Source organism: Semicossyphus pulcher, unplaced genomic scaffold, assembly GCF_022749685.1.
Source record: "Semicossyphus pulcher isolate SPU_LCO1_2020_fin unplaced genomic scaffold, fSemPul1.0.p SCAF_12, whole genome shotgun sequence".
Lineage (NCBI taxonomy): Eukaryota > Metazoa > Chordata > Actinopteri > Labriformes > Labridae > Semicossyphus > Semicossyphus pulcher.
The window spans coordinates 22,490,613-22,634,791 of record NW_027211626.1 but is presented as its reverse complement, the minus strand read 5'-3'; the positions used below and the strand labels follow the sequence as shown (position 1 = coordinate 22,634,791).

At 42.1% G+C, this 144,179-nt stretch overlaps 4 protein-coding genes across 5 annotated transcripts; 1 reads left to right on the top strand and 3 right to left on the bottom strand.

The window, feature by feature from the left end:
* Positions 1–15,449: 15,449 nt before the first annotated feature.
* sncga (synuclein, gamma a) lies at positions 15,450–27,724 on the bottom strand. Of its 2 annotated transcripts, XM_069658558.1 has the most exons (6): positions 27,469–27,724; positions 21,135–21,176; positions 20,571–20,698; positions 19,839–19,865; positions 17,301–17,357; positions 15,450–16,068 (listed from the first exon to the last, which is right to left on the bottom strand). In XM_069658558.1, exons 1-5 carry the CDS (start codon positions 27,587–27,589, stop codon positions 17,301–17,303), a joined length of 375 nt encoding a protein of 124 aa, XP_069514659.1. In that variant the 5' UTR covers positions 27,590–27,724; the 3' UTR covers positions 15,450–16,068. The 2 variants fall into 2 exon arrangements, with proteins under 2 accessions (XP_069514659.1, XP_069514660.1); XM_069658559.1 differs by lacking the exon at positions 19,839–19,865.
* Positions 27,725–40,317: 12,593 nt separating this feature from the next.
* On the top strand, positions 40,318–76,557 carry mmrn2a (multimerin 2a). Its single transcript, XM_069659343.1, has 11 exons — positions 40,318–40,568; positions 52,580–52,702; positions 54,359–54,465; positions 55,331–55,411; positions 60,892–61,131; positions 69,391–69,833; positions 70,108–70,305; positions 70,460–70,924; positions 71,231–71,594; positions 72,441–72,962; positions 73,245–76,557. Exons 1-11 carry the CDS (start codon positions 40,318–40,320, stop codon positions 73,646–73,648), a joined length of 3,198 nt encoding a protein of 1,065 aa, XP_069515444.1. The 3' UTR covers positions 73,649–76,557.
* A 1,972-nt stretch (positions 76,558–78,529) lies between these two features.
* Positions 78,530–112,628, bottom strand: LOC138588493 (ubiquitin carboxyl-terminal hydrolase 54-like). Its single transcript, XM_069658643.1, has 19 exons — positions 112,494–112,628; positions 112,292–112,405; positions 110,441–110,523; positions 108,736–108,838; positions 108,427–108,573; positions 108,022–108,171; positions 101,973–102,141; positions 101,459–101,650; positions 99,215–99,349; positions 96,588–97,302; positions 94,799–94,920; positions 94,509–94,673; positions 92,852–92,971; positions 89,897–90,089; positions 88,549–89,447; positions 88,244–88,341; positions 86,301–86,414; positions 82,461–82,710; positions 78,530–82,195 (listed from the first exon to the last, which is right to left on the bottom strand). Exons 1-19 carry the CDS (start codon positions 112,515–112,517, stop codon positions 81,588–81,590), a joined length of 4,401 nt encoding a protein of 1,466 aa, XP_069514744.1. The 5' UTR covers positions 112,518–112,628; the 3' UTR covers positions 78,530–81,587.
* A 68-nt stretch (positions 112,629–112,696) lies between these two features.
* LOC138588842 (ubiquitin carboxyl-terminal hydrolase 54-like) lies at positions 112,697–138,609 on the bottom strand. Its single transcript, XM_069659086.1, has 3 exons — positions 138,556–138,609; positions 123,304–124,042; positions 112,697–112,816 (listed from the first exon to the last, which is right to left on the bottom strand). The coding sequence occupies exons 2-3, from the start codon at positions 123,481–123,483 to the stop codon at positions 112,697–112,699; spliced, it is 300 nt and encodes a 99-aa protein (XP_069515187.1). The 5' UTR covers positions 123,484–124,042; positions 138,556–138,609.
* Positions 138,610–144,179: the final 5,570 nt, after the last annotated feature.

The following is a 144,179-nucleotide window of genomic DNA, read 5'->3' as shown; positions in this document are numbered from 1 at the left end:
ATGCTAACATTGCTAGCATGCTTTTAGAATTTAGAAATAATTGTAGTCTTACACCATGCGGTATTTTATTATTGTATACCCACTGTTTACTTGTACATTTTCTAAGAGTGTATATTTTATATAGTTTGTTATCTAATTTTGTACTTTTTTATATATATATATATATATATATCGATAGATATATATATTTTGATCTTTATTTTTTACCCTCTGTGTGCTGATTCTTTCCTATTGTATTGTACTGTATAAGCTGCTGGAGACTGAATTTCCCAGAGGGAGTCATCCCAAAGGGATCAATAAAGTTGAGTCTAAGTCTAAGTCTAAGTCTATAAGGACTTTTAAGATTTCACACAAAGATTCATACCAGCAAAGGTTTGTATGAGGCTTAGAAAGCAGCAGGAAGCCCGGCCCCAACTCGTCCAGTCTACATGCTGTGTGTGAGATACTGAACCCCAAACTGCTTTTGCATGGAACTACACATAGTGTGAATGTGTGAAGGTGTAAAAGCACATATTCAGTGGGCCCTGCAATTTAAACCTGGACTATAAAAACTCTTATTAGTGCCATCATGTCCGGTATGTAGGTCTCAACAACCCCATGCTCCAATAATTGCAGTGAACACAGACAGTATTTTCTTGGTGACTTTTGCCCATAGTTACAGTTTAGCTTAATTACATCAGCTAACTAAAGCTGGAAGATCTGTTTCTTTCTCTTTGGCGGCACCTATGGCGATAAATAGTAATTGCAGGAGCACACTTCCCAGATATCGAGACCATGTTGCATGTGTGACATCCACGGTTGGCTTTGCTTGTAACGGTTGTAACTCTTTGGATTTTCACTTATTTTTGAAGTTGTATCTGTAGTCATCGATCTTTTCTTTGTTTGTTTAGCCATAGTAGATTACTGTTTACTCACAACACTTGCAGGGACCTGAAAAGCAGCCGCTTAGCTCCGCCTACCCTCTCTGGGTGATGGAAAACGCGTCACTAACTGATCACCATTGTGTTACCTCATTTGGCGATAGATAGTGACTTAACAGACATTTATTTAAATGAAAATCTTTGAGATTATTACTTTAACATCAGCAAACTAATGTTAGCTTGTAGATAGCACATCCTTTTAATTCCAATGTTAGCTGCACAGCTAGCTAGCTAGTTGTGCTTATGGCTTGGTATTTCCTAAAAAAATGCCAGACCACACACTTACTCATCATCATAATAACCTTAATAATAATGATGATGATAATAATAATAATAATAATGATAATAATAACAATGGTATAACCTTTGGATCCTGCTTGTGTCTTCGTCAGGTTAATGTTTGAAAAAATGGAACCCACACCCAATAGACTGACTAGAATGGCAGGTATGGTTAACCATTCAAACCGTGGCAGTCATTACCAATACATGGCTTTAATTCTCATATTAAATGATATATATTATTGTGTATGCGTTTAAGGGTTGTAAGACTTCGATTCAGTGTTTCATACATTTACTGTACTGGGTTAAAAAAGGTTGACCCCTCTGATTGTTACTTTGTGTTTCCCACTTTGCCAGGGAACAAGATAAAAAGTAACCAGAACACTTTTTTTTTTTCAAGAACGGGATGTAAGGTGACTGTAAATTTTAAAATAATAAAAATATTTCTTATCCAAGCAGCTGATTACATCTTAACCCTCAGCTTCACCTTTTATAATAACTGTTATCTTGTCCTATAAACCCTCTAAATAACTGAACACAAAAACATCTATTCTACCTGATTAAACTTAATTTGTGCCCAAAACAAGACATTTGAGAGAGACAGAGTTTCCATCTGACAACAGAGGTTTGTTAACCATGCAAATAAAACCATGAAAATGCAAATCAGCGACTTCTTTTTTATCCCCCATTCTCTACTCACCCACTTTGTCCCCGATCATGCCTGCGATTTTGTCCATCTCTGTCTGTCTGTCTGTCTGTCTGTCTGTCTGTCTGTGTGTTTGCTGTTCTGTCTCTCTGGATTGTGTGAAAACAGAGTTTGCAGTGTGTTTTCTGGCAGGGAGAGGTGAGGCTGAAGCAGGTCTCTCCCCGTTGGCCTTGGAGGAGTCGGGTGTGTCCTCAGACAGGACCGACCTGTTCCACCTGCTCTGGTTTCACCTCATCAAGAGTCAGAATAAAGCTTGATTCAGACATCAGATTATCTTACTCACAAACTGATTTTAATATTTTTATAACGTCTGTTTTATAATAATGTGAGACGAAGCTGAAGCCCTGAGTTCTGACCGCAGGTGTTTGGTTGCTGCAGTGACGGGAGCTGGTGCAGCAGGGCAGGTTAGGCGAGTCACAGTCAGACAATGAGAATAATGGGCCAGGTGCATGAGTCACCATGACACTATGAAACACAAAACATGTGACACTTATGTCCAGAAGTGGCCGGCATCAGGTGTTAAATGTTTTACTTTCTACGAGCGTACAATCTGATGCCGTCTAACAGCTCTGCCATGAATTCCCCTTTTTATACAGCTTATAAATATTCCGCTTTTTATGCACCATCAGAAAAGAGATGATTCTTCTTAAAGCTTATTATTGAGGCAGTCGTAGGTGGTGCTGTTGATCTGGACTGCATCTTTTTGATTGGATTGAGTGTCATCTAGTGGTGAGATTGCCGATTGCAGCTAACAGACAACTGCTCCACTAATCTCCCCACTAAAGTCCCCTGATCTCGAGCCAGTGTTTGGTTCGTCTGATTTGGACGGCTGTAGAAAAATGGTGGTGCAACATGGCCGTGTCTGTGGATTAGGACATGGTTCCTCTTTGGACATACTAAATGTTAAGTATCATATTCCAAAGTGACGCAGACACAACACATTTTGTTTTCAGGTTATTATACGCCCATGAAAACATACTTATGGATATTATTTTCCATTACTGCAAACAATTCAGCCACCAGCCAAATGGAGCTTTAATTCTCTATGTGTTCTATCATGTATGTAAAGCTACATACATTTTTAGTTACAATGCAAGGTGCTAATATAAAAGCATTGATAGTAATGTTTACTATCTCACTTTACAAACACTCTTTGAGATCAGCGCTGAACTACACATCAACTAGAGCCTCTGGTTGGTGGAAAGTTAGGAACACAGTCTCTGATTGGTCAATAGACTTAAAGACCCCCTCCAGTGAAAATCAATTGTTTAACCTTGTAAACATCTCCATGTGGTGCTCTTCATGTTCTACAAGACATATCATCGTCTGCTTTTAAACTGCAGTGTACGAAGGACAGGCTGAACAACATGTTTTCAGATTGGCAGGTTTGAGACGTCACAAACCTAAGGAGCCAATCATGTAAACGGGGTGACGCTATGCATATCATTATGTGCAACCTATGGCAACCACTTCGGCGATGCGCGAGCCAGCTGTAACCGTCATCTTAATCGAAATACTAACATTAATGGTACTACTACTAATTACTACATTTCAAGCTAGCTGAGTTTAATCAATAAACGATGGCAGAGACGTGTTTTGTTTTCACGACGGAGGGGTTGGTTGTACATTTGCATAGTGGGCGGGGCCTATGCAGATTAGTGATTTTTAATGAAGGAGAAGGAGGAGATGCCTTGGGGGGATTTTTACAAGGTATTTAAACTAATTTTGCAGTAAAAACATAACAGACACCATTTATCATTTCAAGCAGAGAATTTTATGTCTTAAAACCTGACTGGAGCTGCTCTTTAAGACATCCTGAAGTTGCGAAGTGGACAGCAAACAGTTTTATGGATAAATAATCACAAGAAAACATCAAGTCTCAAACATGCAGCATTCAAGAGATACGACAAATCAAACCCGCCAATGTTTTTAACAGTGCAGACCTCAGGGGATCAATAATTTTAATGTTAAAGAAGTGAGATTGGTGACGTACATGACGGGAAGTGTCGGGGAAATAAGGTAAAAGTCAAATTTGCTGAAAAGGTGCGGTTAATGGTTGAATTTGCATAAATTTGTGCATCACAACTTCCTGGAGGGACTGAAACAAGCTTTTCTCCCTGCAGCCCGGCAGAGACTCATACAGCTCCATGTTCCCTTCATGCACTGTGGATTAACAGCAGGTATATTTTCATAAAGCATGTAGTTATGTAAATATTGTCAATCAGAATTAGTTAAGAAAAGCACACTAAAACATTGAATCTGTTGGTTAATTATTAATCTAATTATTAATTAATTTGTGAAGTGAATTGTGTTCATTGTTAAATTTAAACAGATGAAACATATTGTGAGGTTTTAAGGTCTCAGTGATGAACACAGCAGAGCATGAAGAGAGATATCTGTCTCAGAGAGTGGTGGAGACTCTGGATCTCAGTGACCTCTGCGGTCGCTGAACAAACTGCTATTTTAAGTCTTGTAAAGAAAGACACAAAGCTGCCTTTATAGAAATCTTAATTTAGGATGTCCAGACTTTATATGGGAAAAAACACAGAGCTGAGTCTGGCGTTATAAGGACTAGAGAGAGGGTTAAAAAAAAAAGAGCTCATAATGGATTTAAAATCAATGATCAAATGGAGCTTTAAGTTTATTCACTGTCTCGTACACAGATGATTGTAATACTACTGACACCGGGCCGTAACAGGGGATTATGTAGCTCCTTAGTTTGGACTCTGATGTCAACTCTTCACTAACAATTTGCACACTTTCCGTGAGTCTGCATATCTGCAGACGTTCCAGTGGGACTAACCCGGAGTTCAGTGTGAACTTGGAGATGTAAAGGAAGTGATTGTACAGCCCCCCACTAAATGTAAACAAATGCTTGTATGATAAAATAGTATTCAATAAAGTTTGAGAGAAAAAAAAAAGTAAACATGGACGGTGACGGGATAAATGAAGTTTATCTGTGAGTGAAACATGAACATGTAGTTAATCACTGTTGTTGTTATAATTGCACATTTTAGAGATGTTTGTGTTTTTCAGTCAAATATTCACATAAGATTTACAGGCTTTTCTGACTATTAATAGTTAGTGCTAAGATATGTAAACATTGTGATGTAAGAAACACAATTACAAAATGGAGGTCGGATATTTTCTTATAATTTATGGCACATCTTGTTTCCAGGCAACATGTGATGTCATTATAATGTGTCTCATTCCTCATTTTTAAACCACCGTAGCCCTCAGACTCACACTCTAACACACTGCACACCTGATGTGAGTGAAGTCAGTGAGGGTTCAGTGCTAAGGCTTTAGGGTGGAGATTGGGACTGGGACAAAGTGTGGGTTACCTCCTCAGGTGCAGGCATGTCCTCAAAACGACAGGAAGTAAGTTATTTAAGTTTGGCAGCTGATTCAATGACTATATAAAGATGGACAACACATCTCCATCTGCTCTCATTGTATGAAATTGATGCCAAAATAGCCCCCGCAGTGGGCGCTGCCATCTTGCGACGTCATTTGGAGCCAGAATTGCGGAGTAGGGATCGACGGATGGAGCCGCCGTAGCCACTTCCGCTAACCACAACACACACTTAACTTACCGAAAAAAACCAGCAAGGATCCCCAAGGATTTGACTCAGACATTGACTGAAAATAAAATTCAACAAACTTGACATTTGAGTTTTATTAGCATTTAATAAGCATTAGCAATCTCCAGCAAAATACAAGAGAATTCATTCTTAAAAGCTTTATTAATCTTATATGATTTCTTTGTCAAAATTGTAGCTGTTGATGGAAGCTGAAGGTCTTTTCAGGAGGTGGTCCACAGGGTTTTCTACTTAAAGAAACTCATTGCCCCCTGGATTGCTAAAAAAAGAGACAGGAGAAAAGAGAATATTCAAAATATAACAAAGAAAACCTAAATGGACCCGATCTGCTCATAACCATAGCTGCAAACTCTTCGACTTTCAGCAAAAATCACTAAAAAAGCACCTGTGTGACATGTTTGAAGAGTTTTGGTGTTTTGATGTTAGCCGTAAGGTCAAAGTATAGCTTCACAGAGCTGCTAGCACGGCTGTATTTAGTGAGGGAAAACTTGTAATCACATCATTTTAACCAAGAGATGGTGCCTGAAGTAGGAATTACTCTGTGCATCTTCGCAAAATACTTGCTGTCAAAGCTTGGTGACATAGTGACTCTCAAATGGCAGACGGTAAGTAGCTCTCTTAGCTCTGTTTGATCTCTCTGTCCTCTTTACGTCTTCTGATTTTAGAGGGAAAATAAAAACAGGCTTGCTGTCGGTCAAATTGCAAACTCAGTACCTTATTGGCTTGGCTTGGTTGTCAACAGGACAATAAGTTCACAGTTTAATTACCAATCATACTTGTACTCAGGCCACAGGAATCAGAACTGTCTGCAAACTGTATCTCTTTGACAATTTAGGTTAAATAGAAGGGAATGCTGCTGTTCCCTCTTGGACTCTCCGTCTCCTCAGAAGTCAGAAATGTCTGACTGCTCAAATGTACAGGTCAAAGTTCACAAATTGAAATCCTAAACGAAACGTGGCAATTTGATAGGGTTGGGTTCGTAGGGTTTCATAGGGTTGCATTCTAATAGCAGCAGAGCTTTGCAGCTCAAAAAGCTGTTTTAAACAGGACTGCCTTTGGTTTAAAGGGTTTCATGGCGGACTCACCATCTGCTGCTCCTCCTCCTCCTGATTCTTCTTCTTTCTTGGAACCAAGCAGACTCATGACGTTATCGAGTACTCCATCGTCTTCTTTCTTTCCACCAGCCAAATCAGTGATTTGGTCCATTATTCCAGATTCACCGCTGTGTCCATCATCTTCCGTCTTCTTGTCACCTCCCATACATTTTTCCACCATGCCCTCGACCACACAGCCTGCAGAAGTTAGGATTAATATAGGTGTGATGCTAGTGTCAGCATAAAATCTGTTGCAGCACCTCGGTGATCACCCAACATCATTAAAAACTATCACTCAACATCACTGTCAGTGCCATATTAATAACATTGGAATTTCAATAAAAAATGCATCAATGTTGCCTCTCAAATTTAGTTTCTGTCCTAATCAAATGCTTTAAAGTAAAAAAAAAACATTATTGCTCACATCATTTTATAGGCCACTGTCCTGTAAATCATGTATTCGCTTATTCCCTCAATTTTATTTACAAAAATATTCACACCCAACACACAAAATATGTAAATATGAATGTTTAAGACTTCTTTTCTGCAAAAGTCAGCCTGACATAATTGGTGTTTAAAACTTTTTAAACTAACTAACTAAAATTTAACACAAACTCGTGCAGGTTGAATGAAACATCTGAGTACCTCCCGCGCATCTGAAGCCTGCTGAGTGCTTTCTGGTTTAAACCTGCTGCCGTCCAGTCAAAGTGAACAAAAGCACGAATGACTGCCTCTACATCTCTAAACCTCAACATCATCTATTCTTTGAGATATTTGCTAGATGAAACTCACCTGCTTTTTCTCCGCAGATTTTTGCCAATCCCCCAGTCATTAGGTTATTCATGGCTGCTGTTGTGTTGTGTGTGTTTGGAGGTTGTTTGGTCTTATAGAGGCAGTAATGTCCCACCTGATGACGCCGCTCCTGGTTTCGCCCTGTTGTGGAAACAGGTGTGGCTGCAGGGTCAACCTGTCGCACGGGTCTGAGATGTCACTGCAGGAGAACACAGAGTGTGAGGAAGTTTCACTTATATTCAAACGCACGTCAGTAAGTGTGCAGGTTAGTTAGCACAGCTGCTACTGAAGCCCAAAGCACAGAGTGCAGGCTCTCCTGCTGCAACTAATACGAACACTGGAAGCATAACTAAACTATGCAAAATCATGTCATTAGTACAATGTCAGATGTGCGTGTGTGTTTGTGTGTGCGTTACTTATTCACCACCCTTCGAAAGAATTTATAGAGTCACTCCTTTACTTTTATTTATGTTCACATAAAGGCCCTTTGACAAAGACTTTTAAGATGACTTATTCATGTTCCATTTAATAAACATCGCTCAGGGTTTCCTGTATAAAGTTGGTACAGCAGGAAAAAACACTTTTGTTGAATTTTGAATTTGAATTTTGTTTTGCTTTTTATGCCTTTATTTAGAGAGAGGACAGTGGATAGTGCCGGAAATGGGGGAAGAGAGAGAGTGGGGATTACACGCTGCAAAGGGCTGAGGGTGGGAGTTGAGCGCGGCCGCCAATTCAACCGCTGAGCTAAACCGGCGCCCTTATTAAGTACATTTTCATCAGTTATTCCTTAAACGTTGTCTGATAACTCATTTTAACGTGTGTTTTATTAATGCAGGTTAGAGTGGCTCACTTTGAGCCTGTTGTTCGAGTTGTTACGAAGCTGCATGAAAGAGTTATTCACATGTTAGGAAGACTTTATCGTGCCATCCCTGCAGTCAGACTGGCTGGCCCGCTCCACAACAACAGATATTGTTGTTGATGGTGGACGGAGGGAGATCAGGTGTCGGTTGTTGAGGACACGTGCTTCCCCTGGGCTGGTGTTCGTTCACCTGTGTATTATGGACTTGACGGGCCCCACCCAGCAGTTATTAAACACGTCTCGCCTGCCAACACAGGTTGCCCTTGTGTGACACGTGAAAAATGTGTTAATGTTTTGAAATGGAAATACCTAAAGTGATGGAACATTGCCATGGTTACCGCCTCCTCTATGAAACACCCTCTTAACCCTTAGTGCTCCTTACATGAAGCAAAATAAATACTTCATCTCCCTAGAATCTGTGTAACCTTTGCTTATTGGTTATATAAGTCAATAATTGGAATTGGAGGACTTGATGGAAAAGGTGCATTTTACAGTAGTTTGGTTGACTGAACATTCAGCAGTTTTTATAGTTTAATGTAATGCATCCTGGGCAATGTAGGCACAGCTCTAGGAGCAGGAGAAGCTGGCAGCCATTTCTACATGAACAATCAAATAGGAGGTCAACAACGTGGTAATGAAGTGGACAGGGGCCGGATAGTTTGAGATTCACCCTGAGATTCTGAAGAGCCTGGTCCGATTACAGAGCAAGGAAATATGATTGGAGACAAAGGAAAGAGCTGCAACAGGGTCCCTCAGCTGGACTCAAACCTGTGACACTGAGGGATTATTTCCTGTCGAGTTCAATTATCTCAGGGTCTTAGAAACAGGTAGGAGGGAGCATTACATTGTCAGGTAGATAGGGAATGTGAACATTCTACTTGACTTTATTGTTTAAGTGTGCTGAATTTCCCTGTAGATCTATGTTCCAGCCATCAAATTTAATCTCACTGTGTCAGATGAAAGATTTTAGACAACACGTTGGCCCCTTATCTAACAATAACAATAACAATTACAATAACTTTATTGATCCCCAAAGGGAAATTCACTTGTCTGGCATCTCATCCACCATTTATAAAAATACATCAGGTAGCCGATTGATGTTGCGTGTTGCCATAGCGAGGAGTTTGACTGACAACCAGTCATCCAATCATGACAATCACATACGGGGAGCTTTTTGAGCTGTCCAATCATGATTCCCAGTTTGCGCTGCGTACATACTTGATAGTTAGACAGAAACTTGACAACATTGAATGTTATCATTGTATATTTAACAGCTAACATTCAAACTTACGAACACACGTCATCCGAGTCATCAGGCCTCAAGTCCAAGTCAAGTCTCAAGTCATTTATTTTTTTTCAAGTCGAGTCGCAAGTCATCAAAAACAGTGACTCGAGTCAACTCAAGTCCATGTCACCAAGTCTCAAGTCCACGTCTCCGGAATCTAGAATCCAGAAAAGTGAGTTGCAGTTGCTCAGACTATAAGAATATAGAAATAAGGAAATGTAAATAGAGTAAAAATATGTGAATTATATAGACAGGGAATTATATATACTGTTAATTATGTACAGTATACATGAATGTAACACAGTTGAAAATAGGTGTCTGGGTGACAGACAGTCATAGGGATGAGTTGAAGAGTTTGATGGCCACAGGCAAGACTTGAGTCCATCACTGGCCGTGCTCCCGTGCTCATTCAGCACATCATGGAGTGGGTTGGAGACATTGTCCAAGATGACACGTAACTTGGTCAGCATCCTCCTCTCAAACACCTCCGTCAGAGAGTCCAGCTCCACCCCCACAACGTTCACTGGCCTTGTTGGTGTCAGCTACCCTCAGCCTGCTGCCCCAGCACACAACAGCAAACAGGATAGCACCAGCCACCACAGACTCGACGTGTAGAACATCCTCAGCATCGTCCCGCAGATGTTCAAGGACCTCAGCATCCTCAGGAAGTAGAGGCAGCTCAGGCCCGTCTTGTAGATGGCTTCGGTGTTCTTGGCCAAGTCCAGTTTATTGAGTTTATTGTCTAAGTACTTATAGTCTACCACACTAACCCCCTGGATGGAAACAGGAGTCACCTGTGCCTTTGCCCTCCTCAGATCTACAGTCAGTTCATTTGGTCCTTTGAAGTAATGAAAGTTCTATTATACATTGTGTCATTAGATTATTATTGATAGGTTATGATTTAACTGTTGGAGTTAAACTGTTTTGTACAGGACTACAACTAATGATTATTTTCATCCTGGATTAATGTGCTGATTATTTTCCATTCATTAATTGAGTGTTTGGAAGATTTGTAAAAATAGTGAGAAATGCTCAAGGGTGTAACCATGGTATAGACATTGGGGGCAATTTTTTGAGCAGTTCCACATTTCTATCTCATTAACATTCAAAAAGACGCACATATAGAACATCGTTTGGACGACTACATTGACCATTTGAATTCACATTTAAATGAATCATCTGTGATTTCTCCGAGATAGTTGCTGCCCACTTGGTTTTGTTTTGGTCAGCTGCTTACTGTTTACTATCTTTGAACACACCGTTCAATATTCTGATTAGAACAACAACTAATGCTGTACTTGAACAAATGACAGATGACAAGTGCTATGGACTTTTAAGTGAGTCAGCTAATTCGTATTTTTTTTAGCTTAATTGCCAATCATAACCAGCCCAAGGGCCAATAGAACGTGCCAAAAATAACTCATAATAACTCAAATATGCTCCTGCTCCTCCTTAAACCATATGCACTGTTTTTGAATCCATCAGCATCACTATCATTGCCAAATCATCCCTTATCATGTTGCTTCACTATATTAAATTTTGTCTGCTATAATTTATTTAATTTTGCATGCAATATAGGTCTACCCACCAGCAGACAATACAATTCAACCCGCAGCAACAATTCAAAAGTAGCCTTATTCAGAGGAAAATCTGCAAACCTGGCAACCCTGCACAGACGGGAGCGCTTCTTTGGCGAACATACCGGTGTGTGCTGGCTTAATTTGGCCGCAACAAAGTACACACTTGGGAAAGGTGTCACACACTTATGCTTTCCTTAACAAATGGAAATAAATTGAAAATAAATAGGAAGTTAAGGGAGACAGATCAGTTGACAGGGAAGAATGGGTGGTTTCCCTCATGGAAATGCTGTCTCAATGAACCAGAGCCCTAAATGAAAACAAACCCCACATTTGTGAAACTAAAACCCAAAAAATATTAAGATGCTCATTAATAATCTGTAAATTATAGGAGAGCAGCCATAAATGGTGTCTAATGTGTACCTACAGTAATATAATCTGACTCATCACCAGGTAAATTGACAACAGACAGCAGTCATTTGGTTTACTACATGGAAACGCCCATGTGTTCTCATGAAGAGCTCAGTAATAAACACAAAGATGCAACGAAAATAGTTAAGCTGCGTTCATTAAAACAGGTTTGTCTTTTGTTATAGATGGGAGGCTTTGGCACAACCGTCAGCCAAAATATCTGAGGGTATGTGTCAGGTGAAATGTGCTGTTCTATTCATATCTAAGATGTAAAAACCACAAATCTAACTAAACCTGTTCAGCAGATTATTGTAGTTACGTGGCTCGAAACTTTGAATAAACAAAACATTTTTTAAAGAATAGACCGAGAGCCTGACAGAGAGTTCAGCCTGTTAAAGTATGGGAAGTTTAGTTAGCGTGTACTAGAGCACACAAAACATCACACATTCTCCTCAGTGGAATAAACAGTTAATTACACTAAACTTTCTTTACTTATAACCAATATAGATGTTGTGGTTATAAATAAGTGATATATTCAAATTCGTTACTGCAGTAAAAGTCCTGTTACCACACTGTAGAAATACTTTTAAGGTAAAAGTACTGCATTGTAAATTCAGAAAAATTCTGTTTGCAAAATTACATAACACTTAAAGGGATAGTTCGGTTTGTTTGAAGTGGGGTTGTATGAGATACTTATCAATAGTAAGTGTACTACATACATTGGATGCCTGTCGGCGCGGCCCCGGTGTTTAGAAACCGGCCGGAGTGCCGCCACGTAAGCTAGGCTCTATGCTGCTGCAGGTCAATCTCACACGTAATTTGTCCACATATAAGGAAGTCTCACCTAAAAATCGGTAGTGTACTACTTTGTACGCTATATTTGAATATTTCACTGTGTTTCACTTCTGAGTAAGAAAGCCTCTTTATTTGGCACTACTTTGTGTGGACCGAAACACATACATGTTACTACGCCTGCAGCGTACAGTGTCAGATCAGCTGTTTGTGTCAGCGGTTTGTTGAAGAGACAACAATTATTATGTAAGCAACAATGTGCCGTTCACGGTGGAGACTAGAGGACATTGTTTTCCTTCATGTGTGAAGTGTTTTATACTGTTGAGTTACAATGGTGTTAGATAGCGCTCTGCTAATGTAAACACCAACACTCCAGGCGCAACACTGAGACAGTTATATGTCTGCAGCGATCATTTTTCTGAAGAGGATTAATGCAAAACCAACACTGCATTGTAAATGCAGTTTTAATGTTATGATCTGCTTTTAAGGTTCAGGTAAGAGTTTGGCACAAGATACAGCATTTTGTCCTGACAAGAGAAGGTGCTCAGAAGCAGAGAAGAAGAAAAAAGTGTCACGTTGATTTTTGATGCTTATTATCAAATGTGTCATCATTATTATTCAGAAATCAGTCCACAGCTGAAAACTGAGACAGGCAAGAAACTCTTTATTTTAAGTTACAATCCACCCAAAACATTTGCAATACAAAGAACAAAGTCATTAATATGTATTAATAACTCCACATGGCACCTTATGAGATATGAAGCATCTCATATTATGTTGTTTTTTTGTTTTTTTAACCGTAAACAAACCATCATATGTCATATTTTCATCATGTTTTCAACATCACCATCTGGCACACTTTTGAGTTTTCTTCTTTCTCATGCTGTGTAGTGATTTTTATGAGTTTGCCTCGCTGATATTTATGTAGACTATTTTTTACTTGTGTGAAATGAAACCATGGTTTCAGAAGGTTCGTCCCAAAGCTTGCTGCCGCTCTATCTAATCCCTACACCTTAACAACGGAGGCCTCATTCAGCCGTCAGTGTGAGTTCAAACTAGTTCACTGGGTTTGAGGAAGGCCCTTTATGTGGTTGCGTCCTCTTCTTCTGAAATGGTTTAATGGCAACAGCTGGAGAATTAGCCGCACCTGCTGCTTATCACTAACAACTCCTAATATTCTCAACAGGAACGACAGGAAGGGAAGGAAAAATTAGCATTGATGTTATTGTTGAATACTGACACCAGACACTAATGTCAGAGTGTGTATCTTTCTTTTTTTGGCATCATGCTGTTTTCAAATTGAGCTTCACAGACTTGAACTGTGTGTGTGTGTGTGATAGAAAGAAAGAGTATCAGAGTGGTGGTGTGTGTTGAAGTGGAGCAGGTGTAAATAAATCAGACTGACCCAGTTCAAGCAGCCGAGATCCTGACACTCCCCCCATCATTAATTAATCTGCATCAGTCTGCTATAAAGAATAAAGGTTTGTCTGTGACTGAAGACATCCATGTTGTTCTTAAGTGTCTAAATCAACAGTATTATTATTATTAGTAGTTATAAGTGAAGTCCATCTGTCCACCCGTGGTCGCACTGGATTATTGCAGCAACATATTTCAAACACATTACATTGGATTAAGTGGACACATCTACAGAGAGTGCAGCATGTGTTGCTGTATGACTTAGATCAGAATCCGCCACAGAAGTGGGAGTAGTTCACTGTATGCGCTGTCAGCAGGTCTGGAGCCGTATTACTGTGGCTGAGGGACATTATTATTCTTAACATTAGTTTTAAAAGGTCAAAATAGAATGAATAAAGTTAAAAGATATATTGAAATACTTTTTATGTTGTGACAAAGTCGTCTTTGCTCAAGTCTCTAGTCATTTTTTCTTGGGCAAGTCAAGTCAGGTCAGGTCACAGGTTATTTCAAGTCAAGTCAAGTCAGGTCACAAATTATGACAAGTCAAGTCAAGTCGAGTCCTTAATTAAGGCAAATCAAGTCAAAAGTCAAGTCACTTTTTTTCCACCCAAGACACAGCACTCTTACCTGTAGTATCCACTCTTTATAAAGAGAAAAGACAAGGTGTTAGCAGCCCGTCTAATTTATTCTATTATTAGTATGACAACGAATTGTATCTGTATTATCTTGGCACAGACGCAGCCATGATGATGGTCTGGTCTGAGACAGTATTGAGTATTAACGAGTACAACTGATGAGGCTTCTCTTTGGGGAAAAAACATCAGGTAACTGGGGGCTTTGATGTTAGGTTTTGCTATAGCGAGGAGTTTGACTGACAGCCAGTCATCCAGTCATGACAATCACAAACCGGGAGCTTTTTGAGTCGTCCAATCATGATTCCTTTTGACATTTTGTTGTGACCACCCAGGACTTACAAGGTGTCCCTCTATCTGTAACCTCTCAGTGAATTGTTTTTCTCAAGGCAGCGTTCAAATGTATGTTAGATTTGGTTAATATAATTTATTTTAATTTTCTTTTGTTCTTGGCTGTTAAAGAAAATGCCTCACACAGCACTTAAACACGCCCCATATTAGATAAACGGTTGTGATTGGCCCGACCAAAGTCAAGTCAGAGGAAATCTGTCAGAGCAGGAGGGGCTTTTGTTTTGTTGTTTTTTTTCTTACCATTTTGAAGCTTTGAATTTGGTGTGTCGGCTTTCTCCATCTTGGCTTTTTCATGGACTCTTAGACAATCAGACTTGTTTTGCAAACAGTGAGGTCAACCCGTGCTGATGATTAGAAAGAATGAAGGTTTAAGACATCTCTGCTTCATTTGTCTGACACGTTGTCATCCCAGGTCATCATAACCAATGCTATGTCACACACCATTAGTTAGGACAAACATCTTGGGGCGAGTTAAAACAGTAACAGTGACATTTGGAATTATACTGGACAAGAACACAAGCCTCCTCTGAGGGACTCTCTGCACACGGGTTTACATTCTAGTACGTTGAAAGCGCTGTGTGTCTCATGTAGACGCGTCTGTATGAGCTGTAGAAGGCAATGAAGAAGTGTTGGTATTTGACGATTTGGGAATGGGAACAGGCTAACATTTCAGTTCAGCTACATCCACATACAGTCAAAGGGAAATAGTGAAGAAGAACTACAGACATGCGGGTGGATTTCAAACTCATTTATTTCAGTTCTGTAGTGTTTTTAAAGGATGAAATCAGCTCTGAAGCTCAGTTATTTCAGCAACACAGACTACAAGTTTGTGTGTGAGTGGGTGTGTGTGAATTACAGGGTTAATTAACGATTAGTGTGTGTGTGTTTTGTAGTATTCTAAGCGTGTCAGTACAGTGACTTGCATTTAAAAGGCTTCAAGTGTCTGTCTGTCTGTCAGCCTGGTGATGGACAGGAGGGGCGGAGCTCGTAGGTCACGTTCGGCATCATATGTGAACACTCGACCTGTGTGATGTCATCCTGCATCGACCAATCAGCTGATGGCTGCATACAACCTGATTAAAATCTTCTCTGAGTGTTAAAAAAGGACATCAGTGACTTGTATGAGTGTAGTATGATGTAGAGGCAGTGTAGCCACGGCAACAGGAGAGGGAGGATTTCTATTGGTTTATGAGGTTTGGTTAAACACATTAGATAAAGAATCTTTAAGGATTAGGTAACATCAGATGTCAGAGGTCAAAGGGTTGAGCGATAGCTATAAATGTAAAGGTTCCTCTTCTCTTGAATCTCATTGGACAGGTAGCAACAGGAAGTGGCTGCAGGTCGACGAGAGCCTGAGATGGAAATAAACAAAAGTGAAAGGAAGATATTTCATTAGTTAACAAAAGAATATTTGACATTGTTATAATTACATTGAAAAAATTGCCAAAATCTGTACTTTGATATTTAGAAACATTAACCACCATTTTACATCCTATAGGGGAAAAAAACATAAGACAAGGGAGTTATAGCTAACTAACAACAGATCGAAACATTTCATTCATTTATATTATTAAAAAAATTACATTTCAGTTCTGCTTCTCTGTTCCTAAACGAGATAATACCTGTATCAGGAACGGCCTTTCTGCCAAGCCTGTGTGCATGACTGTAGCTGTGTCTCAACTCAAGGGCTGCATCCTTCGAAGGACGCGGTCTATAGAGGATGCGCTGTGAAGACTGTGTAGCTATGGCCGAACTGAAATGAGACGGTCTGGTCTATGGCAGATTTTTTTTTTTTACATCGCTAGCTATTTGATTGAGTTGAAACCAAAAATATATATATTTTAAACTGTATTCCTCAGCCACTTGAGAATCCACCATCTCGTTTTAATTGGCGCGCAATGAATCTTGGGATATGTTGGGCCACGATGGATGCACCCGATGGATCCTTCGTGGCCCGGGAAAAGGAGGAAGCATTTGTGGGCCACATCTCAAGGAGCCTTCGAAATGGGACAGTCTTCAACGCGCCCCTGTGACGCAATCTGCCATGCATGGTACATAACATTGGCGTAGTTTAACAAATAGACCACTTTAAATGATACAAAATGTGTCTTCAATTTCACAAAGAACAGGGCAACAAGACAAAGTGCAATGCATGTGTGAAGTTTTTTGGCTACAAGTCAGGTTGCAAATCAAATCAATAGTGTAGATCTGAACGACAGTACAGTGTTTGACGTGTGGCGACCTCAGAGGTCAAGTGTGTCATCAGCTAGCACCAGTATCACCACAAGTAGAGCACATAAGGTTTTTGTTGTGCACTGAAAGCACTTTAGTTTTAATATTTTCCCCCTATTGTTGCTCAGATGGACATTTGTTTTTCTCAAATGTGACCTGCTTGATTCGTGTCAAAAGGTTTTCTTTAAAATAGACAACAAGCAATTCTAAACACTCTTTATTTCACCTTTTGGAATTGAAAAAGGAGATAAATAAGAACTTGAAAGTGACAAGCAGAACCAAATAAAATCCAAAGGATACCAACCCTAGATATTAGGACAAACTGTTGTTTGATTTTCTGTGGTTCACTCACCTACTGTGCAGCCTGTTCAGTCTGTTCTCCTCCTGCTTCTGTTTTGGGGAGGTTAGTCTGCAGGAGGGACAAGGTGGAAGTCACATGACGGCCATCAAACTCAAACGTCATACAAATGAGTTCATATACAAAGCTACATTTCTCCCACAGCAAGTAGAGGTGTTAGCATTTACACAGGTGCAAGTAATAACATGAATAATGGCTGCTGTCTATTTAGCTGCTCGAGTCACAGAGTCCTGTCGACATGCAGGCTCACTGAAGAACCTGAAGGCCTGAACACGTTTAAGTGCTGCTGAGCCAATTATGAATTTAATACTGACTTGACTGATAGGACCAAGTTGGACCTTTTTACAATCAATCACAGCAGTTCAAGCTGCTCAGTGGCGGACATGTTTTATTTGGTATGTTTGGTGCTTTTGAGTGATGTCTGCTGTGAGTACTCAGTCATCATGTTTCTGCTCCATCCTAACTCTGTTATGTCAAAAACAGTCTGCGTGATGAAACATTAAAATTGTCAAAAGAAAAGAACCCAAATGTTAGTGAAGTTTTACTACATGTGTTCATATAAAGAAATATTACACAAAAGAAATTGTAAAAATTAAACGCCAGATTTGATTGAGTCAGAAGGTCCATTTCATCATTTCGACGTGCTGGAATAAATTGGATTTACATAGTTCACACCATTTGCTTTGGGAGAAGTGTGACTTCACATTTATAGAGTCGTATAACAGCAAGACAGTGACTTGTCCAAGTGCTGAAGGATAAAACCAAAGGACAGCAGACGTATGCAGAAATATTTCAGTTGAGAAAAGTGAGATGAAGCCTATGAGGAGTAAAGCTGAAAGAAACAGCCGTGTTAGTCATTGTTTATGTGTTGACCGTGCTACGTTGGAGGTGATATTTCATGACTCAGCACTGAATCCTGCAACAGGAAACATTTCTACACCTGTGAACATTCCTCCAGATCTTAGACTTAAAAATACAACTAGCCAAGAGTGGCAGTAATCATCATCATTTTAGTAAAACTAAACCAAATTATTCTGGAAAATATATCCTAAAGAATAAATTTCCAATTTCCAATTGTTAAGAAAATAGAGGTTTTAAAATACTGGGCTGCTGGTTTAGCTCAGCTGGTACAGCGTGTCCTGTGTCCAGAGAATAAGAACTCTCTTCCCCAAATTTACTGTATTTTCAGCACTCCTATCAAATAAAGGCAAATGCCTAAAATATAACTACATATTGTCAATGTGACAAAGGTGTAAACTTTTCTTTCTCAAAGACTGCAGTTGTTAGAAGAGTAGAAGAAGGTGTCATCAGCATAAAGATGAACATACAGTAGATTTAGCAGTACAAACTGTATTTATTTTTCTTGCAGCAACATACCATGCACCTTCATGCTTTGTTAGTCTTACAAATCTTTGACTGGAAGCCACCACACACTAACTCTATGAGCTCTCTAGATATGTTGTCTGCGTATTCAGATAATTGCAATACAAATAAAATTTGGTTTAAGTACAGCCATCCTAGAGGTCGCTGACCTCTATCTCCTGCATCTTTTCTGGAGATTCGGGGTTCTTTGAAACAAAGTGCCTGTTAACAATTGGTTTTAAAATGTGTTTAGGTTGTATGTGCACATGTGGAAGGACGAGTTACATAACCATTCATACCTGTGTTTATAATGCATTGCAAAGTAATCTTGTTGTTGTCCAAAGATCCCCTAACAGAGCTTTTGATATTAGCATTACAGTAATTAAGTAATTTGCAACTTACAACAGACTGCAAGACAAGACAAAAAAAGGAAACATTTTAGAATAGCAGTGGCTTGTAGGGCACTTCCTGCGTTAATGATGTACAATGTCTGGACGCATTAGTGTTAACACTACAAAAGATATGTGCTTGAAATTTGTCCCAGATCATCTCACAAAGTGAGATCTTGAGTGTTCTGGTCACAGTTCACCTTGGTGGTGGTGACTCACAAATGTAATAAGCGATGTCAACTCGTGATCTGATTGCCCTGGACACATTTTATAACCAAGTGTAAAAAACATCATGGAAGAGTTCTGAGGAGCTCTATCAGAAACGGTGGATCCAACCTCCATTAAAAAAAAAGCTTCTTGTGTTCAGACCTGACAGAGCATGGTCTCACTCTCAATAATGACTGTGTGCCAATCACAACCAGTTAAATGAATGACTCAATTCAATGTGAGCAGGCCAGCCGCCTACCACTCAAGTTAATGAAATACACACACACACACACACAGACACACACACACACACACAGACACACAGTCTCAATTAGCATTTATGAATACAGTTAGTTTTGCAAATGTTCTGGTTTTGGAGTCGCCCTGAAATGAGGGTAAATCCGGTTCCACGTCACTTCTTCTGACTGTCGCTGGAAAAGCAGCAGAAATGTCAGATTCAAAGAGCTGTGAGTTCTGGAAAGGTTGTTAAAGCCAGAACATCACATCTGGCTACAAGCATCATGCCATGCATTCATTCACTCATTCACTAAACACCCCCAGGCCAATCAGGCACCTCCTCAGCCACTTGTCCCGCCTCCTCCTGTTCCCAGCCAATCATCAGAGTTTTTGGAATGAAGAAAGACAAAAAAATGAAAGTTATCAACACAACTGGGATAAATAGATGAATTACTGCTGGGTTTCACATTTCATGAAAGAGGCAGAGAAATATTTATCCAGTGTTTCCTCTAATATACCCCACAGTCACATAGGCATACTTTTATTCACATCAAAGTTCTGTCCTTATGTGCACATATTTCATGAAACTAGGAAACACTGTGTATCTGTGTCTTTAAGAAAAATAAAACAAAACAACATTTTCAGGTTTGTTTATGTGCATTTTATAAAGTGACAGTTACGTTTGTTTAGTATATATATTTTTGCATTCTCCCTTCCCAGAGTGAAAAATGATTTTAAATTACTTAAATAAGAGAGATTTTTTTTAAATGTTGATATTTTTGTAAGTGATTGCTCCTAAACAGTCTCTGAATTACCAGGAAAAAAACATTTAAACCCTCTGATTAAATACCTTAAAAAAGAAATTTAGTTTGACTTGGAATGATCAATCTCTTAATAAGTCTCTGACATTGACAACTGAAATGTTAGAGTGAAACTTATACTAAAATTGATACAAAGAATAAAATGAAACTACAATAAAAACTATTTTACTTTATAATGACAATAACACATTAAACACGTCAGCAGTCGCTGCTGTGTAATTTGGGGTCATGCGACAGTAAATACTCACAGTGCTGACAAATCCGCTCGCCAATGCTGCGTTCTCCACCCCGTCTACTGTTGCCTGGGCAACCTCGTTAGCCCCGGTGACAGCGGTGTCTGCAACAATGTTGGCCTGTTCGTTCGACTTCTGGGCAACTGGAGGAGAAGGAAACAGGAAGTAGACCACAAGTCTGAAACATTCCTCCTATTTCTTCTGAACTAAGCTTTGTGCTAAAAGGTTTTACACAATGGCTAATTGTAAGATTTCTTAGCCTGGCCATGACTTAGTATGGAACCTCAGATTTCATTTCAGATTTCCAAGCAGCGTTTGAGTGGACACTACAAGCAATCACAGTCGCGAAATATGTGATGTTGCAGCAGGCCTGTTAGGCTACATAGCTAGTCCAGCAACCAATTCCTATAACTAAAGCTTACCAACACCAAACATTAATAAGCAGTGTGAACTACCGTCCAGTTTGTTTAATACTGACGGAGTAGCGACTCAGAACATTCCATGACAGCGGCAGCCATCTTGGCTCCACATCTGAGCTAACCAGTGTGTCAGTCGTGCAGCTTACAGCAGTTTGTTTACCTGTGTTAACACCGGTTACCACTCCCTCCATCGTCTTGTTTCCTGAAAAAGAGAAATAAAAAACCTTTTAAACATTTATTCACCACTTTTGTCAAACTTGACCAGCCTTAAATGCTCATATTACTTGCTGGTAGTGTTGTGAGTGATCCTCCACTGAATGCCTCCATACACATTCTTTACTTATGTACCAACCAAAAGAAATAAATCCTGATGTGATCAATCAATGTCCATGTTTACCTTGTTTACCCACTCTTTTAGAGCACTAGCATGTTATTTGAATCTGTCTTGTATTTGATATGGAACTTCATTTCTAAATACCCTGTTTTTAAAAATATTTGATAATTAAGACTCTCCTTTCCGGAAATATCATTGTTTTAAATGATGTTTATTTTCTTTATTTTTCCCTTTTGAATTGAGTGTAATCTCCATTTACACTGAACTTACTCCATAATTCCAAAGCCATTCTGCTTAAAACAGTGTTTCACACTTGTTAACTCATACAGTCAGTTCAGCTTTGCTGTGTTTTTATCCCTGCAAAGCTGCTTCTTACAAACTCAAAACTTCAAAGTAAAAGCCTTTTCAACAGCTTAATGGACATTCCCTTTGCTCCATGTTGGCTTTAATGTGTAACGATTGCAAAAAGTGCAGCAGCATGGTGAGTATGACGCAACTCCATTGTGATAATGGAATTATAGCTATGAATGTAGAGATCAAGAATACATCTACAGCCGTTTTCAAAGTGTGAGGCGCGCCTCCCCTGGGGGGCGCCAGAGGACTTCAGGGGAGGCGAGGCGTGAGAAAAAATAAACCAGAAAAAATAACTTTAAACATCTAGTCAGCAAAGTTCTGTGATGTGTTGGGCAAAATATATCGACTTTTAGTAACTACAGAGAGAGAGAGAGAGAGAGAGACGGATAATGGAGCGAGCAGAATGAAAGTGTGAGACCATGTTAACTCCGGTGTCACATTGAGACCAAGCAGTCTGTCACTGGGGAGTCCACACAGGTAACGTATTTGAAGCGTATTATTGACACGCGTGTGCCGGGACAGAGTCAATCCAATGTTATTCAATGCTGCACTCTCCAGCAGTGTGCTGCGTGGGATGCGGGCACAATACGCAAATAATTTTCTGCTCCGTTAGTTTTAAGTGTCAAGTCTATTTTTCCCTGCTGCTGCGCGTCAGTGAAGCGCAGCTATTGACTGCTAAGTAAACACATGCCCACAACCAAGGAATCCATGTTAAACGGTGTGATCTCTTCATTTTGGCCAACTTCGATTTCAGTTTCCTGTTAAAGTTATTGATAGGCAACAAGCAGGCAAGATTAATTTCAAAATAGCATTTCAACATCTGGGTAAACCAATCCTATTAATTCATTCTCATATAACTTCTACATCCTCCATAAATACAGAATTTATGCACAATTAAGATATAAGTCTACAAGTCAGTTGCAAAGTTGTCTTCTTCTACTGTTTCCGGGAGACTGCACACATTCTGGCGACACTGCCCCCCCAGGAATTGCCACTACCATTGGCTAACTTCCCAGTTACCGTGTATGACATCACCTGTTTTCAGCTGAGTTAATGAATTGTGGAGGAGTAGTTTCAGGGGAGGCTCACTTTGCCATACTTTGAAAACCCCTGATCCAGTATATACATCACACATGAAGTCATGACTTTATAGCACAGGTAGTTTCACCCTCCTCAGGGGTTTTATTCAGCTTCAGGCCTGCTGTTTTTCCAGACTTGACCATGATAACACTGGTGTCTGTTTTTTGGCACAAAAACGGCCCAAATGGGAAATCAAAACTCCAGGTTCACTGTGATTATTAACTGTAGCTACTAACTGCTGTTTGCCGACTGAGTGTGAGTCTGACCTGGTTTCCTCTGCATCGAGTTCAGCTGAATTATTCACTCATGTCACCCACTTTACACCAAGCACCAAGCAATTTAGGTGGTAAGATCAGATTATACAAATACTGTAAAAGTCCAGGAAAAGGACGACCTATTTGTCGGCCGCTGTGACACAATAAACCTTCAAATACATCCTTCAAAGGACGCGGCCCCTGGGACACAGCTAGTGTTTCCAGCCTAAAACTGGTTGTTCCAGGAAGTCTGGCCTTAGCACCATAGCACTTTGTACATATTTGTATTATTTTTCCTAATATTCCAGTCTGGACTATTTGGTGCCAAATGTGGCAACAATACCCTCCATGGCTGTGTTTTTTTGGCTCAGTATGTAGGGGAAAGGATCTGAGGACTTGTTGTTCGGTCCAGATTCCGATTGAGAGTGATAGTTCTCCCAGTGGGCGTCATGCTGCTCAGACATGTGACGGATGAGACTGAGAGAGTCTTTGTTTGAGTGAATTTGGTCTGTTATTCACTGTCTGTTGCTCACACAACAAACAACCTACAAAACAGAGACAGAGTGTGTGGAAACACAGCAGCTGTTTCCCGACAGGCAGCAGACGAGAGTGAAGGACTGATGCTTATGATTGACCTGAAGCTGATGTATCTGCCACACATTACATCAGTTACAGGATGCAGCGTAAAACCAGATATAATGTATATTTGATAAGCCAGCATCTTTAATCTCCTCTAATGGACGTTCCTTCCTGCTAAGTAGGAATGTGAATCAGTGCAATTATAATCAATAAACAATTCCTATGTTTTAATCTTTGGCAAATGTTCAAAGTCTAAGGGAAGAGCTGCTTGGCTTAGACAAACTTTGAAGAAGAAGAGCGGATTTAAAAAACAATATTTGGGTTGACCTCCAGCAGCCTCGTGCAGCAGCGATACGTAGGTTCTCTCTGTAGTTAGCGTCGAAGTCCAAAATACATCACAAATGGAACTAGTTAGTTTGATGGTAAGGCTGTGATTCCATGTTTGGGTGCACTACAAAGACGTAATGCTCATCTTACCTAATCTGTATGGTAATTACAACTACAAACGCGCTGAACCGGCCTTAGCAGCAAATTCAGAAACACATGGAAAGGTCCAAAACAAACACAACAACTAAAACACCCAATGGTGATAAAAACATGTCGCAAAAAGACAAAAGAAATGAATTAATAGCAAACAATGTTAGGTCAAAAACACACAAACCCACTAAACACATGCAAAAGAAAAAAGCTGCAAATCCAGTCCAGTCAACAGAAGTGCTCCAGGCCTGTAGGGGGCGCTCAGTCGTTTTTGACTGTACATAACAATAGCCGCTGCTGGAGCAAAGTATTTCAGAGGGCCAGGCCTTCATGACTACTGCGCAAAAATACAGCTTTATAACATGTACAAAACAACACACAGAACTATAGTCAAGAAATAGTTTGTGATGAACAGATAGCTTTGTTAAAGTAACCACTGCTAAGAGTAGCTTCTGTAAGCTAGGAATCTCAGTTAGCCATGCAGCTAGTGGTACAAAAAACTAGCACAGGACCTTCAGAACTCCGGGAGTCTGAAGTTGTCAGATCCTGGACAGGACAGGGACTCTCAATCATCCCCATATCCGGAGACCTGAGCGGGGGTTTGGTGTTGGCAGCCCCGGGATGCCAGGAGCCAAACCTGGCAAGCAAACAAGCATGCTACACTCTTCCCTGTCTTCAAAGTGACCTCAGTTGGTCTCAGGAATTGTATTGGTTCTGGTCCGGCCATGTATCTGCCTGCAGGCTTGACAACTCTGAACTCCCGCTCCTGTGCTAGTTTGCGGTGTGAAAACCAACACACCCCCCTGTGCTCAGAGCCTGACAACGGTCAGCTAATAGTATCAAAAACAGTGACATCTAGTGGTGAAAGTGATAAACTGTTATGCGTAAGATGTTATTTAGAAAGATATCTAACCTCATTTATTAGACGACTTTGTTGAATTCCTAATTCTGATTGGTCAGTTACGGCACTCCATGTCTATAACCGACCACTGTTGTTGTGATAATAGATGGTTGTTAAAGAAAGACACTTTAACAACCCCTACTTACACATCAACACCAACCCTTCTTACACCTGATTGGATCAGTGGTATTGACCCGCCCCTCATCATCCACCAGCAGCCGACAATACAGGTGGGATTAAAATATAACAACAAGCAGCCCAGGGGAAGGTGACATCACTTCCTGTGGACCAGTGGTTGTTTTGTCATGTCGACAGAGAATAAACTCACACACATGCACAGATAGAGGACATAGTAATAGGGCTGTGTGTATCTCTCCCTAGTGTCAAAGCAGAAACGTATTCCACGTTTCTCTGATCAGCAAACAGACCACAGTCAAAAAAAGCTGCAGGTTGATCAATAAACTGGGCGGTAAAAATAGAAAGTCATGAGTAGGGCTGCATAATAAATGTTTTCAGCATCTTCATTGTGCTGTGTGCATACGCAGTACTCACATTGAGGAACATGTGATGTCAGGTTTAGAAAGTCAAACACATTATGTTACAACTTTCTGCTGCTGAATACAAAGGAAAAAACATGCAAGGATTTAATTTTCCATGACAATGTTCAGGAAAAGTCTGTCTGATTTTACATTCATATTATTATTCCATCTGATATCAGTGCCACAGAATGTTTCCTTTTACTGGCTACACCTGCAGCGACTATATGGCGTAGGGTTGTGCAGTACAAGATGACCAGGCTTGTGTCATAATAATGTGGTGTTTCCACCCTGTTCCCTCTGAACCATTGGCTGTGTATATGGAGTGGATGTGGCGTTAAAAAGTGAAGCCAGTGGAAAAGTGCCTTAAACATGCTTTCTCTCTAACTGCCACAAGGGGGCGACTCCACTGATTGGAAAAATAAAAAAAATGAGTCAGATTTATTACGTAACATTTTTCTAATCAGTTTTTTGGTCATGATTAGTTGTTTCAAGTCTTTTCCAATGCAGCATGATGTTGATTTAGTAAAGTCCTGATGCTGTCGTATTAGCACTGCTTCGTGTTTCATATCCTGTAAATAATAATTAACTATGTGTTGTGTTTGAGGTCATGTAGATGCTGTTATAAAGCTTGCTGTGTTGCAAATTTCGTTAACAATTTGTCATATTTCAGGTCCATTAAATGTTAAATTAAGTCTGCGTTGTGCATCACCTGTTTTGTTGTATAAGCACCGCATCATGTTTCACATTCTGTAGATGTTATATACGCAAGTTGTGTTTCTTGTCCTGTAGATGCTGATATTAAAGCCGCTCCGTGTTTCAGGTCGTGTGAATGCTGATTCATGTTTCAGATCTTGTCGATGTCGTATTGGCACTGCATCGCGTGTCAGATCCTGTAGTTGTCGTTGGCTCCATGTTTCCAGTCCTGCTAATTTTATTAATGCGCTAAGTCACGTGTCCCGTAAATGTCAGTGTCGGGTGTCACGTCCTGTGCTGGGATGCAAAATTTAAAAAAACAAAATTAATTTCCCTTTTTCTACATGTCTCTCTTTTTTTCTGATTTCAATATTTTAAGATCCGGCTTCTTGTTCTCCACCTGCCACTCCCTTCATCCCTCTATCCCTCCTCTCATCCATGACAGCTTGTTGAAATCCACTCGTCACCCACCCTCTCCTCGGCCAAACACGCCATGTATCAAAAACTTAAAAATATTTTATATTCCTTAATCCCTCTTTCTGCGCTCTTTCCCTCCATCCTCTTGTCCCTCCTTTCTTTCTTAAGTAGATGTCAGTGTCTTAAAATTTAATGCACAATGTCATGATGAATTGCACTTTGAATATTTCAGGAGTCAGCTTCTTGTCCTGCGCGTGCCACTCCCTCCAGCTCGCTATCCCTCCCTTCAACATCCCGTGCAGGATCCAGCCTCTTGTCCTCCACCCACCCCTCCTTTCTTTTCTCTTATACACTTACATTTCTGATCATTTCATGTCGTTAATACCTCAGAAACCTTTTCCATTAAAACCTCCATCTCTCCATCTCTCTTTCTCCCCTTTTCTGCTGCAAACTGCTTCTTGTCCACCACCCACCACTCCCTCAATCCCTCTATCCCTCCCTTTACCCATCCTAGGCTGCTGTTTCATATGACTAGCCCCTGGTTTCATCCCTTCATCCATCTCTCCATCCATTTCCATTAAAAAATATCTCACAGAATTGATTTAATATAAAATAAAATGTACTTTTTCATGTCTTTTTTTATTTCAAAGTCACTCACTGTCCCGTCCATCAAACATTCATTCCCTCACAGTGTCATTTTTCCTCCACTTGTCAATTTCTATCCTCATTTCTGTCCCAGCTTTCACTTTTTTATCCCTTCATGTGACTTTTTTGAAAGGATTCTTAAAATTAAAAGTACAGTTTGCTATTAAATCTCACTTTTCATCCATCCCTCCATCCATCCATCCATCCATCCGCCCTCTCACCGACATAGATGACCCCCTCCTTGGTCTTGGTGGCGGCCTCCCCGACTCCGGCCTTCGTCTTCTCTGCGGCGGCCACCACTCCATCCTTGGCCATGGAGAATCCCTTCTTCAGAGCGTCCATGATGCTTTACTTATCTTTGTGTTTTTTTTTCTCGGCTCTTCTTTCTCCCTTTATTCTTCCTCTTCTTCTGCTCCGTCTGCCTCGGTCGTCTCGCCTCTTCTCTTCTGTCGGGGATCTGTTCTTCCTGCTAATGGATGAGAGAGCAAAGGGGTGGAGGGAGAGCACGTGAGGGAGAGAGAGAGAGAGAGAGAGAGAAGAAAATGTTGGTGCGAGAGGGAGGGAGAGTGACTGTAAAAGAGAGAGAGAGAGAGATATAGCAGCGACATGGGACTCTTGTTGTGCAGCGGAGAGAGAGAGTAAAGTGGTGGAAGGAGGATAAGACCTACTGGTGTTAAAAGAAAAGAAGAGAGGGGAAGCGGATGAGAGGGAAAGAGAAGGAAGACAAAGAAAGTGATTTGTGGTTTAGACGGAGAGAAAAGCAGTTGGAAAGAAGACAAAGTGAGATGAGTTCATTCAGTTCACCGAGTACTTACAGTGTGCAAGTTTACACCAATGCGACAAGTTTCATCCGTCTTTTACCACAAACAGTCAAATGAGACTAAAGCTGTGGCTGCCTTGCATACATATTTATTTTAAACCTAAAGTTTTAATATAATATACATTTTCCTAACTATATATTGGCTTTCCAAGTGTATATCTTTGTTAATACAACACGTCTGTTGGGCTGCTTTCTTGGATAATGTGCTGCACTTAATTCTACACACAAGAGCAACTAGCAGGTTGAAGACCCCAATGAATCAATGTGTAGGAAAATGATTTAGCAATTATATTATCAACAAAATATATATGAATTAATACACTACAGTGGCTTCTGGAGTCAGTTATAAGTTTTCTTATATTTCCGCATCAAAACAGACGACCGGATGTGATGTAACATTAGGGAGTCCTGCCGGTTAATGATGGTCTTAACATGAATGAATATGGACCTAAATGCCAGTCTTGTCATTGAAGATGAAGAAATTGTTCATCCGTATTCATCCGATTAGACGTCACAGAGACCAGGAACAGGCAGGGATGAGGAGAAATAACGTCCACAGGACAGACATTGAGCTGTAGTGCGACTAGAACCAGTGGAGAACTGGGCAGGTGTCGTGATGAGAGAGCGGCGTTAGCTAGCGATATCCTGAAGTTTATCACATACCAAAGGCTACAACAAATCATGAGTAGTAGCAAGTGGGAGCGTTAATACTTACCCATTACAGTTACTAATGGGCGAGTGTCAGCTTGTATCAGTTGAATTTCGTACTGCCTTCTATAACGGTAAGCTAATACTGTGCTGGCTAACTCACAAACTCACTTAATAGCTGTGTCCTAATCCAGGGGCTGCAGCCTTCGAAGGAGGCGGTCTACGGAGGATGCGCCATTCATAGCCTGCGTAGACCTTAAAAGCCAAACTGAAATGAGGCGGTCTGGCCTTGGAGGACTTCCTGTTTGCATCACCAGCTGTTCCCGTCGTTACCCTTGCATCACCTAACGCCGCTCTTGTCGCCTAGCAACAGGAAGCTAGCGGGCTAACAATTTTAAAGATAATTTGAAGTTTCAACGTTCCTTTCATTTTTTAACATTTGTATCACAACATTGTAAAGTTTATCACATACCATGAGTAGTAGCAAGTATGAGCATGAATACTTAGCCATTACAGTTACTGATGGCCGAGTGTCAGCTTGTATCAGTTGTATTTCATGTTGCCTTCTGTAACGGTAAACCTGTACTACGTTTTATAGTGCCACAGCGGTGTGTGCGTGAGAGAGAGACAGAAAGGGAGAGAGGGCGATTACAATTTCCTGATACTTTGGTAGGTGCTTGTGTGTCCCGTCCCCAAGTCCCTTCTGTTCACCTGCACAAAACTCACCCAGGCACAAAAGCTAGCTCCGTTCCTCCTTCTGACAGGAAAACGGTGGGCTCAATGTCCCGTCAAGCTAGGATTTGTGCAACCGGCACAAACGCAAATACTAACCATCACAAGAACTGGTGAAATGCAAAGTTAGACTACTGAAACAATATATACAAAATACCATACGACAGCTCAGACTACTTTGAGCTTTGCGCTAAGGCAGAGTGGGACACCGTGAGTCCCTCTTGTTACGTAATATGATGCCATGTTGAAAAAAAAAAGACGTTTCTCTGAAAACGCCTTTCCCTCTAAATTTGTGCATTATGTTTTGAGATTGAGTATGTCAAGATTGAGTATTAATATAGTAAAAAATGTGACCTGCAAGTTGCTCTTTAAGTGTGTATGTATTACATCATAGAAATCTAATACATTCTGTAGTATACCAAGTACAGATGAAATCGGTGGCGTAAAGTAGCAGTGCAATACCAACAAACAAACCCGATCAAATGATGTCGTACAATACAATCCATAATTCATACAGAGTGCTTCTGCACACACACACACACATACATTCACACACACACACACACACACACACACACACACACACACACACACACACACACACAATCTCTGTTAGCTAGAAGAAACACACACACACTGGAAAGGTGTGTTTGATGAGTGAAGCTGTGAGCTAAAAATACACCATAATGAAGTTAGCTTTGCATTAGTATGGGTGCTCTCTCTCTCATCCTCCTGTCATCCTCTCCTCCCTCTATTTAAGACAGAGCAAAAGAAGAGAAAACAAGGGGACTTCCTTTAATCTGTGTGGAGTGTAGCAGTACCACGGCTGCAAAGGCTCCATTAAACTGATAGCGATGTATTTGCTGCATCTTATAAAATCAATTAAATGCATCTAGTAGCCAACAGGATACAGAACAGATGCACTTAAATCCTCCCCTATACACTGTAAAGCACTGGTTCTTATAGTTTAAAATCAATAAAAGCATAGATGTGTATTTTCAAGATAAGGTGTAAACACTATAGTCCTGATATGTTCACGCTCTGAAGCTAGATTGTGCTAGCTCTGGTGGCTAATTTGCTGAAATAAAAGCTGGCCAGGCAGATGTTTGGCTATCTGGCCAAGTGGTCAGTAGCCTCACATAAAAATACTAGTATATTTACCCTGAAGCTGCAGAAGGAGATCAAACTAAATCTGGAATTTATGACGTCTTCTGCACATTTTCCATAACAAAAAACATCATAAACTAAGCTAAGCTAATAATTATTTTAAAGTCAACACAGTAAGGCTGTCCAGGCTTACGATTTGATCATTAATAATGAAAATGGTACAGTTAATATCAATATGCTAACACTAGCTTTCACTTTGTTAGCTAGGTGGTCAGTGTCAGTGTATGCTAGCTAAGCTACTACTGTCCTAGCTAACTCACAAATTTACTTAATAGCTGTGTCCCAATCCAGGGGCTGCAGCCTTTGAAGGAGACGGTCTACGGAGGATGCGCTATTCATAGCCTGTGTAGACCGTAAAAGCCAAACTGAAATGGGACCGTGCTCTTGTCGCTTAGCAACAGGTAGCTATCATAACAAGCTAGCATAACTAACGTCACATAACTTAACTTAATTAAATTAAAACTTAAGATAATTTGAAGTTTGAAGGTCCCTTTCACTTTTTAACATTTGTATCGCTAGTGATTCAAACTTTTACATTTACAAGTGTATTCCTCGGCCGTGTAAGAGGCTGCCATCTTGTCTGAATTGCAACAATGAATCTATCCCGCAATGAATCTCGGGACAGGTTGGGCCGCGAAGGATGCACTCAGTGGATGCATTTGTCGGCCGCATCTGCAGGAGCATTTGAATTTGGACAGCCTTCGACGCGCCGCTGTGACACAATCAGCCTTCAAATTTTGCCTTCGAAGGCTGCAGCCCCTGGATTGGGACACAGCTATTGAGTCTCTTGGAAGTCAAATTTAAGGTAATTAGTTCATATTTTTTAATTTTATGCTTACTCCACCCTAAGCTAGCTGCATTAGTGTGTTGACAGTCTGCCGAGCAGATACTGTGGCTAGCTAGCTAGCACGCTGATTTGATGTAAATCCGAAATCAGTCAGTCGGATCGGTGTTGACCAAAAACATAGCCAGGCAGGTTGGGTGGGTGGAGGACAATACAGGGAAAATGAGACGGGTGAGGTTAAGAGGAGATAAGTTATCCCTCCTCCCTCTCTGTCCTGATAGGAACCTGATTGTGACTCAGCACAATACAAACACACACACGCACACACACACACACACACACACACACAGTACTCTCACAGACAAACCCTTGGGTGCCTCACCCATTCTCTCATTGGCTAACAGCTGGAGCCGGAATATTTTTAGACCCATTTTATTTCATTTTTTTCCTGGAGGGAGGGGTGGCCGATGAGCGGCAACATTATGGGCTGCTGTGGGTTACCGTGGCGATGAGAGCAGTCCGCCCAACATCACTGATGAAAGCTGGCATCAGCCTGCACACACACACACACACACACACGCCATGAGTAATGTAATACTTTATTGATTTCCGTAAAGAATTCTCTGATGGCAGCACACACTCTCTCTCTCTCTCTCTCTCGCACACACACACACGCACCCTTACTGATGATTTATGTCATTGATCTGTGTGATGAAATTCAATCATTAACACACTTTTCTCCTACTCTCTTACTGTCAGCCATCACTAATCTGATTAATCTTTAAACGATCCTAGGAACCAAAAAAAGGACTCTCCAGTCTCAAACATTAATGTATGATTTCTTATTGAATAACATCCTGTGCTGATGTGTTTGATACTTTCAAACTGAAAAATTCTTTCCAGTTAAATAAAATCTGAAATGATCATGTAATCTTATATTTCTCTATAATTTAGCTAAATATGACACTTTACTGCCTGTAGACTTGTCGGTGTTTGTGATTGGTCATATGGTGCAAACTATGGTGCATATGCTGACGACCATCGTCAGGTGAGAAATCACTTTTCTTAGTTTCAGTGAAGCTAGACCACTTAAAGAAACGCTGAATATGTTGAACTCACTTTATTGAACAGGCCTCAGGTTGCTACATAATTAACACAGACATTTACATACATGTGCGACACTCACAATATGATGCTATCATTAACTACAGGGGATACGCAAGTATTAAATAACATGGTGCAGCATTTAGCAGCTAAAGAGTCAGATATTCCCCTCAGCAGTGTGTAGAAGCTCAGTGTGTGTGTGTGTGTGTGTGTGTGTGTGTGTGTGTGTGCGCATGCTGCCACGATACTCCCATGGTGTGTGTCTCTGCCAGCAGACAATGGAGTCTTTAACACAGATGAAACAAGTGATAATACAGTGGAGAACGCTTTCTCCCCGACAGCTGATTAGATATGTTTTGGGACAAACACACTGAGTTAAGTTTTTCACATAAGTTTTACCTTTAAAAGTATTTGTTGGTAGTTATACTTTTCGTGACGAGCCGTCACATCTCCTTTAGTCTGGGGGTCTTGCTCCTGTGTAGGCGGGTTGGGGGTCCTTTAACAGATCTGCGTGTAAGACACATTCCCATTATCTCAATCTGTCCCTGGCTGTAAGATATTTAGAGTTACAAACAGCAGCTTGTTATTTATGTGATTTAATATGAGAATAAAGTTGTTTATTTGTCTGATTTTAAGCTCACACTGAATTGTCACCTGTCCTAACTACATGGTGGATATCGGAGCTGTGTTTGTGAGACAGTAAATCCCATATAAACAATATGGGTACAGTCAAATATGTGAGATTTAAAGGCAGAGAAGTAAAGCTGCCAGATGTGCGATGAAAAGCTGTGACAGGCGGTGGACTCGTTTACGAGAAGAGTTTTTGAGTGTTTGTGGCGCGTCCTGTTCTCAGAGGATCTCAGGACGGTACAACTCGCTCCAAATCACCTCGGTGTGGAATCCAGCACCTGCCTGCTAATTGATAGTTGCAGTGTTTTAATGAGGGGTGTGTAGGTGTGTGAGTGTTTCCCACATGCCAATCTGTAATCATTTTGGTGTCATGACAGCAGCGACATGAATGTTTCTGCAAACTCAACAACAATCCAGCGAACTTGCACCTACACTTACACCTCATGTCGACCTCCACCAGACGCATTCATTGCTTTTCAGCTGAGTCATCCTCTGATCCTGGACCCCGGCCGCAAGTAATCCAGCCTGTCTCAACCTGACCACGTCCTGTGGCTGTATCTCAGTGGGCGGAGCCAAACAACCAGCTAGTTTATCCTCGAGTAAAAATGAACAATACCCTAATGACAACACATAAGCATCCATCCAAAGCGTTACAGTATGGGTCCTCCTTGCCTAGCTCCTTATACCCCCTCCCCCCGCCACACACACACACACAATTAAAAATATATAAATATATAACATGATTCTTGCCATCCCCCATCTTACCACCAGATGTCCTCAGAGCTTTCCAACAGACTCGTCTGACTCCCCCTGCATCAGCCCAGTCAAGTCAAGCCCCTTTACCCAATGAACTGATAGATTGTAATACTATGTTTGAATGTCCATACGTCCACACTATTTTGTGCACCATAAATAAATTGGATGATGTTTCACATATACAGTACTGTGCAAAAGTAAAGAAAAATCTAAATCAAATCAATATTTGGTGTTACTACCCTTTGCTTTCAAACCAGCATCAATTCTTACAGGTACACTTGCACAAAGTCAGGGATTTTCTAGGATTATAGTCAGGTGTATGATCAACCAATTATACCAAACAGGTGCTAATGATCATCACTTTCACATGTAGGTTTAAACACAGTCATTAACTGAAACAGAAACAGCTGTGTAGGAGGCTTAAAACTGGATGAGGAAAAGCCTAACTCTGCTACCAAGGTGAGGTTGTGGAAGACAGTTTCACGTCACAGGTCATACACCATGGCAACACTGAGCACAGCAACAAGACACAAAGTAGTTATGCTGCATCAGCAAGGTCTCTCCCAGACAAAGATTTCAAAGCAGACTGGGGTTTCAAGATGTGCTGTTCAAGCTCTTTTGAAGGAGCACAAAGAAACGGGCGACGTTGAGGATTGTAGACGCAGTGGTCAGCCAAGGAAACTTAGTGCGAGGATGAAAAACACATCAAGCTTATTTCCCTTTGAAATCGGAAGATGTCCAGCAGTGCCATCAGCTCAGAACTGGCAGAAACCAGTGGGACCGAGGTACACCCATCTACTGTCCAGAGAAGTCTGGCCAGAAGTGGTCTTCATGGAAGAGTTGCAGGCAAAAAGCCATACCTTCGACATGGAAACAAGCCACCTTGTGCAGGTCTGTGAGGTCATTCAGGTTAATACCTGCAATTCTGCTGCACACTTTTACGATACCCTGCAGTCTGTTTTTGTTTTTTGTTTCTGTTTTTTGAGGGAAAGTGAACTGTACCAGCAGATAAAAGAAAAGGTAAGAACAGATTCAATAAAACAAGAATAAAACATCTTCATAAAAGTGCTGTCAACATTAAAACTTCAAAGTTTCCTATGAAAATACGTACGCTGATGTGCTTTCTTACACACAGCATCAACATGGAAATCAAAGGACAGCTTGTCATAAACGCTGGTGCCAAGGTATTTATAATTATGCACCCACTCAGCTGCCTGGGCCGCACTAATAACAAGAGAGGTGATTGAAGGATTCTTTCTGAAATCAATCAGCATCTCTTTTGTTTTGGACACATTAATGTCCAAAATAGATGACCTGCACCAGTCAGTGAATTCCCCCACTACAGGACCATGATCAGAGTCAACACTGCTGAGGAAGGACACAATAACAGAATCATCTGCAAATCTCCGAAGGGCTGGAGAGCGGTACAATAATGAATGTTTGCAGGCAACAGTAAAGCATTGTGGAGGTTCCTTGAAAGTTTGGGGCTGCATTTCTGCAAATGGAGTTGGAGATTTGGTCAGGATTAATGGTGTCCTCAATACTGAGAAATACAGGCAGATACTTATCCATCATGCAATACCATCAGGGAGGCGTATGATTGGCCCCAAATGTATTCTACAGCAGGACAATGACCCCAAACATACAGCCAATGTCATTAAGAACTATCTTCAGCGTAAAGAAGAACAAGAAGTCCTGGAAGTGATGGTATGGCCCCCACAGAGCCCTGATCTCAACATCATGGAGTCTGTCTGGGATTACATGAAGAGACAGAAGGATTTGAGGAAGCCTACATCCACAGAAGATCTGTGGTTAGTTCTCAAAGATGTTTAGAAAAACCTAACAGTCAAGTTCCTTCAACAACTGTGCGCAAGTGTACCTAGAAGAATTGATTCTGCTTTGAAGGCAAAGGGTGGTCACACCAAATATTGATTTGATTTAGATTTCTCTTCTGATCATTCACTGCATTTTGTTAATTGATGAAAATAAAGTATTAACACTTCCATTTTTGACAGCATTCTTACTTTACAGCATTTTTCACATCTGCCTCAAACTTTTGCACAGTACTGTATGTCAAATGCAGAAGGCCAAAACAATACCAGGAATTCCTTCTACATCCATCTGCTTTTTTGTCTTTACTGACCCACAATCCTCTGCAGCAGAAGATACACCACAGCCACTGAGCCCTGAGCACATATATGCAACAGACAAATGTATGACCAATAACATCAAAGTTAAAGGTGCAATGTCGTGATGAAGAATGACCATTGTATGCATACTGCATGCAAAATGTTGCTGTACAGCTGCAGAAACAACTGTTGTAAAGGAGAAAGGAGTGGGTCTGGAACCAAACACACAAATTAAAGTAAAGAAATTAAGTCAAGAACTAATAGATATCTCTACGAATGCATACCATAAGAAAATGCATAACATTCCCAACAAGGAAAAACAACAGATGGAAGACTTTATTTACAAAATCACATCAATGCAAGACAGACAGAAATGCCCTGGATCTTCTTTCTATATTGTACTTACTTACGCTAGGACCCCACTCTAAAGGACTTCAATTACTTGTTTAAAGGTTTTGTTTTATTTTTATTATTGTTAATAAAAGTTCAAGTTTGTAGTTGAATCTTGTAGCTTCTTCTAGCACCACTGGTCTATTCCAGCAGAGGGTGACAATGTGACATAAAGGGGCTCTCAGGTTCAACACTCAGGTTTTAATATTTCAATAACTAAAGGTCATGGTAGTAAGTGAACTCAGTTTTCACATAAAAAATTAAATTATTTAAAAAATGAATTAAATGATAAAAAAAGAGATACAGTTTTCTAATTTTACACCGTAAACAAACAAACAAAAACAACAGTTTATGGTTCACCTGTCAGGTTTGATGAGAATGAATTTAAGTTTTTGCCAAACAAAGTTGGGACAGAAATTGTAAATACCACATATTTATATAAAAACATATTTGATGAATGTATCTTAAAGAAAGTTTATACTTCTGAATCGAAGCCTTCTGTGGGTATAACCACGTTTTCTGGCAGATCCTTTTTGGCTGAATCATTCAACTGGTTGTCGTCTGGTGGTGAGAACTCATGTCGAGTGAAACCTTCTGTTCTTTCAGTCCAAACTCTGATCGCATATTTAAAATATCTACAGAAATGCTAAACTCTATTCATAGAAATTAACCTATTTGAATGTCATTAAGATGCCAAGTATGTGTAAAATAGCTCCAAAATAGTGAATGTACTCGGGGAGGATCCCCCCGATCTAGCCCCCCATAAAAACACATTGTACTCTGCTGGATCTATGTAACATACAAAATCAATACATTAGCTCTGTAATAGTTTGCTGCAGAATGGCATGCAATAAAAATGGATTTGTGACACATATTGCTATTTAAGTAGGTAACATTTTATGATTTACACCTACCATGGAGGTTTGTGAAACTATTACGCTATCACTAAGAGTTCTGTTGTAACGTTTCACCGTGGTCACAGCAGCACTGATATTTGGGAGAGGACCTCAAATCCTAATCTTGCCTAAGGTACCAAAATGGCTACAGCTGGCCCTGCTCTGACTTCAGTATCCCTCTACACTTTCTCTTTTACTGGCACATATTTCAAACTTCCCCCTCCTCCTCCTCACAGCTCTAAAACAATCCTCGGAAATGACCCCCACCCACCCAGCCCCCCGCTCCCAGTGGAAAAGTCCCTGACTCTGAGCCTGGCAGGAACCTTCGACCTCCCTCCCCCTGGTTCTCTCTCCTCTTCTTTTTAATTCACATTTATGTGCTTTAACTTTGTGAATGAACAAACAAACCCAAACAACAGTGACTCATCATCCCACTCTAATGTGTTCCAATCCTATTTCATAAAGTAAGTATATAACTATCAAAGTCACCAGCAGCCTCGTGTCATTTAAGTGTGAGAAATGCTCACAGTTTTTACATACACTTTTTGGTTTGACTCAACACAAAAGTACACAAAGGCTTCAGACCCACAGGCCTAGGCCTGTCCTCTAATCTTATCATGGATGTTATTTTAATTTTAAAGTGACTCATAGGGTAGGTTCATTCGTAAATTTGGTAGAAAATCATCCAAAGAAAACATTTGCTGCTTCCATCCATTATGACTTCAATGGTAAACAGCAGGTGAGGCTCATTCTCCAGCCTTTTTAAACCAATGCAGAAGAAGAATAGATACAGTAATTATTGTTCAAATTAAAAGGGAATGTTTGACCCTCCTACTTAAGACGCAGAGCCCCCCAAAAAATAGGTAATCAATTATTAGAACTCTTGGGAGCGCACTGGCTTTCTTCAGACTACTTTCGTTTGCTTCGTTCTGTAACTGATAACAAGCTAGTCCAGAACATAATTTCCCCCCATCTGCAGTTAACATGAACCAGGATTTAACACTGTAATATTACCACTTTTGGCTTATCTGTACGCTTCTTTGCTGATATTGTCGCTCACTGCCTGTGGCATACACTAAACACTTTGTTTTTGAATAAGCTAACATTAACATAAAAGCTTACATTAACTTATATCTAGTTACAGTCACCTTTTCTAACATCAGCTAACTTATGTAAAGCTGTAATCTCAAATATCTCAGTTTCGTTCTCTTTGGCGGCACCTATGGCGATAAACGATAATTACAGGAGCACACTTCCCAGATATCCAGACAGTGTTGCGTGTGTGACGTCCAGGGTTGGCTCCGGTTGTAACTCTTGATTTTCCTCGCTGACGGTGGCTTTCCTTTTCAGACTGTTTGCTTCATCTGAGCGTCGAGTTTGTTTCTTTTTCTTTGGATTTTCACTTATTTTTGAAGTTGTATCTGTAGTCATCGATCTTTTCTTTGTTTGTTCAGCCATTGTAGATTACTGTTTACTCGCAACACTTGCAGAGAGGGTAGGCGGAAAAGCAGCCGCCTACCCTCTCTGACAGACCAACCACTGCTGGGTGACTGAAAAAAACGTCACTAACTGGGCGCCGCTTGTGATTTTTTTCCGGGAATGTCGCCACAGACACCCAGTCTGTAATACTGCAAATGCAAAGGCTTTCATCAGAGGGCCATAGACTCAATCACCATTGTGGTACCTCATTCAGCGATAGACAGTGACTTAATATTAACTTGACATTTATTTAAATGAAAATCTTTGAGATTCTCACTTTAAGAAAACATTTTCTAGCTAGCTGTGCCTATGGCTTGACATTTCGTTACAATATTAATATCATATATATATTATGTTATGTAATGAAAGTATTCTATTTTATCTACTGCCAGAAGATCACATGTATTTTGTTGTTGTTGTTACCTTACCTTTGGTGGCTGGCAAACAACCACTTTAGAAAATGTTGTTGTGGCTGCTAAGTGGGCAAAGAAAGGTTTCATTATTTTCATTGGTAAGAAAACAGTTTCTATTAAAACATTACATATTATTACTTAAGCCTGGAAATAAGACTCAACCACCAAAAGAAGCCATCATATGAGTTAACTAGAGCAAATGTCCTCACTTTCCAAAATGTCTTCACTCTGCAGCTCCAAAACTTTCACTGGTCCCCACAAAGATAGAAGAGCGAGAACACACAGAAAAAGGAAGGAGGTCATTTCTCCTGCAGGTCAGTGGATTTACTCCCTCTTATCACTTCCACAGGAAGGGCATGAAGACAGACAGAGAGAGACCGGGTAAGGCAGAAGTTTTTACATCCTAAACAATTAAAGATTTGGGTTATGTTGGTACATTACATGAAACTTTACGGATATTCTCCTCTCTAATCTCAAACATGCACACACTACTTTCAATGGCCCATCGCTCATGACAGGATATCCATCCATTATCTTTACTGCTTATCCTGTTAATGGTCACGGGGATGGTGGAACCGTTCCCAGCTGTCATTGGGTGAGAGGTGGGGTACACCCTAGACTAGTCAATCACAGGGGCTGACACTTAGAGACAGCAAACCAATCACACTCAAGCTCACATCTACAGGCAATTTAGAGTCACCAATTACCCTAACAAGGTACCGGGGCAAGAACATGCAAGCACAGGGAGGAACACAGAAGGGCCCCAGCCATCAGATAGATTTGAATCAGGAACCTACTTGTTGTGAATTGTTCTTCTTTTTGCAACCAGTGGAGTCGCCCCCTTCTGGTCATTAGGGAGAATGCATAATCCACATTGGCTTCCCTTTTCAGACCAAGAGGCCTTAGCTACTTCTAATGGTGAGGCTGAAATCTCTCAAAGACTATTGGAAGGATTGTTTCCTTTACTCCAGAGAGAGAGAGAGAGGGTCACAAACACTCCACCAGCAGAGGAAACAGGAGGTGTGTCCTCCCCCTCCTCCCTCTTCCTCCTTCACTCTCTCTCTCTCTCTCTCCTCCAGCTGTTTAAAAGCAGCTGGTGGTCGTGCGAGCGTCCACTCAGTGATGTGGTTGGGAGCAGACATGGCAGCAGTGGGAGAGCTTGTGCTTGTTCTGGGCTTACTGGTGAGCGCCCACTGTGAGGTGAGAGCACGGGACCCAGAGGTGGAGGAGGAGGAGGAGGAGCTGGGAGGAAGAGCAGCAGCAGGAGGAGGAGGAGGAGGAGGAGCATTCCCCACTCACCTTGAGGGGTTACCCCCTGGAGCGACAGAGACCCCCTCTTTTGGAGAGAGAGGGAACCACCAAGCCAGAATGGGGTGAGTCCAACAACAAAATATCTTCAACTCACGCTTGACTTACTAACTAGAGCAAGTTTCTATAGTGAGGACAGCTGTGTGATCAGTCCGATCAATTAGTCAGACAGACAGCAGCTTATTGAACATAAGTAAAGATTTGTTGCTGTTGTGTTATCTGTTAGTAAACTGAGTCTAGGTGGGTTTTGGGCTGTTTGTGTTCTTTCCTGCTAAACTCACCAAGTTAATGTTTGAGATCTGTGCATTTAATGTGAAATATAATCACAATTACCCAAGACGGCCAAAGAGCCAGTTTCAGATATTTTTATGCAACTTTGTAACTGACCCTTCGCTAAGCCCCTCCCTTGAACGGCCATTGTCCAATCCTACGTTAGCAACCGTAACTAGGCGCAGGAGGCCTGTCAAGCTTTCAGAGCAAGGAAAAAAGCCGAAACGTGTACATGTGGAATCTGCAAGTCTGACAGCAGATATCCTCAAAGTTTAGAGCGGGGTGTCATATTTTTACACTTTTCCGAAGCCAAAAACTCGAGAGGAGAGATGTCGGACATGGATTAAAAATCGTGGAAGACAGTCGACTGGTCTCCGCTTACTATCCTGTCTGGCCTTCGCTACCACCACCGATGATACACCCCTTTGGTTTATGCCATTGTTGTCCACTGGACAGTTGTAGCTAGCTAAAGTAGTTCTAGTTGCCTGAGTTCAGTGTGGCGGTGTTGTGTTGTTACAGCTTTGTTTTAGTAGCAAGCTAGCAAACTTTTTCACTTCCACTTCCTGGTAGGTTCAGCACTTCAGTCTGACTAATCCTTTTTTCATATATTAGTCATATGTCTCCTTGAGATAAGACAAAACTTTATGGATCATTTTTGGAAACTAATTACAAATGTTTTCTTTTGGAGTTAAGTTTGACCAAAGACCAAATGCATAACCTTTAAAAAGCAGTCTGTGAACCCAACAAAATGTCCTCATTCTCCTCCTCAGTCCTCAGGCATGAAACTTCAATAGGTCCCCACAAAGATATGAAGATCAGTACCACACACACACACAGTAACACAAGTCACGCTTAGTGCATACAGAGGTACCAAGCAGGGAGTGCTTAAATGTTTTGACTGCCAGCATGCTTGTAATAGGCTGGTACCACCCAGGCTGCTGACACACACACACACACACACACACACACACACACACACACACACACACACACACACAGAACCAGACACCATACTTTAATTTTATGATTTTATGAGTCTCAGACAGGCGGTGGGTGTCTCTGTGTGTTTGTCCTCCAGGTATTAGACCGAGCCGATCCTCACAGGCTTCACACTGAGCAAAAAACAATCCTTAAATGTAGTTTATTATTTCATGTCTCAACTTCAAATAAAACCTGTAGCTGCTGTGAGGACGGCAGAGATGGTAAATAAATGAATTTAATGTCCCCCACAGGATGGTTTGTAATACCTTAGGTGATCCTGTAACTTCTCATGAAGCGACATCGTCAGGTCACTATTTTAATGTGTCTCATACTTTGGTTTGTGACAAAAAACCTGAGGACTAATGGCATCCCCATAAGTCTCAGCCTTACTGTGTGCTAACTGCTAATGTAAGCATGCTAACAAGCTAACCTAAGATGCAAGCATAGCTGGAGAGTGAAGAAATCGCTTCTCATTCTCAGATCTTCCTCTTTTAATTTATCTCTTTTTGATACATTGAGTGATACGAATGTTTCAGTGTTCCTAATAAAGCACTCTAAGAGATTGATTTGATTTCTCCATTTTACAGCTTCTGCTCATGACAAACTCTTAAACATTTAAGGGTTTTTTTGTTAAATGATGGAGGGATTAGGTACTGAAATCATAAGGGATGATGTTTTCACAGGGGAGGGGCCAAAGGGGCCTTGGTATTTAATTGGCCACTGCAAATTATATTCGTATCATTGATGGATTTTTGAACAGGAATACTTGGAACAGGATGGGGGGCCCAGAACAGGAACTCCTGTATGAAGTGAGTGTGCTTGGTATTTCTGGTTGGAAAGACAAACAGCCACAAAGAGACACAAAACAACAATAAATAAACACAGAAAACATCAAATAAATTGACACACAGCAGCCACAAAGAGACAAGAAACAACCACAGAAGACAAAAGCGTGCAAAGCAACTACAAAAAGCTAAAAAAAAAACCTACAATGACAATGAGACACAAAACCCCATGAACAGAATGTAAGGGACCGTGTATAGTGAGCAGGTTGTTATCGCAGAATGGAACCCCGACAGGGTGAGCAGGACCCCGTTTTCCTTTTTAAAATAGTATGTTACACTCACAATAAGTGCTGCGTCCATAGCAATGGTTAAAGGGCCAGTTCGCGGATTTTCAACCTCAGTCCTTTCATGCTATTATGGGGAGTTAAAGCTATTATTTTACAAAAAGAATGCAATTTCCCTCTGTGCCTTTGGAGGACGCTATCCGCTTCTCCAATGGCCCCTGGAAACAGACTACCTAAAAAAATCTAGGACGCCCGCCTTTGATGTCATGTCTGGTTGAAAATCGTCAGGTTTGAAATGTAGACTGCAGACCTGAAGATTTTTTAGACGATCCACCAGGGTATTCTCTTCGTATCTCAGATTCTGTACCGCTCTGAGCCATTGTCTGCAGCGATCAATGTCCTTAACTGGAAAAGCGTAGTATTTCACTCCAGCGTCTCTCGCTGGGCCGTTCCTTTCAGATGGAGGGGCGCAATGCATGCTGGGTGTTGTAGGAATGTAGAACACGCGAAACCACGAGCTGTTTGTACAACTTTCTCCACAGCTATGGCGCCAATTTCAAATATTATTGCTTCTATCGATTACAGAGAACACCAGCTTTTTCCAGGGGCGAGTTGCTCCTTTAAGTCTAGCCTTCTTAAAATAAGCTAAGTTTGCTGTTCTAACTCACATTAAATGGAAACATTTCTGTTTAATGTTTACTTCATGTGCTGTCTTCAATTTTGTAGATCCCTCTGTAATATACCAGACTTACGGCGGAATGATATGATTACAGTTAGTCTTACAGATGGTGTGATCACCGCATCCCTAGCAACGGTCTGTTTTTCATAGCATCAGTCTGTTATCAAGAAATAGCAGACCTTGGAATGCCGTAATTAGCCAATCAGAATCAAGTATTTATCACAGCCGTGTAATTATATTAAATTTTGGAGGTGTTGGCGAGGCGTTTTATTTTTAAAGGAATAAATCACATCTCAAGTTTATTATACAGTTATCTTCTCGAGGTGAAATGATCTGCTGCATTTTAACGTGTTTCAGGAGCAGTTTTAAAGCGTGTGTCACTCTGTGAGACTGACAGACTAAATAAGAGGATTAAATGTCTCGGGTGACGTTTTTTGGAGCGAGCTCATACAGGCCTCCGTCATATTTCCGACCCGCATCCATACATTAAACTGCAGGACTCGACCACAGATTCCCTGATAAAATGATCCCTGAGGGCTCTTAACATAACAACCCTCCATTAGCTCAAAGACCCCCCTCCACTGACCCCCCACTTTAAACGCTGCTTTAATGACACCGTTCACAAACGCAGCTCTTTGTGCTGCGAGTCCGTGCTGCGTTGCTGTAATGGAGGGCAGCTTTGTAGGGTCCCTCTGTTTTTTTTAGCCTCAACCTTATCATTGAAGGCTGATTGGTCGGAGAGGGGAGGGGTGTACATACATGCTTCAGAGGTCAGAGGTCAACAGGTAGTTAAGGGTTGATGAAGTGGAGTCGGGAAAGTTTGTTGTTTGGCTGTGAGAAAAGAAGATTTGAGGCTTTGGAGGAGCTTAAAGGATCATTCAGGTGTTTTTATAGACTTCAAATGTTTAAGACTTTAATTGCTGTTAATTTCAACAATTTTCGTTTTTCAATTGATCCTTCCAGGTAGTTATTGATTTCAATTTATCATTATCACTGTCTCTGTGCTCGTCTTTCTTTGGCAACAAGACGTCATGGTGTTCTGTGTGAGCTTCTGCCTCCTCGGCTGCTTGAATTGCAGCTGATCTTGTAATTGATAGTCACAGTGAAATCCTATCAAAGTAAAAGCCTGAACTGTTTGACTGAACAGAAGAAGAAGAAGAAGAAGCTCAGTGAGCAGAAGGCCGGACGGATCAAAGGGAGCCGAACCTGCAGATAATGTGACCATGAAGGCATCGCTTACTGCTCATTCAGCCGTTATCAGGAGGCGCACAGCTGGCAGATGAAAGTACGACACCCAAAGGCCAAAGAGGAGCGAATGAGACGTGGCCTTAAAGACAGTGTTGTTATCAGACTCATGATCGTGCAGGTGGATTAATTCTGCTGCTGAGACTAAATCCGGATGATGTCTTCTTCAGTGGAAAGTGCCGTGTAAGAAGGCTGCAAGGCAAAGTTAATGGAGGATTAAAAGGTGTTGAGAGTAACCTCACCACAGACACCCTGCTGTCTCACTATTTTTACAGACACTGTTTTTGATAGACACTTAAAGGGAGCCCCATGACGTACTGTTAAAAAGGGCTCTCTTTCTTGGTTAGTGATTAAAACTGTTAGAAATGTAAATGGGATTTTGAATGAGATTTTCTTATTTCTAGACAACAACGCTCAACTCCTGGTCTGACTTTGTCTCTCTGTAATCACAGGGGAGCCGATCAGGGTTGAATCAACACCAAAACATGTTCCAGGAGAACTTTCAAAAACACATATAAAAGTTTAGATAAGAACAAAAAAGGTGCGGATATCTGACTGAAACATTATCTTGATCTGGTTCTCAGAGCTCCAGCAGTTTCATCATTCAGACTTTGGCTCGTTCACAAACATCTTTCAGTTCGGATCCTGAACTCTTGGACTCTTGTTCTCCTCCGTCTCTCTCAGGATGAGTCGATGTCCTCACTCGTCAATGATCAGGAAAACAAATCCATAGGGACCGACGCATTGCTGCTAAAAGTGACGGTTTTACAGACGGCAGCTGTGACACTTTGAGACACAACCCCGAGTATCGAAGGAAAGTGCAGCGGGTTATTGACTCAAAATGAGAAATGCTGCTTCAATGAGCTCCTCGTACAGAATGACTGACAGCACAAAATTAAACCAAACGTCTGGATGTTTGTGTTGGAAAGAAGGAGAATCCCACATGTTCTCTTTTACACGGTCACATCACCGCAGTCCGACACATGGTTTCTAACTGTGGGACATTTTGAATCAGATAAGTGCAAAAGTCCAACTTTGGTTGTCGCTCATCTCTCTTTGGTTCCCAAAGTGTCGACAAAGAGTCTCCAAACAACACACGCGAAAAAGACAAATGACCAACGTTAAGTCTGGGGTCTTTCTCATGGAGGTGATGGGGGGCTTTTCTGTTGTCCATGGATGTAGGATGTCTGGGTTACAAATTAATTGATATTATTTGATACTAGAACTAAATAACATAAGGACAAAGTTGCCATTAAATAAATGTAAGGACGTCTGAGAAAAACAGGAATTACCTAAAAGCACTATAACCCCTCGGTCCCACAGGATCCGTGTCCAATGCGTTCCGTCTGCGCCGCGGTTCTGGTCCGTCAGACGACACAAGCCCTCGCCCACAGGAAGCGTGTCTGGTCTGCAAATCTAATAGGCAAACGGCAGCTATTAGGCTGTTTACAGCCTAACTTCATTCTGGGCCATGTACCAGCAGCTGGAGGGTTGAGGGTTAACTAAGGTTGTCTATAATTGTGAGGTTAGTTCGGCCGTTTCTGATGTATTTTCAGCAGCAGGTTTTGAGTCAGCAGAGTCGGACTTAAGGTCCCTGATACAGTACTGTTAATTTCGTTAACGAAAAATGATGACAAAAAATGTTCGACGAGACGTTGATGGGAAAAACTCCAACGACACGTATGTTTTGTTATTATTAAGTAGACTAGACAGGATTAAAATGTTGGTGGTCGGACATTTAAAATCCATGATATTTTTCCCCACAAGCACTGCGTTCCTCTAACTGATTGAATCGGTTGAGCGGCGTGTGCAGATCCCCCTGAATCTGTGATTGATGTCAAAATACTGATAAAGGATGATGATATAAGAAAGCCTGGATCTTAACAACAAGACAATGTGACAAGATGGACAAACTATCTCGCTCAAGAAGTTTCTTTGCATTCTGGGAAATGAAGGCCATCCTCAACTTCAGGAAATGAACGCCATTCATCACAGAAGTAACTCACGTAGTGAACAAGTCTTTTCTACAGTGTGAGAGCACCCCAGTAGGATTCTCAGTGATCCAACGTCAACAAACTACGGGTAGTTTACTTTTAGTTTCTGAGAGGAGGTGAGACTTTGTCCAAAGAAAACAAAACTCCTCACATCTCAGAACATCCTCAGACTGAACATGAACTTATAATATCAGTGAGAGGAGGAGGATCCCAGAGGAGTTTCATCCAGTTCTCACCTCACTGAATAAAACCTTCTAAAGTAGCTGAAGACGACGTGCAGCTGAGAATTCTGCTCAGATAAAAAACATTTATTTGTAGTTTTATCAAGTTGAATGAGGACAGAGGACACATTGAGATTAAGCTGCATCACGTGGAGGAGAGAAAACAAGCAGAAAAAAGAAAGGCTTTGGTTGATGCAATTCGCGACCGTGGTTCAGTCTGACAGGACGAATTAACCTGAAGATGAAGAATAAAGATGTATTCTCTGATGTTGTTCCAGCGCCTTCAAATCTGCCCTCAGCTCGCTCTTGATGTTTTAAAGCTCACTTCTGCATGAAAGTGCTCTGAGCTGCAGGAGCCTGCTGGTGTGTTTGTTTTCGACTGACCCTGTACAGTGCTAATTATACCCTGTATAAACATTTATCAGCTCAACGCTAGTCAGAGGTCAAAGGTCAGAGGTGGATAGTGGTTGTATAAAGCAGAGACAGAGGGTAACATCCTGAATCCTGTTAGAGCAGCAAACCTTTTATGAAAGAAGCAGGGTTTTTGTCTCCAGCTTAACCTAACCAACCTTCACAAGGCCACCACGTTTTAGAAGGAAGAAAACCAACACTACTTTGTGCATCATGATGTAATAATGTTAGTGTAGGGGACTATTTTTAGCAGCGGATGCGTCCTCATGTGCTGCTTTATTGAGTTTTTGGGACAATAGGAGTCTGAGTGAGGTTGAGTCTAAATAAACTACAGCGCATGTGTTTGTCGTAATGAAGGAACATGTCACCCAGTGCAACAGTGTGTTTTTCATAGTTTTTACAACATTGGAGCTTAATGTTGTACTGAAGAGCTCAGTTCTGTTCTCTTTGGCACCTATGGCGATAAACGTTGCTTACGGGAGCACACTTGCCAGATATCCAGACAGTGTTGAATGCGTGACATCCACGGTTGGCTCCGGTTGTAACTCTTGATTTCCCTCGCTGAAGGTCGCTTTCCTTTTTAGACTGTTTGCTTCATCTGACGTCAAATTTGTTTCTTTTTCTTTGGATTTTCACTTATTTTTGAAGTTGTATCTGTAGTCATCCATCTTTTCTTTGTTTGTTCAGCCATAGTAGATTACTGTTTACTCGCAACACTTGCAGAGACCGCCTACCCTCTCTGGCAGACCAACCACTGCTGGGTGAAAATGCGTCACTAACTGGGCGCCGCTTGTGATTTTTCCCACAAAGTCGCCACAGATGCCTAGTTTGTTATACTGCAAATGCAAAGGCTTTCATCAGTGGACCATAGACTCAATCACCATTGTGTTGCCTCATTGTTACCTCAGGCTGTCATACACACACAATACTTGCAAGAATTGCAATGATTAATTGATCGTAAGAATTTAATGGTTTTGGTTATTTCTGAAGCAAAAACAATAATGCAAACATGCACTGTTTCCATTAGCTCTTGTATGTCTGAAACAAGACTTAACTGAATGTATTAGAAGTTTTAGACACTGGGCCTCATGCAAGAGGTGATACACGAACACAAATCTTATTTTTGCTCTTCTCTTAGGTAAGAGAACATTTTACGATTGGTGGAGAGCAGTCTTACCAAGATAAGAACCCTCCGGTTTTCACAGTCCACAAATAGTTTGTCTAATGCACGGAAATATAAGTTTTAAAGGTGAAACATAAAAAATGCATCATATAATCAAATTTTGATTCTGTTATGTGTTATATGTTTTTAGGGGAATTATAAATGATTGGATTATTTAATTAAGCGTGCATCCCTTGGCTGACACGGCATTCACAGCATCACAGATCTTTTGCCATTGCTGCATATTTGACGTGTGTGTGTGTGTGTGTGTGTGTGTGTGTGTTTAAGAATTTCTAATTTGTATGTTTATTCCCAAGTGTATTTTTGGTTTGCGTGTGTGTAGGTTAACTGTCTTTACAGCAGCTCAGGATGAGGTTGTACTTCCTGACTTCCTGTCCAGCTCGGAGTGTGTTTGTGTGTGTGTGTGTGTGTGTGTGTGTGTATGTGTCCCTGACCTGTTCAGTGATGTCACAGCTACCAACAGGAAATGACTCCAGAGGAAATGACAGGGTGTTTCTGAGTCAGAAACGTTCTTCACATGTAGAAACGATTATATCACTGCGTCATATAGTCATGAATGTTGCCGTCACTGACGATCTCCGGATTTCCTAACTTGATCAGGACGGACAAAAAAAGGGAACTCGATTTGAAACTATTGATTGAGACCATAAACACATGAGTTAAGAGAGAAGTGGTGCAGTTTCTCAAAGACTTCTGAGCAATTAAAATGTTTTTGCAACTAGTGAAGTCGCCCCCTGCTGGCTGCTAGACAGAATGCAGGTTTAATCACAACCGTAGACTGTAGAAATAATGGACATAGCCACCATGACGTCACCCATTGGTTTCTCATCTGTGTGAATGAAGCCTAAATATGGCCGCTGCCATGATGGTTTGCTGGAGCCTAAAGTGACCACATTTGGATGAGAGGGTGGTGCAGTGACTGTATGTATGTATACAGTCTGCAGAAAAAGCAAGTGGTTGAAAAACGGCAAGTTATCAAAGCTCAACAGACCGTACAGCCCGTACTGTTATCTTGAGCCTATTTATAACAAAGCTTTTTTTTGTACCAGGCTGTATCAATCAATCAATCAATCAATAACATTTTATTTGTATAGCACCAAATCATAACCAGAGTTATCTCAAGACACTTCACAAAAAGAGCAGGTCTAGACCGACTCTTTGTTACATTATTTTTGGGGAGGCTGTGGCTCAGTGGTAGAGTCTGTCCTCCTTCATTCGGATGGTCAGAGGTTCAATCCCCAGCTCCCCCAGGCTACATGTCAAAGTGTCCTTGGGCAAGACACCTGAACCCCAAATGAGTGTGATATCTGATTGACAGTTGGGCACTGTGTGTGTGTGTGTGTGTGTGTGTGTGTGTGTGTGTGTGTGAATGTGATATGTAGTGTAAAAGCAACTTTGAGTGGTCGCAAAGATTAGAAAAGAGCTATTTAGTACCATTACCATTTATTTTAAGAGAGGCCCAACATGAATCACCATGAGTAGCACTTAGATAAACTTTCTGCTGTAAAAATATGCATTTTCCAATCTGCTGTAATGTTATTTCATGTTTTGTGGAGCCTCAAGTGGACACTCAAGGAACTGCAGTTTTTTGCATTTAGCTATTGGCTTCATTTTTCAACACCTGCTTGGTCACAGCCCCTTGTTGCAGGACGAAATGTTTCCTCACAGTGATGCTCAGCTGCTGAAAAAAACAATGTTCTGTGTGCTCAAATCAAGAACAAATGCTTGTTTTTTTTAATTTCCGTCCACCCACACATCCCTTTTCCCGATGTTAGATCAGGAGGACGAGGATGAGGACAACTTAAACCACCAACCCTAGAGGATTTTTAAATCGCTTAAGTTTGTGGCAACTGAGGTCCAACCTCTGACTCATCATATCATTCTGCAAGCTGCTGCTAGCCACAAGCTAACGGTCCAGAATGGTTTCACATGATGGGCGAGGGTTATCTAGTCCTGCCTAGCATCTGATTGGTTCAAGATGCAGACGATGATTTACAGGAAGAGAGATAAGAGGAGTTTAGCTCTCTGAAAGAAAGCCGAGATGTTGGTGTGTGTTTGTTTTGTGATGAACATCAGGACTGTTAGTATGAAGAGTCACTTCCAGTAACAAAGGAGTGATTGTGAAACACATGAAAGTTGAGCTGCGCTCTCCGAGCTGTTGGTGAGTCTGTCAGCCAGAGTCCACAGACAGGAAGTTCTGAGACAAACAGTCCAACATCAACATGCTGTAAATACACACACACACACACACACACACACAGCATTCAGGTAGCAGACTCAGAATATGTCAGATGCAGGGGTTAAGCGTTTACAAAGCAGGACAATAGCCAACACAGAATACCTTCATGCAAACTGCTGTGAGTGAAACGCCAACAGAAGCAAACAGGAAGCATAAAAACAACTCAAGGTACAAAAATAACTGATCAGACGTGTGATATCAACGTATCAGTTTTTCATTTTCAGCTCTGATAATAAATTAATGCCAATTCAATTTGTAGCTCCAGATATTCATCAGAGGTTGGTTTTGTCGTGGTTTTGTGTCACATTGTGGAGGCTTTGTGTGTTCATGAAGGTTTTTGAGTAACTGGTTTTTGTTTCTCTGTGTTGGTTTTCTGTGCCAGTATAGTAATTATGTGTCACTTAGTCTTCTTTTGTAGTGTTTTTTTGTGACCACTTATAGTGGTCTCATATCTCTTTGATGTGTCTTAATGTAATGTGGTGGTTTTGGGTTTTTTTCTTGCAAGATGATTTTTAATTTCGTTCTGTTCTTATGTCTCTTTTTGGGGTTTTACTTTCCTGTTCGGTGGTTTTGCGTTTCTCCCTTCTGTACGGAAGCCCTCAGCGGACATGCAGCCATACATTTTATTTCCTAACTTTTCCCGTGATAACATGTTTCCGGATGTTTTCTCGAGATCTCAACTTATGTATCTTGTTAATTGAGGTGAAAAACATGGTTTTTCTGTAACAACGAGTTAATTTAAGTTGTTTTCTTGAGATTTTGACTTATTCGTTATCTCGAACAATAAATCTGGTTTCCCATTATAACGGATGAATTTATCTCATTATCCCGAGATAACAAAGCTGGTTTTGTCGTGATAACGGGACAATTCTCTGGCGATCTAGAAAACAAAACAACAGGCTGGTCACTGTGATATCACAGACCACCACATGTCGTGCTGCCATTGTCCACACTAATGAAGCCTGTTTCTATGTTTGTGCTTTTACAACTCCGGGGATACGAGTTATGATCACCTGACGTCGCATCAGCTGAACCAGAAATGACTCGTTATCACAGGAGGACTGTGGGAATAAATGTAAGGATGCATGTCCGCTTAGGGCTTCCGTACCTCTGGGCTCTGTACCACAATCCACAAACACGCACACCTGGAGGGTGACCCGTCAGCACACCAAACACCACAAATGTAATGTTTGTAACCAGCAGACCTCAGCTCACAAATGTTGCCTTCACTGAACTGCTCACAGACTCTTCAAACCCTTAGCGTCTGTATACATTCATTATATATAAAATGAAAGCTGAACTCTGTATTATTTCCTCTCGTCAATTAATCTCTCAGAAAATATTAGGACACTGACTGACGTTGAGTAACACCAGTTTCCGCATTATCAGGAATTCTTCTCTGTAAAAATGACACGTAATGGTTTGTGGGGGGTAATTTTCTGTCATATTTCTTTGTCTCAATCTTCCCATTTGACTCTTCACAAACAGTCAACCTATTCCTTTAAGTGAACTGTTGGTGGTCAGGGAGGAGATGGCACCATCTTTGACCTCTGACCCCAAAGAGGAAGGAAGCAACAACAAATAAACTGTGGACACGCAAATTCAACACAACCACTGTGTGTGTGTCTGTGTGTGTGTGTGTGTGTGTGCTTGTGTGCGTGTGACTCAAGTCTTTCATAATGATCTCATCCGTTTTCCTGACACACTGTGGACGTGTTATCACCCAGCATCAGTATCCTGACTCTGTGTGTGTGTGTGTGTGTGTGTGTGTGTGTGTGGTGCAGGAACTGGTGTGCGTTCGTCCAGAAGCGTATGGTTACCACGGCGATGGCGTGTGGAACAGAGCCGTACATTATCAAGTCTCATAGCCTGTGTCCGAGCGGGACGCCGGACTGTCAGCTGGTCATGTGAGTACATCCTGTTCTGCAGTGAGAGCACTAACACCACAGTGTGAGAGGACTCTTTTAAAAGCATCAACATGTGTCCTTCAGTAAATCACTGTCAGTGTCATCATGAAAATGTGGTCAGAGCATTAACTATTATATATTCTATCTTTAGATCATTATTATTACTACTGGATTAATGTAAAAGCAGGATTTTACTGGAGTTGTTTTAGCTGGAGCTCATTTTGAACAACTTTGTTTAGGTTCACGACCCACTCTGGATTAATCTGCAGATTATTTTCTCCATTAATTGATGATTGATGATTGATTGGTTTAGTCTGAAAAAATATATATATATATAGTTAAAAATGGCGTCAACATGACTCACGTCCACAGCTCCACAAAGCTTGTTTTGTTCAACCAGCAGTGCAAACCCCTAAATTATTACAAATTCAACATTCAACATTCAAATAGTTCAAATCATTCTAAAAAAGTCGTTCCCAACCTTTTTTCCTTGGAGCCCCCCCGCTTGTATCTAAGAAAGGCCGAGCCCCCCGAGCCCGCACACACGTGCACCTTAACAATAAAGTGATTCATTCCAAATCTTTATTGGCAAGAATTTACACCAATCAGCCGATAGTTCTTTGTCGTTTTAGTTAATCAAAGTTATCCTTAATTATTATAACAAACACCCTTTTTAGTCACATTTAAATACGTGGATGTAGGTATTTCTGCATGCATGTATGAATGTATGTCAAACATAGATCTTTTTGATTATCAAGTAAGTGCTTTTTAATGATTTTATTTAACATGTGCAAATCTAATGACAAAGCCTCGCGCACCCCCAGTGATCTTTGGCGCCCCCCTAAGGGGGGCCCAGACCCCAGGTTGGGAACCACTGGGCTAATGGATTAATGGACTGAGGGTTTCAGCTGTATTTAAATACTGTTGTATAGTTTAATCTATAACCAAACATCAGATTTTGTAAACATGTCATGTTTTGTGTGAAAATCTTAATCTCTAAAGTAAATGAAGCTTTCAGATAAATGTAATAAAATGTATTATATTTCACTCTGAGATGTAAAGGAGAAGATGAAAGCTTCAAGTAAAGCACGAGCACTCAAACGTGTTATTAAGTGCTGTGCTTGTGAAAATGTAATGCAGAGACACAGCAGCAGCTTTAGGCTGTAAATGCTTTATTATATAAAATCATAGTGACAACATTGGCAAGGAAAAACTTCCTTTAACAGGCTGAAACCTCGAGCAGAACCAGGAGTTTATTTAGTCTCTCACTCACACATTCTGTATCCTAAGAAGATATCTGCTCATTGAGATCACTGAAATTACAATCTTGATGTCCAAACCCCCCAAAATAAATTTGAGAGGTAAAAAGGTGATTAAAGAAAAATAATTATGAAAAGTATTTAAAGTCTTCTGCACACAGTCAGATTTAAAGTTCTGGGGAAATTCATTATTATTATTCATGGCTGATGGACACAATGAGTTAAACTCCACTTGGTCTGACTTCAGAAAGTTTGATCACTTTTTATGTCTGTCTTAAATTTCAGGTGATTTTCACATTCAAGAAACTTATAAGAATTTGTCCTCATGTGGAGTTGTGTGTGTGTGTGTGTGTGTGTGTGTGTGTGTGTGTGTGTGTGTGTGTGTGCGTGCGTGCAGGTACAAGATGTCCACCCGGCCCGTCTACAGGCTGAAGCAACAGATCTTCACGGCTCTGCTGTGGCACTGCTGTCCGGGACACGGAGGAGAAAACTGTGAGGACACAGGTGGGTCAGCAGAAGAATCGCTGTTACCTTGTCAACAGGCCGTGGGAACAAATGATGGATAGATGGATAAACTCATGACAGTTACAGGTCAATTATGTCAAGCCATAACTAGCCCTTACTGAGGGCCAGACGATGGCCGCCATGGATGCAAGAAAAAAACGCCACACCTAGGAGTCATGAAGTAGTGACGCAGTGAGTCAGTATCACAGGGAAATATTTGTAAATTAGAATATCGATATCGTTATTCACATTTTTTGGCTAGCTGTTTCCCCATGCTTCAGGCTTTATGCTAAGCTAGGTTAACCACATCCTGTTTCCAGCTCTGCACTTAGAAGAGTCCCCCGCTGATGTATCTAAGGCGCTCTCAGGGCCGCAGTGAGCCCTCAGAGGTACCACTGATAGTTCAGTACACTCTAAACAGTACTCTCGTACACAATAAATAAACTCACATTATTTTAGACGGACTGATCTGGACCAGGTCAGTGTAGCTTCCGAATAGAAACAAACTTTCCCCTCGTTCACTCGGTTCTATTTTCTCTGCTGGAGCTATTTTTAAGCGTTGTTTAAAAAAAATTGTTATCGCTCAGGAACTTAATTTAATCCAGATTGTGTGTGTGTGTGTGTGTGTGTGTATGCGTGTGTGGGAAGCTGCAGTGTTTACCAGAAGGAGGACGTCTTCTATTCTCAGTATCTCTGTTTCTGTTTGTGCTGAAAGTCAAAGTTTATCAGTGAGGATAAAATAGTACTTCCTTTTTCTTAAACCGACCATCAGTCAGAGAGGAAAACACTCTACTCACTCTACTTCTACCATCAGAGATGATTCTTCGGTATGTATGTTTAAGCTGGCTGTGTTTGTCTCTGACAGACTCTGATGTTCAGCTGGATTCTGGAGACTCGGCTCTGAGTGGAGGATCTGAGGCAGTGAGAACGGAGCTCCACGCTTCAGGTACGACGACGACACTGTAGTAGACACACAGGAAATGGATAGAAATATTTAAATATCTGAAAATAGAAAAAACTACTGAAAAAAAATTGGATTAAGTAACATTAAATAAAGAAATAAAAGGGAACACTGAATTATTTTTACCAGAAAGATGACATATGTACTTACATGTATATGTATGCACATGTTCTCACAGACTGTATATAAGAAGTGGATGTAGCTAGCCACCATGACGTCACCTGTTGGTTTGTGGACTACTGCTTTGAGGCCTTGTGTTTGGCATGTTGGCGATCGCCATCTTGCTTTTTAAAAAACAGTGGCGGATCAGGCTGCATGAGAATGAAACAAACCTTTGAATAACATTTTCATACAGCCTGTCAGCTTCTCCGTGGGGAAAAGCCGACAACCATCCTGACTCCGATGCATGGGCCGTTAAAAAAAAATCAATGTATAAGAAACAAAAAGCTAGCAAGCTAACAAGCCAGGTACAGCGAACACAGAGAACGATACATGCTAATTACTGCTAACATATTAACAAAATAGCAGGGACATCTTGGACTGCCAGTTAGTACAATGATCCACAAATATGTCTCCGACTTTATAAAGGCTTCAAGTTATCACCCCATGCTTGTTAGATCCTTCTTGGCTCCAGACTACTACAAGATGAAGACAAGGCAGTAAACGTGGTCAACATTATACTTGCTAAACATCAGCATTTTAGCATTGTTGTTATGAGCTTGCTGTGTGTAAGTAAAGCCTCACAGAGCTGCTAGCATGCCTGCAGACTGTTAATCTGTTGTGATTTATGTGACTGAATGAGTGCACAACACCAAATCATTTGAGTTCTTGGCCTTACATTGAGGACTTACCACAGTGAGGATGATTCATCCTCTGAGAAACATGGACGTCTGCACAAAAGTTATTGGCTGTCAATCAGTTATGAATCATTTTGGGTCGGATGACACACAACATGAACAAGCCTCATTTTCCCAGCGTCCAGAGCACAAAGGCAGATCACTGAACACAGAAAACTGTTGAATTTATTTACATGTTCAGATGATAAATACATGGAGGTTGATTTAACTTCAGGGTAGGAAAATGCCAACATAACAACAACCTGATGAGATCAAAGAAAGCAGATTTTTTAATCCTGAACTGAGATAAACAGGAAGACCGAAGAAAACAAAAACCAGCAGCAAGCACTGTCACCTCCAGAAGAACTAAAGTCATCGGCTCAGCAGAGGCTGCATGTGATCAGAGCGAGGTTAATCCTGCTCAGAGCTGACACCATCTTGGGTCCTTAGTCCCGGCAAACACCTTGGTGAGCTTGCTGAACAAGAGTCTGAAGCAGAGCAGTGTGTCTCTCTCTCATGGGCTCAGTGTGTGTGCAGCACAAAGACTTTCACCTGGCTCTCATGCACACCTGCAGACACACCATGAAGAAGCAGGATGGCAAATTGAGCTGTTTACCTGTTCAAAAAGAAGGAATCTAAAGTCACTAAAACACTTACATCAACATACAAGCAGGGTTGTGAAGATATTGAATCGTTACTGAGGTGTCTCAGTTCAAACCAAGAGAGCCGTGTCCTGGAGCTCAGAGTAACTCTCTACATCCGTGATGTGTGATGTTGGAGCGGTGACCTCCGTCAGGCTTCATGTTTGACACAGAGAAGTCAAACATCCATCTGTTGTCTTGCTTTGTTTTCTTTCCTCTCTGCTTCTGGGCCTGGGAACACACACACACACACACACACACACACACACGCATGTTATGTTTCCATTGCTTCAGAGGACATTACACTGACTTAAATTCATTTCCTGGAGACATACCCTGACCTGGCGCGCTGAAGAGGAGAGGCTTGTGTTTTTCTTCTAACCTCTCTCTGCCTCTGGTGGGCACTCATCTGTATGTACAGCAACCAAGTGATGTACTGCAAGTTGGTGGGTGATGGTTTGATCTGAGTTTCATGAGCCTGGTGTATTGTGCAGAAAGAAATCAGAGGATGTCAAGTCGTGTTTATGGAAATTCAGATATAGCCAACTTTTTGTTAACTCACCACAGAGTATCCCACATGCAGCACATAGCAATGTTATACTATTTATCCTGGTCCCATGCTCCTTGAGGCACAAAGACGACCTCTCTCTTAACTTAACTTTACCTTTAACAAAAGATTTACGTTTTGGGGACTTCCAAAAGCAAGGGGCCTCCCCGCAATATGACTGCGTAAACAGATTTATGTCTCCACAACATGAGTAACGCACGTCCACACACACACACAAGCTTCAGTCTCTCAGTGTGGACATGTCAGAGCGCTCTGACTCATTCCTGCCTCTCAAACAAAGTGAGGAAGCAATGAGGCTCAGCGCCGATAAACCTTCAGCTCAGGTCAGGAGGAGGTCCAACCTCCCTCTTACCTCCCTCCGCCCCCCTTGTCCCAGGGGAAGAGGGTGTGGGCGAGTCACTCCCGTAGGACCCACCATCGAGGTCACATCTAAGCCCCTTCACATCCTCAGCCTGTAAACACAGTGAGTCACACACTGAAGGAGGGGGAGTCCATCAGTGTCCGGAAAAAGGTTGTCATCAGACAACACTGTTCAAACTGTACGAGGAGGTCAGAGGTCAAAGCAGCCTACCATTGGATGAAACTGATGTTACTGACCTAATGAAGTACAGGAAGAGCTTCGTGGTCGAGTTTGTTAGTTTTAATTTGAGCCCTGCGCAGGGTGGTGAGGGTTTGATGACCCCTCTGCGCTCGCATGCTTTGCGGTCCTTGTGATGGATGTTTCAGATGTTTAGAGGTGGATGAACAGTCTGTGCACACGCACTTGTGGATGATCCTCTAATGAGAGTTTATTCTGACTTTTTCTTCACCTGTAAAAACAGAATGTGTTCAGCTTTGCTTTCAACCTCAAACAAGCTAACTGTGCTGGCTACCAACCACCGCCTGTGAAGTCCAAAAGCAGTTTGTTCCCATCAAATGGAGTCAGTTAAGGGAGTTATGGCAACTGATTACAATTTCTACTTCGACTAATTGCGGCTTCCTTTGGAGTTTTTCCTCCCAAGTCCAAGTTGACGGAAAACCCAAGGTAGACCCAGAGCTCATTGGAGGGATTATATATCTCATCTGGAACAATCTTGGAACCTGTCAGCTATTGTCAGACAACGTCTTAGCCTCTGAGAGCAACGGCAAACTGTCCGGGGCTTCCAGTGTAGCCAGCGGTTACAGTTTCTGTGCGCTGCATTGTTCAAAGTCCAGTTAGCAACCCAACTCTTGTTTCTGCATGCAGCCAAAGTCTGCTAATACTTGCTTGGTCAATAGTACTTGGACAACAAACGTACTGCAAACGGAAACCAGAACACTTATACACTAATACCAAAATTTGGTCTTGTGCCTGTAAACAGAGATTAGGCCTAGAAAGACCGAAGTATCCCTTGGGAGAAGCTAGATGCTGATGCTGAGGAGAGAGTAGTCTGGACGAACTTACTTAGCCTGCTGCCAACTGAACCTGGTCCTGGATAAGCAAAGGACAAGCATGGATAGATAGACAGATGTGTGAATGGATGAAGGATTAAACTGTGTTGGTTGGCGCCGATAGGACCATCTGCAGCGCAACATAGTCAAGATGAGCTAATTTTGGACTGCAGGACTAAGCCACCCCTGACTCCTGTATCCATCCAGGGGGAGGATCTTCAGTTTGTTTAGGACTGCACCTGGATGACTGGTTGGTGTTGACTGAGATCTTCTACAAGAAGGACCAGAGCTGGCTCTTTTTCCAGCATAGACTTGGTGAAGGTTGTTAGAAAGGCTGCTCAGTGACTGGGGGAGGAGCTGAACTGCACTCTGGAGGCGCTGACAGAGAAGAAGATGATGTCCAAGTGGGTTAGCATCATGAAGGACAGCTAATTCAAGACTGTTTAACTCATCGCTACTTTGCACTTGGATATTCATGGACTGGGAAGCTGCTGAACTGGGCTCTAATTTAACTGCTGTGGCAGGTGGATACCCCCCAGAGATGAATAAAGTATCTAAACTGAAGGCCAGTGGAGGCAGAATAGTCAGCCACACTGTAGTTCTGTAGCACTGCAGACAATGTGCAGTGTACACATGACATTAAATATTTGTACCGCTGGCACTGTGAACTCTGAGAATCAAAACAGTCGATGTTTTGGGGGAAAAATCTGACTAAAATAGACCTTTGGCCTTTAGAGGCTCTATTTAACAAAGAAAGACAAACAAAGAGGCATTTAGACACACACACACCTCTACATGTTACAATACGCTCCCACCACGCCTCCGATTGAACCGACTTCCTGCGAGGTGAAGTCAAAGTAATTAAACCATGAAAACAGCAGAACCAGACAGGACACAATAACAGGAACGCCTTTAAATACAACATGAACGCCTCAGCAGTGAGTCACCACCTCTGTGACACAATTACACAATATTCTCCGGTTCATCTCGACCACAGACACCCAACACTCTTACCATACACTTATTTTGGACTGAAGATATATGGAAGACCTTAAGTTAGTGTTAGCAGGGTTTCTTTTCTCAGGAGCGTGGATGTCTGTACCACATTTCTTGAACACAAAAAACCAGTTGTCACGATATTTAACACATGGTATAAAGTTTTGCACGTCTTTGCGATTGAAAAACCTGAATGGAAACACCAATAAAAACATCATAACATTATGAACAAGTCTCAACAAGTCTGATGGAAACAGATTTGATGTCACTGCAGGACTTCCTCCTCCTCTTGTCGCAGATGCAGCTCTGTGTGTTTCTGCCCTCAGCGCTGACTGCAGGTCACTGATACGAAGCTCCTTTTTCCTGCTGTCGCTCTGCTTCTGTCACTGACTGAAAGTTTAACAATGAGCTCAGAGTGAAACAAAAACTGAGGAAACTCAGAGGAAAAAATCCCAAATACATCAGCCTGTTTCCCATGAGCCCCTCTGTCCCACTCTCTACCTGTCTGTCTGACTTCCTGTTGATCTTCCTATTTCTTAGTTTACTTCAGTTTGATGAAGCTTTGCTGTTCAGATCAAGAAACATGTTGCCAAAGCATAAACATAGGAAAGTGCATGATAAATACAGTTAATACAGAAGTGAGTTGTGACTTATTTTCTATGTTTATTCTCAGAAATCAGTAAAGTCATACCCGGAAACTCTTAGAAACATGTAAACAGGGATGTGGATAACCAGATTTTTCAAGTCACATGTAAACAGTGCATCCTGGATGTGATCCAATCAGGACACTAATGTGCATGTAAACATGCTCCAGGTTTATCCCACTCTCATGAGAATCCATCCCATAGTTGTGTATGTTTGGTGCATGGATGTCCTGATATTATCGTCTCTGCTGCAGAACAAACAGTTAATGGTAACACTTAAAGGTTGAGGATGCTGATATTCTACATTTTGTACTGCTCTCAGCTCTCTCTTGTCTAAAAGTGTCATTTGATTGTCACGCGTGTGTTTCAGGTGTTCAGGCGAAGCTCCAGCTGCAGCGCGGCGACCCCAACCGCGAACAGAACGACCACCAGGCGCTGTACGATACCGCCTACACAGAGAACAAGCACAACACCACACACCCCGCCCTCGACCCAGGCCTCACCCACAAAACCCATCATGCGTCACACCACGCTGCAAACACGCACGACCATCAACACCAACAGACCCATCAGCACACCCACGGACAGCAGCAGGAACAACAACAGCGTGGTGAGTTTTTTCTCAATTGTGACTAAGGATGGGTATCGCTAGGATTTTATCGATACCAATACTTACCCATACTACTCTCCATTATTTGGTGCAGAAAATAAAGACATGTCTGTATTAGGGTGTCTGATAATGTGCCTCTGAAAGGGGGGTTGTAACTGTGGTTAAGGGCTGTGGTCATCTTCCTACAGTAACAACAGTTAACATCAACAGTAAATGTAACAATAACAATCATAAACAGTCTCTAGTTTTCTGGCTGTCATGGCAACTCAAAATTTACACTTAGGCAAGCTATCAGCTTGGGTGTCTGACTTCTGCTAACGTTACCCTCTGCAGACGAAGCTGAGGCTGCTGCTTGATCGATGCCGTCTATGGATTAAATTGGAACATGCCTTATAAGTGCTGATACCGAAGCTAGCTAACAACAGTGACTGAATAACTACAGGCTTATTTATAACGACCCTGCGTTTTAACTGCATTTTTAGTTTGGCTAATCCCATCTGCAGCATTGCTATCAAAGCCACCAGAATCAGAGGCTGCACTGAGGACATACTTAACGTAACACTAGCACTAGCGTTAGCATTAGCCGCTTTGCGAATACAGTCAAAGACACTGCACAGCTTCAGATTTATAGACTGGGGTGAGATTGCTGGTGTTACCCTCATTACATGCAAATACGTTTTTACATAAATTGCACGATTTCATAAAGTGAGCCCAAACTTTCAAACATGTTACTCTGTCCGCCATACAGACCTTCTAGACTTTCTCCAGCATGAGACCACGACAATGCAACAACTCGTGCCTGACGAGTGCGGCTTCGTCATCACTCATACATGGACACAAGCAACGATTGAAACGATTGAATGAAAAATTAAATGAGACAGAATGTTCACGTTAAATACCGATAGGAGCACCATTTGTCCGTTAGCTTATCAATACTTTCGGTACTGACTAATCACGTACCGGAACCAAAAAATACCGGTTCTCAATACCCATCCCTAACTGATGACTGTACAAAAAAAGTAAATTATGGTTTATTTATTTATTGACAGATTTGTTACATAACAAAATGACCAATAAGATGTGCATGTTAATAATAATCCTGATGTCTCATTCACATCCTATGAGAGAGCTATACCACTGAGTCATACACAAAGACGTGCACCCACACACAAACACACACACTGAGCTCCATTCCTTTGTAGTGACACTGCTCGTAACCACACTTACACACACACACACACACACACACACTTCCTGAACAGGAAATCCTCTCTTTCTTCTGTCTCCCATACATTGTGTGTGTGTGTGTGTGTGTGTGTGTGTGAGTGTGTGTGTGTTTGTGTGTGACATTAAAAGATGGCTGCTGACATTTTATTATACTTATTGTGTCATCAGACCAGCGTGGGCATTACATTACACACATACACACACACGCACACACGCACATACACTTCCTCCATCCTGTGTGTGTGGAGCTTGTGTGGGGTTCCCACAGCTCTCTGTTCTCTCTGACCTTTGACCTCAGTGACCAGTCAGCATTACTTCATCCTTAAAGAAACAGCTACTTCACTTCATCCGGACCTTGTTCCTCTCAGAGGTGTAATGTGTAACATTTTGCCAGTTTCATAAAAACAGCTGGATCTTTGTTTTATGTTTGGTTGAGTTGAGTACTTTACATTATGCCAAATGATTCCAGCAATGTTCTGATAAATCAATAACTTTATTCAAGGTAACGGTGTGTTTCATTGGTCGCCTGTCTTCAGGGGAAACGCCAGATGATACATCAGAGAGAGAGGAAGGAAGTCGGCCTGTTGTAATGTCTGTTCAAACAAAAAAGCGAGTCTGGTGCGGTTACATACAAAGCCATGCAAAGGCAAAGAATTTAGATCTGGCAGAGATTCACATGATAAGTCTCAACATTCACATTTAGGCGCAAGTTGAGCGAGACATTGGCGTGTCATGACAGCCTATCAGCCGTAAGGTTCTCCTCATGTAGTAGATCCAAAATCCATTCAAAAAACAAAGACTTTGAAAGTGTTTTGCTCGTCCTCCTGCAGGTAGACCTGAAAAAGGAGGAATTTTTTTTAAAATCTGCATCATAATGCAGTTATTTCAGCATCCTTTCAACCTGTTTATTACGATTCACTTGTAATAAACTACAATTGGCTACCTGATTTCAGCAGACATGGGACTTTTCTGTAAATATGCACTCATGCTTCATATGTAACAGGAAATAAACCTGGTCTCTGGTCAACCTCAAGAAGCTGAAAGCAGCATTAAGGTCAGAGAGGACGTTGGTTGTGTCTAGAAGGGCGAATATTTGTGGGTTTTGTTTAACCAACACATATAAAGACAATTGATCCTGCTTTCAAAATCATGGGAGGAACGCAAGGCAACAATTTGCTTCTCTGGTGTTGTGACCACAGCAGGGGCTTATTCAGACTGGGGTGGCACAACTGGGGCACTGACTGAGGCAGGGGTGACATGAAATACGTGTCCACATGTGTGTGCACGCAAATGAATAGCATTTAATTAACCCTTTGTTCTAAGCTTAATTCTTTAAGGATTAAAAAAGAAGATGTATGGCCAGAGTAACAATTTAAAGTACTAAAGGAAAGGTACCACATTGAAATGCAAAGAAAGCTACTCGCAACACAGCCCAAATTGTTGATTTTAGCATAAGTCCAGCCTCTGACAAGGCAAATAGCCAATCATAGTTAAGGATTTAGGGTGACCAATCAGAATTCAAGGGGGCCCAGGCCACCACTGACCACCCCTCTGGATCTGCCCCTGGACCACAGTTTACCTTGCATCTATTAAAGACAGGACATCCATTCATCCATCATCTATACCACTTTTCCTGTATAGGGTTGCAGGGGTGCTGGAGACTATCCCAGCTGTTATTGGGCGAGAGGCGGGGTACACCGTCGATCTCTGACTCAATCACACACAGAGACAGACAACCTTTCTCGCTCACACTCACAGGAAATTTAGAGTCACCAAGGAACCTAACGAGCATGTCTTTGGACTGTGGGAGGAAGCTGGAGTACCTGGAGAGAACCAACGCGTGCACGGGGAGAACATGCAAACTCCACACAGAAAGGCCCTATTTGTTCGAACTGGGATTTGAACTATGAACCTTCTTGCTGCGAGGCAATGGCCCTAACCACTACCACATACTGTAGTTAACCCTCTAGACCCCAGTAGAATTCTAGAATATCGCTGCAGTTCACTGAGGACTCTCACTTAAATCACTTCAATCCACACAGCAATGTTACAAGAACAGAAAACTCTAATGTGTCGTGTCTTTGGCAACTTGTATGAGATAAAAATTGTATATATGAGGAAAAGTCGCTGTGGCCCGGTCAGTCCTCCATACCGACAGGGGGCGCAATGCCCACCGGAAAACAGCGTCCGTCTCCAGCAGGGAAAGCTGGGTAGGTCCCGCTGTTTAGTGACGGTGATTACGTGATCTTGAGCAAAAAACGTAAACTCACATCTTCGTCGCTTTCCATTATGTACGGTGGTTCAGGATCTGACTCACAACACAATCTTACGGCTTCCATAACATTACCGGGACGCTTACCCTGCGGAGCCATTTTTAGATCTGTGACAACTTAAAAGCATCTACAATGCAAAGCTCGTGACTTTATTTTCCGTTCCTGATGCACTAAAAATAACTTTATAGCTATAGTGAAATATAGAACGAGCGCTGCAGGCCGCCATGGGGTCTAGAGGGTTAAAAAAATTTTTTGGCAAATTAGTACACAGGGAGTGAGTTTGCTGTGGGCTTTGTTTCCATTTAGTTATATTGTCTCCAATAACAATGAGCCACATTTACCGTTAGCAGATCCTGTTTGCAGTGTATTCGTTGATGTACAGAGCTCTATCACTGCATGACATTTCACTGAAGAAAGCTTGATTCTGCAGGTATAAGAGTCTTTTATGGATTTATGGACGTTTATTCTCAGATAAAGATGATAAACAAAAGAGTTTATTTACATGGAGAGGTATTAGATCAATCGTATAGAAATATAAGTTAAACTTGAGGTGAACTTTTTGCATGCCAGAAGAAAAGAATCTTCATTCTGTTCCCTGGTCTTGCTCTGTGTCCTCCACAGTTTGGTACCATCTCGTCCCCTTTTCCCCTCCGGGCTCATTAAAGTGTCGTCTTACCTTTTAATTGTGACATTTACAAGAAAACGTTAGAAGAAGCAAACACACCCACAGACGTTGTTTTGTCCAAACAGGAAGAGGACTCAGCTCGCCTCAGTAAATCACGCTGACAGTCATTAGATAGAAACACTACCAGCTGACTGGGGTGGGCTTGGTTTCGACCACCAAACCCCCCCTCAACACCGCCCCCCACCCACCCCTGCAGCTGGAGTCTGAGGTGACCTGGAACTTCCTGTCGCAGCGTGGCCTCACTGTAGCGTGACCTTTGACCTCTCAGCACCCTGCAGCATGTGGGAGCAGAGAGTTTGGTTTGTCGTAATGAAAACAGGTTGTGATGAAAGAGGCTGAGGTCACTGTGTGTGTGTGTGTGTGTGTGTGTGTGTCTGGACTTTGTCTCTACAGGAGAGTGACAGCAATGACCTGAGGCAAACACACACACTCATGTTTGTATTTCTATACCTGTGAGGCCACCGTACATTCCTCAGCCTTTAACCCTGAACTGAACTAAACCTGATGTTAACCTGAAAACAAAGTCAGAACCTTTAAACATTACAATGACGAGGTGAGGACAGGACAACAGTTTGGGGCTCTAAATATTCGTAGAAATAGAGACATCATGTATCCTTTACTAGATGTGATAACACCGAAAATATAATGTAGGTAACCCATATTTTTATGGTCAGGGATTACAATGAGACCACATACAACATCATAAACTGTGTGGGTGAAAAGTAAATGTGGAATGGAGTGACACCGTGGGAGGGAAATCACAGTATCAGGTAACCTAGTTAGATCCAAGAGTTTGGAGACCATTGTGACCAACTCATCCAGAGGCAAGTTTATTCTTAAACTCCTGATTCTTGGCTGATTGCTGGGTCAATCATAAATGCTAAAAAGATGATGTGTCAATGTGTAGAAGTTTAGAGTTAACATTTTGGTTTGAAACATTCTTTTCTCAGCTACACTACTAGGACCTCTTTTCATATTGTAGTCAACAACATGCAACAAAAGGATTGAGCTTTTAACACAACATGCATGCAACAAATATGTAAGGGATAATGTATAGTGAGCAGGTTGTTATTGCGGAATGGAACCCGGACAGGATGAGCAGGATCCTGCTCACTCCGCTTATTTCACGGCTACCTACTTACAAAATCAATAATTTGACACAAACTTTTGGTTTGGAAAGGATATTGTTGTTTTAAAAATGATTGTATTTTTGTTTTCCATTTAAAAACAGCCTGTTAGGCTCACAGTAAGAGCAGCGTCCATAGCAACGGTTAACTCTGTAGCCTTCTTAAAATGAGCTTAACCTTACCGGACTTCTTTCAGCGAATTGATATGATTACAGTTAGTCCTTCAGACTGTGTGATGAGAGCTGAATCCCGAGCAACGGTCTGTTCTTCACAGCAACGGTCTGTTATTGAGAAATAGCAGACCTCGGAATGCTGTGTCAGGCTTTGTCAGGTCTGTCCTCAAGAGGAGAAGAAAACTACTTTTAAAATGTTAGTCTGTTCAAGGGAGGTCAGATCTATCAGTTCTAGTGCATTTGAGGAAGTTGGGAAATCTGAAATCCGAACGGCTGTCGTGACACAGCGTCAGGGAATTTATTGGACGGATATAGCTGTTAGCTGTTAGCATGGTGATGTCTGTTTATAGAGATTAGTAAGAAGGTAAATTGTTGTCGTTGGTTTACGTTCTGTTCTGCTATCGCTCTCCACACGGACAGTTTTTCCTGCATACACCGCAACCTGCTGATACATGATTGGTCAATATTACTCGGACTACAAGCGTACTACAAACGGAAACCAGAACACTTGCAATCCCTAAAATCCACGTCCCTGCCTTTAGATTCTACACTCTATGTAGAATCTGTAAATAGAGATTAACTAGACTAAAGAGTCCAGGCGGTATGTTAAAAAAAATACAAAAAGTTAAAGTAAAAACAGCCGCCTCTCGTTCAGCTGCCACAGAACGTGATTGAAGACCTGCTGGATCTTTCTCTGGAAAGAGTTCAGGTCCTTTTTTCCAGCTCCTCATTTAGAGTCTCTAATCTGGATCAGCGATAAATAGCAGGAAATGTCAGCACAGTTGGGTTTGTTTCAAACTCCAGAAATAACAACAACACGGAGGATCAGATGGATCCGCTGAGCCCAGAGGCGTCTCAGCTCTCCGATCAATGAGGTCCAGCTGGAGGAGCGGCAGCGTCCTGCGGTCACTGTGTGTTCTGGCTTCAGTCCGTCAGTCTCTGCTGCACCAACAGAAACAAACATATAAAGTCTCTGAGCATCTCTCCCGCTGAAAACTCAACGTGTATCATCTCCTCAATCTCCCTGAAGACCCCTTGGTGTGTCCACAGCATCAACATCAGGGTTTTCACAGAGGACAGAAACGGCAGCAGCACGGCGCTATGAGCTGTTTTGGGCATTTTCATTTTCTTGCTGGCTGATTTTCCAGGCGGAGGCTGTGTTGTGTTTATGTTCCACTTTGGAAACTAAAGTGGATTTATTTTAGAGGCAGAGCGATGAACTACCGCCCCCCAGAGAGCATCCATTCAGCAGGGAGTGTGTGTGTTTTGGTCCCCCGTCTTGTTAACATTTGTGTTTGTGTAGCAGCGAGGGGTGTGTGGGTGGCTCTCAGAAAAGCTTTATCTCATCATGTTTTTATTTAAGCCAGACTAAATGTAGAAATCTGTAAGGCCTTCCCAGAAAATGAATCCTAATAACTTTTGCGAGCTTCTTTCTTTATATCAAACTCTACCAACAGGCTAAGACCTAGCATGCTACCATGCTAACTGTATGTACGAATATTGGGGACTTTAACAGGATTGATTTCTTTCGTGCTTAAATTCAACTATGTCACTGCTGTAATGTGATCAATCTACAGTTGTGCTGAGCGCTTTTATTATAGTTAAAGGTATAATGAGTAGGATTTTCCTAGAAAAATAAAATATAGACTTTTACAAATATAATATAATATAAATCATCAGTTATGGGCCTCTATACATGTGTGCTGGTGTGTGCAGACCCTTGTGAGACCCTTCCCTCTGCATCTGTTCTGTTGTTTTGCTTTGCACGGGACGTTTTCAGGAGGGGCGCTGTCGTGGTTCCCTGAGCCAATCACAGCGTATAGGTGAGTGTGGGAGTGGTTCAAATTAGCAACTGGGCCCCATTCAGACCGCCGAACATGGCGAAAGAGCGATGCAGAGCTGGCCTTCCTTCTGTTGGACAAGTAGGTGCCTCAAGCCGGGTAGGACAAGCTAGCCGGCGGTTAGCATGCTAGGGCAAAGGTATCCGTGATGTTGTCGATGTTAGCTCGGCAGGGTGAGCGTGTTCTCTCACGAGAGAGTGAGAGTGAGCTTCTGGTGACGAAGAGCCCAGGAGGAGGGGCCCAGTTTGAAAGTTTTGTTGACAAAATGCAAGAAAAAATCCTACTTATTATACCTTAAAATACATGTGTTATGTCTACAAAGTTTGGAAATTGCTCCAGCAGATTTCTTGCTGTGAAACCAAACCCTTGGGGGCACATGAGCCCAGTCACCGTACGTCCACTAAAAGTGCTTTTATTTACTACTGACAGGCTGTGACTTTGTTCTGAGAGTCTGATAACTAATAATTAACAGAAGCAGCAGCTGTACCTCACAGAACACAGGAGTTGCTGATTAATGTAAAATCAATAACACAAAAAAACTAACCGTTCGAGGTATCAGTAGACAAGCATATCCTTTGTTCTGTGCGGTAAAATTGCTTGCTGCAAAGAATGATGTTTTATTAAAAGTTAAACCTGTCTTACATATACATCATTTAAAACAACAAATGCACAAGATTGTTACTAGTTTAAAAATATCAGAATGACCCTTCAACGAGACATTTCAAAGGGTTTTATGTTTTTCTTCAGATAAAATGTTGTGTATATTTCCCTAGGTCAATATGTTGAATTCATCCACCTACAGCTTACTTTATTATTTCCCCTGTCAATCTCTGACAATACATTTAAAAACAGGATCTTTTCCACTATATCAAATGTCTCACATGAAAATAATCTAGATCTGTAACTTAATGAGTCATTTCATTTCCGTTGTAGATCATGTGGATGCCACTGCTCTCCCATACCAAGAAGCCTCTGCTGCCCTCCCCGTTCCCCACATGATGGCCCTGGTCATGTCCCAGCTGCGGCCAGTCCTGGAGGGCTTCAACCACTCACTGGAGCACCTGAGCCGGCAGGTGGGGGACCTGGCCCGAGATGTGGCCCAGCTGAAGAGCAATCAGATGATGGCCGAGCTGGAGGCCGACCTGCAGGCGGAGCCCGCGGATGTCCCAGAGCCTGACGAGGCTGTGGAGGAACGCCTGAATACCAGACTGGATGAGGTGTTTGAGCAGGTTAGGGAGGTCCGGAGGCAGATGGAGAGCCAGCAAACAGACATGGAGAACAGGCTGCACTCCCAGCATGCAATGCTGCACTACAACCTCACCAGCTTTAAGACGGACATCGACATGAAGCTGAAACGTCACCAGAAGATGCTGCAGGTCAGTGCACAACAGGGACGCTATCTGGTATTAGAAAAGCTTTGGATGAGAATTAGAGATAAATCTACTGATATTTATCACTATTTATCAATCTTTAACCATGCTTTCTTTAAATATATATATTAATTATATGATACTGTTTTAATTTAATGCAATCAGAAAGTAAAACAACAAGAAATATCACCAAGAAGCTTTTAAAAGGTAAAGAAAATTTTACTAGATAAAGGATCAAACTCTCCCATCACAGTCATTTAACACCTGTCCCTGATCTCAGGTCAGCCTGCAGGCCATGAACACTACACTGGCTGAGCTGAAGCTGGACCAGGATCAGATTGAGGATCAGCTGGAGGATCAACTGGAGGATCATCTCCTTCCTCCCTTCCGGCCTCCCCTCCAGCCGCCCTCAGACACCTCGGTGCTGTGGAAGGCCATTGAGCGGCTGGACAACATGGTGGTCAACAACACGGTGAAGGTGGGTCCAACAGAAACTCAGTTATAACCTTTCTGGATGGTCAGACAAGATCAGAACCCTGCAGGTAGAGCACTGTCCTGTGAAACAGTAGTTATCAAATGCATTGAATCAGATAAAAAGTTAAATTAAGTCGAGGTGAATCTTTCTTGTGCAGGTGGGCGGGCTGATGGAGGACCTGGAGGTGACCTCAGGGAGCGTCCAGCAGCTGAGGCAGGACTTTAAGGAGCTGGGCAAGCAGATCAACCAGACGGCCAGGAACAGTCAGATCCAGTTCATGGAGACGGGGCTGGAGGTGGAGGCTGCGAGGGAGACGGTGCTGAGGCGGGTGGGCGAGCTGGCGGGGAACCTGAGTCTGCAGGGCGTGCGGCTGCAGGAGGTGGACATGGACCTGGACTACCTGTACACCATCCTTTACAAGCACAACTCGACTGGAGACTGTGACTGCAAGGGCCTGAAGGCCGCTGTGGCTCGACTGGAGAGGGGCGTGGCCAACGTGACCGAGCTGGCAAATGAGAACCGATTGGCCCTGGAAGAGGACAGCGAGGGAGGGACGGGGCAGTGGGGCGGGGCAAGCGACTGGGAGCCAGCAGTGGGGGAGCTTCAAAAGAGCTTCCAGCAGGTAGGAAAAATTAGAAAGAAGACCAGCTGGAGAACATAGTGGAGAATTTAGCAGATATAGAAACAGATATTTCCCTAAGGAAGAGGTGGAGACAGTGAATATATATGTTTACTTTAATCAGCTGGACAGCAACACATCTCTACATTAAGGATTGAGCAGCTGTAAAGCTTGGAGCTGAGAGGCAAGGACATGAAGTCAGACAGTGTTGTGTAAAAGACTTGCATGTTGTTGGTTTGCGTCTGCATATGCATTTTAAACAAGTTACAAACTTTATCTATGATTTCTTTTCTGTCCCTGATCCTGCAGGTGAAGGAGATTCTGACCTCGGAGCAGAACAGGACCACGTCTCTGGAGCAGAGCCTGACCCAGCTGAGCAGCTCGGTGACAGTGGGTCTGGCGGATATTTCGGGCCTGAAGGTGGTCAACACTAAGCTGGTGGAGGACATGAAACATCTGACTGGCTCCTTTAACTCTCTGCTAAAAGACGCCATCCGACACAGCGATGTGCTGGAGCTGCTGCTGGGGGAGGAGGTGCTGGAGTTCCTGGAGTGGCCCGTCCAGGACCAGGAGGCCAGCTCCGTCCCGGCCCTGAAGGAGCAGCTGAGTCTGCTGCAGGAGCAGCTGAGAGAGCACAACCTGAGCATCACCTCACTGCTGGGCAACAGACCAGGTATGAACCACCTGCGGGGAGGGGGTACATCAAACTACAGCACAGGAAGCTTCTGGGAGAACTGCATGCTGTACATGTTCAAGTAAACGTTCAAACTGAACTCATTAGCAGCATCTAGTGGCAGAAATGAGAAACTACAACAACATAGCACACAAGTCTGTTTTTAGGCTGAATCCTCACCTTCACCATATGCACTCAAGTAACCCTGCCGAAATAAGTCTGTCCTGTATTTTGACAAATCCAGTGAGCACAAACTGATGCTGGTGTTTCTGCTTTGAGCTGTTAGGAGAAGTTAAAGCTGCCATCTTTTCATTAAACATTACTCCTTTCATGAAACACGTCTGTCGGAACACATACAGTAGAATCATCATGAATATATCCTGAAGCCATCCCTTCGTTAACACTTTGACTGATCCAGTCTACCTTTCCCAGTTACCTTTGCAACAGCCAATGGGCTCTGAGCATCTTCTCATCACAAAGAGAAGTTCTCGCCTCAGGTACTTCCTGTGTTTTTAGACCAAAGATAGATATGGATCAGGAATCAAAGTATCATTGGCAAGTTGAGGATGCGTCCTCCCACAGTCCAAAGACATGCTTGTTAGGTTCATAGGTGACTCTAAATTGCCCGTAGGTGTGAATGTGAGCGTGAAAGGTTGTCTGTCTCTGTGTCAGCCCTGTGATTGACTGGCTATCAGTCCAGGGTGTACCCCGCCTCTCGCCCAATGACATCTGTGATAGGCTCCAGCCCTCCCCGCAACCCTGAACAGGACGAGCCGAATAGATTATGGATGGATATCGGTGCTGTAACACACCTTAAGACTAATCCTTCACTCTTTCTTCTCGCAGGAGACAGAGAGGAGGTACCATCCGCAGACCAGCCCCCCTCCTCCTCCCACATCCTCCCTGAAGATTGGCTGCCTGGCAGCACGAGGAGGAGCAGTAGTGGAGTTCCAGCCAGGGAACGCCAACTCCTCCTCCACCCAGAGGGGATGCGCCCTATGCACATAGGAGACGGCAGCGATCTGTGGAACTTGGAGAAAACTGTGGAGGAGCTTGGGCAGAAGGTGCTCCTGCTGGAGGAGAAACAACGCAACGCTTCTACACAGAGAGAGGCTCCTCCTGGTGGTGTGGAGGCCAAACTGCAGGCGGAGGTGATGTGGCTGAAGAGAGGGCTGGAGGAACATCTGAGGGTGTTCAAGAATGTCTTCAGTAACGCTGACGTGCTGGTGGGATCGGACGCCACGCTGGAGCTCGATAAACTGTGGCAGCTGGTGAAAAACAGAGACGGGAAGAAGGAGAGGAAGAGAGGAGGAGGGAGGGAGGGGTCAGGAAGAGGAGGAAACCATCGAAGCAGGAGGGAGTTGTCAGGTGAGTGACTAAGGACCTCATGCAAGAAGGTTTTCACTAAACCTGTGAGGTTTGATCATAGAGGTGTTACAAATGGATTTATATTACCTTTTGACAGAGCCATGCTGCTGTTTCCCTGTTACTTGTGTTTGTGCTAAGCTAAGCTAAGCTAACTGGCTGCAGGTTCATATTTACTCTACAGAATCTCATCGAGAAAAAGAAGTACCATATTTCTTTCACTTTCATTAGTACATGCGGTTCTTCATGTGGTTTTTGGACTTCTGACACTCCTTTTCTCTCCAGGTGTTGTTCCCGTGCCGTACAGCCAATCAGACGACTCGCTGCTCCTTGTGGCTGGATCTCCTCTGAGCGTCTCAAACGGCGTCATCGTGTTGGAAGCATCTCTGAACCGGGGTCAGTTTTACTCTGACACCGGCACCTTCACGGCTCCAGTGAATGGGATCTACCTGTTTGTCCTCACCCTGGACCTGAGGCCAGGCCCCGCCCACGTGGTCCTGAGGAGGGGGTCGAGCGGGGCTCAGGTGTCTCTACACCGATGGGAGGTGACAGAGGCGGGGCCGGTGACTGAGGTGAGCCTCCTGCTGCTGAGCGAGGGGGAGGAGGTGAGGCTGGAACTGAGGGGAGGAGCGTGGGCAGAGTCAGAGGACAATGTGTTCACCGCACTGCTGCTCCACCGGACCACCTGAGGGCGCTGTGGACCAATCAGCTGGATAATAGACACTGATCAGAGACTCTGGGAGGGGCGGAGTCCCAGAGGTGCAGAAACTGGTATTAAACACATTCAAAAAGAGAATTTAACTTTACTATACTTAACTTTGTGGAGGTTTATTTCTAATGCACCTTTCATAATCATAAATGTGTAAATTGTAAGGCCAGAAGGAATCAAACCCTCAACCCTTAAACCACCTTTAGGTTCTCTAAATCTGGACAAGTGAAAATCAGTCAGACCTCCGACTTGTCAAACTAGAAGATTAACAGATAAAACTGACGAAAAATGTTCCGTTTACTTCTGTCTCTTTAGCTTCTAGCGACCTTCCAGTCCTGTCCTTGAAAATGAAGCATGTTTTTTTCCCCAATTTAGTGTTAATGTTAGCCTAGCTTAGCATAAAGACTAGAGACAGGAGTTAACAGCTTGACTGGTTCTGTAGAGGGTTCAGAAACATGTTTAACCCGTTAAATAAAAGAAATGTATAAATTCCATTAGTGGGAGCTACTGAACCTAAAGAGACTATTTCTTGACAACAATGTGTCAATCCCACAGTGGGTATGTGCTATGTCTGGAGTCGTGTTGGGTCATGACTTTTGAATATTCGAATAGTCATTACTTTATAAAAAATCTAAAAGTTCAAGAGACTATCGTCTCATCTTAAAGCTATATTTTTTCATTGTTTTTACCAGTGCCTGGTTGTGATGCAGTACCATCGCCAAACGGTGGCTGTAGCGCATCTGAAAGCTGTTTGAAAACCGCCGTTAAATAACAAAAGAAGAAGAAAGCATTAGTGCCAGGTGCTGGTAAACTTCTGCAGCCGTCAAAGAGTTCTGTGTGAATTTCCTTTGAAGAAATGAGCGAAAATGTAAACTTAGAAAGGTAAAACTAGCATATCATAAGTTAACAACAACTGTGCACAGACAGCATGCCAGGCTGATTCTCACTGTAAGAGAAATTATCCACGTCCCATCTCTGTGTATTATGTAGGGAAGATACACACTTTTTAATTATGGTCATTCAGTACATTTTGGCTTTCAAGACGTTGGATGATTAGAAATAGTTCAGAGAGTAACCTCAACTAAAACTACAAACTGCTGTCTCTGGATCTCTGGTTGTGTGTAGATAAAAAGAAAAAAAGATATCCCATTTAAATCTGTGAGTTTGCTTCCCAGAGCTGTCATACGGTCAGGTGAATAAAGGTTCTGACATTTTTACACCAAATTGTGCCTTTAAGTGAATCAACATATGTGCAGACCTTACCTGTAGCTCACAGTGACATGTAAAGGTGGTTGTCTTGCCCCCCACAAAACAGACAAATCAGGTGTGAATGGCAGAGGGACCAAATCTGCTAAATCTGCTAAGTGACAGCATCTGGATTCTCACTGTTGTGTTTATTTATTGCATGTTTATAGACGTGCTTGTATTGACGGTCAAACATCAGCCGGATTTTCAGTCATATTTTTCCTGATATTTTGTTGTGTCCTAAAATGCATAAATACTGTAATGTCTCAAGCATAGATACATACAGGAGGTGTGGCTCCTTTCTATTTATTTAATGGTAAAGCTTTCATCCAGGTAATGTGATGTCAAGACATCACATCACCCCCCTGCTGACTGGCTGCAGTATAGGTCATAAAGCCCACCTCCTCCATGTTAACAGATGGGACATGAGTCAAACTATAAAATCAAAATACACGTCAAATACATTTTTCTCAAACATGGTTTCTGCCATTATAGCTAGTTATTATCATGCTGATTTATGTTCAAGTGTTCATTTTTCTGACAAGTTTAATTAGTTATTTGATGCTATAAAAAAGATGATTGACAGCTCTGTTGACAAATATGGCTCCTGCAGCAGATCTGTTCCAGGTGAGCAGAGTAGAAGAGGAACGGTGAGAGGAGACGTAACTAAAACAATCACTACAGTCATTGCAGTTTACATATCTGTGAACATCTGCTTCAGACCAACACAAGAAGCTGTTCTGCTGTTAAACATGCCGACGTGCAGGATCTTTGCTGTTTTTTTTCTCCGGTAAGTTAAGTGTGTGTTTTGGTAGCGGAGGCGGCTACAGCGGCTCCATCCGCCGATCTTCACAGCACAGCTCTGGCTCCAAATGACATCACCATCGCAAGATAGCAGCGCCCACCTCGGGGGTTGTTTGGCTTCAATTTTAGTACAATGAGAGCAGATGGAGACGTGTCGTCCATCGATATATACAGTCATTGAGCTCAACACAACAAGGTTTTAACTATCACTAGAGTAGTATGGAAAGATATTCGAAGGACAATCAAACGTACAGACGACTTCCTTAAGAGTTCAATGATGCTGGTACAGTGCCACCTTTGGCACCACATCAGTCATGGTCAACCCCTCAGACATCGTAGATACAATTGCGCTCTTGCATTTAAGCAAACTAGCATGGCAGCTACAGGGAAATTGTGTGTTATATCAGTTATGACTTTTGTGATAGTCCAAAGATTTTCTGCTCCAAATTTGCTGATTATTGCTTAAAATTTGTTGGAGTTAGTGAAAAAAACCTGATTCTGATAAAGATAAAAACGGCAGAAAATTGATCCAGCCAAATTTTGCTTCTGAGATTTTTAGTTCAAAGGTTTCAAAACAAAATACAGAGTAAAAAGTTTCATGTCTTCACATCAATGTACCTCTGTAAACTCATCAATCTTATCAAAGACTTTTAAGGGAATTTTTTACTTTGCATGAAGAAATGATTTGGATGTTGAGTCACCAGTTATGTGTCATGTTTGTAAAGATATAGCTCCACCACACAGAGCTTTTTATATTTATATAAAGGAAGAGCTGAGCTGTCTGTAGGTGTAAACAGAGTGATGAATGTGTTTATATAAAGTCTTATCTGAACTGTCACCAGCCTGTAACTTAATAAAGTTTTATCTACAGAAGTTTGTGTGATGATTCAACACTGCAAACACAGAAGTGACTCAGAGAATGATTTGTTCCTGCTTAGATGCTTTCATCATATTACTTCCACATTTCAATTTAGTAAGATGACATTTAACTTTGGCACATCCTGGATTTGTAGAAAACAAAAAGTTCAAATAAAGATTAAATAAAGATTAAATAACCATTCTAACGGGTGTATTGTTAGTGGCAGAGGCTGGAATACAGATTTGTACTAAAAGTATTTCCTTTTTTTTTCTGCTTCGTGTTAAGAACGTTTTTGAGCTCTCAAATATGTTTCTCCTCATTGAACTGCCTTGACAGTTTAAGTTAATCAAAAAATATTCCCTAAAGCAATATAAACATATTTAATATTATACAGCTTAAAAGATTAAACCAGTTATTTACGACCTTTTTGAACTTTAACTTCTCATGTTTCAGAGTATCTGAGTTGTTGGCAGCTCCTCCAAATCCCTCTGAACGTCGCACATGGTTTCATTTAAATAACCGTTTAATGATCCGACACTTGAGAAAATGAAAGATCGGAGATAATTGAAAACAGTCTTGTGTAACAAAATGTAGTTTCTTCCTCCATCCTCTCCCATTAACCATTTGATAACCCCCTCAGATTTATCTGCTGACCCTATGAGGGGGCCCGACCCCTATGTTGGGAACCATTGGACTAGGGGAAACCACGTGAGAGGCTACATGGGATTTGGTGGAGCTGATAACAGCTTATAGAGGTATCTGAAACATGACGGAGAGACACAACAGACACACAGAGTCACAAGAGAAAACGGTTAAAGCAGGTTCAAGTGTTCAGCATGTTGTATTTTATAAAATCCATCCATCCATTATCTAACCTGCTGATCCTTTGAGGTGTCGCAGGGCTGGAGCCTCTCCCAGCTGTCATTTGGCAAAAGGCGGTCAGTCAATCACATGGCTGAGACAAAGAGACAGACAACCTTCACACACATTCACACCTAAGGACTATTTTAGAGTCACCTGTTGACCTAACGAGCATGTCTTTGGACTGTGGGAGGAAGCTGGAGAACATGCAAACTCCACACAGAAAGGCCCAGCAGGCCAGAGGATTCAAATCTTCTTGCTGTGAGGCGACAGCGCTAAACACTGTATCACCATGCCACTTGAGGAACAACCTCTTCCTGAGATAAAGTGGGGTCCTGGTGTTAATAGTATGAATTCAGTCTAACATGACTCTGAGCTCAGCACACAGATGTCTTTGTATTTTCATACAGGTCGTTTACCTTCAATGGTGCAAGAGGCAGGGATGTACAGCTTTTAGAGAGTAAAATTAAAAGACTAAATTTGTCCAGGAGAGGACTAACGAATATGAAGAAAGGAAATGACAAATATTTATAGATATTTGGTTTGCATGGTAATTTGTTTTATAAAATCAACTGCTGTTTCATTTTTTCAAGAATATTTGAATTTAAGTTTATTCCTAAACCTTTTGAAAACACGTAGGTTGTAATGACCATTTTGCAAACTTTCAAGACTTTGTGTGAACGAGAGAGACGAGTGTTAGGACGTGTTTTTATTGATGTGTTAAAAAGTTGTCTTGGAAAAACATTCAACTTCTTAAATCCAGTTCAAATCAGTACAGAGCGGCTAACGTTAGCTTCTAGCGCAGGACTGACTTGTTGTGAAAAGTGCTTTATAAATCTGTAACATGAAGAACAGGTGTAGTTAACAGGTAACAGAGACTGATGGGCTTTGGACTCTAGTATACTATCGTGTGCAGTAAGCTCCACGTGATCCAATGAACATGCAGTAAAACTTCCTGTAACCTGCGGTGAATAGAACGATGTGTTCCAGGTGGCAGATGTGTGAATTATGAGCTTCAACAGGTGAAAAAAAAAGACGCTGAGAGACACTCTGAACATTTCCTTTAAACATTTTAATCATATTATCATCTCTGTTAAGTCTACAGTGTAGAAAAATAAGCATCAAAAATATACCAAAATCAACAAAATAAAATCTGGCAAAGCAAAAGAAGCAAAAAAACAAAACTTTGACATGGTTAAAAAATAACTTGTGAATTATTGTTCATCATTAAAATACACCAGCAATATAGTTATTATGAACTCAGGTCTGGTCTGAGCTTTTACTCTGAAAAGACGACATCCTGTCAGTCACACAGCAGGGGAGAGCTTGAAGCAGCAGAATCAATTAGTCGTGATTTAAGGATCCATAATAATATTAATAGTATGTTTATATCTTCAGTGATCTGCAGGATACAAATGTGTGTTTGACTTCAGACCAGACGTGGGTTAGTTTGTTTAGTTCACCTTCAGCAGGTGGGCGGGTGGGTTCTTGGCAGTAGGACAGATTAACTCCATCTGTTATCAAACACGAGTTCCTTCATGATCAAAAAACCAAACAAAAGTCATCTGAGTCCAGGAACGTAACGAGAAGCGTCTCCCTGAACAACGGGAGAGATGTCAAAATAAAAGCAGCAACAAGCACAGAAAGAAATCTATGGTCAACACTTCTGAAGTGCACTAAAGTCGAGTTACATGCAGCAGAGCCGCTGCACTAATAAAAAGATCTGCATATATCATCATTACAATAAATGTACACACAGTCGAGTGATTCTTTCAAGGCTATAATACGTCTGAAAACATCATGCTAAATATTAGCTGCAACTCTGTCAAAATAAAAGCTTTAGTTATTAATCTAAAATCCTCTAACGAGTACAAGAAGGCTCCACATCCCAAACCAGGCAACTAACTAGCTTTAGAAAATAGATGAGGTCTATAGAGAGTATATTCAGGTTAGGCAGGTAGAATAGTTTGTTAATACACGCACGAGTCAGTCCGACAAGCCTACAAAAATAAATAGAGTAATAAGTAGAGTAGATTTATATTCAAAGACACTGAAGAAAAGAGCTTTTTTACTTCCTGTCGTGTCTTAAAGTCCTTCATTTCCTGTTTGGATCTGTGCAGCTCCGAGGCTTCAGCTCATAGATATAATATATACTTTATATCTGTGATATCATATATATTTATCAACTATAGTGCAGCTGATGAAACCTGACGTCAGTTCAACTTTAGACCTGAAGATCAAAGAACAGACATATCACATGAAGACAGTACCCGGCCGGCGTCTGATTTAACTCAACCTATAATCTGAAACTACGTCCACATCAGTCTGATCGTCACTTCCTCTTTAAGTCAGTTTTAGAGCATAGCAAAGTTTTTCAATTTCAGCAACATTTCCTAAGACAGTTAACTGAATATGTTCGGTGTTTGGAAGGTCAGAGAAAATCAGCAACACAATCAACAAAGCTTTGTTCTGATGTGATCTCTATTTACAGACTCTACATAGAAATGTAGAATCTGTAAGCAGGGACGTGGATTTCCGGGAAGGCAAGTGTTCCGTTTGAACTACGCTTGTAGTCCGAGTAATATTGACCAATCACGTATCAGCAGGCTGCGGTGTATGCAGGAAAAACAGTCCGACAGCAAAAGCAGGCGGAACATAATGTTGACATCCCGGCTCCCATCAGCAGCTATCTGACGATTATTTAGCTTCTTATTAATCTCTATAAACAGACACCTGCATGTGAGTTCAGCTAACATCTGTTCTAGATCTAAAATTTACTTGAGATGAACTCCCTTGACGCTGTGTCACGAAAGCCGTTCAGTGTTCAGATTTCCCGATCATCGAATGCATCAGATCGATCCGACCTCATTTCAACAAATGAGCATTTTAAAAGTTTTCTTCTCCTCATGAGGACAGACCTGACAAAGCTTGAGTTTTTACTTCTTACAAATCTGCATCACGATGTTGAAATTTCGGCAGAAGTAAGATCCGAAAACGTTTTCTTTTTCTGTAACAATGCAGCATGCGGAACAGGAAGTCTTGACAGGAAGTCGTTTATCGCTAACCACCCAGCACGTTCGCCGGTGTCCCTAGAGGCTGTATCGTCTCAGACTATAGCCGATGGGATCCGAGATTGGTTCTGATGTGATTATCATATTTTCTGTCTTGCAGAAATGATCACAAAGTAATTTAATTATAAGATACATCCTGTTTATAAACTTTCAAAATAAAGTGACATGTTAGCCACAGCTGAAACTGAGTGTTTTGTGCTGATTTTATCTTTAATCAACGATGAGGAAACTATTAAATTGTAATGGTATATTGATCTATATATAAATATTTCAAACAGCATTCTTCTTTAATGGAGAAATAAAGTTAACAGGGCTTCAGGTGACATTACTCATGTCAGACCAGCGGTCCCGCTCACAGACACATTCAGTTCACTGTGCAGACATGAGAGAAGCTTGGGACTATAAAATGTTTGTTTGAAATATACTTATAAAGATGATTTCAGCCAGAACCACAAGCTTCTTCTTAGTGTTAAATTAAAGTGTTTATGGATGTTTGCACTCTGATACCTGGTGGATGAAGACAAATACCTCGAGTGTCCTGCATGTTAATTGATTATTGACGTGTCATTGGTTTGATCAGAACAAGGGTGCACAGTTGAACGGACCTCCGGTATCGATCACGTCGACATGCTGCTCAGCTCTCAGTCCTGCCAGCTGTTTGTCTCTAACAGCATCTTTACTGCCGTCCTGGTGCTTTGTCTCCATTACAAATCTAAATGTGCTTTAATCCAGCAGACATTCATCCACAGCTTCTATACACGGAGTATATAAACATCTGTCTGTGGGATACGGTTAGTTTGGCGGCCCTGTGTGTGTGTGATAGTGTGATAGTGTGTTGTTTCATCAGATGAAGCTGCAGATGAATCTGCGTCTCTGAATTCTCCCCCAACAGTAGGAGGCGGAGCCTCAGCCAGAGGAGGCTGTAAAGACGTGTTGGCACGTTTTAAACAACAACACAAAGTTTGACGTCTGTCTGTATCTGCAGGATGAATGTGAGACAGCTTAATCGGACGCTGCAGGGTCTGCAGGGGTGGTGGTGGGGGAGATAGGACACCCCATGACTGATGCCTCAGGTCTGATCAGCTGGCTGAGCGGAACCGAGCCACGTAGGCGCCACAGGATGGACAGTAGGGACGTGACGGCTCAGCAGGAAGCTGCTGGCACAGTGAGCAGAGGTGGGGGTCTCTTCGGGGCCGGGCAGGAGGAGGCTGGTGGGAGTTGCTCCTCTGGAGGGGCTGGTGGAGGCGTGTACTGCGAGGGTCCCAGGAGGAGCTAGGTTGGACAGTCCTGTAGTCGGCGTCGCGGCGCCAGTCACTCTCAGGGGGCACGTCCAGCCGGAGCGGCTGAGGTGGGCCCTCCCCCGGCACTCGGAGAGGAGGCGGAGCGTAGCAGGAGGACCCATTGATTTTAGTGGGCAGCGACGGTTGCCTGTAGTGACCGTTAGGGTTGGCAGAGCGGCGAGGGTGGGACAGGGTGGCGTAGAGACTCTGTTGACCTGAAGGGGGGGCAGGACCGGAGCCGGCCCGGGGTCTGGGGAGGGAGGAGGTGGAGGAGGGGAGGGGAGCTCGGCGAGGAGCCCGGGGCAGAGTGCCGTAACTCAGCGCGACACTGTGGAGGCTTTGACCTGAGAGAGCCGGATGCCTGTCAGACACAGCCAGAAACTGCTGCTGGACTCCTGCTCCAGGTCCTGAGGAGGAGGAAGAAAGAGGAGGAGGAGGAGGACATGTGAAAAAGAAGTCATTACAAGAGAGCTGTGAAAAAAACGTAATGACAGTGACACAGGTTTCCCTCAGCCAATCAGAAACAACTTAACAATCACATGACAGTTCATGAGGTCATTCTAACATCATCAGTGTGAAACATTTAACTGCACAGGTGTTGTGGGTTTGTGTGGAGGTGCAGGTGGATGTGAAGGTGGAGGTGACAGTGGAGGTGAAGGGCCAGCAGGTTACCTGTGTGTCCCCAGGAGGAGAGGCCCGAGCTTGGGGGCCGTGATGTCTGCATGGGGGGGTGCTGTGGAGGAGGTGCGGGAGCTGTGGGGCCATGGTGTCGGGTTTGGTTGTGTTGGAGGTGGTGGTGGTGGTAGGAGTGATCTGCAGGGAAGGAGGTGGAGGAGGAGGGGGGGTGCAGGGAGGAGGTGCTTGGGCGACGAAGGGAGTGATAGTCTGTGTGACTGAGGGGGGGTCTGGACACGGAGGGGTCCTTCAGAGTGAAAGAAGAAAATGAGGAAGAAAGAAATGAGAAGAGGGTAAAAGATGTGGAAGAGATGAATTAGGAGAAAAGGATGAAGGTAAAGATGAGAGGAAAAGGGTGGAGAGAAGAGAAGATGAACAGGGCGGGGCATGGAGGGCAAAAAAAAGATGAAAACAAGTTAACATGATGGAGGGACAAACATGAAAATGATCACACAAAATAAAACTGGAGGAGGAGAAGAAGCTTGTATCTCTCAGCCGCAAGTTTCTTTTTCCAGCAGTGAAATAAAAGTGAAGATGATTCTGGTGGTCATGCTGAGTTGTGTTTGTCTCCAACTTATGAATGTTTATTCTCGCTCTCTCTTTTTAGCTCTGATTTTGGTCTCCACCACCCCCGGATATAACACCTGTCTCTTCAGCTGCTAAATACTCTCTAACTGTGTCTTTCTGCTGTTTGCTGCTTAGCAGTTGCGTATGGAACCATTTTAAAGACACACTTTTTACACTGCGATTCCGCCTCAGCGGTGTAACGAAGCTCCGCTGTTATGGAGCTTTTACAGTCTTACATTGGACCCAGCAACGCCGACATAGAGCCGCCCCAGAATGTGTTTTTACACAGCGTTCCTCTGTTGAGGAAGCAAAACTTGTGCAAGGTGTAAACAAACAGCGCAGGCTTCACATACACACACACACACGTCATAAATACTACAGCTGCGAGGATGCTGTCACTTTAATGCAAACATACGACATTTTCGAGCATTTGCTTAAAAGACCAATTCTGTAATTTGTTTATTTTTATATTTTTTGGTTTCCATGTTTTTGGCAAAAGATGTACTCCTCACCCATTTGTCTACGTAAAGGTGGTGTTTTCCACACCTACTGCACAACAGAGCCTGGAAACCAGCGCAGGGATGGATGGTCATACTCACTGCTGCATATTTGCAGAAAGCTTCATGTTGTTTACATGCAGATTCACGAGCATCAGAATAAAGTACTAAAGATACTTGATATATATTTCTGGTCAAACAAAAAAAAAAAAGATAATTTAATATCTTCAAAGGTTTTTATAAGAAAAAGTCCCTGTGAGTGAGTCCCTGTCCCGTGAGATGGGAGCTCTCATTCCTCAGGGTCTGTTCATAGGTGAGATTAAGCTGGAGATGAGCATTCACAGGGTGTCTGTGTGGTGTCAGCTCTGAATGATGATGAGTGAGATCTCAGTGGAGGTTAAAATCTTTAAAACTGTTCAAACATGCAGTTCAAATTAATGCTTTCTCTGACTGGAGTTGATTTTTCTTCATGTCAGTGCTGAATTATTTATGAGCATCACTGACTGCAGGTCTGAGTTCACCCTGTTCTCAGTTTCACACTCCCCCCTGTGAGTTGTAATGTTTCAGCGAGTGTTGCAGCTGCTTTACAGACACAATCAACACTCAGAGAGAGAGAAGAAAATCCTCCGGCTGAAGTGAAACATCAGGATTCCTCCTGCAGACGGATGAGCTGGGAGGATTTGACGGAGATATCCACAGTCAGACCTCAGCTGTCGGTTCGGATCAGGCAGCCAGCGCTGAGGTTAAAAGCTTAATGGAAGAACTAAATCAGTGATCAATCTTTAATGCGCTGGCCTGAGGCGATTCCTGAGGGCTGAATACAAGATGGCTGCACGCCAGCGGCAACACAGACGAGAGAGAAACAGGTTCTGTACAGAAACACAGGCTGCTGCTGCTGCTTCAGGCTCACACGGAAACCTTTAGAGCTGTGCAGAGTTTAACAGTTCACAGGCTTCACACAAGGTTATTAACATACCAGCAGCAGCAGCAGCAGTCAGTGTGGGTCTGCTGAATAAAACTGCATGCATTCATTTAGTTCTATTTCTTACCCAAGAAAAAGGTGCAAATCTTAGGTATAGAAAGAGGATATTCCTCAGGACCTGAGGAATACCTCATTGTTTCACATTTAATTAAATTAATATGGATGTTAAACTAAAAGAGAATGTTTTTATCCGAGTCCTGATTAGACAGCAAACAAATATATGTTAGCAAATCCATCCTATCCCAGGTGTCATTGGGCGAGAGGCGGGATACCCCCTGGACTGATGGCCAGTCAATCACAGGGCTGACACATAGGCTGTGTCCCAATCCAAGGGCTGCAGCTTTCGAAGGAGGCGGTCCACGGAGGATGCTCCATTCATAGCCTGCGTAGACCATTAAAGCCGAAGTAAAATGAGACGGTCTGGTCTACGAAGCATTTCCTGTATGTGTCACCAGCTGTTCCTGCCCTTACCTTGCGTCACCAAACGCCACTCCAGATGCCTAGTAACAGGTAGCTAGCGGGCTAACTAGCTAGCATAAATAACGTCAGTAAGTTAACCTATTATTTTAAAGATAATTTGTTTCAAGGGCCCTTTCGTTTTCTTAAACATGTGTAATGTTAGCTATTCGACTGAGTTGAAACCAAAAACTTTTTAAAGTGTATTCCTCGGCCGCATTAAAGAACACCATTTCATTTAAATTGGCAAGCAATGCATCTCGGGAAACGGAGGACGCATTTGTCTGCCACATCTGAAGGAGCCTTTGAATTGTGGACGGCCTTCGAAGGCTGCAGCCCCTGAATTGGGACACAGCTATAGAGACAGACAACCTTTCACCAATGAACCTGACAAGCATGTCTTTGGACTGTAGGAGAAAGCAGGAGGGAACCCACGCATGCACGGGGAGAACATGCAAACTACACACAGAAGGGAACCAGGATCCGCACCAGGAGCCTTCTGGCTGTGAGGCGACAGCGCTCACCACTGCACCACTGTGCAGCTCGTTTGCAAATCCATGAATTGTGATTAATTTCATGGATTTTGCCCAGTAAGAATGTAGTTCTCCTCGCTGGAAAAGGGGACAGCGTTCAATTTAAAATAAAATTATTCTTATTATATGCTTAGTTGTAATATCAGAGTCTCTCAGTGACTGCAGAGCAGAACAGCAGAAAACGAAAAAGAAATGTCAAATTTCAATCTGAATTTTTCTTACTAGTCCCAGATTCCTCAGTAAACTTTTAATAAAATAACTTTTTGGCTGCTCTGGATGAGAAATCAGAGGATAATCGAGGTTATTAAAAATGAAAGAATATCTCAAACACAATATCTGAATGTGAATCCCTTCACAAATCGACTGACAGACTGATGTGGAAGTCTGTGGAGCTGCGAGTCGGGCTGACATTGACATCAATGACACGATAACACGAGAGATGTATTAATGCCCACGCATACTGCTTACATTTTATAATTAACATCCTACATAATATAATTTTTACTGTAACATTTTCCTACAGTGAAACTATGAGCCTCCATCAGAGCAGCAGGAACATCAGAAGGACTGTATGTTAAACAGGGTGTAGGAATTAGAGGTGTGTTGTTTTTCATTAATGGTCCGTACAGAACCGTTGACCAGAGAAGCTGAGAAGATGCAGTTACAGCCAACAAACACAAGGTGGCAGAACGTCGTTATCAACCAGCAGACGGAAACCTGCACACAGCTGCTGATAGAGCAATGCTGATTTGTGTGTGAGTGTGCGTATGTCGTGCCCGTGTGGCGGTCATGTGTGACTTACGCAGCTGCGGGAGGGCCCGAGGTTTTGGGGTCGTGACCCGATGACAGTTCCACTCAGGCTGCGGGCGATGCGTCGCAGGTTTTCTGCGCTGTAGTTCTCGTCCTCACCTGCCGGCTGCATGAAGAACAGGTCGTTACACTTTCACAAACTTTCCAGCATTGTTTAAAACCTCAACAGACTTGTATTCACTTGCAAAGCATCATGGTTAAATAAACAGCATTTGAGACTATTTACGTAAACAGAACTTATAACAGACAGTGTGTCGGGTCTGTCTGGGGAAGGCCAGTAAGAGAGTGTCACTTAGTTATGTCTCACATACAGCCACCACACACTTCATGCTGTTTATCAATGCTGTTGTGTTTCAGGCCTGCATGATATGAGGAAACTGTGATAACATTGTGAGAACAAATATTGTGATGACGATGTGTGAAAGATAAATATTGCAGTGACCATGATCGTTTCCATGTCCTTCTACTGTTCTGATTAGCTTACCCAGACAGTGCCCGTGTTTATAACAGGTTGTCTCTGCTCAATCGGAAATCATTTTGCAGAGGTGCTTTTTGTTTTCCCTCATCATCAACATCCTCCTCTCTCTTCTCTCCTCCCTCAGCCATCACGCTAGCTAACTTTGCATTTACAACCAATCGGACACCAGCTATTCTGAGGGTAGCTGATGGTCGGCTGGGTTTCATCTGAATGGCTAAACGGTGTGAATGAATGATCCATGCACCCAGGGCTCTCAATTTACCAGTCGATCTACCTTATTAACATTACATAGGCAGAGTTGTTCTTTCACTTGAGATTTTAAAAGTTAATTGTTGATATGCTGTAACTTCAGTCCTTGTTTTCTGAGCCTTACTTCTATGTTACAATTGTTACAATGTTACAGTTTCATTTAGCAGCGCTTTTGTCCACAGCGACAATTATCATCAGCATCATGAATATCCTAATCAACATCAACAACATCCTCTCAATGTCATCATCCTCAATAGCATCAAAATCATTAAGTGCAGAGGTGTTCATAAAGAGCTGGGTCTTAAGCTTCTTCTTAAAGGTGTAAAGGGACTCTGCGGATCGAATCGAGTTTGGTAACTCGTTCCACCACCAGGGGACCACAGAGGAGAAGAGTACCAGGCACCAGAGTGTAGTGGGCGGGAGGGAGCGTAGACCTGGATGAGGGCGTTCAGGTAGGCAGGAGCCGTTTTTGTGGCTGTTTTGTAAGCGAGCAACAGGGTTTTGAATTTGATGCGAGAGGCGACTGGGAGCCAGTGGAGGGATATGAGCAGGGGAGTGGCATGTGCTGTAACACCATTCGCGCTGCTGCGTTCTTGATCATCTGCAGAGGTTTGAATTTGCATGCCAGTAGGGAGCTGTAGTAGTCAATGCACTTCTTTATCAAGCTGTGTCCAAACAGGAATCTACAGGTGTATTATTGCACTATTGGAACTTTATCAGACTCATGCTAGCCAATTGCAAGAAATATATATATATATATATATATATCTTTTTCCAACATTACCCATGATGCAACATGGAGGCCAACTGTACCAACCACTAGCAGCTAACGTGCCCTGGAGCGGGATCAAGCAGAGGTCTGTAAACATGCACCGAGCTGAGGAATCAATTTGTTATTACATCTTATTTCAGTCTCAGGGCTGAAACCGTTCGACGGATCAAATCTGTGCAGAGCCAGATGTAGGCTCTGAGTGTTTCTTCTGTGCTCCATTAAGCTATTTAAAACTACAAGTTGAGAATATTTAACTTGAACAGTTTGAAATTTAATTACACTCACAAATTGCTAACAAGGTGTTTTATAAGTAAGATTATGAAGCTGTTTGACAGCCGTGAAATTGTTTTTGTGCATCAACGTAATCACACAAAATAGTGTAAAATAACTACCAGAATACACACACACGCAGACACACACAAACAGTCAGTTGTACCTTATGAGTAGTTGTAACTGGTGTTCTGTAGGCGTATCTCTCGATCTCAGCCGTCGGTGTTTTGGAACGTCCAGATCCTGACAGCATTCTCCTCACACCTACGCACACGCACACACAAACAGACACAAAATGAACAGTAGAGATTATACCTGAAGTTAATTCAGAAGCAGTGTGAAACCACTACTTACTATCATTTATCTTTTTTATTTCAGCAGATCTGACGGATTGAAATCCATCCACATGTTTTTTGACACATTTCCAAATCATGCACACCTGAGATAAACTCTCTTTTTGTCAGTTCTTACCTGGTTTGTTGTTGGTCGGCTGAGGGCTAACTCCGCGGGTACCCCGGTGCATGCTGGGAGCCAGCAGACTGGCCTGGTACAGAGAGTCCAGCTCCGACAGCTCCTCGTCGGGCATCGATTCCCCTCCTGCTGCTGTCTTCTGGGAGCCGTAGTATCTGTTGACGTTCTCCGCCCAGCGCTCCACAGGCAGGGACGCTCTGTAGTCTTGGGTGGGGGGCAGGGCGGAGGTCAGACCGGGTCGGCTTGGAGGCAGCGGGGTGGCACTGGAGGGGGACTCTGGTGGGGAGTAGGGGGGTGAGCTGATTGGTGGGTCAACAGGGAAGTCAACAACATCGTGTCGGTCCAGGTTTAAGCAGGACCAGTTCCTGGTTGTGTGGGTTGAAAGAGGCAGGGCTAGCCTGGAGGTGTGGGGGGGCGTGGGCTGTGGATGTCTGGTATAACATGGCTCCTCCTTCTCCATCATCAGATGACACCTGTCGTTGGAGCCGGCAGGTGATGGGGTTGGAGAGCACAGCCTAGGTTGGGTGGGGTCCCGTGCTGGAATGGAGACAGGGGGCGTTCTGGTCCACTGCGCAGGGGGGTCTACCTCCTCAGGTGGAGGGGGGGGAGCCAAGTCTCCCAGGGGGCTCTGCTCCCAGGGGTCCACACACAGAGCAGGGAGGGATCCGGTGCTAGTGGGGGGTTTCCCGAAGCGAGAGCAGGGGCCCCTGGTCCTACCTTCCTCCCGGGTTGAACCTGTAGTGGCCCCGATGCTGGAGGCAGTGTCAGCGGAGGTCGTTTTGGGAGGGAGGGGCTTAACAAGGCAGGGAGAAAGAGGCGGGACCTGCTGGTCCAGACTGGCAGCTGACTGGTCTCCCTGTGTGTCAGTCAGAAGTATTTGGAGCGAGAGAGGCTTTTCACTGAAGAGAGAGAGAGAGAGATGCGGGTGAGGAAGTGCGTGCGTGTGTTGGATTGCAGTATGTTTGGAGCAGATGGTGCCATTGGAGAGCGCCGGCTGGTTACGTGTGTGTGTGTGCTGGTGTTTCCTGGGGGTGTCGATGATCTCTCACCACGTTTCACCCTCTGAATGAGCCCGTTTAATGTGGGCCTTATCTCTATGAACAGATTCCACATATAAAGCAGAGTGTGTAGGTGATTTTGGCTTTAAAAACAATCTGGTTTTTGTTTGTAGTCTGAGAAGTATCATCCAATCAGGTTAGAGCAGGCTATGGCTCACGCAGAAAAAAGGTCCGTATGGGGAGCACAAGAGGCGAAACACATTCGCCAAAATCCAAACCCAGAACCCCTCAACTATCATCTGATAACCTGCTCTTTATAAATCTCATTTCGCTACATGACATGGTGGTACCTGGGCTGTTCCTGGAGCTGCTGCCCCTCCTCCTGCTGTTGCTCTTGTTGCTGTGGCTGTTGTGTGCCTGCCTCTGAGTCCTGCTGCTGCTGCAGTTGCATGCGTTGCTGCAGACTGCGGGCTCTCCTCATGCAGCGCTGCAGCCGGCTGTGACTACTAGCTCCGCCCTCAGCCGCCACCAGCTGCAGTTTGGCTGCAGCCGGGCCACATGGCAACAGAAAATACGAAACACAAAGAAAAAGGGGAAAGAAAAAAGAAGGAAAAAAGAAAAGAAAGATGCAGAAATTAACTTGTGATGATTTCATGCAAAAATCTTAAAAAGCAAAAATACATCTGAGAGAAAATTAAATATCAGACTGCTGACATGATGGTCTGTGTGTGTGTGTGTGTGTGTGTGTGTGTGTGTGTGTGTGTGTGCGCGCGTGTGTGTTTACTATGGGATGGCAGGCATGAGAAATGGCAGTATTACAAGATCAGGTTTGGTTCACGATAATGAAATGGTAAAATTAAACTGAGACAAAACATTACATTAAAAAAAATCATAACCAAAATCATCTGACCAAAGTGACTCAAACTAAAAGGATCGTTCTTGTTTCTTACAGCTCGTGCAGTTTTCATGAGCAGCCACACAGTCACACACAAGTTTACAGTTTTATAGATTTATTTAAAAAAAAGAAAAAATTTAAGTGAATTTTAAAACTATCACCAAAATTTTGTCTTTTGTTAAACTCCATCAGGTTGCAGAAATACTTCCTGCTTCGACTTTGCCTGTACTTCCTGTGTCTGTGTGCACAGGCTTTGGCTGAAGAGAGGGACATTTCAGGTGTGGTTACTCTCGGTCTGACTCTGAGAGAGCGCTTCAAAACAACCATTTTGTACTATTGACCATTTTTAGATTCACAGTTTTTCAACCAACAGGGAGAGGGGAGAGTTTTCGGACCAGAGGAGTTCTAACACAGTTGGAGTCCCTTTATGTTGTGTTCTCACTGCAAGAATGGTAAATGGACTTTTCTAGTCTTCTGACCATCACATTCACCCTTTCACACACAGATGGCAAAGGCAGCTATGGCTATGCCTTTGGGAGCAATTTGGGGTTCAATGTCTTGCCCAGGGACACTTCGACATTTGGCTGTAGTCGGCGATCGAACCACCAACCTTCCGATTGAGAGACGACTGACTCAATCATAGGAAGCTGTTTAGAGGGACCTTTTTAGCTTCTGCTTCAGAGTAAAACTCTCCCAGCACAGGAGGAACATTGTGTGATGTACTGTTTGTTGAACGGTTGAACACATGAGCCAACGCAGCAACGACCATCTCTCAATAAAAAATGATTGACTGATAAAAAAAAGTCATGTAACTTTTTGTAACTTTTGCCTTGAAAAATGGACAAAAGACATGGACATATGGAGCAAAAATGAAGTTCAAATTCACACGTCTCTCTTCAAACTCTGTTATTATACTGAAACCATAGCTGTGTCCTAATTCAGGGGCTGCATCCTTTCAAGGATGTATTTCAAGGCCGATTGACTCACAGCAGCGCGTCGAAGGCTGTCCCATTTCAAAGGCTCCTTCAGATGTCGTCAGAGCTCAAAACGCGTCACTAACTGGGCGCCGCTTGTGAATTTTTCTGCGAAAGTCACCTGCGGCACCCACTCCGTAACACCGCAAATACAAAATTTAAACATAATTATATATATATATATATTATAAACATATAATTTAAATACAAATAAAAACATTTATTTACATGAAAATCTTCTAGATTATACATACGTTACGTGACGTTAGTTATGATAGCTAGTTAGCCAGCTAACTACCTGTTGCTAGGCGACAGGAGCAGTGCTTTGTAAACACAAGGGATGATGCAAACAGGAAATCCTCGTAGACCAGACCATCTCATTTCAGCTCGGCCTTAGCGGTCTACGCAGGCCACGAATGACTCACCCTTCGTAGCCCACATCCTTCGATGGATGCAGCCCTTGAATTGAGACACAGCTCATGACACACAACAAGCCCACAGCTCCAACCACGCTGTCCTCCATCTTGGTGTTGTATGGTTGTTGTACCAACTGCTCACCAGCTTACGTCACTTCATTGTTTTTATTCACTGCGCACATGTAAATGTAAAGTAAGCCCTTGGAAGTAGGTTGTTCTCTGTGGAGCTCTGCTGAACTGTTTGGTCTGAAAAGGCCAGTTCTATCCTCCATGTTTTCAGACATCTTATTCCTTTTGAAATATAAAGCGGTGAGAGCTTCAGAGCCGTTTACCAGATGGAACAGTTTTGGAAACCAACTCCGGAAACCCTCTCTCCCACAACTGTCAACATCAGTGCATGAGGGGGTTCTATGTCCGACAACGTCTGTAATGATCAAGAGTTTCTGAAAGATAATGAGGCTCTTTTTTGAAGGAGAGGATGTTCTGAGATCCTCTGAAGCTCGATTCACTGCTCTGCTTCTCTTCTTGAGATTTCCATTTAAATATTTGATGCTTTTCTTTCATATTCTGTCTTTATTGTCTCAGCACAGTTTTGCATTCCTCCTGTTTGTGTCAGTTTTTGATCATCGGTCAGGTTTTAGTTGGTGAAAACAAACGACTGAGGAGTTTGTTGTGCTGAAATGACGACAGTGCTGGATGAGGAAGTGGGTTTGTGTGTGTGTGTTTAAGTCTGATTGACAGATCAAATAAAAGGAGAGAGATGTGGGGAGTCTAATGATCGAGTGTATGTGTGTGTGTGTGTGTGTGTGTGTGTGTGTGAACAGTTGATGTCACTGATCAGCAGGCCGCTGTGCTGCCTGTGGTCACCATTAGCAACCCAGCAGAGGGTTAGTGGGCGGGTGCTAGGTGACCTCATTCACAGTGTGTTTATCTGGTAAATGTAAGCGACCGAGAAAGCGTGTGTGTGTGTGTGTGCGTGTGGTTGTGTGTAAAGTGGAGGAGGCGGGGTCAGGAGCTTACAGACTGCTTCGTTGACAGCCGACAGCGCAGCGGCGACCTCGCCAGCCTGCTCCAGACGCACCGACTGGTCCAGCAGAAGCTCCGCCTCCGACACACACCGCTCAAAGTTGTCGCCTTTACCTGCAGCATCAACAAACACACACACATTTAATGATCTGTATCACAGGTCCTAACAACCCACTATTTTGTGGTGTTTTCCATCAACGAAAAACTTCCTGCAATGACATCAGTGATGGGTGTGTCCAGAAGTGTTGCTTCAGATCACCTAAGAGTGGATGAATTCTTCAAATGGAATCAAGTAGGGCTGTCAAATTTAACACACATTCCTTTTAACGCCACTATTTATTTTGACGCACGCGCGATCTATTATCATGACCCTCCGCCCCCGCCCCGTAGTTTTTACTTTTTGAGCATGCAGAACCTTTGAGGTTATTCTGTAGAATACTCTGGACAGTATTTGTCATTGTTTTGGAATGTTGCAGTGACATTAAACATACATTTGCATAAAAGAAGCATATTTGTCCATTCCCATGTTGATAAGAGTATCAAAAACTTTTACAACAGGTAAAAAATGTGCGATTAATCGTGAGTTAACGATGGACAACCATGCGATTAATCGCAATTAAATATTTGAATCGATTGACAGCCCTAGAGTAAAGTCAACCTGAGTGACTGACTACAACAGTATTTACTCCAATATCAGGCTGCATGGTGTATATTTCAATACTATTTTTTTTTTATAGCACTTACATTGCAAACACTTCTAAGGAGAACTCTTGAGAGCAAAGATGAAGAATCTAAAGTCAGGGAGGAGTTAAATTCCCAGAGCAGCTGTTGGCTCCGTCACTCTTTAAAGCCACCAGACTTCATTGACAGAAAGAGTCATTTTACCTCACAGAACGAGGGAGGTGCTGCCTCGTTTGGTTTGTTCGTGTTTAACAGATCGAAGCAGCAGTGGACCCCTAACACTCAACTCACAAAATATGTAAAGAGAGGGCACTTGTTTAAAATGAGTGTAATTCCCCCTACAGGTTTCTGATTCAGAGAAGGTTCTGATCATTACATCACAGGAGAGGCTGAAAAACAAACAGCAATATAAACAACACGATGCATTTAACACAAACACACACACGCGCACGCACGCACGCACGCACGCACGCACGCACGCACGCACGCACGCACGCACGCACGCACGCACGCACGCAGGCTTCATCACTGTGTGGCTCATTTTGCCTTCTATTGTGTGTTGGCTAGGTCGGGCCTTTTCATCTGCTCAATGAGGAACATTCCTGTTGTTTTACACAACACACACCTGCTGACCACACACACACACACACACACACACACACACACACACACACACACACACACACACACACACACACACACACACACACACACACACACACACACACACACACACACACACACACACACACTGAGGGGAGTGGATCTCCGGTGGATTTATGATTTAATTGAACAATATTTACTCATCAACCTCATGCTGATTTCAATTTGAACAAGAAGTGTAAAACACCACAAAATTATTATCATTTGAGTCAATCACATCCCCCATAATGCATTGCTTACCCTTTGTGTGTGTGTGTTTGTGTGTGTGTGTGTGTGTGTGTGTGTGTGTGTGTGTGTGTGTGTGTACCCTGGATCTGCAGCTGGTCCAGGTCCAGGTACTTGCTGGGTCGTGGGTTGAAGCCGAGCGCGGCCTCCCTCTCCTTCTCCTGCCGTCTTTGTTGCTCCTCCTCCCTGGCTCTCCTCTGCACCTCCTCCTGCAGCTCGTCCAGCTCACTGCGGCCTGCAGGGGGCGCTGGCCAACACACACACACACACAAATTCAACACTGTGGACTACAGCTAGGTCTAATTAGACAACAAGACGGCCTGCAGACAGTTTTAGGTTTCCACACTGCAATCAGTCGCTGTACAAACGTACCAAGGCTCCCCCTGCTGGTGGAGTTGAGCTCCTGCAGCAGAGCTCCACTGCTCTTCGACCTTGCATTCTTCCATGACGGTCCTGAGGAAGAGGAAGACGAAGGCTTCTTCACAACACACTCCCTAAAGAGAGAAGTACATAGAGACATTCATATGAGTGAAATGGCGTGTAATATTTCTATTGCATACATTAAAAACTAGCCAAATGGCATCAGTCACAGTTCAGCTTACTGCCTCTGATCAATATTTATTCTAACTGATGATGGTTATGAAACAGACTGAAATTAATTCTGATGACTCTATATGAGCTACAAAAGCAAACCAGACCATCAGCGACAATTTTTAATGCCTGAAACCGCTGCCGGGGGGTAGGTGTCAGACGAAGCGACTAACTGCACGCCGCCTTTGTTTACATTTTCCAGGACATATATTTAAAGCGAGTGATACATTTGACTGTTTAAGAAAGCAGGATGAGATTTTTTGTTAAAAACCGCCACTTAAGCATGCTCAGGACAAAATCAGAGGTACGGCTTTGTCCACAAGGGGCGCCAAAATCAACACAAACAGAAAGTTGCTCACAGGAGCTTTAACTAGATCACAAGAACAGTAATGTAAGGATGTGATACTGAGACAGAACAAGGGTGTGTGGGGCTGTACTGAGCTGCATTATATTCAGGTGTTTCAAATACTCTGGCCCCCTCATGTATGTAAATAGGGAGACACATCTCAATATATTACTTCAGAACAACACCACCTTTAACTGTGGCCTCAGTAATAAACACAATTGAATTTACACACTTCTGACTCTCAACAAAACAAAAGTCAACAAAAACTAAACTTCATAAGCAGAATCCATGGCTGTGCTCTTGTATTGAACTGCATTAGATTGTACAGGGGTACCTAATGAAGTGGCCACTGAGTGTATATTATTGTTTAGAAAATCCTACTAGTTTGTTTTATTACGAATAACATTGTAACAAATGTATTTGTGTTTATCCATTGACCTTTTTTGTACCAGGTTTTTATAAAAAATTGTTTTATGAGGCTAGGACTTCTTTTTTTCTTCTTGTTGTTTTAAAATAAGTATTAAGCATCAATTTTTTACCAAAAATGTTTTCTGATTACAAATTCTGATATCGTGGTACCTACTTAGCCTGCGGTTGTTGCTAATGTTCTCTGTGATTTCAGCTGAGTACAGCTGTAGGTAGGTCTTGGCTTGGGTTGAAAACTAGCTACAAAACAGGGATGATGGCATCCCAAAATATGAGTCCAGAGTATGTTATACTCTTTTCATCCATATTTAATGGAGCCAGAGTTTATGTCTGAAGATATATAACAGTCTGCAGCTGCTTGTATGCAATGCATCCTGGTACATGTAGGCACTGCCAGCATTGCTACACGGGCAGAAGAACTCAGCTTTTTCTGTCAGTATAGCACACTGAGGAATTTAGATTACCGGCAAAGCTTATTAGACAATTACACAAAACGTGGAAAAAAATTCCCTTTAAGTGCTCTAAGAAACACCACCACAGGATGGGCTGTCAGCTGAAAACATTGTCAGCTGGATGGATTTGTCTTTTGTCCCTTCTTTTCTTGTTTTGAAAAGGTTTGTTGATTGCTTTTGACTTGCTGAGGCAGAAGAACAACTCCTCCAAGACAGAAACATAATTGGACGGCCTGCAGCAGCCAGAGTAACAAGGTGTTTTTTGTTTGTTTTATCAGAGTACTTCATTTATCGATCGCTGCCGGGATGTAAAAAGACTTTTACATGCCTTCTTCTGTGAGCTCACCTGTCTCCCAGGTTCAGGTCCAGGCTGACCGGGCTGCTGCTGTTCCTCTCGCTGCTCTCGTATCCGCTCTCCATCCTCTGGATCAGCCTGGGAGGAGGGGGAGGAGGAGGTGGCAGCTCTGCACCTCCGGGTCTGTCTCCTCTGTGGCTGCTGGAGGAGGTGGGGAGAGTCCAGGAGGAGCCCGGCCTGAAAGATGCCACCTTCTCCTGGGCTGGCAGGGCGGCATCTGCTCCCGCAGGTGCCGGAGCTCCACCTGCTCCCGCAGGTGCCGGAGCTCCACCATCATCGGGCAGGAGGGCTCCAAGTGGGCTGTACCCCGCCTGCCTTCTCCTCTCCCTGTTAAAGATGCTGTCGATGTTGAGCGCCTCCCTCCGTGGCCTCCATGCTGGCCGGTATCTCCCCGATCCTGCTCCCCCCGAGCAGCTGGACTTGGACTCGCTGCTGGTGCTGTCGACCTCCCAGTCTTGGGCTTTATTGGAGGAGGAGCAGGGAGTAGTAATGCTGGAAGGGTGGTGGTGGTTGTTGATGGAGGAGGAGGTGACCTCAGAGAGGACGGCAGCTGGTAAAGAAGAGGAGGAGGAGGAGGAGAGGGGTCGGTTGTGGATGATGTTGCTCATGGTCTCCCTTAAGTCTCGCAGGCGACTGGTTGAGGAGGAGAAGGAGGAGGAAGGTTTGGGGAGGTGACGAGGAACCTTCTGCTCCTTTAACGTCTCTCCTGAGGAGAGGGAAGAGGAAGAGGGAGAGGGAGGGGAGAGAGTGACAGGATGGAGGAGAAAGAGGAAGGATAGCAGACAAGAGGAAGAAAAGAAGTAAAGAAAAAGAGAAGAGGAGATAGATCAAAAATAAGGAGAAAGAAGAGAGGAGGAGAGAAGGAAAAACAACACAAGGAGGAGAAAAGGAGGAGGAAAAAGGTGAAAGATAAAGACAGGACAAGTGAGAACAAGAGAAATCAGGTTTCATCAGAGTGGCAGCAAAAATAATTGAAAAAAGAGGAAGAATGATTTAATGAATGACAGCAGATCAGCAACACAAGTCCTCCTACCTTGTGTATAACATACTCACATTTTATATCTTTCTTTTACCACTGAGGAGCTTTTTATACCCACATTTTAGCATAAAGAAACTCAACATTTTATACATCCTCCATATGCCGTTTTTGTGGCGAAGAAATTTACTTTAATGGCACAATTTGCAAAAATGAACTTTTGATTAAAGTTTTATGTAAAGGGTCAAATCATCCTGGAAAAAAAAATACGGTATATATATCAACAGATATAATAAATGTATTATTTAATAGTTAATTTTCTCTTCTCTTCTTTGTGTTAAACTTTATATTTGCCATTGTTTGTAATCGGACCTAAGGTATGGTTTACATTTTGGAATGTACCCGTGTATTTGTCTTGTTACAAAGGGTGACTTTGTTTTTTAAGCCTCCAAACATTGGAACAGCTTTTGAGAAGCTCAGGGTAGCTAGCTGAGTGAGGGCCTGCATCCCCTAATGGTGGGTTTTTTTACACTGGCAGCGCCCACGACCTCCATTGCAGAGTGCTTCTCACTGGCGCTTACTGTTGCTAAGTTAAAAAAGTTATCCGGCAGCACTTCTGCTTCACTCGGTAGTGACCTTTAAGTCTGTTTTAAATCGCTCTGTATGCTTCATATTTACTTTTATTCAAGGACATTTTTACAAAGGAAACATAAAAACATTGTAAAGGAATCGTGTCCTGTCATTAGCAGCAGCTCTAGACTGGATATTGTACCCTCGAAAAAATGAAAGGATTAGCTTCTCCTCCGCGATTGTTGTTGACCAAGTTGATATCAGAAGTCCCGCCCCTTCTTGATTTTGATTGATCAGTGAGGGAGAAGTGACATTGAAGAGTGTGTCGGTGTTCCAAAGGTTGAACTATTTTCAACTGAGATCGCAGTGAGCACAGCGACAAAAAACAGCAGACAGCGTTTTAGCGCTGAACTGCACTGATTTTGTTAGTTGTTAGCTGTTAGTGCTGTTAGTGGACACAGGCCCGAACAACTTTAAAATGTTTTTTGGAAACTTGTTTCTTTAAAAGGCATTTTTTGATTCTTAAAGCACCAACTTGCTATTGGTTTTACATTTTAAAAGCAATTCCTGCGTTTCTGTGGATCTGCTTGTTAAATGTTGATTTTTTTCCTCTGTGTATTGGCATTATGTTGTTTTTTTTTAATAACTATTTTGGTATTTTATTCTATTTTACTTTTACAAGATTATAACTATTATTAACCTTAAAGTGTGCCACTCGGTAAATATCTAATCCCTTTTCTCACTTATTGTTTTTATTGTTATACTGAACATATTGATAGCTTTATTTAATCTGTTCTTGTTCTGGATGCATCATGGGTTGCATCATTTAAAGCTCTTGTGACTTTTATCAGTATTTTTATATATATCGTTATTATTATCATCATTATTATCACTTTAGCAGTTATCATTATATCAGTTTATATATCCAAAATGAAAGGCTTCTTCATTCTCATCAGCAGATTTATCTCCATCAACTTATAAAACTTTAAAACCCAGTCTTTTCCTTTCTGCCCTGTGATTGGTTCTTTCTGCCCAAAGTCCCCAGCCCCTTATTGGCACAAACCCCGCCTACCCTCGCTGTGGTAACCGGCTGACGAGGCTTCGTTGTCGGGTTTAGATCGCCGGTGGCGGCTAGAGCTCCGCCTCCTATCCCCGGCCCCGCCTCCCTTCCTCAGAGACTGGTGCTGCTCACTGTCCGTCACGTGGCCTTAGCAACAAGAAGCATGGCAACGGATGTTTACAGCATGGTCACCACATTACTCCACAGAATGACAGGAGAAGATGACGAATGGCAGAGTGTGATTGGATGCACAGTAGGGTCGCTCAGGGTCAAATCTGTTTATATCTGTTTGTTCTTCCAGATGAAAATGTTTCTCCTCTTACAACAGAGAGGATCGAATCCAAATGTAAAGAATTAATTAAAATGTTTGAGCAAACCCTGCTGTGATTGGTTCACAACATGCAACGCAACAGCTCATGCTCTGTGGTTTATGAAGCAGCTGGCATTACACTGGATGACTTTCCCAATTGTATTTATTCAGGAAATATGTATAAAATGTAGAGCTAAGGTTATAATGCATGTTAGCCAATGGAGCTAGGATATTCAGGACTTTCTTGGCCCTTTCAGTTTAACCCTCTGCATCCAGCCTCCAGTCCTGTCATGTTCAAGCTATGACTAGCAGTTATTTCATTATCAATAAATCAACCAATTATTTTATCAAGTAGTCCTTACATGTATTGTAAAAAAACATGGCTACCACAATTTTTCAATGTTGACTCCTTGTTTGTCCAACCAACCGTTTAAAACCCAAAGATTTTTTGTTTGAACTTAGATGACTAAACTTTTTGAAAATAGCTGCAGATTGTTACTCTGTAAATCAACAAACTGATTAATCGTTTGGGGATTATCTGATCTGTGTTTGCTCATTTCTGGATTTGCCAATTTCCCAATAATCTGAATCATTTACAATCTACTTCAAAAAAGTATTAAAAACCAGCACATTCCTGGAAAACAGCTCTTACTGTTGGTCCCTGAATTGAACAAGATTGCAAATATACTAGGAAATAAGGATTAAAGAACATATGTAAGGCCACAGCTCACCAGAAGTATTTTTTGAGTGACAGTATTTTAGTTAAAGCTCCTGTGAGGAGCTTTTCACTGGTTATGAAACAGACTGAAATAAATTCTGATTACTTTATATAACCTACAAAAGCAAACCAGAACATCAGCGATTATTTCCATATATTGATTTTTAATGCCTGAAACTGCTGATGGGGGGTAGGTGTCAGACAAAGGGATTAAATGCACGCTGCTTTTTTTTACATTTCCTAAGGCAAACATTTAAAGTGAGAGGTACATGTGACTGTTAAAGACAGCAGGATGAGATTTAATAAAGATTTAATAAACTCTAAAACATGATCTTGCTGTGTTTAAAACCTTCTTATTCAGGATAACTAAGCTGAAGTGTTATTGCATGTGTTATTGTCTCAAGCCAACAAGAGGGCAGTAGCTAAAAATGTGTAAAGTATGGGAACCATCTACCGTAAAATCCAGAATATAAGTGGCACTGCAATATAAGACACAGTCTGTTTTTTGATCAAGATGTCGAAGTTATTTCAACACTATTTCAATTTATTTTCATTGGAGACACATTCACAATGCACACAAATTACAGCCTACAGCCAATCCAGCTAGCTACTGTTGCAGCAGTTAAGCTCTGCCTATCGTAACGTTGATTGTTGTCAGGACGGCGTCTGCACTGGCGATGATGACGATGCATGTCTGTGACAAAGCATTGGCTAGATTTTAGTGCCATTGTCTGGTAAAATACCCCTCTCTGCATTTTATACTGGTATATTGGTCGCACCGGTATATAGGACGCAGCTCACTTTTCAGATGAAAAAAGATTAAAAGTGCGTCTTATACACCGAAATGTATGGTAATCGGCAAATTCTCCATGATGTATTCCTGCAAATGTTTCACAATAAAAGCCTCATAAAATAAATGAAGGGATTCAAGCCACAACTCCAGTAATTGATTGACCAGTTATAATCAGCTGGTTGTAGTGTTTCCCGTGTTTTATGATTGCAAACCGAACACTCAAGTTTCTGGGCTGTTGGTTGGACAAACAAGACATTAAAGTTGTCACATGACTCAAACATTTTGTCTGTTTGTTTGACATTTTACAGATCAATCAACACGATAGCCAACAGATAATAAGAGTCATAAATATCATGAAGTTAAACTGTCTACCCAGTTTGTCTTGCTCCTTCTAGCCTTCTATTTTTGACCCATTAACCCCCTCCAGCTACCCACCTACGGTATCCAGGCTGCAGAGCGAGGTGTGCAGGGGTCTGTCTGGGCGCTCGATGCAGATGACAGTTCCCTGGGAGTCAGAGGAGTAGTGACTGGCCAGGGACTCATGGTGCGAGTGGGAGGGCTGTCGGTATGAGTAGCTCTCCGTCGAAGAATCGGTGCGAGTGTCGCTGGAGATTGACTGCTCGCGGCCTGGCCGAGGAGTTGCAGGGGATGGGGTTAGTACACAAGTCAGGGCGTCAGTGGGGATGAACGTGCTCATAAACACGCACACACAAATAAACATCATTATAGACACTTCTAAACATCACTTCTCTACATCACTTCAGCTACAAGAACAACAGCCACAAGGACGACTACTTCTACTACATCTCCAACTGTTAGCTGTCTTTTTACCTCAGCCTGGTCTGTCATAGAACTACTACAACTATTACAAGTACTACTATGGCAGGTGTAGTTACCTGAATGTTTGCTGTTGTGCTACTACTACGACTCCTAGCTGTGTTGTAGTTACCCGAGTCTTCGCTGTCGTAACAAGCCTTGTTGAGTTGTTGGAGATCGAAGCGTGAGGGCAGATCCTTCACTGACACCGGAGTCCCCCGAGGGTCGGCGTACAGCAGCAGCAGAGGCTGGTAATGGCCCTTGATGCAGCGAGAGACGACGTCCTTCCACTTGGGACCAATCTGCAGAGGAGTGACAAGAACAAACAGGAAATGATAAGTGAGGATAGAGCTGATGCAAACGCTTTAAGACCTCAGACGCAGAAAAACAAAAATATCAATAAATGGCTCGTTTTTATTCATTGTTTACAACTTTCTCTTTCACTGAGCAACAAAACTCAATACTTTTCTGGTACTGAATAAAATGCATCTATAGCACCAAATATCAAACACTGTAAAGTTGGATTGAACATCTGCTTGGATTCCTTATGTTGTCTTATTCTTTGACAATATTTTAATTCATTAATAATATTATTTTAATGTGTTTCTACACAACTTTAAACAAAACTTAACATTTGAAATTTGTTTTAAGAATTAACAGTTTTTCTCACATTCAGTAACAAAAGTATTGTTTTAGCAGCAGTTGGATTGAGCTCCAATCCCTGGTTTTATTTTGGTCCAATTCACACTGAGCAAAATACTACAGTGCACTAAGCTATAATGTGGGGGATGACATGCACTAAATGATCGGCAGAATGGGAGTCGAGCCTGCGATCAGTGCGCCGAGGATTGTGGCTTCTGTACATGGGGCGCCTGCTCTACCAACTGAGCTGACCAGTGCCCCCTTTAGGTTTTTTTCAGTTTAAAATATTTTAATCTGGTCTCTACTCGAGCACCTTGTATCATCCACAGTTAGTCAAAACTGACTTATCTTATACTGGTCATTGATACAGCCTCTCACTTCACTATCCATCGCAATCCATTTAAGCTCCTGCCTCCCTTTACATTAGGCTCCTCGCCTCCTTAAAAGCCAACTTTCCCACGATTGGCCAGCTTTCAGGCCACCACTTCATACTCATACTGCCTATTTAGAAAGCAAACTGTGAACCTACTAAGTAACCTGACTCGTTGTTCTTGAAAGGCAACATCTCAAATCCATGAGTATTTGTTCAAGCATGAATTTGATCCTGAATATGTCACTGAACATAAAACATCTGGATGAGGGAGTTGTCAGACGTCTGAATCTTAAGTTATCTAAGAAATAAGCTGATATTAAAGCTCCTGTGAGGAGTTTTTCACTGGTTATGAAACAGACTGAAATTCATTCTGATGACTTTATATGAGCTACAAAAGCAAACAGACCATCAGCGACAAGATTGATTATTTCTATATAGTTATTTTTAATGCCTGAAGCTGCTGGTGCGGGGCAGTTGTCAGACGAAGCGATTAACTGCACGCTGTCTTTGTTTACATTTTCCAGGGCAAAAATTTAAAGTGACTGATACTTTTGACTGTTAAAGAAAGCAGGATGAGATTTTTGTTAAAAACCACCACTTAAGCATGTACAGGACAAAATCAGCAAAGAGATAAGAGGTACCCTTTTGTCCACAGGGGGTGCCAAAATCAACACAAACAGAAAGTTCCTCACAGCAGCTTTAAGTAAGAAGGAATTTAGCCGGAAGCCTCCAAAGCTGTGCCAAAGAGTGCCAGATACAAACCTTTTTCTTAAGATGGACACAGAATTAATTTGAGGCTTAATTACTGGGTACCCAGACCCGTTAATTCGGCTCTGAATGACTCTAAAAACCAGGGCAGCTCCTGGAAAAAAAATGATGTTAGCAGCAGCTCAGCTCCCAGCCCAAAGATATTGTTTGCTAAAGAGTGTATGAGAAAATAAATATTTTGTTAGTGAACCTGTTTCATTCATTGTTTAAACTGTTTACCTAAAAAAAAGAATAAAGCCTATAAATGTTGGACAATTTAAGCACACTTTGACAGATTATAATCTAAAGTTAGCTAAAAGACCGTCTGGTTTCTTAACGCTTCTGTCATTATCAGGAGACTCTTCAAACTACAGCCTTATCTTATTTTTTATTGCAATAAATATCCTTATTGATCATTATATAGATAAATTAACATGATCAGATGTTTTGCCACATCGCCCTAATCTGTAATGAATCCAAAACGTAATTTAAGCTTCATGACCGCAAGTCAACTGTGTGTTTTTGTAGTTCAGTATTATTTACTCTTAGTTATAAAGACTTAAACTAATCAAATTCAAATGGTGATTTAAAGGATTCAAATTCAATGACTTAATTTCACACTGGATTTGGATTCACTAAATAAACCAAACCGGAACACTGAAATTCACACTCAGCCCTAATGATGTCACATGTTCACAAATAGCAGATATTCTCATTTGTAAATAAAACTTCCCACATCAAACCATCTGCTGAAGTCGTGAAGAAGCAGCTGATTTACCAGCCGTAGTACAGACGTCTAGTTCACCTCAAACGCGCGGCTCAGCAGGTAAAACAGTGATGGCAGCTGAAATGTTCGAGGCCGTTCCAGCCCTGCTTCGTCAGGCTTCCTGCTCTCTGTCTGTTTGTCTTTTTGTGCGACACAAATCCTCCCGCTTGTTATTTCAACCTTTCCTCCATTTTCCAAAAGTCCACCTTCACGTCCAGCTCGGCTCCGATCTAACGGGACGTCCCAAAATCCAAAACGGCGACCTGTCCCTCACCGTGTGCCGCTGAGTGTGGAAAAATGTGTGTTTGTGCAAGAGAGAAAGATATAGAATGAAAGTGTGCAGTGTGGGCAAAAGTGTCGGCTGCAGTGGGATGTGTGTGTCTGTGCGCGTGTGTGTGTGTGTGTGTGTGTGTGTGTGTGTGTGTGCTCTGACCACACCCTCGGTTCTGTCCAGCTGTACTGATAAACAATGGAGGGATATCCTTGTTTTCACAACCAGCAGAGAGAGAGACACAGAGAGAGAGAGGGAATGTGATATCTCATTCCAACACTGTTATTAGAGTGCAGCAATAATATAAAAGAGAGCAAAGCATGAAGAGAGTCAAAACTTCAGTAAGAGAGTAAAAGAGGAGGCAGAGGGGAGCAGGAAAAGGAGGAGAAGACAGAGAGAAAGAGGAGAGGAGTTAGGATGGACAGGAAAAGAAAGATCATTTACGATAACATGAGGTCATTTCCTGTCCTTAAGCTGACACACACACACACACACGTCCATGCTGCTTTACCTGTGAGGTCTCACTGATATAACCCATTACCTCGCCCCTGGTGTTAGAATAAGTACTCTGCAGGTTGTTGCATCAGCTGTGTGTACACCATAACTGTAAGTAAAATCCAAACAGTTACACGTTCCCTTTAGTTGTTCATTAAATATAGTCAGATTTTATACACAGTGATGGTAAAACTGCTTCTTTTTACATGCCATTTTGCAACACATAACATTGCTGTGCTAAATTGTGCCAAAAAGTGCCAACTCTATATTTGATCATTCAATGGCTACTTGACTTAATTGAATTCAATTTGTATAGCACCAATTCATAACAAATGTTACACTTAACATGAAGAGCAAGTCCAGACCGTACTCTTTGTAATGACTTTACATCCAAAGTAATGCTCCCAGTAACCGTGGTATTAGTAGCTGATTTAGTGACTAACTCACTAGTAGTTACCAAGTCTCCACCCTTTCTTTGGAGAGAACTTACACACAGCTGGTGAAAACCAGTGATCATCATTTACTTAAGTAAAAGTAACGATACCACAGTGTATATAACACCCTGTTACGCGTAAATGTTGTCACTCTGATGAACACTGAGCAGTCACAGAGCGTCAGAACAATCAGTGTGGAAAAACCCTGTCACCTGTATATAAGATACATAAGATAAGTTTATTGTTCATCTCATCGTATGGACACATTTTATTCATGTAAATATCATCTGGCACGAATCTATGCACACTGTTGTTTTACTGTAAATACTGGAAACTATCTATCTCATGTAAATTAAGCCATCTGTTACATAATTACATATTTTTATTTAAATCATATATATTTCAGCATCGTTGCACTCTCATATTTGCACTATTGTCTTTTGTAGACCTGTACATATTAGTTTAAAATGTAATGATTAATGCTTGTACATATTAGTTTAATATTTAATGCTTGTATATATTAGTTTAAAGGGGCTATATGTAAGATTTTACATGTATTTATCAATCAAATATCATTTTTTATTGCCAATGTGTGAAGGGATAGTAGAGGAAGTGATAAATTGAGACCTTCACCAACTTCCTCCATTGGCCTGAACAACCTGCGGGCTGATTTTTAAGTAAAGCACTTATGTAAAGACGGTTTTCTGTGCGAAACAAGAAGATGTGACGTATCTGCACGTTCACAAGTACCTCTGCCGAGAGCTCATTCTCCGCCTCTACAACATGAGACAATGCAAGCTGTGAAATGGAGCTGGATAATGCCAACAAACGAATGGCACCCACAACAACACCAACACAAAGTACACACAAAAATAAAAACATAAAAAAGAGACCAAACAGGAATGTGATCGACATCAGGGGGAAAACTAGAGTCAACACTGGCAGGGAAAGGGCATGCGAATCATGGAGACCTTTGATTGCTTTTGGGGATCAAAACAGACCCACGACTTATTGTTGTCATAGAAACAAAACCCGCGTGCATCTTTTTTCTCTCACTGGGTGCAGCGTTTTTTCTCTCACAGCACAAGTGCTTCATCCCAGCTCTCTCCAGCCGCCCTGCCCCGCCTGGCTAATGTTAGCTGATGTTTGTGATGATTTGCTGGTTAGCCGGCGTAATTTGCCGTTAGGTTACGAAGCACAATGTCGGATCCATGCAGTGTATTTATGTTAGAGCTGGTTGGCTAACCTTAGCATGCTCGCTAACGTTGACTACCAAGATACTATCTGAGTGTGTATGTCAGTGTCGTCAGTCTCGCTTGACAAATAACTTCGCCAGCTAACATGATACTAACTTAGGTATTATGACAAGTAGTGTTGATTTTGGACAACATGATGCCGGTCAACATGATACCAGTAAATAAACACGTCTCGTCAGTGAAAAGTAAACAGAGCCGATGAGTTCTGAGACTGAGCATGCTCAGTTTCGTGTGTCTCCGGCAAAACCTCAGATGCTCCTTCATGCGCGCGGCCGACCGTGTCGCTAGGAATGAGGATTTTCTGAAAGTTACATATAGCACCTTTAATATTTAATGTTTACTGCTTGTACATATTAGTTTAATATTTAATGTTTAATGCATGTACATAATAGTTTAATATTTAATAATGAATGCTTGTTCATAGAGAGCAAAGTTAAACTGGAGTCAAATCCCTTGTATGTGTATGTACCTGGCCAATAAAATTGATTCTGATGTCCTGCATTTAAAAGTCTACTGAAGTAAAAGTACAAAGGTATCAGCCTTATAATAAACTTAAAGTACCAGAAATAAAAGTAAAAGTACTTATTATTCATAATAATATATAACAATAAATGACTATATTTCATGATGCATAAATGTGTTCATGACTTTAAGGTTGTACCTGGTGAAGGCTGAGCTCATTTTAATGACTTTATATATTTCATATTATTTATACTGCTGGGTAATATGGGAATTTAAGTGTCATTAATTTGATATTATTTATATTTGTTTTTAACATTTTATATTTTGAATTCTTAATAAAGTTATCAAAACAACTGTAAATTTACTTTTATCCTATTTTGCCTAATTTTTTATATCCTCTATCATATTACTCTTTATATACTGTTTTGTGGTTCCTCTATATCTTATGTAAAGCACTGTAACTTGCCTTGCCTTAATAGTATAAATCAGACTGAGTCAGATTTTCTCGTGCACTGTGTGTTCAAGTTGCCAAATACTCTCCACCTTTATTAGTGAGTCAACAGCAGATAGATGACAGGAAATAAGGGAAGAAACAGAGACAGGAAATGACAACATAGCTCCCCGGGCAAGTGAACCAGGATCGTTACAGCTCATGGTCAACATCTGTAACCCTAGCCGACCACTTTGTGTACCACTACCAACACCTCGATGTGACACCATGCATGACTGAATATACCTCCTTGACGTGTGCATCATCGAAGTACATCCATCGTCTGATCTTTGTCTGGAAGAAGAAGGTGGAGTAATGTTTCCCGTAGTAACACACCATGCCAACCAGGTAGAGCTCTGACTGACGAGCCTTCTCCTCCGTCACCCTGTAAAACAGCTGCACAGAGATGGAGACAGAAGAAGCGTTAACAGTGCAGACATTGGTGTTTTTGCTTATTATGATTTATTTTCTTGGAGTATCTTCAAATGCTTCATATCCCCTGCTTCATATTTGTACAACCTAAAGGGTTTTGTAAGTTATGTTGTAGCTATGATGGTTTATATTTCAGAGCACTTTAAACAAGATGATCTAAAAGGATCTCCCTCGTCTGCCTGGGGGAGATTCCTTTTCATGTTTTCAAAAACATCTTACATCCCCTAGACGCAGGCAGGTCCCCAGGGTGTGTATGACGTCTTCAGCGAGGTCTGAGTGATCAGAGTCCCAGACCAGACCGATGGTGATGATCTCCGGACTGTTGAGGAGGACACGAGCCATCCTGAGCTGCTGACCACACTGACTCTGAGGAGGAGGACCAATAAGTTTACATTGCTATGAAAGATAAGAGAATCCTTTATTGATCCCCAGGGGGAAATTCGGGTGTGAATCTGAGAAACTGTATCCAGTAAATGTTTGGTATTTGCATCCAATTTGTAAAAATTTAAACTAATTAAAGTGTCTCACCGGACAGCTGCGCAGGTCTCCCATGCTGGCGTTTCGCAGCAGCTCCCCAAACATGCCAGGAGTCGCTTTCTCCCTCGACTCCAACATCTTCACTGCCTGGTTACTGAGGAGGACGAGGAGGAGAAGGAGAAATGATCTCAACCACTCATATAATCAATGTGCAGTTTCAAAAATGTTGCAGTTTGGACCTGAGACGGCTACCTGACCACCAGGTAACAGTGCAAGTAAAATATTCCCTCTACAATTCATTCAATGAACAGCCTTTTTCCAACAGAAATAAACTAAAAAGGTGCACTATAAGTGTAACTACTGTCAGGCTCATCAAGTTTAAAGAATGTAAATGTAACTGTAGCTGGGATTACCCAATCAGTGGATACATGGAGTGTGAATAAACTACACTTCTACTGCATGCACGTCATAGGAAACCCCTGTCCTTCAAAATAAAAGTGCAACATAGACCTTTTTTTTCCCAGGCACACATCCATGACCCACTGAAAACAAGTCCGTGACCCACTTTGGGGTCCCGACCCACCAGTTTAGAACAATGGCTCTAGTGTATAGTCAAGTAGAAATGAGCCATTTCACGGCCTTCATAATTGGACCATTTTAAGCATCCTATTTGATAATATTGAAATAAATTGTCATATCAGGATATAAACACTGCTGCGGCATGTTAAAACAATAAGGTCAAGACTTCATACTGCAGCAGTAAGGCTACAACAGCAACACTTTTCTGGAAGCAAATGTTCAGATATAGACGGTTCACACAGAACAAAGGAACAACTTTGTTCATGTGATAAGAGTAGATCAAAGCACAAAGACATTAAATGCTCCAGTCAAGTAACTAAACTGATCACAAGATGAAACCTGCCTGGATTGTTTTTATTTAGCAGATTGATTGGTCACATCCAACATTTGTTTTGTGGTTATTAATCAGAGAGGCACATTGCAACGTCAGAGGACACAAAGTAAGAACACAGGGAGACAGACAACAACAACAGGTGCTTTGTCAACAAACAATAACACACACAGGCAGAAGGGCACAAGCAGACCACAACGACAGGTAAAGATGCACCTTACTAAACACAAAATGATCTGTTTCAAAGTTAGTTTAAAGTTGGATATTTATCAGCAGACTAGCATCAGTGCAGCAGGTCAGTCTGCATCAATGACCAGACCGTTTACTTTAAAGAAAGAAAAAGTTACCAACCCATAAGGACTAATAGATATAATTGGTGTTTACTTGTCCATCTTTGTTTTTTATCAATAATCAGTGAGAAAAGTTTGATAAACACATTTTCAGGCTTAAACTGGTTATGTTCTTTAAAGGAGACATGGAGATGAGATGACGTTCACAGCAGGTTGTATCCCTTTAAGAGACGCACACACACACACACACACAGACTCAGACACACATGTTCCCACTTTTTGCCCACTTGTAGGATGAATCACCTGCATGTGAGTGTGTGTGAGTGTGTGTGTGTGTGTGTGTGTGTGTGTATGAACAACATCTCAGCAGCCAAGATAAAGAGAGCGATTAGTTGGTTGCCTTGGTGACCCTCAGGGGTAACCTAGCGACAGAAGTGGGAGGAGGGGTGTGGCCTTAACTTACCTCTTCTGAGACGAGAGCTAAACGAGGACTCTCGTTCTCACACACACACACACACACACACGCACGCACACACACACACACACACACACTTACCACAGGGAGGTGGTGGAGATGTAGTGGACCATCTGAATGAAGGGCAGAGGGTCCGAGGATGCTCCACAGCTGCTGCACACACACTGACACACAAATACAAACACACAAGGTAAACTTTATATCTAATACTTGAACTAGACACACACAGACGGACTGTGACTAGGAAGGAATATTTAAAAAAAATAAAATAAAAAAGGGAATTTCCCTTTGGGGATCAATAAAGTTATTGTTATTGTTTCTGAGTATTTTACAGGGGGTTTCAGAGGACATGTATACACCTGGAACACAAACGGAAACCTGAACACGTCCAATACAAAAATCTTGTCCCTACAGACTTTGGATTCATGCTCACATATCTGTTGGATTATGTTCTTGCTATAAGGATTTATATTGTAGATCAGTGTGCAGCCTGAGATCCTCGAGCAGGAACCTCTTTACTGTTCCCACCTCACACTTAGAGACACTTAAAGGTGACCGAGCGTTTGCTGTTCGGGCTCCTGGGCTGTAGAACGACCTGCCTGAGAGACTTTTTTTTTAATTGGCTTTCTTGTAATTTATATATTTTATCCATGGGGTTTTATATATTTATTCTTTCTTTGAGTCACTGTTTTAAGTTGTTCCTCTTTAATTATGTTTGTCTTCCTGCTCTGTTCCAACATTGTCGTGTATTCTATTGTTGGGATTTTATGTTTTGTACAGCACTTCGTACTGTTGGTTTTGATAAGTTCAATACAAAGAGACTATTTTATATTTTATAAATTTTTTAATATCAATTTCAAAGAGGATAACACAAAAACTGATCTTCCACAGGCAGATCGCGGACGCCCACCTGCTGCCTGAGCATCATCATCTTGTCTAACACTGTTCTTAAAGTCATATATTTATATCAACAATGTGATGATGTGAAATAATAAAGTGTTAGCCTCCCGCTGAATGAATGCTCTAGCTGTTATCATTTCTATTTATTTAAAAAACAGGGTTACGCAAACAACTATCTTCTTCAGGCGCATGTGTTTTGTTGTTATGGAGTTAAAGGGCAGGTTCACAATCGATAGAAGTCTGTCTTTAAAATGTCTTGCTGTATTTACTCATACTTGACATCACAGATCGCTTGCTAACATTATTGGGGAGCAAAATCAACAGATCTCATTCTCTATGAAAATGTATTTTTGTATGAAGTTAACATAAAGCTTCGGCAGTCTGAGGTTGAGTATAAAAGAGGATCCTCACTTCATTTGTCCAATATCAGACTGCTGAGGTGTCATGCTAGCTTCAGAGAAACTGAGGAATACATTTTCACACAGAAAGACGACTATGGAAGTGGTCCTCCATATTTTATGTGCAGTATGAACAGGAGGAATCCTCTTTCAGGTTTCTTTAAACTAGACAGATAGTTTGAAGGTGGCTAATGTGGATTTACGTACATGATCTTTGTTTGTTCCTGCAGAGAGGAGCACAGATCGTTGACACTAGCCCTTTTTACACGGCCATTTCAAGGCTGAATTATTACGCCTCTGTTACGTTCCATCTTCTATGTAGAACGCACGGAGCCGGAAGTCGTTCCGCCTCTGAGCTGGCATTGGGGGTAGTAACAGAGGCGTAACAGAGCTGAAACAGTGTCTGTGTAAACTGCAGAGCAGGCAGGGTGGGACGGCGCCGTGTGTGTGTATTTGAAGCACGCGCTGTTTGTTTACACCTCGTGCACGTTTTGCTTCTGCAACGCCTGAACGCTTTTTAAAAACACACACTGTAGAAGGACAAAGGTGGCATGAGGATGGAGCTTCGTTACAGCGCTGAGGCGGAACTGCAGTGTAACTCTTCCCATTCTCAGACCACTTTCCTCCGTCTCACCTGTTCGAAGAGCGTCATAGCAAACTTCTGGTGGGGGATGCAGTGTCGAGCTGTGCAGATGTCCTCTTTGGTCTCGTCAGCGATGTGGAAGTGGATCCTCATCAGGATGTTTTCCTGCACAAACAGAGCAGAGACGTGAGATGTTTATGTTTGTAAGGTGTTAGGTGAGGCAGCACTGCAGGAAGTGTGTGCGTTCTCTTACGAAGCACTCTGCAGCGTCGTCCATGATGCCCAGCTGAAACCTCTGCTCGTCCTGGAAGGTTTTGGCGAGCGCAGTGCGAAGAGCGTCGGACGGCAAAACTTTCTCGCTGCTGTACTGAAACTGAGCGAAGATGCTCTGAAGAACAAGGAGACACAGACAGACAGACAGCGAGGTTAAAACAGGAAGCGGGTCCATGATCGGCTTCAGTTATCAGTCGGACTGACTCTCACCTTCAGAGCGCAGAAAATGCACGAGTCCTCCATGCACTTATGAGTCGTGAGCTGACGGAAACTACGCCTGAAGATGTCGAGGTGCCACAGAACCTGAGAGACGGAGACAGAAGGGAGAACATCAGTAATTAATGCACACCACAGGGCTCAATGTGCAGAGGACAAAACTGAAGGAGGAAGGATCTGACGTTTCATACACGATTCAATGAAAATCAAGACAGCTGGACGGTCGGCAGCAATCCATGAACCCTACACGCAGTTCACTATTTTCTATTGGCTATGAATCTCCTCTTCATACCAAGATATAAACCCCAAACCTCAGCAGGAAATATAGACTTTAAAATGTAAAATATTCCTAATTTAACTGCCTGAAAAATCCCCCTCGGTGCTGCCTCTCTGTCCATGACCCTGTAGTGAAGTTAAAGCTAGACAAGAAGTAAAGACTTGCTCTTAAATTCTCACCTCTGCAGGAGGAAGTAAGGAGACTTTAAGCAGGAAGCACACACAGCTCAGAGTCTAAGAGTCCAAACACCTGAACATCCTGAGAGTCTGTGCTGCTGCAGCCGCTCAGACTCCACTAAAAGCGCAATGTGACGCTTTTAAATCAGCTAACAGCCAATCACCTGTTAGCACGGACGCTGCTGACCTGAGACTGCAGCTGGCCAATCAGAGAGCTTTTTAGTTTAGTGACCTGAGGATGAGAATGTGTCAAAAACACTAGAAATGAAAGTGTGTGTGCGTGTTTGCGTGTCACACTGTGTTCGTCACTCCTCCATCTGCTTCAGGAAACAATCTGGACTTCTGCGTGCGGAGACGAAAGTGTGCGAGAGAGATGAAGTGTGTTTAAGTGAGACTGATGTTTAGAGATAGTGTGTGTGCTTTGTGTGTAACTGTGTGTGTGTGTGTGTCTGAATCAAGATGACAAAAAGGGGGAATAGACAGAAAGTGATGTTTGATGTTTCAGAGAGAACGAATGTCATGATGACTCTGCCTTTTAATATGTGCGTGTGTGCACGAAGCTGATGTTAGAAACTACTATTAAATTATTCAAAAAGTAAAAAAAAACAGTGTCTTAAATGTAATATATGATACAAGTCCTATATCTGCATGGTTAATGTGAAATTTCAGACCTTTTTAACACCAAATAGAATAAAACTTGAAGCTAGGGCTGGAAAGTTGTTATATTTTTTGTTCTGCACTCTTCTCCCCGACGCTCTCTCGTCGACTCGTCCTGTGCTGTGAGTGAGGCAGAGCACGATCATGTGTTTGTTAGGAGTGGCTTTAACATTACTATGGTTGGATACTTTCAAGATCACACTAAATCTGACTCTCAATAGTTGCCTACTCCAGCTTTATGTTCTGTTTCCTGATCATATCATTTAAAGTGGTAATCTCAGATCTCAGTTTCTTCTCTTTGGCGCTACCTAATGGCGATAAATGGTAATTGCGGGAGCACATTTTCCAGATACACAGACAGTGTTGCATGTGTGACGTCCACGGTTGGCTCCGGTTGTAACTCTTGATTTTCCTCGCTGACGGTCGCTTTTCTTTTTAGACTGTTTGCCTTCATCTGAGCACCGAGTTTGTTTCTTTTTCTTTGGACTTTTTGAAGTTGTATCTGTACTCTTTGATTTTTTCTTTGTTTGTTCAGCAATAGTAGATTACTGTTTACTCGCAACACTTGCAGAAACCAGAAAAGCAGCCGCTTAGCTCCGCCTACCCTCTCTGGCAGACCAACCACTGCTGGGTGATGGAAAACGCGTCATTAACTGGGACCGCTTGTGATTTTTTCCGCAGAAGTCGCCACAGACACCCAGTCTGTAATACTGCAAATGCAAAGGCTTTCATCAGTGGGCCATAGGCTCAATCACCATTGTGTTAACTCATTGGGCGATAGATAGTTACTTAACAGACATTTTTTATTTAAATGAAAATCTTATTACTTTAAGTCTTTGTTGAATGCAAAATTTGTACTTGAGCCAGTATGTAGCACAAAATGTAACTGAAAGCGTTTCTCTGTTTATTTAAATGTGAAAGTGAGTGGTAACTTTGGAGCTGAATGTAAATGCAATAGTCCTGACCTCAGATCAGTACGTCTGCAGCCGGTGCATCTACTTTTGATGACGCCTTTTATTCACACAGATGTTGAGGAAATTGGATGCAGCTCTCAGGAAAAGGAAAACTTTGGCTGCACTTTTATTCCTTGAAGGTACATTTATAAAATGTCTTCATGTAAAATAAAGCTTTGATGTGCTTCAGGTTCAGGTTCAGTCCAGCACAACTGGTCCTGTAGAGGATTCTTATGGGCCAAAGCTTTAGTCTGCCTTGCATGAAACACTCCAAAGCCGAGGACAATCCACACACACACACACACACACGCGCACACAAACACAGGATTTTAAGCAGCTGTGACGGCGGCGTGTGAAGCAGCCAGACGTTTCATAACAGGATCAGAAACATGCACACAAACACAAAGTGAGGAGCAACAGATCACCGCGTCACTGAGCTGAAGCTGCAGATGATGATTAATTATTTATCATGATAAAATGTGATTTTTGTTTCTGTATGTCTCAAACCACAACATTTATACTTCATGTTTAAAGGATTTGACACTGTTTAGTCGAATCCTCTTGTTCTCTCCTGCCGAGCGGCTGGAATCCAGACATGGAGGAATTTTTTCATCACTATTTATGAGGAGGATTTTAAAAACATCCAGTCTGGAGGTCAGAGTCTGCTGGTTTGAATCCCCGTGGAGATGTTACAAGCTACCATACCCGTGTTTGTCTTACGACTCCAGCTTGTGAACATTCAAAGAGAGGAGGTGAAATGACAGAAACTCGACTTCCTGTTAACATTCGGAAATATAAAGAAGACGAGAGCTGTAATGATTCATTATGAGTCAATTGACAGAGTTGTGTTTATATATAAACTGAGATAACCATCCCACCATCATAATTTCATTTCATAACTGTTAGCAGCAGCATGAGTACAGCCCATATTTGGAAAGAATGCTGAACGTGCAGAAAACAAGAACAAGAACTATAAATAAATACATTTCTATCTGAACTAACCCTGAACAATGAGCGGCCTCATAGCTGAAAGACGGAGAGCAAGACATCTAACTGACAATAAACAGTAAAGAGATTAAATATCTTTATTTAAATTAAAACAGATGAAGCGTGTTGGAGTCAGAGCTTTAAGGCGTGATCTGATACATCCTTGGACATGCGTCCTCGGTGCAGCAAATTGCGGTGTCAGCACTTTGGGTGTGTTTGTTTTCTCTTCCTGTCCCCCCCACCAGGGCCAATATGTTGCTTTGTTCCTGCAGGAGGAAGCTGCGGCGTTCAGCAGCTCAGGCAGGTAACAGACCGACAGATCTGTCTCAGGACTGCTGCTGGGTTCATATGTTTTACTGCACTAACTATAAAATCATCCACCTACTTTAAAACAGAGCTCCGTGGTTTAATGATGGATGCAACAAGCGATTATTTTCATCATCTATACATCTGCAGATTATGGTTCTAATGAAGCAAATCATTTGTCTATAAAAGGTCAGGAATAGTGAGCAATAATGTTGTGTATGACACATTCCAGAGCCTAATCTCTATTTACAGAGATTAGCGAGAAGGTTCTGCCTTCAATTGGTAGTACATTTGTAGTCCGAGTAATATTTACCAATCACGTATAAGCAGGCTGCGGTGTATGCAGGAAAAACAGTCAGAGAGGAGAGCAAAAGCAGGAGGAACGTAATCCGTTGTAATGACATCCCGGCTCCCATCAGCGTCATCTGACGACAATTTAGCTTCTTATTAATCTCTATAAACAGACATCTGCATGCTAACAGCTAACAAGTTGCTCCAGATCAAAAATTCAACTCGAGACAAATTCGCTTGATGCTGTGTCACGAAAGCCACTCAGCGTTCGACTTCCTCAAATGCATCAGATCGATCCGACCTCTGTTCTTCATAAGGCAGAAGTTAGCCAGACTGCAGCCTTAACTTAGTATTTACAGTGAAACTGAGACTCACCAGGAACAGATGAACGGGTGCTCCTCCAGGGGATTTAATGAACCAAGAAATTGCTTGAAACAAAAAACTATTTTGCTGCGAAATTCGCTTCACTTTTGATCTGAAGACACGGTGGCTTCTCAAGTTGCTAACTGGACTGTAAACAATGCAGCGCACGGAAAAGGAAATCTTGGCTGAAAGTCTTCATTGCTAAACGCTAGCTAAACAGCAATCCCCGCAAAATTCACCACCACTCCCAGAGGCTATATCGTCGTCAGACTATAGCTGATGGGTTCCGAGATTGCAACAACAATATCACAGTCAGTGTATAATTGACTTTACTGTACATTTACTGACATTAACAAATCGTAACCTAATTCATTGACTGCGTGAGGATGAAATAGATCAAGTTTGATATGAAAAATTTACACTAACATAAACAGGAACCTTAAATGCACTGCACTTCTAAACTTAGCCAGAGGAGCTGCATGTGAGAAGGCAACTGTCTGGACCTGATTCTGCAGACACTGTCTGGAGTTGATATTGAAAACTGCTTGAGTTGGACTAAAATGGAACAAATGTGTGTCAAGCACATCTGGTGTAAGAGGGGTGAGGTGTCAGATGTTGGAGCTGTGAGGGAGGAGGGAGTGTCTGCTGTGGGGTAACCAGCTGGGTGCAGGGGTGGCTGCACCCTGGACATGAATTCATTTTTTGAATATCTGAAGAAGGCGCGTTCAAGAACACAACCAACATCCAACAGTAACAAACTGTGACCAAAACAAGAAGTAACGTAACCAAACACTGACTCTCTCTCTCTGGGTTTTATGTCAAAGAATGTCCCAGCTTTGTTATTAAAGATAACATCACTTTGAAGAGATGCACCGATTCATCACGCAAACATCTGTATCTGCAGCTATTAAGCAACTTGTTGACTGTTTACGACAAAAATGATGCTAATTCAAGGAAGATGCCAGCGGCCAGAAAAGACCCTGACTTGACATACGGTGCAACGGGTGCTGTGTGAACATGTGGTTTGTTTTAAAATAAAAGTGAAAGAGTAGTTATTTTTAAAAACTCATCTTTTTTATTTTTTTATTTTGGAAGTTTCATAATTTATAGGATTGAATTTGTGCTCATTCAAAGTTAATGGAACAAAAACTGAATGATTTTAAGGGCCTGTGTCCACTAACGGTGTTTTTTACGCTTTTTGACAGTGGTCACAAACTCAATGTCAGACCTCTTCTCACCGGCTCATCTTTTGGTAGTGATTGTTTAGATGAACGACTCGTCTTCATCTGCTCTCTTGTACAAAAATGAAGCTGGTGACGTCAGTTGGAGCAGCTTCTTGTGTTGGTCTGAAGCAGACAGAGCTGTCAATCATCCTTTTTACATCATCAAATAACTTATTTCTTTTCACTCAACACTTGAACATAAATCAGCATGATAATAACTAGCTATAATGATATATAATGAAAAATGTATTTGATGTGTATTTTGATTTTATAGTTTGACTCATGTCCCATCTGTTAACATGGAGGAGGCGGGCTTTATGACCTATACTGCAGCCAGTCAGCAGGGGGGGATAGAGATGTTATGGCTTCACTTTCAGGGAGCTGTCTTGTCGTCCATCTTTTTACACAGTAAATTTGACAAAGAAAACATAAATAAGAAATCAGGTACCCTTGAAATTATACCCTTGAAAAAACTAAAGGATTAGCTTCTCCTTCGCCATTGTTGTTGACAAAGTTGATATCGTTATACCCGCCCCTTCTTGATTTTGATTGGTCGGTCAGGGAGAAGTGACACTGACAAGCGCGGCAGGCAGTGTTCCAAAAGTTGAACTATTTTCAACTCAGAGCGACCCAAACAGCCGACACGGAGGCCGCTTTAGCGCTGAAGACGCCGAGCGCTGAAAATTCTGAACTGCATGTGTTTTGTACAGAAAATAGGCACTGCACTCACAAAGCACCGTTGTGTGTGCGTTGTTGTGTTCAGTTGTTTTTGTAATTTAAGAAAATAAATAAATCTCAACCCCGGCCAAATTTCATTTAAACATCGGTTTCAGTATCAGTCAAGATTTTCAGAATCAGTGCATATCTGTCGTGTCATTGATTAAAGTGCTGGTTTATTAATTTGAAAAAAAGTGAATCTTAATGCGGTTTGGGATGTTTTCAGTTTGTGTGTTTTTCCTTAAACAGCTGGACGTCCTGACAGCAGGGAGGATGAGGAGCATGAAGGTGTATGAACAGCTGAAGGCCTCAGCTGCTTGTTACTTCGATGTTCTTCCTCTTCACTTTGTCTTCATCACATGTCGGAGCTGCTGACCCTCCTGACGACTCCTCCAACACGCCACGCCGCCTCCTCTCAGCTCAGCTCGGCTCAGCTGGCCGCCGGCTCACAATCCTCTTGATCACTTTGCTTTGATGTTAGCCAGCAGTGACGAGCGAAGACGGACGGACGGAGGGCTAAAGGGCGGATGGAGGGGGTCAGGCTGGTGAAGTTTTACAGTTGGCCGGTGCAGAGGAGTCATGAGGAAGTGTGTGTGTTCACGGTACGCTGGGCTCAGGGGGGGTTCAGATCACGCAGGGCGGCAGACTGATACCTGAGGCCGATAGTCCGCGCTCACAGAGAGACTGTAGAAGTACAGTCACGAATATTCAAGCAGCTGTGAGATATGTTATGAGATTATTATAAAAGGGAATGTCACTATCTCTGGCATTTTAGAGACCAAACAGTTAATCGAGAGGGAAAGAATAAAGTGATTTTATTGATATTTTTACACTTTAAACCAAAGCTTTGATTTATTTTTGTGTATAAAATTGTAAATTAAAAATGTGCAAAGGCATGTGTGAAGCAGCTGTTGTGTAGTTGCATCACTAGAGTGTACTGTTGTGACTGTGTTGGCTGGTGTGGCCTATTTACTGAGTCTATTCATGGTGTTACAGGCACACAGAGCACTCATGCTGGAGAGACCCTGTGAATTAAGGATGTAATAGTTATAATCATTTTGAGTTCATGAGGTTAATGTTTTACAGCTTTTTAGATTAACAGTTTAAATATTTTTAAGTAAGTAAAATAGAAAAAGTTTTTTAGGTGTTTGGAAAGTAATAATACTTCAAGAATCAAACCATGTTCTGATGCTGGTGTGTCCACTGTTCCTGTGCAGATATACATATAAATATTTATCATTAGCAGCACGAATCTATTGGAATAGACAAAGATTAAAACAGCAAGGTTTGCCATAGACTGTATAAAAAGATGGACGATATGACAGCTCCCTGAAAGTGAAGCCAAAACATTTGGAGCGCCCCCTGCTCATAAAGCCCGCCTCCTCCATGTTAACAGATGGGACATGAGTCAAACTATAAAATCAAAATACACATCAAATAAATTTTTCTCAAACATTCTATCATTATAGTTAGTTCTTATCGTGCTGATTTATGTTCAAGTGTTAAGTGAAAAGTTTAGTTTTAGTTATTTGATGCTGTAAAAGATGATTGACAGCTCTACATCACTACAGTCATTGAAGTTTCCATATCTGTGACACAAGAAGCTGTTCTGCTGTTAAACACGCCGACGTGCGGGATCCTTGCTGTTTTTTCAGTAAGTTAAGTGTGTGCGTTTTGGTTAGCGGAAGCGGCTACGGCGGCTCCACCCGCCGATCTCTACTGCGCAACTCTGGCTCCGTCATGTGGGCTATTTTGGCTTCAGTTTGGTACAATGAGAGCAGATGGAGACGTGTCGTCAACCTATATATGCAGTCATTGGTTTGCACTTAAGAAATTATTTTTAATCAGCATGTTCTGCTGGTAGCAGCTCATGTAGCCTGCAGCAGCGACGGTCAGTCAGCAGCAGAGGTCTCTCTCAGAGGATTCATTTCATTTTTAAATCTTCAGGTCAAACTGACACTGATTTAAGCGACACCAACTGAGGACATTTATCAGACTCCACACAGCTCCCTCTGGCGAAACGAAAGGCTTTATACTACTTTTAAAGAACATGCAGGGGAACTCAAACACCTGGAAATACCTGAAAACAGACTGTAATGTGGTAAATTGGAGGAGTTCCGGACATTGTTCAGAGAATTAGGTCCAGACATTGTCAGGATGTTTCTTTTCACACATGTAGCACACAGTGAGACATGCACGATCTTTAACTAGTGCTTAAAGAGTTCTTCTGATGATGTTCGTTATCTTCACCCAAACCTTAAAGGTAAGTGTGTGTGCTGTGACCTCTGACCTCTGCCTGTGAGTAATGTGTTGCTGAGCCCATAGTGAGTCTCTGCGGCTGTAAGCTTCAGTTAAATGCTGTAATGAGTGTTTCCTCTTCAGCCTCAGTCTGTCATCTCAGCAGCATCGCCCCGCAGGTTTAATGACTCAGCCTCCATTTCTACCATCAACACCAGTAATTACCGCTCACACACACTCGCACAATGTCTCAGCTCCTTTTGTTGCGGCTGACAGAGGAAGACAATACACTCCTCCTCCCTCAGAAGACGATGAGTCATGAATGAGTGTGATGTGCAGTCGGGGACGTGCTACAGGCTGATCAGCTCCTGAGCCGCACACGCTCATTACAGGCTCGCAGAGATAAGGAGGAGGCGATCACACTGGTATTTATCTGTGAGTGTGAGATGAATGGTGGAGTCGTCTGTCTGCCTGCGGTTCACCAGACAGAGGACTGACTGGTTCAAAGGCACTGCGGTGGAACTGCAGTTTGAAGCACCGTGTGGGGCTTCAGTCTGCAGAAAAGCATGCTGACAGGGTTCACTGTTTCACAGAGAGTCAATGTAATTACGTACATGCCTTCTTACAGGCCCTTCTCATGCTAACGGCTCTGAGGATGCACTTTTGCACAGCGTTGCTTTGAGCTAAATGCTAACGACATCACGCTACTAATATGGTATTATGTTGACTACTGTATGTTCGCCATCGTATTGTAGTTTGTTAGCTCCCTAAAAGTCTGTGATTTGAGTCAGCGGCAGAGAAGACCCCTGAAAGATCACTGCACTCTTCACTCCCTCAGTAACATGTTCACACTTTGCAACAACAGAGACAAATATAAAATAATAATAATGAGCCTTTAAAATATGTAGATTTTGTAACCACATCAATGAAGTCAGTTGCCTGTTAATTGCTTATAGATACCGATACTTATCAATACAACGCTCCATTATTTGGTGCAATAATAAAGACATGTCCTTATTAGGGTGTCTGATAATGTGCCTTTGGAAGGGGGGTTGTACCATGGGGTAAAGGGCTGTGGTCATCTCACTACAGTAACAACAGTTAACATGAATAGTAAATGTAGTAACAGTAACAATCATACGCAGTACAAAAAAAGTTTTCTGGCTGTCATGGCAACCTAAAAAACTGTAGTGAAGGGATGTAAATCTTTAACAATAAACTTGGTGACAGCTCTGGGACATTCTGCGGTTTGTTCCTGTCATTTTCCCTTGTTAGTGATGGAAAATGGGTTTAATTTGAGTGTCTGACTTCTGCTAACGTTACCCACTGCAGATAAAGCTGAGGCTGCTGCTTGACTGACGCTGTCTATGGATTAAATTGGACTGTGACTGAAAAACTACATGCTTATTTATAAAAAAAACACACGTTTTAACTGCATGTTTAGTGTGGCTAATCCCGTCTGCAGCATTGCCATCAGAGGAGTAAACTAGCAGTAACGCTAGAAGCAGCCTTATTAGCCACTTTGCTTAATCAGTCAAACACGCTGCACTGCTTCAGGTTTAGTGACCGTTGAACTTGTACGCGTTTCATGAGGTTGCTGGTGTTACCCCATTAAGACGCAAATACCTTTTGACGTTAAAACTTGTTTAGTGATACTTGTTGTTGATGCTCATCCCTTCTGTTATCACAATAACAGGTCGGAAACCAGCAAGGAAAATGAACATACTGTGTATTATTTTCAACTCATTAAAAATGGTCCAGACTGTGATATGGAGACCTCTGGTTTCTTTAGGCCTACACACTTCACTTTAGCCTGCTTGTATCTGCAAACTAACAAGTGAGTGGACGTGAGGCACAATGGTAACTAGAGATATTCAATGGCATTTTTTCCCAGGAGTACTGGTCGAGGCTGTGTACTTGGGCTGTCCCGTGATAGATGATGATTTGAATCATCAGTCAAAAAGCTGCTTAGCCAACTCCCTTTCTGGACTGCGGGCAGAGCTGTGGCTAACTTTACCACACAAGCTGACTAAAATCCTTTGTCCCGTTAAATGATGTAGAATAAAATGGCTTGACTTGAAAACATTAACAGGGTAATTGGCTGGAAATGATGTCATGTCCCAGCGGCAGCCAGTGGTCTAGAAAACTCTTAAAAATGTGCATCTTAAGGTAAAAGATGAGACTCATGAAGGCTGATACAGAAAATGTCAATGTCAACTGTGCAGGAGGTGAGAGTCAGCAGGTACTCTACTCAACAGGTACAGTGACAGTCAAAGGTCAGGCCATGTTAACAGCTCAACTCTCACTACAGAGGTCAAAGGTCAGAGAGACAGGTGGTGTAGGTCTGTGTGTGAGAGAGTAAGAAGTGACAGTGTCTGTGTGTTACCTGCAGGGCGCTGTTCAGGAAGCAGCTGTTCTGTCCCGGTTCGTTGCTCAGCCCTTTACTGGGAGCGATGGACGTCATGGTGCGAGGTGTCATCATCCCAACGCCACCAACCCCGCCGCTGCCACCGCCGGCTCCGCTTCCAACGCCGCCTGACGCAAAGTAGTTCCTCTTCCACGACATAGTCCCCTCTTTCTCTCCCGTCCTCTCTCCTCGTGGGTCTTTCAGCCTCGCTCCCTCCAGGAGTCAACTACCTGTCGTCCGCTCTCGTATCGAAGGAGACAGAGCCATTTCCTCCGGCCCAGAGGAGGATGAAAGTCAAACGGTGAAAATTCAGAAAATGCAAATTCCCGTTATTATTCGTTATGTTTTCAATTTCACATCCAGCAGGTCCTTTATTCAAGAATCCAAGCGATGAAGGATTTATTCCGTATTTATATGAACTTAATATTCTCTATGGCAAAAAGTTTAAGGAATTCAAAAAGTTCTCTGCTTTATATTCCAAGACTTCCAAGCACTAATCCCTCACACGTCCATGGGCTGCAGGTGCGATGACCTTTGCCCTCCTTTCAGGCGCCAACACGTGCAGCTGAGCCACACCTCATCATCCTCTTCATCGTCACCACCACCCTGCTTCAGCAACAGAAGCCAACAGCAGAGGTCCCGACACAAGCCGGGGTCTGAGGTCAGAGGTCAGAGGCTGACGGGAAGCAGCTCGGCTCTGCAGACATTCAGGAAGGATCTGCAGAAGAAGAAAGAAAAAGATTGTTTTAAAACAACCACAAACAGACGCAGACTGTCGACTGTCATTTTCGAGGACAATGAATTCACTGCTTTTCAAGACATGCAGTATCAGTAAGAAAGAGCTCTGACCCCAGGATACAGGCCTGAGGCATCAGCAGCAAGTATTTCCTTGGGCTGTGATGTAAAGGGTTTAGCATCTTTACCTGTGATACAATCAGTGATGAATTTGAAAACAAGACTAGGTCAAAACCGAGCATGTGGCTGACCACATCAGGTCAATGTGCGCTTTGTGGGCAATGTGTTACGAGGACTGTCCTTATGAGGCCAATGCGGACATAGGTGAGGACAGCAGACGAGCAGCACTCAGTCAGTCACATACAGACATGTGTGTAGGGCTGACCCCAGCGCACAGCCAAAAAAGGGTTTTGTTTTAGGATGCTGAGGAAAGTTGTGAAAGAAGAATAAGAAACACAAGAGATGAAATGTTAGGCCGAGCAGATGCTGAATATCTCTCAGTAATAACAGCATTTCAGGTCTCTAATCTCCTCTAAGACCTCGTTTTGAGATAATATAGGGTTTCTGCAGACGCTGGAGTGACTCAAGCAAACACAACACTGCAGTCACAATAACAGACAGGAGCATTTACCGCCTGTCTCTCTCTCTCCTGTCAGTGTACCTCGCTCTCTCACTCGCTGTCACAGTGGTTTTATTGTCCTGACTGTCTACATGTCCTTACAAACCCCTCAGGGCTTTTTATCATTGATACAATAAAACAAACGCATTAAAATGAATCAGAAAAACATAAACAGACACACAAACAGACATCTGTACATTTATGTCTGACTGACTGGTCGACAGAAACCATCTGAAAAATATGAGTTTTAAGAGATGTTACAATAGATGAGTGGAGAAAATACATTTCTCAAACTTAAGCTCATTTTGTATGTATTTAATTGGCCTTTTACGCTTTTATTTTTGAGAGAGAGGACAGTGGATAGTGTTGGAAACAGAGTGAGTAAGAGAAAGAGGGGGTAACAGGCGGCAAGGGGTAGAGGGTGGGAGTGGTCGAAAATGGGGCCGGCACGCGTGATTTAACCACTGAGCTAAACCGGCGCCAAAATGTATCAATTTTAAGTAAATATTTGATCCATAATGTCAGAAAAATGATGACATACGCCTGTGTGCCATAGTTAGTTTTTTTTGTTATTTGACTAATTGATTGATCATCTTTCTGGACAGAAATGTCAAACAAACTTAAAGAAGTGTTGAAAATGCATGAATTTTTACCGCAAGCTGCACGCTGTTGACAAAACACACAGTAAAAATAAATTGTGAGTCCTATTGATCTCTGACAGCAATATTAACATATCTTCCTGTGGTAAAAGTCACAAGTAAAAGCCCGATCTGGAATTCTGACTCCCCTTGTTTGTACACAATGCTTTTTTGTGTTTCCCGGGCCAATCTTGTTATTTATTTTACTTTATTTGGCTCTGAAAGTACTGTCACTCGTCTGCCAAAAAGAACACATGCATATAAGTGCAGATCCAGCAGGGGGGAATAATGACAGGAAGAAAGCACAAATAAAAGTTAAGTCTTCATACAGAGGCAGTTGAGGGGGGCGGTGGGTCACGCACAGCAAAGTTTGTTAATCAACATCCTTTATGAGGTCGTCAATCTGTTTCCAAGTCAAATGTTTCATGGCAAGCTTTATTTTGAAAGTCATGGACAGACAGCCTAAGTGGACAATAACCTGCTCCTCTGGCAAAGTATCTATTTTGTCATGTGTCACTGTTTGAATGAACTGTACACACGGACAAGCAGGGTAAAAATACTTCAGCTACTCTTTGTGTGTGTGTGTGTGTGTGTGTGTGTGTGTGTGTGTGTGTGTGTGTGTGTGCGCGCTGTAAGATCAGGGGTGTGTCACTCCAAGGAGCGGTTGTTTACTACAGGAGGGATCAGCTGACACACACACACACACACACACACACACACACACACACACACACACACACACACACACACACACACACACACAGAAAGCCTAACAGTGGACAGTATTTAGCTGCAGCTTGTCACTGGGAGTCTGACTCAGATCTGCAACGTTTGCTGACTTCTGTAAACAAACAAACACTCACACCGGGTTTAAAACACACATTTTCAAGATTCAAGACAGAACTTAACCTTTGACCTCTCAAGGCGTGAGACAACCTGAAAACAAACCTAACATGAGTCAGACCTCCCATGATGCTCAGCAAACACTAAGAGTCAAACTGTGTCTGCCTCTTTAAAAAAGTGTTTAAAGCTTTTAGAACTTAATTTTTTTACTCTGGGATTTTGTCTCATTTTAGCTCTGCAGTAAATAAATCAGTATTCATAAATGAATCAACAGACCCAACATGAGTCAGCGAATGACAGGGACAGACGGGAACGCAGGAAGTAAGACAGCACTGTCTGTCCTGTCTCTCTGCCTATACGTCCTTGTGCTATGTCTGTCTGTCTGTCTCTGTGTGTCCCGTCTCCAGTGACAGAGAGGTAAAGTGGCGGTCAGAGCAGAGGGAGGTGACGAGGGATTAGCCTGATCAGACTGTGTCTGTCTGCGCGGGATTAGACTGTCTGTGTGCGTGTGCGTGTGCGTGTGCGTGTGCGTGTGCGCGCGTGTGTGTGTGCACTCAGCTCTAGGAATGATGAATGGTGGAAGGAGGTAAACACCACACGGCTCCCAGAAGACATGTTGTCGTCTTTTCATCTCCGATTCTTTTGATTTAAATTTAATGTGTTTAGTTTGTTTATTCTCCGTGAGCCAATAAACAACAACAAAAACAAGTCAATCATCTTCAGCTAAGATAAGTGCTGAACCCTTAAAGTTGACGAATCACATAATCATTGGAGGAGACCACTTTGGAGTTGTCCTCCTCTCCAAAACAAACAGACCCAGAGATTAAAAGCAGATCTGTAGCTAACTTTAGCTCAGCTCGTTCCTCTGATTATTTCAGATCCAGACATCCGATGATTAAAATCAGTCATGGTTAAAGAATAAAACGAAGATGTAAAAAGTGACGGTGATGTGACATGAAACTGTAAGAAAGCAGTCAGACCAGCGCTTAAGGTAATCTCTGACAAACGTGCGTCTTAAGCGGCGATCAGACCTCAATCGAAGCTCATTTTCACCTTGTGTTACTCATGAGAGTTTGACGCCATCATTTGGGTTTAATCACGTTGGTTAGACACAACCTGCATATATTAACACTTCTGGATACGTCAGAAAACCGCAAGATGTTGTGTCAGGGTTTATAACATCATCTGAAGGAGCACACTGCTCTGTTAATTCCACATCCTTCTCCGGGAACTGTGTCTTGATTAACTTTAATGCTGCTTCCTGCTACGTGAGCCCGAGCTTATGTTCCTGTATCTAATAAAGCAGATTTGTTTTGCTGTAATCGCAATAAACTAGTGGAAAGGATGCTGAAACATCTACATCAGGATCAGGTTTGTAAAAAGTCTGAATTCATGCTTTGTCTGCATGAGGACAAGCGAACAACTTTTAATATGTTTGTTTTCTAATGGAGTTTGGCTAAACAAGTTGGCATTGGGTGATTCACATCATTTGGGTCACGCAGCTCCTATTCTGGCGTTAACCTTTAGAGCCCCGCCGTCATCAATAAATGACATATGATTCGCCCACCAATCAGCACAGGCCTATAACACTTCCTGTCGTGGAGTAAAAATCCGGCTCTGTATTCGTCTCTTCTCGTCTCAGAAGAGAAAGCGATTGTGTGTCAGTGAACCCGCTGCGAGAAGCTTTGAGAGCAGCTTAATGGAGACAAAACGTCCGGCTGACATTTATGAAGCATGGAGAAGCTGTTTCCAGCCGCTATCACATCACAGCAGAGAGGAGGAAAAATGTCCCCTCTAAAGCTGCTCCTCCTGAATGATTGCGGCTTTTTATATCCCACAGAAGCACACCAGGGTCCTGAGGTCGAAACAACACCAGCGAGATGTTAATTAAAAGGCAGAAAAGTGTCACATTAAGAACAAGTGAGAGGCAGTTTGGGGGTTTATGGAGCCTGTAGGATTAGAGGAATGGACCTTTGATAAAACTCTGCTGACATTCACACTGACTAAGTGAGACGAGCTTAAAACACAAAAAAACATGACTGATGCCACATTTTCCAAAACTAAAACATGTAGTGAAATATACTTTTATCAGAGAATGACAGAAGACGACTCTTTATAGACTGACAATTATTTATGTGATTTCACAATAATTACAGAAACATCTCTCCAATCTCAGAAAAACAGAGAGTTTCATTAATCCAGGTTTAGAGTAGGGATGCACGATATTATCGGCACGTTACCGGTATCGGCCAATATTGGCTTAAAAATGATACGCCGATATCCGCCGATATAATTAACCGATGAAATAATGGGCTGCTGCATACTTGATTAAATGCCCGACCTCGGCCCAATGACCCCGGCGCGAAGAAGACCTGAGCACGTGTGTCTACCTGCAGCATGAGAGAGTTAGAAGCCAAAATGTCCGTGGTGTGGAAGTTTTTCAAAGTGTCCGAAATAGATCGCAAAGCTGCTGTTTGCAATGACTGCTCAGCTTCGGTGATGCGAGGAGGAGCCAAGGCAAAGTCTGTCAACACTACAAACTTGATTAACCATCTCAAGACCCGTCACCCCGACCGTTGTAACAAATGTGATAAGAGTATCACCATTATACTGTACGCTAATTCCAATACAGAAGAGAGTTGATGATCTCTGCAATTAGGTGTGCGGGAAAAAAATATCGGTATCGGTAATCGGCTAAATGAGTTGTAAAATATCGGCATATCGGATATCGGCAAAAAATCCAATATCGTGCATCCCTAGTTTAGAGAAATGCTTCTCTATAATACAAAATTAATTTGAGAAGGGCTGCAACAATCACAATAACAACGTAACAATATATACATTTATGCCTTTATTCAGAGAGTGGACTGCGGTAAGGGCCGAGGGTGGGAGTCGAACCCAGGGACCCATCGAGGACTGTAGCTTCTGTACATGGGACGCGTGGTTTAACTGCTGAGCTAAACTGGCGCCCCTAGATTGATTGTTTTAAACACAGACATATAACCTAAACAATATTGATACAGAACCTGTATTTATTTTTTTCTTATTCATCGAGACGTGTTGTTGTCAGCAGGGCTGCAACCAGCGATTATTAAATGGTTCAATCTTAACAGTCAGAAAACTGTGGTACATGTCATCATACAACTCTGTTAACCCACGGTGATGTTGTAAAATGCCTTTGTCTGTCTGACAAACAGTCTAAAGGTCTTTTCAGACGTGGGGGCGATTGACGCGCCTTGTCATTCATTTTCAATGAGAGGCAAGCGGGCAGGTAGGGAGGCGCCTGTCCGCAAGAGTTGAAAGTTCTTTAACTTTTTTCTACGCATCACGCTGAAGTAACCGGAAAAACAATGGATGAAAGACTGATCCTTGCAGTGTGTGGCTTCCCGGAGTTTTATAACCACTTGTTAAACAGTTACAGGGACATCAACAGCAGAGCATCGGTGCAAGACTGGATGTTTCAGGTAATGTATCATAGTTTTAATGTAAGCTAGATGTTACGTTAGCTGTAAAAAAGAAAATACAGTTGTACCGGCAATGATACAATAGTGAGCAGAAGCCGTGTCCATGGTTACCACATGAAGAGCGCCTGGTGTTTACTCGCGGAGTGCTTGTGTGCCCGTCTATTCACATGAGGAGCGCAGTGAGACCCCCCGATCTGAGCGAGTACGCAGGCGGAGTGTTTCCCCCTCATCTGTAAAGACCTGAAGAGTGAAAGATATTCAGGTTAAAATAAAACGCAGAGAAAAACTGAAAATACTCACAGATGATGAGCCAACATCACCTGGATTCGGCTCATATTTGGGACCTTTGCTCGAGAGCTGGTTCATACAAGATCAGGTTCAAGAACAGCAGTTAAGAAAAGGGCTGTGTAAATAATGTTACCAAGAAGCTCCCCAGCCAGTCTTTAGAGAGCTAGTTAGCAGCAATGAGTCAGGCTGAAGCCAACTGATGTTCAGTGTGGTTTAACTATTGAACAGCTTCCTGTTCTCCATAGAGAAAAGAACCTTCATACTAAATATCATCGATTTTTACAACCTCTCACGTCAAAGGCCTTTAAAAAATACAAATGAGTCCTCTCAGACATCCCACTGTACAGAGTCAGAGGCTCTATCAGTGAACTGTGAGACTTTTCCAACAGAAATCTTTCTTCACCGAAACGTGCCTCAACCACATCAGCATATGTGAGACATGAAGGAGAAAGGAGGATAAAATGAGACCAAGAGACCCAGGTGACGTCAGCGAACCTGAACAGCAAACCAACCAATCAGAGCGTCAGGATTAGTTAAGCTGGTTGGAGGTCGTTTCCTGTCCTGGAGAGCGCTGAGGCTGATTTGGTGTAAAATTGGTTATATAACAAAACGGCAGTCTGTCGCAGGGGCTTTACACACACACACACACACACACACACACACACACACACAACAGTGCTATAATCACCTCTAATTCGCCAGGCTGGCTCAGTGCCGGCTTCATGCAGCCACTCTGCAGGGCCAACAGGATGGCTGCCAGAGATACGAATGGGAACACTGGGAACACTGGGATAAGCCAAGAGGACTACAGAGTCTGTATTGATCTGATTGAGTCTGAATTGTCAGGCCAGTTCAAAGCTCCCAGACTTGACTCATGTTCACAATATCCACTGTTCCTCATCAGTGAAATTTACGAAACACCATGATGCCACTGAAGGCATCACAGCTGACTGACTCCACATTCATAACAACGACATATTCTCATTATAAATGATAAACATGTTGACATTTCACAGCAGGAAAGTCAGATGCTCACTGTGTTGGTTTAGTGGACGTACTTATTAGTTACTGGGCAGGTGTTATGACTCCATCAATCAGCTGTAGAAGTTCACTGACAGGAAATGAGGGAAAGAAAGGAATGACATTAACCAAAGGTCACCGTCTTCATTCACTGGGACACTTTAAAGCTCCTGTTAGGAACTGGTTATAAAACAAACTGATGCCTCTATGATCTACAAAAGCAAACCAGACCATCAGCGAGAAGATCGATTATTTCTACATAGTACTTTTTAATGAGTGTAACCACTGACACTGGGCTGGTGTCAGACGAGGCGATTAATAGCACCCTGCCAAACAGCCATGTCTACATTTTCCACGGAATAGATTCACGACAAGTGATATGTTTGACTATTAAAACACAGCAGGATGAGGTTTTTCATCAGAAAACACACAGAGTCGAACCGCTCTGTCTACAGGTGTCGCCAAGACGCAATAAAAGTTCGTTAGAGTAGCTTTAATGAGAGACCTCAGGGAAGGCTGATAGGCCAGAAATATAGGTGACAGAATGGGTTCATGATGTGTTCAAGAAACACCAGACCGCATTAAAATTAGATGTCAACCGTTGATCCGATTTCAATCTGAATGAAAAGGTGTGCATGTAACCGCTGACAGTGTCTCGTCCACGTCCGCCAAACTTTACACCTCCACTTTCAAATGCAGGCTTCTCCTATCGCTCTGTAGTCTTCAAACCCAACCTCGACCCTGATGACATCACAGGAGCTTTTAGACATGCAAAGCTTTACATAAAAGTCACTTCCAACTCGACAAGTGTCAAGTGAATGCCATCTGCAGCACATGGAGAAAAAAAAAGGTACCCAGAGGCTGAAAGAGCATCTTGTACTTCGCCTTCTATGATCACTATAATTATATGAGCTTTTATTGATGCAAACATACTTCATACTTTCTCAGCAACTTCCACACAACGTTGATCACACTGTTCAGAGGAAAAGTTGTGGCCACATTAATGGATTGGGTCAGACTGTGAAACAGACCCCTGTTGGCCATTTGAGGAAGATAATGACAAATTATCTACCTGTATTTTATTTCCATTCTAGGGATGTGCTCTTTAACCGGTTAACCGTTAACCAACCGTTAAGAAATTTAATTTGTTAATACTACCAGTTACACCGTTAAATTAAATTGTCTTTTTTTAATATACATATATATTCGGGATTTGTTGTGGTTAGCTGAGCTGAGGCTGAGGGGAGAGCAAAATGAAACAAGCAGTTAAACAGTTAAAAAAAAAAGGAAAAAACAAAGCTTTGTTGCATATCTTTGCTCCTGGGACATCACGGTACCGTCTGAGCGGGTATTCTCCGTGGAGGGTTTCACAGTCAACAGACTGCGCACCAGACTAACCCCACAACACGTTGACATGTTGCTATTTCTTCATCAAAACCAATGACTGTATATATAGATGGACAACGCGTCTCCATCTGCTCCCATTGTACGTAATTGATGACAAAATAGCCCCTGTGATAGGCGCTGCCATCTTGCGATGGTGACGTCACATGGAGCCAGAACAGCTTCTTGTGTTGGTCTGAAGCAGACGTTCACAGATATGGAAACTTCAACGACTGTAGTGATTGTTTTAGTTACGTTTCTACTCGCGGATCGTCCTCCACTCTGCTCACCCGGAACAGATTGGCAGCAGGAGCCTAATTTGTCAACAGAGCTGTCAATCATCATTTTAACAGCATCAAATAACTAATTAAAAACAAACTTGTCAGAAAAATGAACACTTGGACGTAAATCAGCATGATAAGAACTAACTATAATGACAGAAACCATGTTTGAGAAAAATTTATTTGGCATGTATTTTAATTTTATAGTTTGACTCATGTCCCATCTGTTAACATGGAGGAGGCGGGCTTTATGACCTATACTGCAGCCAGTCAGCAGGGGGCGACAGAGATGTTATGGCTTCACTTTCAGGGAGCTGTCATGTCGTCCATCTTTCTATACAGTCTATGATCAAAACCAGCAGACAAACTGTCACCTACATAATAAGGACTGGTGTCGGCCTGGCCTTTTTAGTTTCGTGGCCTGTAGTTAGCGTATTGGCTGTTGTAAGCAGAAACAAAACTTAACATTTACGCAAGAGGCACAGCAGCGTAACTCATTAATCATTCAACTCCAGACATGCAGTCGGCAGGATGGGACAGGATCTTATGCTTATTAAAGTTCTGTGTGCTGACCATCAAAGAAAGGTTGGCTGTAAATGTTTATTTACTTATTGTTGCTGCTGGATCACACGGCTGTTTGCTCACGTGTGCATAAAATGGACATTAGACAGTGTATTAATATCTGTGGGCACGAGTGTGGGCGAGTATTAGGGAGAGCGCGCATCAGAATGAGCGTGCATGATGCAGAGCTTGTTGTCGCTCTCTGGCTTTTCTGTCTAAAGACTTTTCTCCAATCTAAAAAGTATTTTTTAATCTTGTCGGTTAACCGGTTAACCAACACTCTTAACGGTAATAACCAGTTAACCGAAGATTAAAAAATACTTTTTTCAAAAAAATAAACTCCAAATGCACATCCCTATTCCATTTATGCCAACTCTTTGGACAAATGCAGGATATCCAGCAAAACAGCATGTGAGCATGCTGGACGAGACCGTTCTGCCAGTTGGACTTTATAAAAACAGTCAACAGAAGTTGCTTCTCTCATTAAAGTTAAATAGCCTAGATAAAATATGAGTGGATTCATTGTGAGGAGTCCGGGGAGCGTCCTTCACCCTGACGTGGGTCATTAAGACTTTTAATCAGTTATTGATGCAGCTTGTAGAGGAACAGGAAACACTCTTCCAGCTGTGCTAACATTTTAAACTCACTGCTGGTCTTAATTGTAAATGCGAGTCCCTTGATGAAAATTGTTTTTGATTTTGGGCTAGAAAAACACATTTTGACTACACTGTTTCCTTGTCCTGTCGCATCTAAATAAAGCTGTAAAGAACATCAACTCAAGGTATGGTACTATAAATAGGAAAAAATACTTGTTGTGGTTCTCTTCAGGTCAAACTGGCTTCTAATATCTTGTTTTTTTAAACAAAAAATAAGCCTTCAGAAACCATAAGCCCAAAACAAAGCCCAAAATAATCCGTTCAATCAAAGGAAAGAAGCAAATCCTCTCTGGTGTGAAGCTGGACCTACAAAACACACACGCAAACATGTTTTTTCATCATCATCGGCATCAATATTTAGAAAAATCAAAAGTGTAAGACAGAGAAAGAGAGGGAAAACACTCAATAACATGAGGCTAGACTGGAGAGTACCAAGAAGAGAAGGTAGAGTAAGCAAAACAACCGTTAAGCACAAAGTGAAGCCTGGACATGTACTCGAAGATGAAACCTTTTATTAAAGTGTTTTTCCTGAGGACAGGACTTAACTTAAAGCTGTGCTCGTCATTTCTTTCCTGAAACTCTTCAGAGAATCTCTCAGTGAAATGTTCTCTAAGATGCTTTCTGGGCACAGGAGCTGGAGCTGCTCTTGCCACTGACCTCGTTGGCAGCCAGTCTGGGGGAAGATTTGGGGCCTAATGACTAAAAGGAGAGCTCATGAATATACAGCCGTCCTTCAGAGCTGCAACGGCACCAAAATAACTCACAGAATTTGGGAATGTGGAGCACTTCAATCACTTAATTCCACCCAGTGAAAGGAGGAATTAGCTTCTTGTCGTCTCCCTCTGAGACCCTCAGACGAGTTGACGGCTCGAGCTGCTGGTTTCAGTCAAGGACACTTCAGTTCTGGTCTGAAGAGTCGCGGTTCAGAGCGGAGACTGAAGCACGGGAGGATGCAGTCTGATACTTCCCACCGAAAAGGACGGACTCTGACTCAGGCTGAGAAAATTATTATGAATACCCTTTGTTTTATTCTCAATGTTATTGTTTGTACTCTGGATTTTATGGTGCTTTTTGGCCTGCAGCATAGAACCTAACCAATGTACTCAAGATATTTTGCTATTTCGCTGCAGCTTCAGAGACTCGAGCTGCTCCTGCAAGGCAGCAGATCATTTTCAGGAGCAGCACTGGAGCCACAGAGCGCCACAGCTGCATCAGTAGAACTGAATAGTTTTAAATCGCTGTGTGATGTTGATCTGACTGTAATTTATACATGGTTTTACCACACCCTAACCCTGTGACCGTCTGACCTGTCCTGTGATTATAACTGAACACCGCCTGTAGACAAACAGGAGTCTGAGGGTCAAACTGACCTCTGCTGGCCTGGTTTCTTTTCCCAGCATTCCTCTGTCACAGCATCGTTAAATTAATAAGAACTCTATAGTTGCAACAAAGTCTGAATCAGGCTTACAGTACACAAATGTTAGCAATGCAACAACTTTGACACAATGTAAACAATTGATTGAGTTTAACATTGTTTTTAAATCCATGCAGCTTATTTCTAAAAGGTTGAAGAACCTGATTGTTTCATGTTGTCTTCAAAAACAAAAAATGTGTCTTTACTAACTTATTTAGTCAGAAGTACAGTTGCAAACTCAGGGTTTCCCCCCAAAAAACCTTTTAGGCCCTGTGGAAAGTATCTTTTGATGGGGGCTAAGAGCCCGATGGTTTCCTTCCTTAGGTTTTAAATGTTGACAAGGTTTTTACCTAAAGCAATAATCCTGCAGAGGTCTTCTTCTCTCCAAAACAAACAAACCTGGTAGGTAAAACTAGGGCCGCATGATAAATCGTTGAACCATCGCAATTGCGATGTGCGCATGTGCAATAATTACATCGCAGTACGTGCCAATGTGAGGCAAATTAACTGCAACATGCAAGCTGCTACTTATTATTGTTGCTTGGTGCAAAAAGAGGACTCGCCATTTTCCATCACTAAACATGCACGCGATGCTGCTGCCATCACAGATGGCGCTGGGGTGATCGAGGCAGGCTTTTAGTTATGCGTGGCGGCTTTGGAGTGCGAGTCGTTATTGGCAGCACCTCTTCCAGATGCTGGTTAACGCTGTGGCTACATATTCAGACTGGTAACGGAGTGGACGTGCTGCACAGCGTTTATTTCTAGTGGCTACACCTGCAGTGCACACACGTCGTGAGGATGTTGCGCTTACAGGAGCTAGGTGAGCTTTTGTTTCCAAAAGTTATTAGTTAGTTAGTGAACATCGTTATTTTATAATGAAACGTGTCACTCCACCTTTACTTTCTCCACTTTTTCATGTGGGTGAGTCGCTCATCCAAAAGTGATAAAAGTAGGAGGAGGGGTTTGTTTTGTTAGAGTAAAATAGACTTTAAAGTCCCAAATAATAAACAGTATGATCGTTAATTGTATACATGAAAGCACACTGCATTTATTGGGTATAATTTCCTGTTTTTTTTAATATGGCAATAACTATTGCTGAACAAAAAATGATCACAATGTCACTTTTTTCCAATATCGTGCAGCTCTAGTTAAACTGGTGAAAACACAGAATAAAGCAGTTTCAAGGGTCTCTCTGAGGCTCTTTGGAGTTTAGCTTAATCATTGAGTTTAGCTCACTAGCTGACTAAAGTCAGAAACGATACAGTGAAAAGAAGGTGACATAATACAAAACACTGTGGATCATGTTTTTAAGTTGTTTGACAGCCAGTATTTGTCAAAGCTCTGTTCTGAGTTCTGAGTTTGGTGCAGCCAGTTTGCTGGAAGATTACCAGCACATCATCCGTCATTGCGCCTTAGCATTTTTGCCGATTAGCTGTTATTAATTTTGCGAAACATTCATAATTATCAGGGACAACATAATGTAAATATTACATAATAATAACATGGGAATAATAACCTAAAATCATATAATCTGTCAATAATCTGCATAACATTCATCTCTTTAGGAAAGATATGTTAGCTCTTGTAACTTAATTAAATAACAGTTATTCACAAGTAACACACACTTCAATAGAATACATTTCCTTTAAACATACATTCAATCTTTCTCGTGTGTGAAATTTCTACAGTAGCAGCAACAGGTATACACAGAGGAAGTGAAGTCTGGTGTGCAAGGTGCACCTTTTCTCACCTTTATGAAAGAGTATTGACAGACTGAAATTAAACATTATATTGTGATAAATCTTTCATTAACACCATCCAGCCTGAGGATGAAGCTGCTCTTATTTCTTTTTTTCTAAAAAGAAAATTTTACTTTTTTTTTTATTTCAACCCCACCCCCTTGAATTCACAAACTTTTTCCAGGTTGTAAAACCAGGAGAGACTTTCAGTTGTTTCTCCTCCGTTACATCCCCTGTTGTGAATGTATTGTTCTAATTTTCACCCCCCTCACATTCCTCACAGCAGCAGCAGCTTCCATCGGCTGAGTGAATAAACAGTAAATCATGCAGACTGGGAGGAGCTCCTCCTCCTCTTCTTTCAACACATTATTTTCCCATGAATTCTGCTGAATAATGTCCCTTTAATTTAAAGCTTAGCGACTAAAACACTGCAAAACCATTCATTTCTGCAAAACACTGGACTGCACTGCAACGCATCACTTCCATCATAACTTTCCTGAAGATATCACTGCATCACTCTTCGTTCACGTTCATTCATCTCAAAACCAGGAGTCCTGGACTGCCCGCAGTCATATTTTACCATCTCCTGTTTTAGTCATTCCAACCCATTACTTGTGCAATTATGATTTATCTGGAATCAGCAGAACCAACTTTATTAGTGACCAACTTTAAACCACAAAAGACTCGAGTCTGCACGCCGGAATGTGAGCTCAACAAGTTAATTCATCAATGTCAAACATAATCTGAGTTTAATAAAAGTTACCTCATGCACACATGATCCACCAATTCATTTCTAACATCTTCTGTTAACCAAAGGTGGATTCCATCGCATCTTGCCCCGTAAAACGTTCTCAGTCTTGACACACACCGCACTCCATTCTCAAATGAAACACTTTTAAGTTTCTTTGCTTACCTGCCAGATTGGGCTCGCCAAAGAATATCATTAAGTTAATTTACGTAATCTATGTGTATTACTTTTCAAATCGGCAGAAATTAGAAGCACCACACAGCACTTATTTACAAGGAAAATGCGTCACTTTTAAAGTTGCTTCGCATTTTAATCCCACAATTCCCTTCTTTTAATGCATTGATAAATAACATATGCAAGGAGTTGAGTTTCAATAAAACAGAATGATGACTAGCGAGTTAACTCCATTGCAATTAACCAGCATACTCAAGGCTGTATTACCTCCCACTATATGCTGACGAAAAATGTGGCATTTAAAAGGCTGTTTTTTTAAACGGAGTTTGGTGCAGCAGTGCTTCTCATAGTACAACGCACCAGGGCTACATTACATCACTTCCAGCAAACTTCACGGAGAACAATGAGGACATATCAGCATCAATAGCTCATTTTAAACGAATAATCTCTCTTCCAGTCTACATAATAGCAGCAAAAACACAGACTCCGTCCGCATATTTGCGTGTCGTTCACTATCACGGAGCTTGGTTGTAACCGGTACCGACAGCGTAGTGTGAGCTAACGCCGGTGAATGAGAGTAACGGCTGCTACGTTTCGACTCGGCCGTCGTCATCAAAGCACAAACGCACACAGAAAAACAGCAACATGGACGTTAGAAAGCGGCTCACCTGGGACCCGTTCACCGGAGAAAAGGCAGGAATTCCGGCTAACCTGGAGCCAGTTTGTGCACAGCTCCGGAGAAGCGGCGGTTATTGTGTTTAAAGCGGCAGAATGGAGGGGGAGGAGTTACTACCTGCAGCACTGTGCGCGCGAGCAGCAGCGCGTGCGTCTGTGTCAACATGTGAGTGCGTGGAGCAGTGGAGGAAGAAGTATTAAGACCCTTTAATACATCTTACGTACAAATACAACAATGTGGAATAAATACAAATAAAATGCATTCAATTCTTACTTCAATAAAATTAATATCATCAAAATGTAGTTAGGGTACTACCTTGTGGGTGTTTTACTGTTGTATATGATGTATTGATAATTATCATACTGCTGTATTGATGCACACAGCTGGGGATGTTCAAGGTTGGATTAATTTCAACTACCTTATATAGGCTACTGTTGGTTAGTTTGATCTACATTGTATCATGAAAATAAATAAATTATGTTTGATTATTTTCATTATTGTACAATCTACTAATTATTTTCGTGATTATTTGATTATTGATCTTTTTTTAACCTATGAAATGTCCCAGAAAAAGTTTCAAAATAATGCGCATAGCAATTTTCCTGTGATATCTTCAAATAACTTTTTTTGTTAGACCAAAAGTCCAAATCACAAAGACTCTTCACAAACTTTCACTAATGGCAAAGAAAAGCTGCTTAACTTTAAGAAGCAGGGGCCAGCAAATCTTTGACATTTTTGCTTTAAACTTGACTGAAATGAAATCAATTATCAAAATACTTCGAGTTAAATTTTCTTTTATCAAATTATCGATTGACTAACTGTTTCACCTGTAGCATCATATTCTAATGGATCATCATATGTTTGCCGGGTCACTGTCATGTGGAAACCACAAATCTCAAAGAAAATAGCTCAAAGAAAACAGCCCTGTTTTCAGCTTTGTCATGATGCATTTTACATTTTCCACTCTTTCAGTTTATCACAAACAATCAAAATCATCACTAAGGGAGAATCTTGGTTTCACTGTAGCGAAGGGTGAAGAATCATTGAAAGACAGATGGAGTGGAGTTAAAACTACAATATGTGTCTCTAAGATGTAGTGGAGTATAAGTATGAAGTATCAGATTCATATATTAGAAATTATCTCGTAAAGTACAAGTGCCACACAGAGTTTGTTTGTTTGTCTCTTGTGATTTGTTGTCTGTCTGAGAATATAACAACTTCATAAAGCAGTCCATGGAATATCATCAAGTTACAGTTGGTTTAATGAAGGCATTCAGGAGTTAAACATGTGAACTGCCATGAGCAGCCGAGCTGAAGATGTGCTGTGTGTGGGTTTGTGTGTGTGTGTGTGTGTGTGTGTGTGTGTGTGACTATATCGATCAGCATATTGATCACATTAGAAACACAGGAGGACATGTTAGGATCAATATGTGGCAGCTCACCGCCTGCCACAACACACACTGCAGGATTACATGAGCATCAGAACGTTCAGAATCAACACATTCATTATAACAAACCTGTGACTCATACACACTGTACAACAAGTCATTATAGTTTCATTATTCACTAACAGCTGTCTAAATCATTCCGATACAACATTCATCTTATTCATCATGAACTGAAGTATTTATTTATAAACTGTAAATATCTACACAATGCATGTGTCATAGCTCATGTCCTATCAATACTACATCCAGAAGTCATTCTATCAATAGTACAACCAATGAGATTATGCCTCTGCTGCAGCTGTGACTTCTTAAACAAGCAAACTCACTGAACCAATAAAATTGATTTGTGTTTTTTGGGTCACAGAGACAATTAAATATGAGATAAATGAGAGTTTACAACTGGAAACCACTGCAGTCAAACAACAACAACAACAACATCCAGCACAATATTTTCTATGTAATGTAACTTGTTGGAAAATATGATAATTTTCTTTCTGTCTGTTAATGAGACAGGTTCATGGGTTGGATTGTGATAAGACAAATCTGCAAGCTATTTTTTTATTTGCTCTTTTGTCCAGTCACCAAGTTCAGACAGATTTCCTTCCGACCAGATTCAGGTCGGGCCAATCAATTATATTTTAAAGGGCCGGCTGTTAGCGCCAGTTTTCAAGATGGATGCCACTGATATGGAACGTTCTGAATCTTCTATCATTTTAGTATAAATTAACTTGACTGTAAAAATAATAAATATTGTCAACTAAATCATGTCATACCAAATAGCTGTGTATTATTTTGAACTAAAGCCATATGAATTGGGTGGAAGTAGCTACCTAGCTTAGCAGCCTACCACTACGTCAAATGTTTCATCAGTCTGATTGGTTGTAGCTTTAAGGGCCATTTTGGTCATGCCCCTTGAAAATCCAAAATGTCCTAAGAGGTTCCAGGCTAATTCACATTTGGGAATTGGTCTTATTCCAGGCTACACATGGATACTAATCTCACAACAAGTCCTCCAAATAAAAACAATAAAATAAGTAGTCCCTCCATATAAAACACAATATCTCCCAGAGTTTACAGAGTTTCATAAGAAGGCCACGAAAACAAACAAGAGTGTGAAATATGTGAGAGATGGCACACAGTCAAGATGTGGTTAAAAATAAATTTATGATGTTTAATGAAATAAAACTTGAGAAGCAATAAGTCTCATGTGTTTTTGGGTGGAGAGCTGATTCGAACCACAGCTCAGCCCTCAAACATTCCTCTGCTGTAAACTCCTCAGCCTGCTTTCTATAAAACAGGGCTGAACAGGACCAAACGGGGCAGAACGGGGCTGAGTACAGCTGCTTGGAGCTAACAGAGGCCGGGCTTATTATTTATACCACTTTAATTTCTACAAAACGAACATTTGTCGTTGAATGATTCATGTTGCATTTCTTGTCAGCGGAAGTTTAATTAATTTAAATAGAGATTTTCACTATGCAGACGTCTTTTGGACTCTATGTTGGATTTCATGCTCCATAATAAACTATAGATTCACTTATGGATGATCAATCAGGTTTTGTGTCCGACTGAAGACACCTCTCCTCCTCCTTCTTTAGGTTGTTGCAGCCCTCCTTCACCTCATATGAACTGTTACTACAATACAACATATTATATGGAGAGCAAAAATCATCGTGCTGTGGACGTAGGTGAGGACGAGCAGTCCTGCCTACTCCCCAAACAAAGTGTCCAGAGCCGTGTAGACAAAGAGTCGCATCAGTGGAGGTCCAATAGCTCCGTGATCTGCCATTGTGAAGTCGCAACTCTCTCTCTCTATGGCTGAAAGTCAGTTACTCAGTCAGTTGCTCACCCAGTCACATACAGACCCATGCATAGGGCTGACCAAAAATAAAAGTGGCCAAGAGCTACTTGCACTACATTGCTGTAATTGCTGGTGGCGCCCCATGTTGATTCTTTTGTTGACTAAAATGTTGGTACCACAGATGAGGCACACACACTTTTCCTTCACATTCGTGAATAAAAACTTGCTTTCCCACTCCCCGTGGAAATAGTATGTTTTCTGCTTCTTGGCGTGGCCACCATCATTGTCCATCATAACTCTGGTTAAAGAGGCTAATATCACCGAACTCCTCACTTTACCTCAACTAGCGTACAGCATACCAGACCTGACCTGTCGATGGAGGTTGCTGCAACATTGCTGTGATTGGTTAGGTTCAGACGTTGACAAACTTGCCAGGAGCATCATTGTTTTTTATTTACAGCTGATAGGCCTATCCTATTATTTTGTATTGGAGGTGGTGGGACATGTGTGTATTTGATTGAATTGAACTGAGAAGAGGCTTTCAAGATGCATTTATTGCCATCGTATATTTTTTTTCTACTGGTAGCTGGCGAGCTACCTGTTGGAAACCCCTCCTCTACATGTAGTTTGTAAAAAGGATTGTAAATATCATTTTGGAAAATGTGTGCTTTCTATGGTAAATTACATCTGTGTGTTAAAGGGAAACTTAAATTTGCCTTCTAACAAAGAGTCAGATCATAGCTCTTTAATTTCCTCCTCAATGTAAAGCTAATTTAAAGCTCCTCAATTTCCCAGTTTGGGATCAATGAAATCCATCCATCCGTGGTTAGCAACTACACTAAATGATAAAAATTGATCTTCATTTAGATTTGAGCATCTTACCAAACAAAACAAGATTTTTCAAAATAAGGTACAACAAAGTAAAGACGAAGCAAAGTAATCGTCTCACAGCATGTAGAGAGAAACACAGGAGGAAATCTTGTGACTGTCAGATGGACGCTTGTTTTCACACTCACATGACAGGATGTGTACGTGTGTGTACAGAGATCATGCAGAAAATGTAGGGAACTAATATTTGTTCATATTAACATTTTGGGATCGAAGGTTTTAATTCACAAACTGTCTCATCTGTCACAGAACCACACTCTCTCTGACTCATTAAACATTATTTACATGTGAATAAAACCTGCAGAGATGGAACGGCTCAAACAACTCACTCTAACATGGCATGATTAGAAATAGGTGTCACAGTAACAGCTCTCATGTTTAATCCAGGCTATTGTGGAAGAGTTTCCATCGGTGGAAAAGGTCTGAACATTTTAACCCCCTGGTGAGAAGTTCCACTGTTGTGTGACAGAAACAGCAGCGATGATGTGATGACGTTAGCGGAGCTTTACACGCCGGGAGCAGGTTTGAGTAAACAGAGAGCTATCTGGTAAAAGTCAACAGAAAGTGTTTTTCAGCGCAGTCGGAAAACACCTATACCTGACAACAGCTGACTAAAGTTTGTTCTGAGGGTGGCACCAGAGGAAAGGTCAGGAGTCATTAGCACCCTTCCTATAGGAGCCATGATACAAACGAAAGTAATGGCTCATCAGTGTTTGACCTTCACACAGATGCTAATGCTAACATTAGCAACACAACTCTGAGCATGTTCCAAGACATACGGCCTTCAAAAAACATGATTCAGTGACTGTTTTTTAATAGACAACCAAATCTCCTTGGTTAAGTTAAGATCATGAAGTTCAGCAGCCAGTTCCTTTTTGGATCTAGTTTCCAGACAAGCCAAATTCTGACGTCAACCCGGTTGTTTTCACATCAAAAGCGCCAGATTGAAATCCTTTCAACAACATGTAATTTCCAAAGCAACACTTTGGCCTCAGATACTAACCTCAACAATGTGCACCATGGGAAGCTAGCTCAGACAAGATGCAGAAGTTATGAAGAGAACAAACATGCGGAGAAGAATCATGGAAAGGCACATTGTGTGAATTTCTGAATATGTGGAGTGTACAACAACTGGGACACATTACCACTGTTGAGCTGATTGTGAGTCTAATTTTGGACGACTAATGGGAAGTATTTGGTCCAGAGGCCTGTAATAAGAAGCAATTTCAACATATCTTTAGGTTATCTTGCTTCACTAATCCAAACAAAATGGATAGCAACAAGCGGTCACATGATGCTGGTTTATAATCACAAACAAACAGGTCTACAGTCAGCAGAGCAAATTACGGTCTTGTTCATAATAAATTTGGACTCCAAAAAGGACAATCTCTGTCTTTCTGTTTCCCTTATTAGGACATTTAAAAAAACGATCAAGCAAAATGAGCTCCAGCAAAAGAAGCAGTAAAGAGGTCAAAGGTC

Coding starts and splice junctions, on each gene's coding strand:
- LOC138588842 (XM_069659086.1), bottom strand. CDS start 123,483: ATGTCGTGGAAGAGGAACTACTTTGCGTCAGGCGGCGTTGGAAGCGGA. Junction 112,817..123,303: donor TCCTGAACAGCGCCCTGCAG/GTAACACACAGA, acceptor TCCGTCTCTCAG/GTTCTGTGGCACCTCGACAT.
- mmrn2a (XM_069659343.1), top strand. CDS start 40,318: ATGTGGTTGGGAGCAGACATGGCAGCAGTGGGAGAGCTTGTGCTTGTT. Junction 52,703..54,358: donor CCGGACTGTCAGCTGGTCAT/GTGAGTACATCC, acceptor GCGTGCGTGCAG/GTACAAGATGTCCACCCGGC. Junction 55,412..60,891: donor AACGGAGCTCCACGCTTCAG/GTACGACGACGA, acceptor CGTGTGTTTCAG/GTGTTCAGGCGAAGCTCCAG.
- sncga (XM_069658558.1), bottom strand. CDS start 27,589: ATGGACGCTCTGAAGAAGGGATTCTCCATGGCCAAGGATGGAGTGGTG. Junction 21,177..27,468: donor GGAGGGGGTCATCTATGTCG/GTGAGAGGGCGG, acceptor TCTCTTTTTCAG/GAAACAAGACGATGGAGGGA. Junction 19,866..20,570: donor CGAGCGGATTTGTCAGCACT/GTGAGTATTTAC, acceptor GGCTGGGAACAG/GAGGAGGCGGGACAAGTGGC.
- LOC138588493 (XM_069658643.1), bottom strand. CDS start 112,517: ATGGACGACGCTGCAGAGTGCTTC. Junction 90,090..92,851: donor GGCTGTCAACGAAGCAGTCT/GTAAGCTCCTGA, acceptor GCCCGGCTGCAG/CCAAACTGCAGCTGGTGGCG. Junction 88,342..88,548: donor GCCGACCAACAACAAACCAG/GTAAGAACTGAC, acceptor GCGTGTGCGTAG/GTGTGAGGAGAATGCTGTCA.